General features: G+C 41.7%; 5 protein-coding genes across 13 annotated transcripts; 2 read left to right on the top strand and 3 right to left on the bottom strand.

Annotated features, from left to right (window-relative positions):
• The first annotated feature begins 34,697 nt into the window (after window positions 1-34,697).
• PRDX4 (peroxiredoxin 4) lies at window positions 34,698-42,652 on the top strand. 2 transcript variants are annotated; one of them, XM_054654373.2, is made up of 8 exons: window positions 34,698-35,010; window positions 36,731-36,848; window positions 37,839-37,955; window positions 38,496-38,618; window positions 39,241-39,371; window positions 40,940-40,974; window positions 42,156-42,202; window positions 42,529-42,652. In XM_054654373.2, the coding sequence occupies exons 1-8, from the start codon at window positions 34,713-34,715 to the stop codon at window positions 42,530-42,532; spliced, it is 873 nt and encodes a 290-aa protein (XP_054510348.1). In that variant the 5' UTR covers window positions 34,698-34,712; the 3' UTR covers window positions 42,533-42,652. The 2 variants fall into 2 exon arrangements, with proteins under 2 accessions (XP_054510348.1, XP_054510347.1); XM_054654372.2 differs by lacking the exon at window positions 42,156-42,202.
• Window positions 42,653-46,632: 3,980 nt separating this feature from the next.
• On the bottom strand, window positions 46,633-69,956 carry ACOT9 (acyl-CoA thioesterase 9). Of its 6 annotated transcripts, none has more exons than XM_077172225.1 (16): window positions 69,441-69,956; window positions 67,940-68,031; window positions 66,336-66,362; window positions 63,344-63,389; window positions 59,659-59,829; window positions 59,529-59,566; window positions 57,558-57,641; window positions 56,871-56,974; window positions 56,002-56,075; window positions 53,881-53,948; window positions 52,806-52,917; window positions 51,663-51,753; window positions 50,805-50,890; window positions 49,949-50,036; window positions 49,611-49,761; window positions 46,633-49,335 (listed from the first exon to the last, which is right to left on the bottom strand). In XM_077172225.1, exons 1-16 carry the CDS (start codon window positions 69,452-69,454, stop codon window positions 49,277-49,279), a joined length of 1,305 nt encoding a protein of 434 aa, XP_077028340.1. In that variant the 5' UTR covers window positions 69,455-69,956; the 3' UTR covers window positions 46,633-49,276. The 6 variants fall into 6 exon arrangements, with proteins under 6 accessions (XP_077028340.1, XP_077028344.1, XP_077028348.1 ...); XM_077172229.1 differs by lacking the exon at window positions 69,441-69,956 and adding an exon at window positions 69,031-69,395; XM_077172233.1 differs by lacking the exon at window positions 66,336-66,362.
• A 750-nt stretch (window positions 69,957-70,706) lies between these two features.
• LOC143692283 (uncharacterized) lies at window positions 70,707-75,310 on the bottom strand. The gene is made up of 2 exons (XM_077172267.1): window positions 72,690-75,310; window positions 70,707-71,943 (listed from the first exon to the last, which is right to left on the bottom strand). The coding sequence occupies exon 1, from the start codon at window positions 75,010-75,012 to the stop codon at window positions 74,560-74,562; it is 453 nt and encodes a 150-aa protein (XP_077028382.1). The 5' UTR covers window positions 75,013-75,310; the 3' UTR covers window positions 70,707-71,943; window positions 72,690-74,559.
• Window positions 75,234-77,845, top strand: SAT1 (spermidine/spermine N1-acetyltransferase 1). The gene is made up of 6 exons (XM_054654626.2): window positions 75,234-75,368; window positions 75,494-75,545; window positions 75,634-75,717; window positions 76,889-76,990; window positions 77,076-77,116; window positions 77,333-77,845. The coding sequence occupies exons 1-6, from the start codon at window positions 75,303-75,305 to the stop codon at window positions 77,501-77,503; spliced, it is 516 nt and encodes a 171-aa protein (XP_054510601.1). The 5' UTR covers window positions 75,234-75,302; the 3' UTR covers window positions 77,504-77,845.
• A 17,348-nt stretch (window positions 77,846-95,193) lies between these two features.
• On the bottom strand, window positions 95,194-124,115 carry APOO (apolipoprotein O). 3 transcript variants are annotated; one of them, XM_054628157.2, is made up of 9 exons: window positions 124,040-124,115; window positions 120,075-120,182; window positions 117,694-117,813; window positions 115,027-115,081; window positions 113,848-113,943; window positions 111,806-111,897; window positions 106,697-106,804; window positions 98,820-98,915; window positions 95,194-96,023 (listed from the first exon to the last, which is right to left on the bottom strand). In XM_054628157.2, the coding sequence occupies exons 1-8, from the start codon at window positions 124,046-124,048 to the stop codon at window positions 98,847-98,849; spliced, it is 657 nt and encodes a 218-aa protein (XP_054484132.1). In that variant the 5' UTR covers window positions 124,049-124,115; the 3' UTR covers window positions 95,194-96,023; window positions 98,820-98,846. The 3 variants fall into 3 exon arrangements, with proteins under 3 accessions (XP_054484132.1, XP_054484131.2, XP_077028333.1); XM_054628156.2 differs by lacking the exon at window positions 124,040-124,115 and adding an exon at window positions 123,179-124,010; XM_077172218.1 differs by lacking the exon at window positions 124,040-124,115 and adding an exon at window positions 121,960-121,981.
• Window positions 124,116-133,709: the final 9,594 nt, after the last annotated feature.

The raw sequence follows: 133,709 nt of genomic DNA, 5'->3' as shown, positions 1-133,709 counted from the left end.
GGTACTGACCTCTGCTCCTGAAACAGCCTTCAAAACCCTTATCAAGGCTTCCCTTCACCAGTCACCATCCTGACCCACACACAGCCTTAAAATTACAAGCCCTGGATCCCTGCCAGTTTAAATAATGCACATCCAAATGACTTTAAATCTCTCTTTTTTTTTTCCTCTCTGCATTTTCCATACACAGTGTTAAGACCCACAGAAAGCAGAAAACTCTATTTCCCTGTGTTATTCTGTAATTTGCAATGCCACCCACCAAATGGTACAGTAGAAATAGTTAATCACATAGGCTTGGGATATGCATAAGCTGAGTTGTAAAGGTGCTAATAGGTATATTTGAATTCAAAAGAGATCTGAGAGGTGGAAAATAATATCTTATTAGTATGCTATATGTGTGTGCAAAGCAGCAGCCTGTTCTCTAAAAGATGTGGGGAAAAATAGTAGAATCAAAGCCTTCAGCTTCTCCTATAACAACACATTAAAATCAGCAATCTTTTTTTTTCTTATTAGAATTATTAACATTTATTATTTTAATTTTTTATCTCATTAGAATTATTAACAATTATTATTAAATTCTGTGATTTCTATATCCCAGAATTTTGAACCATTGCAAAAAATATTACACACAGTAAATCTGCATTTCTGTATGTTGACAACCACTCATATCTGTCTCTGGCTCCAGCCTCAGATACCAGCAGCTCAGTGTTTCCATATAACTTGCAGTTTCCCTGGCATTTGGAGAAATGTGTTGAACCTGAATCAGGTAGGAAATGGGTCCTCAAAATGAGCTGTTAGAATGTACTGAATATGGGCTGAAATAACACAGCATGGAACCACCTTCAACTTGCTTACCTTTATTTCCCAGAGCAGACATATTCCTCAAATACATGTAATTTATGGGAATTGCTCTTTCTGTCTTCAGCACACTGCTGGTTTGCAGGTTGTTTTCTCCCATTCTGTTTGCTCACTCTAGAGCAGCAGCCTGCACAGAACAGGTCCAGCTGAATGTGTGACTGAGCACTTATTTCAAGGGGCCAGGGACAGAGGTTCTCCATAGAGGCAAGGGAGAATAAGATCAGTGAAGCACACAGATTATGCGTGGGCAGGATTCATAAGTTTAAAACTTAGAAAAAACAAGTATACCCAAGCAATGAATCCAAGTTTCATTATGACTACTTAATGTGCTCTTGTTAGTCAACTCAGTAATTCTATCACATCCATCACATTTACATCTCAGCTACAGAATTTGGAAATGATTCTGAAAGATACAATTTGGGGAAAAAAAGGTTATCATTCCTTTTTAAACCTTGGAGAATGAGGGGGAGAATAAATACTGGGCTATTTAAACTTACTCAGAGTGTTTTCTCTGGCATAGAGAGGCACAAGATTTCAACCTGTTCTCCTTTTAAACTGAATTTCAACATTGAAAATGGATAAAGGGGTTGTGCCACCCACAGCACACTCTGGGAACCAGGGGCTTGACTGAATTTAAAAAAGCATTAGGCAGTCCCTGTCAGAACCCAGGAAATTCCTCTGGCTGCCCTGGAGGACTCGAGCCCCTGCCCAGGGGGCTCAGAGACCCTGGCACAGAGCCCAGTACCCCTGTGCCTTTGATTTAGCCCTTGGAAAAAACAATTGCCAACCTTTATATGAAGAATTACAAGCCACAAAAGTTTAAGTAGAATGACAGTGAATTTATCACAGGGTGAAAAATAGATTTTTGGGGTTTTTATAATGGGGGTCCAGGAGGCGAGATGGAGGAATCTGGGCATGTCCAGCTTTTCTCCTTCTTCTTCTTCTTCTTCTTGGCCTCCATCTTCTGCTGTGATGTTGGCACTTTTAGATTGGTTTAGAGTAGAAGCTCACTGTCTAACATAGGTGATAGGTATTGGAAAGTAATTGTAAATATTGTACACATAGTTTTTAGTATAAAATATAACACCGCCCCGGGGGAGGCAGAGTGCCTGGACTGTCTGGCTGAGCAGACCTTGGCTGGACAGGAGACAGAATTTTATAGATAAGATACAATAAACCACCTTGAGACTGAGAAATGAAGAGCTCTGACTCCTTCTTCGACCATCGGGCTGGAAAAAGAGACTTTTTAAATATCTCAGGGTCACTCTGACCAGCTAGAGATCCCAAGAAGTCCCTGCCTGTAGACATTCTCCCCTCCATCCAGTTCTCCAATGTACAAACTGGCACAGTGAAACCTGCCTCTAGAGTCTCTGCTTCCATGAGCAAGGGGCTACTCTTGCAGAAACTCTTCTTGGTTCATCTGCTCTCAAACAGCAAACCCAGATGGGATGAAAGTTGCTCCCAAGGGCTTCCACTGGGAAGTATTTTCCTTTGTACTGAGTAAGTACAACAGAAAACAAAGCAAAGCAAATCCCTTGGGCACATTGCCTCTCCTCAGCTGTTCAGCATTGACCTCCCAGCCTGAGTCAGGCTCAGCAGTCCCTGCCAAGCAGGGCAGAGGAGCAGAGGAGGTGCCATCCTGAGTGTGGCACTCACACCATGAGCCACCATGCAGCTCCACACCTGCACAAGGGCACGGCCAAGTGCCACATCAGCCACTTCCAGCAGGGAGGGCAAACACATTGCCAACTCTGGGGTCTGACACTGGCTTTGCAAGCCACATCTTTCAACCTAATGTTGCCTTGAACAGCAAGGAGTGTGTATCCATGTGGCATTCAGCACACTTGCTGCCTTGGGGATACCAAAAAGATTAAAAAAACCCAGAAAGGAAAACAATCTGTAACAACTGCTCTCACCTCTGCAGTCACAAAAGCTATCAAAAGGTCTGGAAAGTGAAGCTTCCTGTTCATTCTGAGCACGGGACAGGCCCAGAGAGGCTGTGGAGTCTCCTTCTCTGGAAATACTCACATTGTTTCAACACATTCCTGAGTGATGTGCTTTAGGGGAGTAGGGAGGTTGGGCCAGATGACCTCTGGTGATCCCTTTCACACATTCTGTGTGATTTGGTGACTCATCATTTCCTGGGAATGAGGTGGTGCTCCAGCAAACCACACAGCACACCATACATGAGAGTCAGGGTGACACAGTCAGTGGATAATGGGAAGCACATACATCTGCTCTGTTCTGCAGGGATCAAAACATCCATGCCCTTATCCATATCCTTTTTGCAAGGATGAATCATACCTATAGCAATTATGTTTTCATTAGTTAACACTGCACTGCCTTTACTGAATTAAAAAACAAAAACAAAATTAAAAAAAAAAACAAATTCATTTCAAAAGTTATGATTATATGAAACAATGCTCTTCTGCAGGACATTTAAACTTGCTTAATCACATGCAAATCTCTAAAATCAACCTTAACATACTGCTCAGTCCATCACTTTTTTAATTGCTCACACAACTTTATTCTTATTATACTGGGTCCTCTACACCACCTTTGGAAAGTATGCCACAAAGTACAAGTGTATGTACATTCAAAGCATAGTTGCAAAAAACCACTAGTGCAAAACATAGAACACTCAAAACTAGTTCACATGCATATGGGTTTTTAAAGCTGCATAAAACCCCAACAGAAATGCAAAACACTAAAGACTTGATTACCATCTTCGCACCACTACAGCTTCCAGGAAGATGCAATATTTTCTTAGTATTTTTCAATTGAATCTTTATCAAGAATATTATTATTTTGGTGTCACTGGGCTTTGATTAGTACCTATTCACAAATGTTTCAGTTTTGGTTTTGTGGTTTTTAATGTTCAGCTGGGAACTGTAGTGTTTCACCTGCCACAGACATCATTTGCACTTTGGGATTTTTTCTTCTATCTCTGGAGTTACAGCAAAGGCAGCTTCACCATAGAGTTTAGGATCTCCTTTAAAAACAATCTCTCAAATTTGTGAAAACTATTGCTGCTGGGAGCTCAGTGGGTAGCAAACACTCCACGTGCTGCTGAACATTCAGTTCATGCACTGGGCATAACTGGAATTGGAAATAATTAGATGAATATTTCAGCCCTGAACTGTGCCTGTTCCTCTAATCCTCTCAGTTGCAACTGTATTTGCTGCTTAGCAATATCAGTTTTAATTCCCAGTTCCTAATAAGAGCTATCAAGCATCACTCTCTGGAGTTCATTATACAGAACTGGATGAAACCTTAGGTCAAGTGTAACTCCCAGGTGAGCTCACATTACCATTTGCCTCCAGGTTTCTGGATGTGCTCTACATGCTCCACCTCAAGCAATGGCAGATCTTTTGTAAGTGCTGGAATGGTTCAGCTGGGTCCTCAGGGAACCCCAAAACACAGCAGACACCACAGAGAGCAACAGGCACAACTTTCCCAGCATTGTCCTGGGGAAGGCTGTGAGAAGATGAGAGAAAAGAATGAGAAACAATTCTTATCTTCACTTGCTGCACCTGTTGTTGTGAACATGTGAAATGTGTTATGGAGATTTGTTACCAAAGGGTGGTTTCTTAACTGGCCAATGGTGATGGTGCTTTAATTAAAGAACCAATTAGGTCAACCTGTATCATAGTTGTCTATAAAGGCAATGTGCTTCTTAAGAGTCTAGAATAATGGAGTGATTGATCAGCCTTCTGGAATCATGGAGTCAGTGCTGATTATTACCCAAATGGGGACGTCATCCTATGACACAACAACTGCCACAGCCCTGGGGTTTAGCTATGGCAGGGCAGCTGGCAAAAGCAAGCAGCCCAACAGCTGATAAATGTCACCAGGGTTAGCACAAATCATCCTTCACTCAGTGTTTTCCCCATTCTTCCCATCCTCTTTTGTGACTTTGAAATGAAGTTGCATAAGCAAAAACTGGCAGTTCAGGTCCACGACAAATTGCCAGCATGAAATACGTGACAACTTTACATATTTACAAGGCTTGGAGGAGGCATTTGGATCATCAGGAGCCTTAACCACATGGTTTTTAATATGCATTTCCAACTCTGAGGGATATGATGAAGAGTGTTTTACTGCTGGCTGAGCACTAATGGATTTGGAGATGTTAACTGTAGTCTAGAGGCATCCTGAAATGGTGAGCTAATGTGCATTTAATTTTGCTTATTTGGTTTCAGCACAACCAGGTTTAGTTATAACACTGTAGTGTCAGCACCAACCATCTGGGGTTGAACACTGAGAGAAAAGGGTGTGAGTGGTTAGTGAAACCCTTTGAGAAGGGAAATTTAAAGAGAAGCAGATGTAAAACAGAGAGGAAACAGGCAGGGATAAGAAAAAGAAAAAAAAAATGTCAGAGAAACAACAGCAATAACAGGCAGTGACAGAATAAAGCACCAAAAGGAAGTGCCTCAAATAAATACCCACATGTCTGGTTGCTCCACACATCTGGGTAAAGACTGCCAGGAAACTCTCTGAAAAACACTAATACCAGCAAACTGATATTTGTTCCAGTGCTCCTATTTTAGATATCAGCCCTCAAATTAGGATTTGAGTACTGGATCCTCTCCTGGAAAAACAGCAATCCTGAAACCATCCAGTAAGTCCTGGAAACATTTAGGGGCTGCATTAAGCAGCTCATGTTAAGTTTCCTCCATTAAAAGCATTCAAAATGCAATATTTCAAAACAAAGCAGGGAGGAAATTATTTTCAGGGAAGAAACTTAACATAAGCTGCTTTGATATTTTACTGTGGCCTTTCACCTGTGAGCTTTGCAAGTTATAATGGCCTGGCAGGATGTTGGCATAGGAACTAAAGGATGACAAACCAAACAATAATACAGAACCACAGAATTTTCTGAGTTGGAAGGGACACACAAGGATAATGTATAGGAAAACAAGATCATCTCAGGCTTTTGGAAGTGTTGCTTCCAGCAGGAAGAGAGTCTAAAGAAGCAAAAGGGTCAAAGACATGAAAACTAGAAGGTCTGAGCAGTGACATCTCTTCTGCAAACCAGGAACACAATCCTCTTCCTCAGCTCTAGACAGGCACATCCCAGCTTGAAAGGACCTGAAACCCAGACACATTCCCAGGGAGAGGAAGGTGTGAACACAAGGTGCCCCCTCATGTTCTTCAGGGTGAAGAAAAAGCAAGAGTGCAGTAGCTGGCATGTCCAGAGCTGTATGCACAGAGCAGCAGCCAGACTGACACCAGCACAGAGCAGCATCCTGGCAAGGAGACCATGAAGCAGCCCCATCCTGAGCAGCACTTGGCACTAACAAATGGACCATCCATAAAAAAATCTCAATAGATCATTTTCATCCTTATAAATTTTGTTACTAATGATTCACATCAGTCCAAAAGAACTTCCCATAGCTCTTACCCTGGCAGGGCCTGAAGCAAGGCCAGCTCTGAGCAGACAGTGGATATATTCCCCTAATTTCTAAGACTAACTGTGTAATATAACTTTGTCATCACCAGCAACAAGGAGTCTCCCAAGAGGAGGCCTTGGAGAGCCTGGGGGGGACTTTAGAATCACATTAAAATATGTCTGGTCTTTAGCACTGGCCAGAATGTCACTGTTTTTCATGTGGTAAAGTAAACTGAAGACAGAGGAAAATCCACCATCCCTGAGTGACTTGAAACTAGCACCAGTTTAATCTGTAATGTCAGATGTACAAATTCTTACTTGGAGTGTAGATTCAGAACTTGATGGCAAATTAATATTTAACAGAAACCTTAGGACTTTAAAAGTATGCTGCCCACTGCAGGCTTTTTTATAGTAAAGAAAAGAAACTAAATACCAGCTAAGGCTTCATTATGCATTCATACACCTGCTTATAATGGGATATTTTTGGAGTGGTCCCTCATACCAAGGTCCTGCAGCAGTTTAGGCCAGGTAGGAGCAGGGATCCCAGCACAGATGTGCTGCCTCCATCACACTAAAGCTGCATCTCAGATATGGGAACACCACCTGAAAGTGGACCCTGCAAGGGCTCAGCGAGCTGAACCAGCTCATTTGACCTGGTACTGGGATGGTGATTTGCAGCAGAAATTGCAGACAAATCCAGAAGGATTAGTGGCTGGAGAGCAGGAGTTGAACTGAGAAAACTGCTCCTCCTGCCAAATAAATGCAGCAAGTGAGTCTTGAGTGATGGAAGTAGAAGGGGTTATGTGAAGGAAATGCATATTGCTGTGTCCTATTGTTATAAGAAAGATTTTTGGGTTCTGTGAGAACATTTATTATTGCCATTTCTTTTCTAAAATTCATTTCTAAAGCATTGGGAGATTTTACTTTATTGTGGCTGGCTTTGTGCTTGAGTGCTGCAAAGCAGTTTCCACTGAAAAGGGCTTTTTTGCTGATAAAAGATACTGAGAATTCTCTTGAGCTTCGACTATTAAATGGCCAATGAAGATCTATCAACTTCCAAGCACTACTTTTTTATTATTAATTTGTTAATTCATATGAGAAATCATTGCAGGGCACTTCAAAAACTTTGGGAGTTTTTTGTTTGTTTGTTTTTATAGAAGAAATAAACTCTTGAATGGCCAAACTGGTGAACAGTGTTGGTAGGTAAGCCTGCCCATCAGAAGCAAGAGCACTCAGGATTTAGTCAGACTGACACAGGTTTACTGTAAAAAGTGAAAGCACACAGACATTTGAGTTAAGCTGCCTTGTGGGAATACCTCTTGGAGTTGTCTTCCCCTGCAGTGAGGTTTTATTGTCACCTCATCTCAGGCAAGGTCTGCTCTTGGAGTATTTGCCAGTATAATCATCTTCTCTGCATATATGGCAAAGAAGGGAGCAAGGAGGGGAGAGAGGGAGGAAACAAGGGAGAGGAGAAATGAGATCATAGGACATTTTTAGATTTGCCAGTATAGATATATTTCTAGTTGGAAAATTACTTTAGCTAACCTCATTTGTTTTATTCCGTGTTTTATGATATACCTGGTATAAATAACAATGCCAAGTGTAGCTTTTTGCTGTTAGAAGTTTATAAAGTCTCCAACATTAGACAAATACGAGAAATGAACATACTGCTCATCTAGAGGTTATCTGAGATGCAGTGAATGGCTTTTCACATCTCCTCAGTTCAGTTTAGTACAAAGGGCAGTGGCTTGGATTGTTTCACCTCAGCTGGTTTGAGGTAGCACAGATAGAGAGGTAGAAATCACCACACCATTCTGCAACAAACAACTTTCTGTCTGAGAGCAAACCAAGCAGTCACAGCTGCTGCACTGAAAACCTTTTGACCACTTCAAGGTCTTGCTGTGCCTGCTGATGCCATGAGAGGGCTGGGCTGTGCAGCCATTCCACTACATGGACAAGTTCTAGAGCAGCCTATGGCCATGACCCAAGAGGATACATCCTGTGGCTCCACTGGCATTGTTCTGCACAATTTCTGGTCATTTCTCCATCCCCCTTATGAATAGGCAGAAATATCAGCCCCCAAAGCACAGATGAGCAAAGGTTTGATCCTGCCCCTCTGACCCTTCCTAGACCTCAGCTCCCTGGCCATACATAAGGCTTCTTTGAAGCTACACTGGTACAACTTGTGTAAGGAGTTCCAGCCTATTAAAGTATTCCCTGGGGAGTTTTTCTCACCTAGAAAAGTCGATAATGTCCTCATTTCAGTTAAGCATTCATTAGCTTTCTGTATGCAAGCCACTGAGTGGGCAGGGAAGAGCAGAAGGATGTGTATTGAGAAGACACAATGTTCTCCTCTGGCAATGTGGGAAGACTGGCACATCATAATGTTCAGGAATAATAATTGCACCTCTAGCACTTCCACTACCTACTTGATCAATGTTTAATAAAGATTTAACGTACTGATGTTTTTGAAAAGTAACCACCAGTCCAGATACACAGCTTGTGAGGGTCAGGATAAGGGCAATGGAGGAGAACTCTTCAAAATGGCTCAATAAGACATTTGATTGAAAACAAAAAGAGTTGAAAAGCAAGTTACTATTTCTGACCTTTGCTATGGAAAAGCAAAACCTCAAATGAAAGCAAAAAGAATATATTTTCACTGAAAACACTGGGAAAGCAGGAATAATAACTGTCATTTGAGTGACTTATGTAGGCCTTCATGTAGGCCAAGCTCTGTAGTCCAGTTGTACATCCTGTCATGCCTGAAGATACCATTCCCCCTCACAATGAAAACCATTTCTTCTGGGGAACCATTGGCTTGCAGAGCAAAATGGGGGCACGAGGAAAACAAATGGCAGATTTACAAAGGATTTGGCATAGCACTTCCAAACCAAAGGCACAGGTCTTGGCTGTTCTACCTCTGTTTTCAATGAAAAGCACCTATTTCTGCCAAAATGCTATTGAAGTTCAAGTGATTATTTTATTATATCTTAATTGATTGAAAATGTTACCTCTCAATTTTTGTGAATTACCTTCCTTGAACCATTGGAGGCAATGATGGGCTAATCTTTTTTCTTAAATTAAAAAGGAGAAAATGTGGTGCTATAGTACTTGACTCATTTTGCTAGACTTTCAAATCTAATAATAGCATTCTTCGTAATTGATTTAGTCTTTCTCAATTCCACTTAAATTAGCTTTCTGCTTTAATTAAATCACAATATATTTTATGCCAGGAGAGAATTGGTCGTTTTTACCTGCTGGTATAATTACAAAATATCACCACAATGCACAAGAGAATCCTGAGGTCTATAGTTATAAATAAGCTTTAGAGTTAATGTTATGCTTCTGGTTTCCCTCCAATATTTACAGCATATTTGCATTTCTGATCTATTTTATGCTGCTATGTTTTACAGTGTTTTGCAGATGGTCTTGCAATTCTCAGCATGCAATAATAGGAATTAAATATTTATGGTTGTGCATAACTTCAGTTCTCTCTGCAGTCTTCAGAGCTCCCTGTAGAAGTCAGCATTTGTCAGCTCGGAGCCTGCACTGGCACCAGCAATGATTGTGCTGGCACTGCCTTGTGCTACAGCAAAGACTCTCCCTAGCCCCAGTTCATCCATCATTTCAGTGCATTTCATCCCATCCTCTTCACAAAAAAAGTTGTCAAAGTCAAAAATGTTGCCCTACTTTTCCAGCCTGAGGAAGGCATCATGTGAGAGCTGAGATACTGCTTTGGTTCCCGTGCACCTCATGCACACCTTGGAGTGGGAGGTGCAATACAACAGTTTGACTGTGCGGGACATTTGTAACTCATGTCTCCAGTCAGGCCAAGACTTCCCTCCACCTGGCAATGGGTCACACAAAACACACAAGGAAGAGATGCACAAACTGTCTCCAGGGCTCTTGAGCCTGGCAGTGAGGGACTGCAGGAGCAGGTTTTCAGGGACAGCTGCTCTTCTTCCATCCAGAGCCACAACAGGACAGGACCAGGGCAGCATCCAAGCTCTCAGCAGAGCCAAACCTGCAGCTGACACACACAACAGCTGAGACAAGTCTTTGCCTCCTGCTGTCCTGGGTCCTACTCCCTCCCGGGTCTGGGTCTCCTCCTTAAACCAGTTCTGGTGCTGTTCACAAACTTTAGGATTCTTTTCTAACTAGTAGACAGAAAAGCCCTGCTAGTGGCAGGCCATCCCATGCATTTATTCTATAAATTTCAAAATTAAGTAAGAATCAAAAATTAAAGGCACTTCTAGTGTCTGTTAAAAATGTCTAGACTTTTTATTTCTTTCTCTGTTCCCTTATCTGACCATCTGTGCTGCTTTGAGAACAGGAACTCAAGTTGTTATCTCCACTGTACACAATGAAATGGACCCTGGTAAATCTGCAGGTCCCTCCCCACAACTTTTGCCCTCTGCTATGTAAATGAAATTATTTTATGAAGTTACTTTAATTATAATATGGTACTCTTACATTAGGCCTAATTTCCTTTCAACAGAGCCTCAAAAGAAGGAGCTCATTTACAGTGTTTTAAAGCACCTGTCCTTCCTTATTGCCTGAACTTTTCTAATATGAATTCTTATAAGACAGAGCACAATGTGAATTTTGTGTATCTTTATTCACTTATAAGCCTATAAAAATTTGCATCCACTCCCTTCCTGCTTTTCTTCCTTGTTGGATTTGTTGTTTTCTTCTCAACACAATCTGTTAGGGAGCTGGTAAATCCTTTATATCAGTACGTGTAACCATGTACTTTTCAACCTTGAATGTAACCACCTAAAGAAAAAAAATAAAGTCCAGAAAGTAAAATATTCCTTTGCTATACATACTTTTTTTTGTTCCTAAATATAATTTCAATTTTTACCTGGCAGAAGCTTGGAAGGTACAGTAATGATTTCTCTTAAAAAATGAGAAAAGCTTAAAAACTTCTGAAACAAGATTTATGCTTCCAAAGAGGTACTCACTCAAAATGCCCTGTGCCTCAGTGTGAGCAGAGGTACATGCCTTCCATTTGAAGCACTTCATCTCTGAAGTGCACTGTCTGAAAGAACAGTCTGTAACTTGGACATTCATTAAATAGAAGTGAGGAAATCCTTTTCATAATGCTGTGCATAGACACAGAAAGTTATCCCTTGTGCATAATTGCATATGAGAATTCAATTTTTTACATGTGTTTTGTACATATGTGTGCATTTATATTGATATAAAAATAAGATAAATATGTTATTAATGACTCCCAATAATAATACTGCTGTGTATTCTGCTGGTAAATGACTTCAGAAATCTCCCAAGGGATGTTGTCATTGCAACAATGTTCCAGCACTGTTGGAATAGGACAAGTGGAGTGGACAATTGCTACAGTCAATTCACTCCTCATGTGGAGACTTACTGACAAGCTACTAGTCAAGCTACTACTACTTTACTACTAGTCTCTGGTAGCTTTCCATGACAGACCTCTACCTACAGCTGCACCAGCTCTCTACACAAAAATGTAACTAAAGTCTTCAAATCATGTGAAGGCTCACAGCACTAAAGCTAAGATCTGAAAATATTTTATGGAAATATTCCATATTTTAACAAAATATGGCTGTGTAGTAACTGGACTGGTTCAGTAAATGCTTGATGTAATCACATACACATGGCAGTGTCTATCTGGAGATCTCTGTCAGCCTAAAATTAACTTGAGTTTTAATAAAAGATTGCAAAATGAAAACAGATAATTAAAGGCAAATGCAAAAAAGTAGTAACTTCTTAACTTCTAGTTTCTATCACTATGACCACAAACTAGTAGCAGAATGCAATCAATGATTCTACATATGAAATCACTTAGATGTTACCCACAGCCTGCTGATGTAGTAGCTGAAAGCAAAAGAAGTAAGGTGAGGAATAATTAAGCAACTCACAATACATTGCTGCTATACATACACAAAACATGGAGCAAAAAGAAATCACATTAGCAAGAAAAGCACATGGAGGAGACCTAGTGCTTTTCCTGAAAAAGTGTCCAAACTTCTTCCTTTAAGTCATACTTGGGAGCACATTGGGTGTTAAGGCCAACTGTTCTCACATATTGAAATTGTGGGAACATTGACTTTCTTCATTAAGTCAGAGCTATAATCCATAAGACTGACAATAAAAATATTCATGGTACTTTGTCCAATTTTCAGCTGATTATCATCCTCTGCAAGCAAAGCTGCAGGAAGCAAAAAATTGAGTAACTCATTGAAAAACAGACCAAACTGCTTCTCTCTCACAAACTAAAATGTCCATCTTTGGGAACACACTGTCAAATTTAACTAAAAGAAAAGTATCTGTCCATGATCTGCTCAGCATATCACCTACTTCATATATTATCATTTACTTGAAGTAAATTAACTTAAGCATTGCTAATTATCTATTTATGCTAATTTTATTGCCAATTATGTATTTATTGAGCATCACTGGGCTTGTAACCAAAAGATCCTAACTTAGTTTGAGAGTCACAACTCTTTTTAAAAACTTTTCCAAGTCTGTCCTGTACTTCTTATAGAAGAACAAGATTGTTCTACAACTTTGCTATAACCATGTAGCATTATTAACTTGACAGAACTATTGGTGACCAGACCAAGCACTCATCTGCAGGGTAGCTCATGACATTTAGCCTCTGGCCTCCTCTGCCCTGCAGCTCCAGTTTCTCCTCCAACTGGGCCAAGACCAGCATTTCTCACAGAACTGGAGCAACCTTCCCTCCTGTGGGCCACAGAGGTCTCCAGGATCACCTGCAACACACTGGAGTGCTCCTCTCAGCTTGGAATCACAGAATCAATTAGACTGGAATTAGGGCTCTTTTTGCAACAAGTCCAGACTTTTGGCCTGAGGATACGAAAGTTGCTCACAGATTTCGGTAGATTTGCAGTGAGGGACGCCCTAAGCCACAAATCCCAAGCATCTGGGAGAATGTTAAGGAAGTATTTGGGAGAATGTTAAGGAAGTATCACTGTGTACTTTCTCTTATCTTCCTCTCTCACTCGAGTACCTGCAGCTCCACAAGAGGAGGATAACTGGTCTGAAATGTATTTTTTTACTTATGTTCATTAGGAATTACTGGCCAAAATCTTATATCCAGAATTTAGAAAAAGAATGAGGTGACATAAGTTTCCCTCATTTCCTTTTCTTTTTGATATTCCAAGGAATGCAAACAACTCACTGGTTTTAAGAAATCAATGAAGACTGTCATGTCCCTGCAAGTAAATGAATGACATTTAAACTTTCCACTATACAAGTTTGAATATCTGATTGATTTTATGCTGGAGAATTTAGTTTAGGCAAGCAGTACTGCTAAAGTCTCATGCATCAAAACAAGACAGACTTTCATTTGACATCTCCTGAAAAAACAGAGTGAAACTGTCCAAACTCCTCAAGTACACTTGGATTGCTTGACCTTGTAGGGAAGCTACTTGTATCACCCAGGGAAGTGCAGCACAGAGTGAGACTGTGGCCTCCACTTTGCTATACCCTTCTATATGAATGATAAAAATTATCTCAGGAATTAAAGCACAGATTAAAAAACAAGTCCAATATGTTCTCAGAACAAGGGTGTTAGTAGCACAGCACTAGTTAAAGCTTACAAATTGTGCCAGCAGAAAAAAAGCAGTGCAGAGACACTTCAGCTAGAAAACTTCCTGGGGAAATAAGGATGGCAGTGGCTGAAAATTTTATTCTGACCTTGTGCACATTAGAGCAAAACCATCCCCAGCCATGTCAGTGACTGCAGGTCACTGAGAACTACAGCTTCCTTCCCAATACCAAACTGAAGGGCTCACTCAGCTGACTAGTCTACAGTTAAATATCACCATCTGATTTAATTCTGAGTTTTAAGATTAATTCTTTTTTCTGTCATTTGCCTGGATTTTCTCACCTTCCTTATTAAGGAGAAAGTTGGACTTGAGTTTTACATTATGACAGCACCTTTCCCTGAGACTGTGTGCTGATAAACAAAGCTCTGCAACTTCCATAACCATTTCTTCATTTAGATACCAACCAAGGCAATAACAATTTTATCTGAAGAACACAAATATATTTGAGGTGACCAACAAAGAGAAAACAGCTTTTTATTACCTGAAATATTCTACAAAGTTGTCAACAAAAGAAGAGTGGGTTGACTGAAATGCACATCAGTCAGTAAAGCAACAATCATCATTTCAAATCACTCAGGGAAAAATACATTTATCTGTGGCTGCTTTTATGAGTGGAAATTAATTCAGCCAAATTTCAGAGAGGAATAAATAGCATTTTGTCAGAACCACCATGGCAAAATCGTTATTACTTTCTGAATTCTAGCACGATGTCAAAACCCAGAATCTCACATGACAAAACGCAGAATCTCACATGACAAAACCCAGAATCTCACATGACATGTGAGTGCAGAGTCCCCTCAAACAGAGACCAAGGAGGGGATACAGCCAGCCCCTTCCAGAGCTGGATGGTTGCTACCCTGATTTGGGTGAAAAAAGAAGATGGTGCAGGGTGCATGTGCCAGCTCAAGCCCAAGGCAAGGTGTGCTGCTGCCTTTCAAATGAATGGCAAGTGGCAGGTCAGTTTTGGACAACAAGAAGGGAGCCACAAGCATTACATCTCAGGAAAGCACAGGTTATGATGGCCAGATCAATACTAGATAAATAACAGTGCACCCCACACAGACTGCTGTCTTAAATCAGTGCTGCCAATCTATGCCCTCTGAAGGAGAGCTAAAAATGACATTGAAGGTTTTCATGGGCTTTTACTTCAGAGTGAATCCATTCAGCCTGGGGAGCCATAAAAATCCTCTTAGAGAATCTGCTCTTATCCAGCAGCAGCATTCCTGCTTCACCAGGACACTTTTAATGCATCTGACCAGCAGTGTCACTCAGGCATCCCTTCCCACAGAACAGAGCCCTAATTTCATGCCTATGCACAGCATAACACAAAAGAAAATCACAACAGCTTTAGACCCTGTGCCCTGCTCATCTCCCCAAACAACTCCACTTCTGCTTTCAGTGACTAGTTCCCAAACTTTTCTGACAAATGAGTCATTACCTATCCACCCATGATTCTTTTGGCAGAAGAAAAAAAAGCCTTGTGCAATATCCATCACTCTGAGGGATAGCAGCAACAACTGAAAAACAGCTCTTACCACCAGGGTGCTGCTCACAGAGAGCAAGGGACCAGGGTACAAATCCTTGTGCCAGGCTCTCCCAGGCCACAGCAGCTGCAGAGCACCACCCAGAAAGCCCCTGCTCCAACAGAGGGACAGGGCTGGCTCCCCAGGACCCCCCATGCCAGGTTTTTCCATGCTGAGAGAAGCTTGGCCAGGCTGGCTGAGTGCCAGCCATTGGCAGATCTGCCCAGAGCTGGTCCCAGCACCGCAGCCCCACTGCTGCACACAAAAGGCTCCTGGGGAATGGCTGAGGTCTCCAGTTACCCTAATGCCATAACTAACAACTACCTCATACAGCAAAAAAGATGACTTTTATGCATTTTTTTCCTCAACATTTGAAGGAACAATCTCCTAAACACCACCTTTCCTTTGAAACTCTGAGTTTACCCAGGTTGCATCTCACTCTGTGCCTACCTCACCCTGCCTGACCCCACTTTTCCCACCTCCCTTCCCTCCCCCTTTTGTTTTCTCTATCATCAATGTGCTTCTGCTTAGAATCATTTTAAAATTGTTTTCATGTTAGTTCTTTATTAAGTATCTTGATCTAAGTTTGTTCTGTTTGTTGTTCTTATTGAAAAATAAGTGAATGGCATTTAGCAGGTCCATTCCAACCCAAGCCATTCTACGATTCTGTGGCTCTTTATTTGCAATTTCTTGTGCAGAGTATAATCTGTGCTGCATCTTCCCGTCACATCATGCTGATAGAAATCTAATTAAAGATTTTTATACTTTTCTCTGTTTCCTCAGACACAAAGCTCTGTTTTTTAGTAGCACCTGATTTTTATGGAAGTCATCTCTTCCAGATAGACATTCTGGAAGCAGCAGCAATAATTTCTGACCTATTATGGGCAAATCAGCAGTATTAAGTGATCTTCAAAGCACTTCTGTAGTTGGTACAAAATGTATATAAGCTGCTCCATTGGCAAAATTATCTACCTTCTGGTGCCATTACACAGAACAGCCTAATATGCATAATTACAGTAATTATGCAGAGTGCAGCACAAACAAAAACAAAATTATATGCTGCTTCACACTGGCACTCTTTCAGACAGAAATTCATTTTCACATTTACAGTATTGCAAATATGGACAACATTATTACAGCAGAATTTGAACGTAATTATGCATACCAATTCCACATTAAATTGGTGTTTTCCATCTTCAGTAAGTTGTAGGTAGCTGTTGTGGTGTCTTTTTGATAGTACACTAAACCACCCAAACTTTAACAACATGTAAGTCCATCTCTGCTTTTCTTTCAACATTATCACTGAAAGTATCACAGCATCTGTAACCACCTGCTGCCTTCAAGCTGATTGACTCTGGTTTACATAGCATACAGAACTAGTAGGAATTGCCAGCCATCGAAAATAGACCTAAAATCACATCTTCAGGTAATTCTAAAAAGAAACATCCTTCCTTTTTTAGAATTTAAAACATTAAAAACAAAAAAAAAAAAAAAGAAAAAAAAAAAAGAAAAGAAAAGAAAAGAAAAGAAAAGAAAAGAAAAGAAAAGAAAAGAAAAGAAAAGAAAAGAAAAGAAAAGAAAAGAAAAGAAAAGAAAAGAAAAGAAAAGAAAAGAAAAGAAAAGAAAAAAAGGAGAGAGGGGGAAAATATTTTAAGCAGAATGGGCTGTTTCGTTTCAGTTCAATTATTTTTAAACAAAATGAAAACTTGGAGCCCAAGGTCTGAGACTTCCTACAACTGCAGTAACAACCTGCATGAGCACAGCTCTTTCCAAAACACACATCCCCTATAGCTTATGATAAAATTTCAAGCTACTGTTATTTTATGCATATGGTTACATAAAAAGAGAATCCCTGTGGGGACACAAGACTGCTCTGACATTGGCTGGGAAGTGTCCCAGAGCTTTTCCTCTTGTCAGCCCCAGCAGCTGGGCAAGGCCCTGGGGTAAGAACAGAGGGAGATGAGTGAGTAAGTGTTGAGGGTGCCTGGAAAGGACTCACCAGGCACCAGAGATAAGACACTGCTGGGACTGAAAGAGCATCCAGAACCCATCTAGACAAGCAGAGAGTGCTTGTAGTGCTGGGGTGTGACTGCAGGCAGTGAGCTGCTGCTGGCACAGAAATCCTGCACTTGGAAACTCAGTAGCTGGAAGAAGAATAACGAGTGGCCCAGTTTAAAGCTTCCAAGAGAAGAAAGTTGATGCCAGTGGCAGTTTTGGAAATCTTTCTCAGCTGTTTGGACACCAGCTCTTTCAAAATGGCTTCATCTATCCAGGCTTTTGATACTTAGGAGAGGGAAGACAGAGGAAGAAGTATCACTGCAAGCAAGCTGCTGAGGAAAGCAAAACTGAATAATTTGTTAAAGGACTGAATTAGTAGAACAGTTTTCTACACTGCCACATTATGATGAGCTCCTTCAGCTCAGAGTGGATACACTGGCAGACATTAAAACCAAGACCAAGGCCAGGAAATGCAAAGATTGCTCATGTGAGAGGAAAGCCACGAAGCCTTGCTGTGGGTCAGCAGGGACAGGGATGCTCAGACTTGTCCAGACTGATCAAGCATGGGAGAGACAATCAGCCAGGCTCCTTCAGGCACTCCCCTGTCCTGAAAGCCCCAGGGCTGAAGAACCATCTGAGCAGAAAAGCACTGTTTCCTTCCAGATGTTCCTCTAGTCAGCTCTGAGTGAAAGTTAAAATGCTAACATTTCTTAAGGAAGCAAAGCTCTTCATGTCTGCAGCCAGGACTGTTTGTCTTTTGTTGTGTCTCTTCCCTAACCTTTTGTGAACCCATTGGACAATTTAGATCTAATAAGACAAGCCAGAAGTCTTACAGTCATTAAGTTCCTACACATTTCCTGAAAATAACATGTGGGTGGAAGAGAAAGAGCTCATTAATGCTGCCTGTGGGGGAAAGGCTGGTGAACAAACTCCCACCTCTTTAGAAACCAGATTGCACACAAGGGACAGAAAGCAAGTGGTTATGAAAATCCCAAGTGTGGGGAAAGCTTGAGGTCTGCAGAGGACCCAAACAAAAAGATCAAAACACACACAAACTCTCCTTCTTCATATGTTTTGACACTCAGTCTTACCACTGGGGGTAATCCAATCTATTTTAGTTTCAGGACCTGAAAAGAGAAGGGGACCAGATGTATTTGTGTTTGGAGTCTAAGTGTGCACACCTGTGAGCCCATGTAAGCTTCATGCAGGAAGGAAACACTCCAGAAATAACATGAAGCTGTCATGTATCTTTAACTGCCCTAAGACTGGGGAATTGCCATTTGTAATTGCTGATTGTAGGTGACCATTGACAAAATTGATGGAGCCCTGGTTGTCAAGTGGACTGCCCTGCACAGCTGACAACAATGGAAAAGAAGGTTTGGTTACCACAAAACAACTCAAAACTAGGGTGAAAGCTTTATAATCAAAGCTGTGGTTCATGTATTAGCTGAATATTCTGCTTCCATGTGAAGATGTATCCAGCTGAACAAATCAGTTTTGACTCTTTGATAAAATTATCAATTTAATCACATTTACAGTCAAATAGCAGCCAACTTCTTCACTGTTAACATGGGGGTGCTTTTTGTATAGGTATTTTAGCATGCAACATTCTGTGTGGTCTCTGGATCTCCACCAAGTGCAAGGACTCAGGCCTTCACTTTTCTTGGCAGAAAATATCCTACAATTTTCCTAAAGTTCAAGGCTTAATTCTCATCCCTACATTCCTATTCTGACTATATAATAATCTTCAAGCTGTCACTAAGGAGCTATGGCAATTACTTGAAGACAATGACCTAAAGCAGCTTCTCAAACATCTACTTTTTTATTTTATATTCTTCTATTCTTAATACTCAGAGAAACAACATATAAAAAGATTGAAATATTTTAAATAAGGCAGAGGATATTTTCATTTAATTTCTTTAATCAAAAGATTTTCCAAATGTGACCATTTAAAAGAAATATTACCACTGCAAATACTTGAAAAATAAAATGCATTACATAGAATGATTTCAGCTTCTGACATTTTATTTCCATATATGATTTATTTTATGGGAGTGTTCTCTTCATTTTGCTTTATCCTATGATGCTTTTAGAATGAATTAACTTTATTCCCAGATCAAACCACCTCCCTAAGTTCATTTATCCTTTTGGATGCAGCACTGAAGTAAGCACACCCAAGCCAGTCACAAATGAAGACTGCCCCGAGTGCAACTCACTTATGTCCATAAGCCCAACTTCTCACAGTTTGCAGGTTGATAAATCTGGAATCACAGACACTGCCCAGGAGGTAAATTGTCTGAAAGTTGCATGGGACTTTGGTTTTGCAAAAGGACAAAAAGCAAAGCAACACAAGGAGCCCAGTTTGATTCATGAGGGAGAAACCCTTTCAGGAGCCTCATTCCCCTGCAGGGCACCTGGGCTCTGCTCTCTGCACCAGTTGCACCAGCTGCCACTCATTAAAAATGTATTCTAGGTTCACAAAGTCATAGATTGGTTGAGTTTGGAAGGCAGATCCTCCAGTCCTGACCTGTACTCAGAGCAGAGTCAAAAAAAGACAGTTTCTCAGGGCTGTGTCCAGTCAGGTTTTGCACATCTCCAAGGGGTTTTGCCTCAGGGCACTTTTTCCTTGAAGTTCAACAATAGAAGAATTGGTGCATTATACAACCTGTATCAACAAATTGGATAAAAGCAACCATCTGTCCCTAAAACATCACAGCTCTTATTAGATCAGAATGGTCTTTTCTACTACTGCTACTATTGCTACCATAAAATTTCAATTTTCTTTTTTGGACTTTAAGAGTAGGTTTTACGGATTTTTCACAAGTAATTAAAATCTCCTGCCTCTTACCTCTGCATATTTGAACAGATTGCCTCATATATTCTCTAAAACTATTATTAATCACATTTATTACCTGAAGATTTAAGCCTTCATTTGAGAGGTCCATATAGAGAGTAAGGAGGTACTTTTGGAGAGGAACATTTCTGAGCTGTGTACATCTTCCATTTATCAAGGCACCAAAGGAAGGATCTCCACCAATACAGCTACACCAGTTCTCAGCAGGCAACAATCTCCCTTTAACATCTGTAAAGCATTTCTTATTTAATAATACCAGCTAATTAAATAATCAGAGAAGCACATGTCTATGGAGAATCAGAGAAGTATATGCCTATGAAAACTGTTCAGTCCCAGGCACAACTGTGAGAATGTGGGTTTTTTCTTCTAATTAGCATTGAAGCTAAATTCTTTCTTAGCTCTTCACCTTACTGCTCATTTGAATTTCTCAGAAGCATTCATTTTGACTCAAAGAAAAGCTGTGATTCAAATCCTTGCAGCTTTGCTGATGCTCAGATTAAATCTCCTCGTGGAGCAAAGTGTTCCCCAGGACAGCTCTGCTTAGCAGGATGCAGGGTTCAGTATTTGTGTGAATCAATCCAGACCATTTCAGGGTCACTTTTAGCAAAGGAAAGCCTGCCTGTTAAGACCAGATAAGAGTGAGGTCATTGATTTATTTTTCCCTCATTATCTGGCAAGGTTTCAGTTGAAGCCTAAACTCATTATCTCTGTGGAAATACAAACACAACTTGGTCCCTTGAAGCAAGTTAATTTAGTTTGAAAACAGTTAGGGAGTTACCTTCTGAATTCAATTAGCTAATAACTCCTGATGGGTAAAGGTCACAGAAGAGCAAGGCAGTGTGCTGGTTCAAGTTAAATGCAATTCTAGGTAATATCAGAGCAGCACTTTTCCCCTTCTTACTGAGTCATGGCTGCAGCTTCTGGCCACCATCTCCAAATTCTCTGTCAATAAGTGAAACAAATTTATGCCAGAAGGGATCACCTTCAGGGATGAGAACAGCAGCAGTACCTTTGAGCCACAGCTCTTTCAGTGTCTTCCCTTTATATTGGACATAAATCAGCAGGGGAAGACATCCCCCCTTTCAACCACACTTTAATGAATAAAGCCCCTCTACTCACCCATGTTAATCAAAATAACCTGTACATTAAAATCCAAATCCCTTTCTGCAGCAAGATGCAGGATTCACTTTCTATTCCCAGCTGTAGAAATGGTTCCTGTAAGGACTGATGCTGTAGGAGAGCCGTGTTCCTGAAAGAGATGTGACACTTCAGGATCCCTCATAGACCACCAGCTGCAAGAGGCTGTTTCAGGCTGGGCTGGGAAAACATTTCCACCTTAACATCCAAGTTAGAAAAGAATACAATGATAGAAACCCTGACAGGCTTGATCACAGTATAATAACTGTTGGTATTACTGCCATAATGGAGGGGAAGTGAATGGTGGAAGGGCGGCACAGTTTAATTGTTCTTGCAAGGAAACACCGGGCTCTGAACCACCGCAGGCAATCACCAGCTACAAGCAGTTCCCTCTTAGAGAAACAATTTTTCATTTTATAATGTGAAAGCAAATTTCTTGCCAGTATTACCTCAGGTCATTAGCTATATTGTAATTCTTGTGTTTTTCCAAACTGATTTCCCCCTTAATTTGATTTTGAGCAGCTGATTAAATTTACCCTCCTTGAAGAAACAGACATTCAATTTAACTCTAGTTCGACATTCTTCTGGTATCAAAATGCAGTTCTCATGGTCACACTTCTAGCTACAAAGTAATTTTGTCACTGCTTTAAAGGGGCATTCTGTAACCAATGACAATATGTTGGCTTCTCCTGCACATCATGTTATGCACAAGCTCAGAAAGCAGAACAATAAACTGTACAATGCAAAAGTACTCTTCAGACAACTAGAAATCATTGAATTATAGGATGAAGGAAAACCCAATGCAGAACTGATATTCATTTTACTTACTTATCCCACAAGGAACTAAATTCCATACCCAGAGGTACAGATGCCTCTGGTTCATTACTGTAGTCCCCAGGGCTCTCACCTTCTCAGGTGGCTGGATCCATGAGACCTTCCAAACATATTCTCTTTTCAAGACTCTGAGTGGACATCCAGGCTGGGTCTAAATTATTTAAGCAGGGATCAAACCTTGGGATCCTGTAGGTGTCTGAGGTATTTTATGTGTAAAACATAAAAAACATGAAACAGAAACATTATGCAGAAGAATTCTACTGGATCAGATCAAAGGTCCACTTAGTCCAGTATTCTACCTATAACAGAAACCAGCAGCAGGTACCAAGGCAAACAATTTTAAAAGGGGTAACCATGCAGTCATTTTCTCCACTCTTTCCTCCCCACATGCAGAGCCTGCCACACAGGCAGCTCCTCAAGCACAAATTTCATCTCCTTTCCTATTGGTCCCTGATTTTCTTTTCCTGTTGATTTGCCTCATTGGTTTTGAGCCCATCTAACCTCCTGACACCCAGCAGATACTGTAAGACTGGGTCCAGTTTAATCACACACCACAAGGACCAGGTTTGCTGTTGTTTGCTTAAGCCACTACCCCAGTAATTCTACCTGATGTCCCTTGTTCTTGTTCTGGGAGAAACGCAAACAATCATTTGCTACTTATTTTCTCCGTGCCACTCATGATTTTAAATGCCGCTATCGCGTGCCTTTCCACCTTCCCTTTCCCCAGCTAAGGAGTCTATCTAATCAATCTCAATTCAGAAGCTGTTCTTTCATTGTGAAAGCACTTGTCAGGTTTCTCTGTCCCCTTTGAACACTGGCATGCCTTTTCTTAGACGTGGAGACCAGAACAGCTCACAGTAATCAAGAGGTGAATAGACAGCAAAATAATTATTTTGTTTGCTGTGTCTTCCCTAGCAATTTCTGACAATCCATTTGCTTTTGAGCCTTGCTCTGCCCTCAGCCAACATTTCTTAGAATTACTGACAGCTAATTTGAGCTCTGCTCCCTGAGTCACAATAGGTAGTTTAAAGCCCATTTCAGCACTGTACAGTCAGGTTTATTTTTTCCCATGTGCGTTATCTTGTGGTTACTGGCACCAAATGCAGGCTGCCATTTTACTGCAATGCCACTCACCACATTTTTAAAAGTAGATTTTTATTTCTCCTACCCTGAATAACTCCATCAAAGAAGCATCCAGCACTATTTAGGACATTTTCCAGACCACTTATGAATATGCCAGACATCACAGAACTCAGTGCAAATCCCTGTGGGATTCCACTTGTTATCTCCCACTGAAATACCTGACTGTTTATTCCTACTCCTCACATCATTTCCAGCAGGGAACTTTCCTTTCATCTTGCTACTGTTTTGCTTCTTTAGGATCTTCTGACTGAGGAGCTTATCAAAAGCTTTAGGAAAATCTGAGCACGCTGTACCAACCAAATCACCCTAATCCACACTCATGTCAGTGCTTCAGACAAAGAGCAGTGGATTTCTCTCAGACACGACTTCTCTTGACAAAAGCCACATTGACATGTTTCCAAAGTCCTTTTTAAACAGAGGTGACAAATTGCTATTTTCCCTTTCTGTGGTGCAGTAGATGTGTGGGGCAGAGGTGCAGGAGTTCACGTTCTGCTGCTGAAAGTTGGCTGAGTCTGAGCATGCAGTGCAATGACCAAAAGTCCCTCCAGCCCTAACCATGCAAACAAGGCCCTGCCTGCCCTTCTGAAGGATGCCAAGCACTGCTTCTTCTCCAGGGATTCCCCTTTAGTGCCTTCAACACAGCCACTGGTGCTGCTTCACAGCAGCAGAAGCCCTCTCACTGTGACTCCGTCTCCACTCAAACTCCTGCTTTTCCCTGCAGCTGCTCAGTTCTGTGAATTAATTCCACACCTTTAGTGCCCAGAACATCCCCACAGAACAACCCTTCCCTCAGCAGCCAGACCTCTCCTGCAGCCAGGCTGCACCCTCCTTGTGAGCTCAGGACTTTCTGGAAGGGGCTGGGATCTGCTCCCACAGGGAGAGGCCCCTGCCTTTCTCCCCACGTTCAGCCAGCCCTGAAGAACATGACATGACAGAGCTATCTTTTAAGAAGGTTTAACCAAACTCTGAATTAAAATTCACGTGGGTTGCCCAGTGAGGAAAATTTTGAAGCCACAGAACTTTACGGGTGCTTCCTTTTACAATCAGAGATTAATCACCTTAGTGTTATGGCTACTCATGTAAAGCCTGAGGCATTAATTAAATTAATGCAAGTGACAGAGTTTCCCTAATAGCATTCAGCTATTTGACAACATATCTGGTAGTTATTTCAAATTGTTGTGGCTATTCCAAATAAAATTTAACTATGCAAACACACTTGGTTTCTAATTTTACCTGGTTTTATGTTAATAGGCTTATTCTTATCCTATTCTTTTTCACATTTATCCTATCCCTTTTCACATTTTTCATTTAATGCCTTGGAAAATATAAGCATGCACATTTCAGTTGCAACTTAGCTTTTCAGAATATATCACAAGTTCTTAGAGATGTATACATAAAATCAGTAAAAAATCCACCAGGATCTTAGGCACTGCTTTGCATGTATGAGGTGCTATCTGTAAAAGAATTCAATCAGAAAATTCATTACAAAATGTGAGAAATGGCCCAGAACCTTCAGTCTAGTGTATGCTGAAATTTATGAAGTGGTGTTAAGGGAAAATTGTTTCCAGAAGGCATCAGATAAGATAGCAAAGATAAAGACTTCCAAATAAGGAATTGGAAAACAGACACACAGAGTGATGCCCAAAATATGCCTTTTTAATTCCAGGTACCAATGCTCTAGTTAACAGGTAGATCTGTATTTGCTCACGTGAAGCAAGGCCAGGGATTAAAAATGTTCCTGTCCCTGAAAACAGATATTATGAAGTATGTTAATAGTAATGGAGTATGCTCAACTGAGGAGGTGAAGCTTTTCAGTGGAAGAAAAATACTTAATTTGAGGTTTTTTTGCTGACACACTTAGGTGTCTGTGTGCATACATGTACATACAGAGGCCATGTGAGCTCATGGAGAATTGTAAAAACACAGGCCCTGAGTTTCTCAGTCTTTTTTATATTGAAAGGTGAAACAGCTAAGGTGGCACTATTTTCCTGCTGTGAAACACCCTCAAATGTTTCCTTTCACATGAAATGTCTGTTGAGCTGGACCACTTAAGTCCCTGGGGCTACAGTAAGCACCACTAGGCAGTAAATGGTATAATTTACTGCAAAATTTGTGTACAAAATATCTCCCTTCACAGCACCCCAGAAGCCAGAAGGACACATGCACAATGAATATTTCAGGACTTAGAACTCATAAAGGAAGGAAAATTCAGAAACTATAGGTCCCAAACCCAACCACATTGGGACATTTGCTGCACAGAAACCGAGCTTGAATGAACAGTTTCCAACTAATAAAAACCTAACAACCATAACAATGCTTCCAGCTCTGCACGCTTCACTAAACATTTAATTTTTTCCACTAACTTTCATTTCATATATTTTAGCAATATTTGTGTCTCTTGATGCATTGCTGATGCTCAGATTCAGTTCAGTTTTCCCAAGTCTTTATTCCACACTAATTTCCTCAGGTGCCTGAGTCAACCTTTCAGAGAATGATGTTCTTCAAAATCCAAGCCTGGTCCAGCAGTTTTGGGATATTTAACCAGAACAGCAGTGTCCTCTGGGCTGAGTGGGAGCAGGGTAATGCCAGACTCCTCCTGGTGATGCCTGTAACTAACCAGGCTCTGGAAACAGCCCTGACCCTGCTGCCTCTCTCCACAGCAATTTTCTGCTGGGGAGGGCAGGCTGGAAGGAGCTGCTGCCTCTCCCTCAGCCAGGAGAAGCCTGCAGGAACAGCAGGGCAGCTGTTCAGACCCCACACACTCTGCCCTTACACAAACCTCATGTAAGAACCACAACCAAACCTGACCCATGGCAAAAGGCTCCTCCTCGTTCTGCTTTCAGCCACCCAAAGGCTGGGCACAGTTGTTCAGGAACATCACAGTATTTGCTTGTTTCCCCAAAATCTGTTCTTCAAATGTCTCACAAGTACAGGGAAGCTCATCTTTCATTTAAAACAAGGCCTCCATGGAAACCCAGACATGTGAATCCTACATGCACACCAGGAACCAGACAGGTCCAAGATCTCCAAGCCTCTTACTGCTACTGCTTTCCATCTTCCAGCCTCTCAGGATCTGGGTTTAGCAACACTGCACAAAAGCTCAAGGCACAGGACTCACCATTTCTTCCTTCCAGCCTTGGGGCTGTTACCTGGCTCACTGTGGGGAGTGAGGAAAGAGGGAACATTTTGGCTGGTGTGCTGGGGAGAATCACTGCTGCCCAGCAGAGCTCATGCTCTTCCATTGTGGAAGCACTGCTGCCACCAACAGCAGGCTTCACACCACAAATGTCCAGGCAAAAAGCAAAACCTTTACAGCTTCTGAAAAACAGACAGCCCCTGTAGCTGCAGAAAGACAGACTTCTGTTTTCTTTTCAAAGAAACCCCTCTGAGAGGCAGGACATTCTGGTGACATAATAACAGCCCTGCAGCAGCTCTCCTGCCTTTGTCAGGAGAGATGAGATGGGAACGGGAATGCACCAAAGCACAAAGTGGCTTCAGTGGGATTATAATGAAGCACTGACCCTTAACAAACAATTGGGTAAATATAAACAGTGGATGCTGTGTGACCTACTCAAGTACCTCCAGGCAGCAGGCACAGCAAGCAGGTGACTCTCAAGGTGTGCTGCTGCTGCCTGGGACGAGCAGAGCACGGAGCTCATGGCCCAGCCAAGCCTTCCTGTATCAATGCCAACTTGCCACAACAGTTTCTAGATGGCTTCTAGTGAGAAAACTGAACAAATGGGTAACAAAAATTAAATTAACAAAGAGATCATGTCAGGCATTTTTAATGAGGCATTTTTAAATGAATTATTTCTCGCTAATAGGAGGCTCCAGTCTGTTGGTAATGTGGCTGCAGACTCACTAGGACAAAAAGCATCATGTCAGGCCTCTGAGAAATGGCAGCAAATGTTGCAAACAACCTTGAAGAGTGCTTTCCTACAGGATGATCAGGAGATACAGAATCTGACTTCTTTGGTTGGTTTTTTCTTTTAATGCTGCTTGTTTCATTTCCATTAAAAATACCATCTGGCAGAAAACTTATCTCAGAAATCAACACCCAGGTCCAAGAGAGGAACTCTGCTCCATGAACTATTCTGTGTTATCAGCTTTCTTAACTGGCAACTTCAGTTCACTCAATAGTTGCTCACAGCAACTATTTCAAAGCGTAGGCTTGAGGAATAATCCCTTGCAACAGCTATTTGTGCAGAAGGTCAACACATCATTTTATATATCTCAGCAACATTTACCACTTCAAAATCTTAGAAAGTTTTAAAGTCTTTTTTAAAATAGGGGGAATTATTCGGCAGCACCTCCCACACAGTGAATGACAGAGATGACACAAATTTTGACAAGACAGCTGCAGTTGTAGAGTGGTTCAGATAAACCCATCCCTGTGTCCAGGGACAGGCTTTGGGTCATGCCTGGAGTAGCACAGGGAGCATTAACTGTGCTCATGCAGAAGTGTTATTTTATTTTCAGATTACACCCATTCCCCTTTTCATCACTTTAGATTCCATTCTGAGGAAAACAGTCAGAGTATACTGGTTCTCATTCTTGTCTTAGGATTTAAGTGTGCAAGTTGCACACTGTGCTTTATTTTAAGCTTCAAGAGCAGCAGAAAAAAGAAAATCAGCTTCACCCAACTGTAGCAAGTATCAGTGTTTTCTAAACATTTTTGTCCCTATTTTGATTCTGTAATGGTGAATATGATTGTAGGGTATAAACATATAAATGCTCTGCACACAGGTAATATACTTCAAGTGTACTACCTGTAGTACCTATAACATCTTGAAATCCCTATGCTTGCACTTAAGAATTTGTAAATTTGCAAACTTCTCCAAACTTCTAAGAATGATGCCTTTCTTGAAAATAAGTAAACATGCAATAACAAATAAAACTCATATCTATGTACCATGGCCTTTTTTTCCTTTAATCATGGGAAAACAACAGCACTACATTTCAAGTTTAGTTGTGATTGATCAAATATTTATTCTTGCACAGAGGCATGGCTTCCCAAGGCTACTTGGAAAGTTGGCAAATCAAAGCAGAGAAAGAGCTTTGACTCTAACAGGAGTTATTTTAGTATTAATGCAAAGTAATTTACAGTTTACTACACAGCTTATATGCTAAATTACACTATTGGATTTATCTGAAGGAGACTTAAGTCATATACCTATGGTCCAAGGAACACAAATATTGGGTCGATTTCACTTCCAATTACTAAGGCATTTTTCTTCATAAGGAAATCTTTAGGTCCTTGCATTAGACCAAGCAGGCAAGCTGAAATAGTTGAACCTCTGAAATATTTGCAAAATTGAACTGGGATAGGTGAGGACGCTACCATAAAAAAGGTAAAGCCTTCATTTATTTACAGCAATTCTAAATGGAGTAGAGAGATTTCTGAAAGAGCAGAGAAGAACCAGGGCCTGTGCACTCCACTTCAATTAAAGAAGAGATGATCATTTCCTGGACTGCTTCCTAATCTCCCAGAAACCGTGCATAGCTAGCAAAAAAGGAAGCAGAAACAAAAATCAAGTATTGATTTCAGTACTCCATAGTGAGCAGGTTAAAACTCATTTTCTCTTACACATCTTCACCTCTTACACCAGAACTTTTATGGGTTGTTTTTTTTTTATTTTTTCTTCCTATTTAAGAGATTTCAGAAGCATCACCAGCATCTTCACTCTCAGAGTTTATTTGATAAACTTTTTACTGAAAAATTATATAAGCTTTTTACTGAAAAAAAATATAACTTTTTACTTAAAAATTATGTAAGTTGTAAAAAGTTCACAAAAACTGGGGTTGTTTGTGAGGACTGAATATAGATTTCAATTTGCATTTCCTACACCTGTGGACCTTGTATCTTAGAGAAGAAAATACCAGATCCCAGATTTTAGGGAATTTCAGACTCTTGGAGAATAGATGACTTCAGTTCCTTCCATCGGCGTAACAAGCATTGTACTGCCATCTAGTGAACAATGTAAAAGCAACTGAAACATCAGGGTGCATAAATATTTCTCATTGCAAGCCATTTTTCTCTTTCATAAGTACAAATAGAAGAGAATAGCAAATTTAGGTATGGAACACTGCAAGAAAATAGATAATAGAAAAAAGCTTTGCAAGATAAAAGTGAAGAGGCATAGGCAGGCCAGCATAACAAGAGGAGTTGGAAGTTCTTTATGACCATGTTATCCCACCATGCTGGGAATGCAGCCCTCTCTCCCACACAGACCAAGGGATCACCCATGCTTCAGACAGCAGGGTCAATTTTTTGACAATAGATAAATATTCACTTTTTCCTCAGTGCCCAAATGCAAGGCATGTAGCACACCCATAAGCTTGAGCCAATAAACATCAGCAACATCTGTCCCCATTCTGTTTAAGAGAATAGGAAAGCAGGTTGCCACAGGGCTTCTCTCCATCCAGGAGGCTGTGGTTCAGACACCTGTGAGGACAAGGCACAGCTTTGCTTTGTCTGAGCAGAGAGGGGACAAATTTTCCACCTTTTCCCAAAGGCTGACTGAGCTCAAGGCTTGGCCAGAGTGCTCTAGGATCAGTTCAGGTGTGAGAAGGCAGAACCAAGGCTGGGAGCCCGAGGGCAGGAATGTCACTGGTGGAGATCGCTGCCCTTGACACGGTGGGGTCGCTGCTCTGAGGTGAAGGTCAGTCTTGCTCAGCACCACCAGACAAAGCCAGCAAGGTGCTCCTGGCTAGCAAGTCTGGCTATCATGGCCTCAGGGCACAGCAGCAGCTCCAGACATCCAGCACTGGCTTTCCAGAGCAATTCCTCAGGTGTCCTTCACAGCTCACTGACTTGCAGAGAACAGCAGATGTCTGACAGGTGCTGTCAGCACTGAATTTCTTTGTCCTCATCAGTACAGCTGGCCAAAAATTGTGCTAGTGCACAGAGATGTTTTGGGCATTTCTTCGAATACAGACTTAATAAAGGAAGAAGAAATGAGAGCATAAACACACTTGTAACCCACCCCCAGGTGACAGCCAAAGGAAAACTGATGAGGTCCTGCAAGGACTACATGATTTGTCAACTCAAGAAGGTGGTTTCACAATGTTTGTTTTTATTCACAAACTTGCAGATTCTGTCAGCACTTACAGAGGCAGAAGGAGCCTTGGAACAGAGGTGCTTTAGGAACCATACTCCCCCTCTCCCAGGGACTAGCAGCACCAACCACCCTCTGTTGCCAGGCTCAGACACATCAGGCACCTACTCTGCCCTGCTCCTATCCCACAGCCCTGCAGGGTTTTGACACCAATGACACAGGAAGCAGAGCTGCTGGAGGAGAAAGAAATGAAGCAGAACTTTTCTATGGCAGGTGTGTTTGCAGAGGAAAAACAAATTCATCTCTAAACACTAATGCATTCCCCAAAGGTAGGCTGCAGGAATAAACACATCGTTGATGCTTCTATAGAATAAAGTGGCAGATTTTACTAAGTCTATGTTTATGTTTACTCAGTCATCCTGCTTCCAGTAGCTGACAACACAAGCAGCAGTCAGAAGTCAGGATGCAGCTCCTGTTAAAGCAAATGGCCAACACTTCTCAGCTTGATACACTTTTTCTTCAAGGCCCCTTTGCAGCCAGCACACACAGCTGACCCCACCAGTCTGGCCTTAGCAAGAGCCAAAGAGAAGAAGTCTTCTCTAATTGTTCATTTTAATTATGGTCACTCTGTTCCAATCCTTCTCACAAAACAGATGTTTTCTACCCTCCTTTCTCCAGCAAAGTTTCCTATGCTATAGATTTTTTTGTCATGCATGATGAGCAATGCAATATATTTGTTAAAATGTCCCTGTAAACCATGAGGAGATAAAACCAACTGCTAGTTTCACTAGCACAATATTGAACATCTGCTCCATCTGTCCCAGGAAATGGTGATGGGTATCTTACTACAATATATTACACTAATTTTTCCAAGATATTTTTATGTTTGGTCATTTAAATTGCAGTGAGGTATTTTATTACCACACAGAACCTCCATAACCACTTCTAAACTGTTTCAGTACCTTAAATCACTCCCTGCTTACATAACTTCAGTGCCACTGTGGCAATGACATCCTGCCACTGTCGAGCCCTTGGCCAAAACTGAACCTTCCTCATGGGCCTGGATAGGGCATGACAGGAGGAACAGTGCCTGAGTGCAGTGGGGGAAAGGAAGGATTGAGGAGATTTCCCTTTACACATGCTGAGCCTTCCCAGCTTCAGCAGAACTGTGTAACAGGGTGAAGGTAGCAGTGTTTCTCTTATCACATTTTAACAGCATCACTTAATATCACCAAATCAAATATAACAATCAGCATTCAGTCAAGAATTTAATCACTGGGAAAAGAAAGAATGCTGCCCATCTTCTCCATTTAGACTCTGAAGAGTGATACATATTTGGATTTCATCATGGATTCCATTTATGAATTTTTTTCATTTTTTAATCACTTGCAGAAGTCTTGAGAGTACAGCATCAGCCAGAAAGTCTTTCTTATTGCTCTTTTGAACTCCATTCCATGCCTATATACACTTAATCACATATGAAACTCAAATTAGTGCTATTAAACTAACATTATATTCTGCAGATAAAACCCATTTTTGTCCTTCAGCATTTTCTCAACTCATCATAGGCCTGGTTTTTTTCTATTTTTACTGCATTGATTTTACTGCTTTTGTCTCTCATTTACAGATAAATGGGAATATCTTTCAACTGAAGGATGCTAACATTATGCAAAGTGCATACCTTGCAACTGCTCTTTTTTTTAACAGCCTTACTGTATGTCTACCTTTCAAATCACTGCTATTTCCTACAGCTCAAAACACCAGCACAAAGAAAAGAGCAGGGCCAACCAAAATAACTTTCTCTGTGAACTCTTGATATTAAATTCAGTGCTACTAGAGTTAGACCATGTAAGACAGTAGTCCATCAACACATTTTAGTGAGCTTAAATGTAAAGCTTGTGTGATTCTGAGATCAGTGGGAATACACAGATTGTTTAAGTGCTTTTTTCCACCACAGCCAGAGTGCTTAACATGAGCAAACAGGTTTTCTTCATCCTCTTTTTAATGACATGACCTTGATAGGGGAGGGTGTCAAACTCAAACAGTAGCACTGAAAATAACAGGTTTTATCCCGCTTTCAACACTTGGGGAGGTATAAACAAAGAATGGCCACCACCAACTCCCTGTGAAAGAAACAGGACAAAGGGATCTCGTGTGCCATCAAGTCCATTTCCCCTTTAGGCAGACATTTAATACAATTTTTTTATAATTCCATACATGCTGATCAAGCCTGGAAAATATGCAGGTGTTTTGCTTCTGTATTCATGAGGGGGCTGTCCCAGAGTGTTACACTTCTGACCCTCAGTAATCTTCAATCCCTTCCTTCAGGTGGGCAAGGAAGATTATTACTGTGGCAATATGGATTAAGTAAGGATATGAGTGGCATGACTAGAATTTGTAGAACCTAGACTGGAACTTAAAGGCAAATACCAGAAGAGATGGGAAAGAAAAGGAGACATTTCTGGAGAGAGGTCCAAGCTTTGGGAGAAAGGAACGCTAACATCATAGGTTAAGAAGTCCAAGCATGCCCACAAGATCTTGTTTCTCCCACTCCTGTAAATTTAATTCTGTGAAGTATCTTTCTGAAGAGTGAAATCTGTTACAGGAAACCAGAAAAATATTAGGATATTTTCAAGACACAACATATAATCACAGGTGCCTTGCTAATTCTATTCTTCTTTTACAGAGCCTTTATTCTTTGAAAATGGCTCTCAGCATTTTCTTTTGCCTCTGTTCTTTACATGTCTGTTCTGTATCATTTGAGGGGAAAAAAAAAAGAGAAATTGTACTGTCCATTCTGGCACAGGTACCACAGCATCCTGAAGCATTTATCACAGATCCTCTGCAGAGACAGGCTGCAATGCAGACATTCCTGACATTGTCAGTCTGGAGAGCTGTTACTGGACCACCAGTTGTCCCAGAGGATGGATGGCATCCACACTGCTCAAAGCACAAAAGGTCAACAATTTCAATAAGGGACAGCTCCAGCTCTTCCACACTCTTATTTTTAAGGACCCTGGGTACAATTTAATTGATACACTTGACAGATGACCTGACCTGTCCAATGGCTATGCCTAGCTCAACCAGAAATGGTGCTGCAAAGCCTTACCAACTGCTTGTCAAAGCTTACTTACTGTCTTCAAAATCTTGTTATTAAATGCACTGTGGAATTACATTCTAGCTATGCTTATCTGTGACATATGTAATTGTTCTGTGAGATGAACCACAATTCACTCAGCACTGGGAAAAATGACCTCTCACTAGGCAAACTTGAACCAAGGCATCTGGGTCACAGAGATGATCACAGTGCTGGAGAATCTCTTCTGCAAACATTGAGGTTGTTCAGCCTGGAGAAGGCTCCAGGGAGACCTTGGAGCAGCCTTCCAGTACCTGAAGGGGGCTTATAAGAAAGATAGGGACAGACTTTTTAGCAAGGCCCACTGTGATAGGACAAGGAGTAATGGTTTTGAGTACAAAACACTGGCACAGGTTGACCAGAGGTGGATGCCCCAACCCTGGAAACATTCAAGATCAGGCTGGACAGGGCTGTGAGCAGCCTGATCTAGCTGAAAATGACCCTGCCATTGGAGGGGCATTAGAATAGATTATCTTTAAAGGTCCCTTCTGTGAATTAAAGCACTTATTATTTCATTTCTGACTAGCCACACTCTTACACAGTCACCACGTGCACTACATGGTGCCCATTCACGAGTTGCTGCCGAGCTGGCAACAATTCAAGGTTTTGGGTCTGAGGCAGTACCCGTTTCTGCATTTCCTGTATTCATGAGGCCAGAATGCACAATCTGCATTTGGCACAGCTGGCTATGACCGCGAGTGGTGCCGTGCCCCCACAGAAGCCACGCTGCCACAGATAAGCGATGATAGCAGATGGGGAGCCTCTCACAATCATTTTCCTTCTGCAGTCGCTCGGATACGTGCGCGCTCTCTCTGCACACACACGCGTTCTTTTCCCGTTTCTCTACACACGAACATCGTTCCCCGTTTCCCCCGAGGCGGGAGGATGAGCCCGCAGCCCCGCCGGCACTGCCCGCGCTCAGCGCCCGCCCCACGGCCGGGGCAGGGCCCGGGGCGGCTGGGCCGGGATGGGGTTCCCGTGCCGGGATGGGGTTCCCGTGGCGAGATGGGGGTCCTGTGCCGGATTAGGGGTGGCCGTGCTGTGCCCCGGGGTGGCCGTGCCGTGCCCCGGGTGGCTGTGCAGAGCTCCAGGCTGCCGCAGCCCGAGCCCCTCGGGGCCCCTCCCTGAGCCCCGGCCCGGCCCGGCCATGCGGCGGGAGTGTGGCCATGTGCGGGCCAAGCTCCTCCCCGCCGCCGCCGCCCCTCGCCGCGCCGCGGGGACGTGCAGTGGCTCGGCGGGCCATGGAGGCGGGCGGCGGGGCCGGGGCCCGGTGCCCCGCGCTGCTGCTGCTCCTGCTGGCGGCGGCGCTGGGAGGCGAGGCGGAGGCGGAGGCGGAGGAGCCGCGGCCGGCGCGGCAGCGCGGGGACGAGCAGTGCCATTACTACGCGGGCGGGCAGGTGTACCCCGGGGAGGCGGCCCGGCTGCCCGTCTCCGACCACTCGCTGCACCTCAGCCAGGCCAAGAGTAGGTGCCGGGCGCGGCCGGAGCTGCGGGGAGCGCCGGGGCCGGGGCCGGAGCGGGGATGTGCCCGCAGTGCGCTCGGGGGCTGCGGAGCGGGGCGGCGGCGGCGGCGGCAGCGCCACGTCAGGCGGAACGCGGGGGCTCCCGGGCCCTTCCCGTCCCCAGCCCGCTGTGCCTGCGGCCTCCGGGCGGCCTCGGCCGGCAGGGGAGAGGGGAGGAGGGGGAGCTGCATCCCCATCGTGGTCAGCGTCGCCGTCTCACGGGCGTCCGGCGAGGTCCGCGGTTCCAGAAATGGCGAACGAGTTCAGGGGGGCGCTTCGAGGGATCCACAGGAATGTTCTGTGCTCACACTGCGATGTGAAACAATGAACGGGCGCCCCTCGTAACGCGCTGCCTTCCGCGCTGCCTTTGTGCCTGTGCTCTGATGCGGTTTCGGTGCTTTACGTGACAGACCTGGGGACAAACACCGTAAATGGCATCGCTGGGAGATGTTCAGGGACACTGCTCAAAGTCCCGTCCTGCGGGACACAGAGTACAGAGACATCACACAGATATTATCTTCAATTTGAAATCCTTTTCCATTACTGAACCAGGGCATATGTTCTTTTTAAACGTTTGCAAGCAGATGCTACCAAAAAAAAAAGGAAAAGCAGCCAAGATATTTGTAACCGATACTGTTTGGGTTGTTCTCCCTTTGCAATGTAAGTTATTACAGACAGATGTTTATAACTGCAAAAACAGCTACCTTAGTTTAGAAAGGGTTCAAGATATACAGTATTTCGTTTAATATCTTTTCCTTCTCCCTCCTAATCTGAAGGTCGTTGTTACACATCCTTGCTAACTATATTCTGCAGCTGTGGGTCAGCCTAAGAAAGGAGAGCCAAGCAATTCAGGCACCGTCCAGACAATATTTAAGATTCCACATATTTTTCTCAGAAGCTTTTGCCTAATTTGCTGGAGATGTATGTCAATGTCCTTGACATGGCAAGTGTGTTCAGACCACCTTGTAATCCAGCATACCCTATCCTTTGTGTCAGAATTCACAGTGGTATGAAAATAGAACCTGGCAGATTAATTTTTAATATTTTAAATTCAAGGTTAATCCCTTCTGATAGGAATAGTAAATATATTTCATGATTTTCAACTGGATATTTTTTTCAAAACACAGCTATCTTCAAGTTAAAATTTGCTTAGGAGTTGTAATTTAAGAAACATATGCTGCATTTTTAGGTATCTGTCTTTAACTATATTGTGGCATGTATTTTTTGTGGACCAGAATTCCAGACAGGTTTCCATTGTTAAAAAGTAGCAAAGTGAGTTTGAACTATTTTGTGCTTGTGGTTCCCAACAGCTATTTTTAACAGAACAATGAGAGTACCTGCAGTATTAAAGAGCTTTCCCCTTCAGTCTAGCAGGTGCCCTGAGCTGGCAGTGCACACAGGGTTTGTTCAGTCAGCCCAGATAAGGTTTGTGTGGCCTTGATTATCAGTGATCAGCAGCGCTCGTGTGTGAGCACAAGTTGGTCAGATTATTTACTTTGTGTGTGTACTAAAGCCTTCATTTCTTCATCATTCTGTACCCCCCTGTTTAGAAAGCAGTTTCATCTTGGAACTGTGCTGCAGGTTGTTTTTCAAGCAAAAGGAAGAACAGCTGTCCTTGGGCAGCTTGGTTTGAACACAGGTGTTATATTCTGACTTCTAATTCAACATTCTTTGTGTTTCAGTCTCCAAGCCAGCACCTTACTGGGAGGGAACAGCAGTCATTAATGGAGAGTTTAAAGAGCTGAAGCTAACAGATTACGAAGGAAAATATCTTGTCTTCTTCTTCTATCCTCTTGACTTGTAAGTAAGAGCACTGTAGGCATACCACTGAGTGCAGCTACACTAGATTCATAATTTATTAATTCTTCTCTTTTTTTGAGGTCTTGTATTTTTTGTTTGGTAAGAATTTAGGAGGGAAGAAAGGAGTGACAGAAGAAGAAATATTCTTTGCTTTTGTTTTCTCATCTTGCATTGGTAAAATTGCCACACAGTCTTTGTCCTAGTAACTGTGTCCACTAATTTGTGTCTCCACACAAAACAAAAAACTTTGTAGTTACCCAGTTAGGCAGACTCTATGTTCTGTTTCATGCTGTAAACCAGTGCTGCAAATAGAAGAGAGCATCCTTTCTAGAGGATATAATATATAATATATTCAAGAGGGCATTTTCCCTTTAAGCTTATCCCATAACATCCTAAGAGCACTTGGCATTAACCTCCTTTATTTAGAATGCAGTAACTTCACTGACTGAGTGAAAACATCTCTGCTTTTTAAAGGACAATCCCATTCTTTTCCACAAAATGAAGATAAGAGGACAGAGATGCATAACTACTTTTAATATTATATCATCATTAGCTTTACTACTTTAGTTCTTCTGTAATAGAAAAAAGTTGAAGACAAATTAGTTAAAAGTTGCAGATTTGCACAGTAACAAATTATAGTATGATCCTCTGAAAAAATTGGCTTACAGTGCTTAAATTCAGCCACATTTGTAAAGTCTAAAAGAAAGTAACAGTAACAGCTCTGTAAAAGTAAAAGTAAAACTAACAGCTCTGAATCTAGATAGTAAAATAACCATAGATTTGTAGTCTTCGGAAATAATCCATTTGTAACAAAGCTGGAGTCGGAGGGTGGAGGATTTGTCAGGCAGCATTTTGGTTAAAGACTTGAAAGAGCAATAGAAATAAGCAAAAGCTGAAATAATTTATGATAAATACACCATTTTAAGTTAGGCAGAGAATTTACTGTCTTTCTCATGAAATTCTGACTTCATCTTGTCTTCAATCTACTAGTACATTTGTCTGTCCAACTGAGATAATTGCCTTCAGTGACCGAATTGAAGAATTCAGAGCAATAAATACTGAAGTGGTAGCATGTTCTGTGGACTCAAAGTTCACTCACTTAGCCTGGTATGTATCTTTCCCTTGTCTTTCACTAAACATTATTCATAGTTCCAACATAGCAAAGAACAGCACTCCCCAGATTCTTAGCCTGTGGAGATAAATCATCATGTGTGAAAGTGCAATGATATTGACACAAATGTTTAAAGTAAGTTTTTACCCTAGTGTGTGAAAGTACCTTTATTTTTTAAGTTTGTTTAATGTGTATTGCAATATGTTATGTCTCAGTCCAAAAAATACTACTAATACCAAAAGAAAGTATTAAGGAAACTGTCAGTAAATGCTTCACTTGTCCCAGGTCATGAGCACATTGGCATAAAGCAAATGCAACTGATAAGAAAAAGGTCATCATTAATAGATATGGCCATAACTGCAAAAGATCTACTGAACATTTTGTTCAAGCCACAAATTCATTTCCTTTGTGTGCAGAACAGAAAAAATGTCACTTGCACTAAATCCTTCTGTCCATACTGATGTAGTTTGTGATTTCTGACTTGTGTAGGGAATATAAATCTGTATGAGAAAAACATCTATATTTCCTTTCCAAAGGATTAATACTCCTCGTAAACAAGGAGGACTTGGACCAATGAAGATTCCCCTTCTTTCTGATCTGACACACCAGATTTCAAAGGATTATGGAGTGTATCTGGAAGATCAAGGACATACACTTAGGTATTTCACTGGGTTGCAATTTGGTTAGGTTTTTGCTGGGGTAATACTTCCTGCTTTATATTTAAAAAAGCATTTGAAATTTTTCTTTTAGAGCAGCTTTTACTTGGGGATTCACGGAGAGTAGCAAATATTGAAGAACACAAAAAATGTAGTCATAATGAGTCAGAAGAGGGTTCAAGGTTAATATCCTGTGTAACAGCAGGCATCAGTAGATACCTAGGGCAGGGCAAATGTGCAAGATTCCCCAGAACTGCAGCTGCTCAGGGACCTCTCAAGTCCAGGTGGAGTCAAGACTAAGGTTACCTGAAGAGATACATTTGCCTAAAACTGAATAGTTTCTCTGGGGATCCCTGTAATGCCATAGCATCTGCAGCATGCCCTGGCAAGGCCTGTCAGAGCTTAGTTCTGTGTTAGTTCTGCAAAGAAGTATTTTTTTTTTGTTTTAACTGGAGCTCAGCTCAAGTCCTCTGATACCCAGGTAAAGAATAGTAGGTTACTGGTGGTGAGTATTACATGGTGTTTGCAAAGATCAAATTCCTCCCATCCAGCAGACATAAAATAATGCATGAAAACACCACTATTATTAATTCTGTTTCCTAACACACAATTTTTTTACCCACAGAGGCCTTTTCATTATTGACAATAAGAGAATCCTTCGACAGATCACAATGAATGACCTTCCTGTTGGGAGATCAGTGGATGAAACACTTCGTTTAGTGCAAGCATTCCAGTACACAGACAAACATGGAGAAGGTGCTCTTTTAACTATTGCCAGATTGAAAATTGGGTTACCTAGCCTCGAAGCTGTATTAGCTTTTTGGAGGAAAGGTGCTCAGTAGCATTAAGGACTGGCCTCAAACAGTGACTGAAGTGCTTTGATTGCCCTGCTTGATTCTGTGGTCCCAGGTCCTTAGGTTGTTTCTAGAATAGTCATTTACATTTTGCTTCACATCCATGAGAATGTGAGCATAAAGCATTCCTCTAGTCTGAATTTTGGCATGATGTACCATATGTCACAAGCCTAAATTTGTACAAAATATGAGGCTGTGAAGAATGAGGCCCAATATTTCAGTACATTTTTGCATACTAAAATAATGGAGATGCAGGCCATCCTTGTCCTGGGCCATTCACTGAGGACCTGTGACAAGTAATGAGTGTTTCATGTCAATATACATAGTGATACTGTGGAAATTATATCACCATTACTTGTGTTTTCTGTATAAGTGCTGTGTGATCATCTTTCCCCAACAAAGAAATTTTACTGTCTTCATATCATTACTTTCTATCAAGAATTCTTATTCCTCCTGTTCAAGCATGGGGTGAACTTTTTGACATTTCATTAAATAAGTTATTTGAAGATTTGTTTAGATATGAATGCACATTTAGCAACTTAACTTCCAGTTCAATTCAATGTCTCCAAGCATTTGAAAGTACCTTTATATGAAGGTACAAATCATTATCCTGCTGTGCTGTACAGACTTGAAAAGAGAGATGTTGATACTTAGGCTATGCACATCTGACTAAGGAAATTTCCCCACATTTAGTGCAAAGCCAGCTTACAGAATGTTGATTTGACTACTTTTTTCCCAGCTTTTACATGAATGTTGAGGAAAGTTTCAGTAGACACCTCTTTGGTTTCTTTGCACAGAACAAAGGCTCTCCACAATTCCTTCTAGCATGTGGGGCATTTTGTCTGCCAGCCTGTCTTAAAGCAGTGTAATATGATATAACTGCTTGGGCTGTAGCCTCAGAGGGAGAGTTCTGAATAGATGAGAGCTTTACTCCAGAATGTGCAGCTGTTCAGGTGGTCCCAGGGCTCCCAGCCACACTGTGGTAAGCACATGCTGCCAATCCCTTTGCTCCTAAGCAAGGTTACAAATAAAATTAGTGTCTTGTGAAATCTTTGAACTGATCTCTTTGCTAAAAAATGCTCCTAGTTTTGGTTTTAAAGAAAGAAAGGTAGGTCTCTATGTAGTCACCTGAATTTTATTGCAAAACTTCTGTTTTACTAGAATAGGTGTTCATTCTCAGATACTGCTTTGCCAGTACTTTGTGTAGAGGGACACAAGAATTAAACTAAAGCATAGGCATCCATGCAGAGATCTGCAGCTTTCAGGTAACTGTAGTGGTAGGTGGTGTCAGGTGTAAACTGCTAGGTCACCATCCTATGTGTAAAGAAAACTGCACATTTAATAGTTTGAGATACTGACATGTGACACTTGATGGTGTTTTACTTTAAGGTCAGAAAGAGAATATTAAGCACACAAAAATCTGTGTATGTAAAAATACTTGAGCTAACGTTGTCCTTTTTTTTTTTTCAGTTTGCCCTGCTGGTTGGAAACCTGGCAGTGAAACAGTAAGTCACTGTTTATATTAACATGCATGTAGTACTAACAAGCATTCAGTTACCATTTCTACTAGAGCCAAATCCAAAATCTCAGCAACTTCCAATGAGAAAGTATGAGTAATGTCACATTATTAAACTTAGACCATTTGGATTACTACTGATTTCATTAGGGGATTGTTTCCCTCACACTAGACATCTCCCAGTTGTTTCAAACTCCTGGTATGGAAACAAAATTCACTTGACCAGCAGTGAGTTTGGGATCAAGAACTTTTTCCTGTTAACACCTGATGAGGGAAAGTTCAAAACTCTTGAGATTGTTGTATCTTCTTGGTTATTTGTCCATATAAATTCTTGGTGGTTCTTACTGCACATCCTGGGCACTACCTAAAAAAAGAGAGAAGTTCCCAGGCTGCTGTGGTATGTGCCAGAGCCAGTGCCACTGTCAGCACTCCAGCAGGGAGCAGAGCTTTGCTGTGCAATTCCCCTCCCTTCTTTGCTACTCCTGGGCTCCATGTGACTGGAGGCAGAGAAGCCAGAGTTCACATAAACACTCACTGAACTTGTTTGTGTTCCCTGGCCCAGAGCAAGCCTCAGCAGAATAATGAAACTTTCATCAGAGGTCTGAGCTGCCTCACTCAGATGAGATCACTGTCACTTACTTCAGCATGTGGCTTCCTTCTGAACCATCTGGTGATGACAGAGCACTGTTGTTAAAGAGCTGGCTCAACAAAAACCAGGTCCCAGAAGCCATTAGCAGAGTTAATGAGCATTGTACTTGATAACTTGATGTTAAACCATGTTTCTTTGCTGGATGGAAAGTTTCCTAGGATGACTTGAGGCTGGGAGTCATTTTTTTCAAGCTAGCAGAGGAGTGTCATAATGGGGGAAGCTGGATATTAAGACTGTAAAATGAAAGGGGGAGGGCTGGCCCAACATTTGTATTTTGGCACTGAAAAGTTCTGCCCTCCATAACTAGGATCACCTAGATAACATGACATGGATATCTTTTCTAACAAACAGTCTGACAATGCTGATGCTAACAGCTCCAACACTGCCAATTTAGTAATGTAAAGCAGTACTGAAGCATTCTCCACCTCCTCTGTGCAAAAGATGCAAACAATAGCAGAGTAGTTGAAAAAGCCTTTCTCAAAGATGTAGTCATGCCTTCTAAATGTGTTTGATTTAATTAGATCAAACCAGAGGAAGCCATGAGAGTGTGGTGGCCAAGGGAAGAACTGTAAGTAAATTCTGAGCCTCTAGATTACAGATATTAATTTACCAAAATATCTTGCTTTTGGGGCAAGCTGTCAAAATTCTTCCTTTGGTAGGCTGCACTCTCTCATGCCTCAATTGGTTGAATCTCTCTGCTACTGCTATTAGGTACTTTTAGAGATTAATAGTAATCTAGTACCAAATCAACTGATAAATTACTCTTCAGTGTTGCAAGTGAGTTGGCAGTAGCATCTTATTGTGAAATACTGTGCTTTTCTGGCTTTATAGTTTGTATTGTTTTTGTATTGGCTTTGGTTTTTGACTAACATTTTCATTTTCTTTCTTGCACAGATAATTCCAGATCCAGCTGGAAAACTGAAGTATTTTGATAAACTAAACTGAGGCTCACTTCTGTTGAATTCAATAGGTTACATTCAACTTGATTTTTGCCAATAAAATTTCATTAATTTTGGTACTTTTGTGAGTTTGATTAATATGTAACAGTAGTAAAAACATCAAAGGGCTCATTGTTTAAATAGAAGTCTAACCTGTGTGAGGCACAGGTACCTCATTAGTTATCAGAGAATATTCTTATGAAATGCATGTTTTCCCTTTAAGTGGTATTTAAATGCTCAGTCTTCCCAAATCCATTTAGCATCTTGGGCGTAGATTCATGACTTTTGCTATTAATAGATTTTTTAATTTCTGCAAAAATCTTGTGTGTTTGGTCACATTCTAGAAACTACAGCTAGAAAAGAGCCACTTGGTTATGGTACATTTGTCTGTAGTCCAGTGGCAATAGCAGCTAACTTAAAAGCCAGGAATAAGTTACAGTTGCTGAATTAAATTTCCAGTCTGTGTAAAGCTTGAAAACATTCTTCAACTACTAAGAACATACCCTACACTATATAAATCAGTACATCTGCACTGAAAAACCACACCTCTACCAGTTCATGTGATTCAAGGGCTGAACCAGTAAATTTTTCTATGCTTAAATTTTGTAGTGTATTTGCTGATAAGATCGATTCTGTTTCACATTTTCTGAGTTTTGGCCCTGTCCCTATACTGTTAACAGATGGATGTGGGGGATAGTGTCCTGTGCCAATCCACTTCCTAATTGTGGCTCCTAGTTTTAAGGACATAGTTGTTGTGACCGTGGTCACAAGGGTTTTCAGGATGAAGAAGAGACAAGAATGTTGACTCCATGATCAGAAGGCTTGATTTATTATTTTATGATATATGTTACATTAAGACTATACTAAAAAGAAATAGAAAGGAAAAGGTTTCTTCAGAAGCTAGCTAAGCTAAGAATAGAAAAGAATGAATAACAAAGATTTGTGTCTCAGACAGAGAGCAAGAGCCAGCTCTGCCATGAGTCAGGAAATCCAAACACCCACAGGAGACCAATCACGAGTCCACCTGTTGCATTCCACAACAGCAGATAACCATTGTTTACTTTTGGTTGCTGAAACTGCAGCTTCTCACAAGGAAAAATCCTAAGAAAGGATTTTTCATGAAAGATGTCTGTGACAAGTTGTAGTCTTTCCTGAGAAAAGTACTGACATGTGATCATCAGCAACTCTTGTGGCTGATGGACAAGAATTTCTTCTTTGAAGTGAAAAGAACATCTCCATGTAAGATATACTTGTGTGCACTGGAGAACCCTTTACTGAGGATGTCATCTTGCTTCTTCCCACCTCTTCCTGTTTTTGACACAGTATTCTAAATTCTGTGAAACTGGAAAAACAGCAACTGAAATGTGTGACCCTTTTGCACCAGGGTCATCCTTGAAAAGTCAACAGGCACCTTCTGTCTCCAATCTGCACCACTACTTTATTACTCTTGATTGGATCCCAACTGCCTGAGAACTCACTTCCCTTCCCTCACCAGACCATACAATTCCCTGCCCTATACACAGACTCTTCACTACAGTTCTGCAGAACCAGGCTAGGACTTGCATTTGCCCTCTGAAGTTACGTGATTTTGTGGACTTGGGTGAGTACTGAGCAGCTCTCCCTGCTGGTCACTGCAGACACAGAGCAGGAACAGCTCCTTCCTTCACTTCAACTCTGATACAAATAACACCCATGCAATGGCACGGGCAGAGGGAACCACAGCCAGGGCAAGCAGAGAGAGCTTCACTGAGCCTCAGCCTCCCTGTTCCTGTGAGGTCTGGGGAAGGAAGTGCCTCATCCCCTCCAGAGGGTAACAGGCAGAATGGGATCAATGCCAAACCCCAAAGGCTCCTGCTGTGCTGCTGCAGCCTGTGATAGCAAAGACCAGAGGGCAGCATGTAGAGAGATGTGCTTTCTCACATGACTAGGATGTAAATCACCTTGAATTTTACTCTGGATTCTGTTTACATCAACCCTGAAGCACCAAGAACATCACACAGAATGTTCAAATGACCCAAGCCACTGCAGCGTGAGAAATGCAGCCCAGCTATCACATGGACATTCAGCAGCAGCCCAAGGCACAAATTAAACACAGTGCTTGTGCCCCCTTTAGAACTGGTGCCCTGGTGCTGAGAGTCTTTGCCCCTCTCCAGCCAGCTGGCTCAGTCACACCTAATGCTCTCCCAGCTGCAGGAACCTCTGGCACTGAGCCAGCCAGTGACACTGATAAAGACAGAGATGAGTTATCTGCCATGTGCTGAACATGCTCCACCCAGCTCATGGCTCCTTGCAGAGCCCAGTGAGCAGTGAGTTACAGCAACACAGCCACAGGGTGTATCTCTGTAGCAGTCAGCACCAGCACACATCAAAAGCTTACACAGCCTGAGTGAAGAACAGAAAATTGTGCTGGGAACACTTAGTGACTGAAGAAAACTGGGGCCATCTGCCTGCTCTGACCATTGCAAGTTTAAGTCACAGCAGCGTAGCTGAGTAAACTTTCAAGGTTTTTATAATTGCACATTTACATTTTAAACATGTGGTAAGGGATGGCATAGGGTTGTTGGGGTTTTTTTAATGCAATTCAGTGGGGATAAAAAGTATTAGGGAAATAGGGAAGTAGTCCTTAAGCAAAGACTTGAGTTGCCATGTGATTGTACATATTTGAAATGAACAAATGACAAAGCACTCTGTTCTTCCAGTACTCCAACTGAGGTTTGAAATAGTGGAAAACTTAAATTTCATACATCTCTGTTTTCCCAAAACCCCAGTATATATTCAGGGGCCTCTCTTGGAAGTGCATAAAATGCAGATGCCATTGTGAGCTCGTCTTCTACAGAAAAAGCAAAAAATGCTCCTGCAAGGCAAGTAATGACTAATAATGAGATGCAGTCTTCAACTTCCTCTGCTATTTTGGGCAAACATCCCACACCCCTCTAGTGCCCCCTCAGCTGTTAAGCTACATATGGATGTAACTTCCTGGATGTAACTTCCAGAAGTATTGAAGAAGCATCAATTCAGATAATAATAAAGGCACAGATTTTTGATGTTTTAGCTGATGTAGCCCTCTGCATCTTTCCTGGGTTATGCTCATTCCTTGCCCACAGAAACCTCTTCCTCTGCAAACTCAAGTATATCCAAAAAATAACCACCACATTTCTGGGAGCCTGTACTGGTATTAGGTTTACAGTGGGACTTAATGTTTATCTTACAGGTATTTTCCAACCTGCCAATGCCCAGCAGTGCCTCCTGCCTCATGGACAGGAGCCCTGCAGGGCTGAGGATCTCTGCTGGCAGAGAAGTGCTCCAGTGTATTTTCTGTGCAGCTCTGGTCATCCAACTATACCTTCCACAAAAGGAGTCCCCAGTTTCTCTTTCATGAAAGCTGAGTATTTGCCCTTTTATTTTCCTGTTGGCTTGTGCCTAGCCCATGAAGAAATTATCTCTCCCATGCCTAGTTAGGAATGTATTCAGAGCAGGATCAGCAATCAAACCACTGTCACCAAAGGCTGGACTGGATATGCAGTAAAACCAATTGAGCATGCAGTGAGTTTAGAGCAGGTTTCTGAACTAAAACTGTTGCTCAATATCCCACATTGCACCTGCAAACTTTTTCCAGAGTGCTGTACAATGTGACATGGCTACAAAATCTGACAGGAATGGTCCCTATTTGAAAAAGGGCTACCAGAAGCTGTTACATGAAGTTTGAGTGATTTTAGTACTTTTTTAACCACAGAAAAATAAAAACATTTGAAACAAGGCATTCCTTTGGGCCCTGAGTTCAGCCAATCCTACAGAAATCTCCTTTTATATCACTATTAAGTGAAAGGGTAAGGGGGAGGCAATCCTGCTCCTCCTCACTTATTCCAAGAAACAATGGGCACAGACATTTTCTTCCTGCTACAGAGCCACAGTCAATTAATTTTGTTTAAAAAATTTGTATGGTTAAGCTTACAATAAATAAAAAGATTTTCTAGCAGTTCCTTTAGGCTTCTGTGGTAATGGTTAGTCACCTACAGCAGTGACAGGCTGGATAGAAGTTGCAACATAAACCCAACATGAATTACTATGTTGAAATATTTTAATTCCAAACTTGAGATCAGAGAATATTTTTCTCCCATACACACAAAGGCACAAAGCAGCATGCATAGCCTTGAACAAAGATACCAGAGAGGGGACAGCTTGGAGTCACCATCTCGAGGTAAAAAATACAGGAGTACATATACATAGCAATAAACAGAAAAGCCTTTATCTTTTACATATGTGCATACACACACACACATTTTCTGTATGGCTTCATATACATTCTGAAACTACTGTCATTGTGGTATATGATTAAGTTATCATGAACTTTGAGAACACATCAATTCTTCTACACATCTTCATTTGTGGCATACTGCATCCAGAGGTTCTGATGTCACACCTTCCTCCATACTCTATTACCTCTTCTTCTCTCCAACCCCTTCCCAAAGGCTGAATTTAAAAATTATGATAAATTTATCTTTAAATGCAGCTGAAAAGTCAGTGGAGGATGAATTTGGCATCCCCTTAACTTATGTGTGTTATAAAAAAGTGATCTGGATAGGATCACTGGGTCAGTGATAAAAACCTGCAGATACTCAGGAGAGAACATAGTTCTGAAATAAATAGGAAGGCAGGAAATGAAAGGATCTATTTTTTAACAGTCAACATTGATCCCTGCAACAAGGGGGAAGAAGCTGAGATACAATTTCAGTTCTTTATTTATGTGGTCAGTCTAATAGAGTCAGTTTTAAAAAGGAAAAACCCAGAAAATACAATTTATCTCCACAGCATCATAACCATGAAAGATTTTAATGTCAAAGAGCTGAGTCAGCACTGGAGTGTGGCTGAAGAGAGAAACTATGGAAGGAACCAAGAGCTTACCATCAGAGCAATGCAATAATCTGTTCTGGATCAGGCCACACCCCTGTACCTACTCTGGAAAACAATCTATTTTACCCAATGCAGCAGCTGAATCTTAAGAAGGAAAGGCTGATATGTAACATGCTGATTATTACAATGCTCTATTACAATTCCTTACAGGAATAGCAAAGAGCTGCTAGGGGTTATGAACTTCATGCCATCCTAGCACCAAAGGAAATGTTCCTAATTGTGACTGTCTCAGGTTTCTTACTCAGAAAGAAAAGCTCAACATGCTACTTAATTTTGTCAACATGGTCCATGCATCTGTGCTGATTGACATAATCACTATTTGCTGCATCCTTTTTTCAAAAGATTTTAAACCTCACAGGGAAGCCAGAATCCATGTATTGTAAGACATCACATTTCTGTTTAACCCCTGAGCCCAACTCCTCTTTGGGTGTCCTGATCAATCTTGATGTGAAGGTACCAGAGAACCAGTTTCATGCTTGTGACATATTCACTGCTAAAAGTTGACACCTCCCATCCACTCAGCTTCCTGATTTCAAGAAATTGGGCTTTATGTGCCAGAAATTGGATATTATTTAACTTTCTTCATTACATCAAAAGCACTTCAGTACCAAGTACTCTCTTCCTGTTATGTATTTGCCATAGTTATGACCACCATAGTGTCCCCTCTGTGTTGGGGAAGTTCTCTGTCCTTCACAGGTAAACTTGACAACTTTTAGAGCTGTGCAATATTCATAGTGCACTTCAGTCCAAGGGAATAGATAAATAATCCAGCTGAGGAGAACACTGTCCCCTAGCTGTACAACCCCTCAGTGGGATAAAGATCCCATCATTCAGCAGCTGACCTGGCAGCTGCTCAACACAGATTCTCAAGACCCCTAACTGCAGCACCAAACATCACCATTACCATTTGGGCAGCATTTTACCTTTTTTGTTCCCAGTCCTAGACAAACAAAAATGTCCTGTTCTACAATGCTATTTCCCAGTCCCATCCAGTCCCACCAGTCAGATCTCTAGTCTCCAAGCCATGAGAAATAATTCACTAAGGAACTCACAGTTATATATTAAAACAAAAAAAAAAATAGAAGAGGCTGGCAAGGACACAAACAGAGTGCCAAAAATAACCATCTAGCCACCTATTTTCATTGCAAAAATCAGTTTCCTCCCAAGGGAACATGAAAACCATCCAAACAGAAGCTGCAATAACCTGGTAAAATCCCCAGTGATGGGAAACACCTACTTTCCATTGTGCACACACTACTGAGGCTCTGCTGCTGCTTAGATGCACGTGTCCTTGTTCAAAAAGGAATTATGACCCTTAACCTAATTTACACAAGAATGGAGGTCAAATTGCTTCACCTGTGTGTATCTACTTATTGCACACCTTTTTCTGACAGAACTTCTATCCCTTATCAGGGAAACACAAAAGAGAGCTACTAAGGGAAAGGCAGCAGATGGTGACAAGACAGCCAAGATTGCAATGAGATCTCTCAAAGTAGACAAAGAGAGTCTCTCCAAAGCCTAAGACTGCATTTTCAGCCTCTTTTCCTAGCATTTGCATGTAAAAGATTTCAACAAATTCTAGTAGTAAAGAATAAAAAAATCCAAATATATGCAAATACATGAAGAGTACTGAAAAGGCAGGTTTTGGTGTGGAGTTTGGGTTTGGTTGGTTTGGTTTTGGGTGGTTGTTGGGTTTTTCTTTGAGTATTACAAGCACCTGTCCATTAGGCACCTCTAGTGCCAGCTCTTGCCAAGAGAGCATGCTGGTGCACTGCTGCAGCACCCCGTGCCTGTCAGATTTCTTTCATGACTGCAGTAAAGTGTCGCTTCCCATCTAAATACAACATGGACTCTGAAATAAAGGGGAGAAAAGAGAGAACCACATTAGTAAATGTGTATCAATACTCAGCAACTACAACTAAACAGACTGGCAAAAAGAAGAAGTAATCCACACTGTCATCAAAGCATAAAATCTATAAAATCTATCTATTGCCATGCAATCCTGATGAATTATTTAAATGCCAATAGCTCATCTATTAAAATGACCAGTGTTCTAAGAGAAACAAATTTTGTAAAAAATCTTTTTTTTACAGAATTATGATGACAACATATTAATGGGATACTTGCCTCCATATGTCTTAGGTACAACTTGTGGGACCTCATTTTCTGATATAAATGTAAAATGGAAAATATTGGTCGTATGGTGCTCCTTGGTATTTGCATTGTAAACTTCACTGTGTACTCGAATTTGGATGTAGTTTTTTTCTGTGTAACAGACCTATACAGTTAAAACAAGAGTTAGAGATTGTAATTTATCAGCAGTGCTGAAAACTGTAACAGATTTCATTATATCATTTAACAAGAAAAGTCACACACTCTCATAACATGTTGTTCATTATCAGTGAGTAACATTGGTGATAACAAAGACAAGGTTTGCTCCTTTTCAAAAGGAAATCAACTCCTACCTGTCCAGAAAGCAGTAATAAGGATCCAACTTCTACTGGCTTCTGAAACATGATATCATCAACAGATACAATAAAGGGTCTGGAACCCCTGAGAAAACAAAAGAGAAATTTCTTCTCATAAAAGAATAAAAGGGATGTTTGCAAAAATTTAAAATATCTACTTGTCAGCATTTTAATGAAGGTCATTAGAGAATAAATCTCTTCTTAAACAGAGGCAACAGAATAGTAAGGAGTTATGTCATCATTGGAGGAAATCTCTCACATCAATGAAGTACACACTTTCTAAAGATACATTATTGCATCTTATAACTTACACTTGCTGGACAATCTTCATGCCATCATTGCTCAGGCATAAGTTTTTCAAGCACTGATACAAACCACTTAACTTAATATCAGGCTTTGCATACCCCATTAAACTTATACATAGGCCTTGCTGGGTGATGACTTCAGTCACACTTCCTAAGCTCAAGCAGTTAACAGAAGAAGTTTAGAACCCACTCCTCTTGTGTACTAAATGCAAAGATGCAATATTTATTTAATAGAATAAATATGTTATATGGTTATAAAGTCTATCTCAATAGCTTGGTAAGATAAATGAAAACAGAAAATTGATGTATTTTTTTTCTTGACAAGTAATGCTTAAAACCCAAGCTCCAAGGAGAAAGATGCCAATCTCTTTGTAAATATGATAGATGCTCCAAGTACAGCAGCACTGTGCACTAATAGTGCACGATTCCACCAGACACCTAAGTATTTTCAGCTCAGATTGTCATTAGGTTGGTTAGCTTGGGTTCCCCATCTCTGTGTATGAGCAAAATGCTCTGGATTATATAAATATTGAAGGTCCACAACTCACCCATAGCTGCAAGCAGTTGCCCATCCCAGTTCAAATGCCTTTCTCATGAGAAAACCCCCAAAGATCCTATTGAAGATGTTCCGTTCCTGCACAAAGAAACAAATACCAAATGCTTTTCAAAGCCTTGTGTTGAAGTCTGCAATTCAGTTCACAGTATTTAACAGAAGTCCCAACACCTGAATATATAAAAATCACTACTGAAATATGTATGCAAAATTCAAAATGCCCAAGGCAACTTTACTTAGTAGGAGCTCATCTGACTAATTTGACAGCATAAGATAACAATTCAAAATTGTATCAGCAACCAAAGGCAAAACTTTTTGCAAACACTTTGCAAAGGAATTTCTTTACACAGAATGAACAGTCTGGTAAGAAAACAAGGTCATTAAAAATCATCCATTTTGCAGGGGTAATCCAACCAAATAACAAAAAACTGGCAAAAGAAACTAGGCTCTAAATTTCAAGGACTGCAGAAGCCAAACAAAATAATGGTTTGATTATTCTTAGGCAAAAACTCATAGTCATAGAATGGTTTGGGTTGGAAGGGATCTTAAAGACATCTAGTTCCAACCTCCTTGCCATAAGCAGTGACACCTTGCACTGGACCAGGTTGCTCAGAGCCCCACCCAGTCTGGCTCTGAATGTTTCCAGGGATGGGGCATCCACAAATTCTCTGGGCAACCTGTTCCAGAGCCTTACCACAATCACAGTAAAAATTTCTTCCTAATACCTATTCTGAACCTCTCCTCTTTCAGTTTAAAGCCATTACTCCTTGTTCTTTCACTGTGTTCCTGTAAAAATTCTCTCTCAAAGTTACTTAAGTAACTTTCTGTAATACATTAATATTTTTCAAAATACCTCAGGATGGCAAATCTCCAGGCCTTTTAGCTTTGCATCTTCAATCCACACTGAATTGGGTGGTAATTTACGGCTCCGGAAACTCACTGTCCTTTGGAAGAGACAATAAACTTTACAGTCCACAGAATTAGCAGAATTCAGCATGCCAAAAAAGCAGAAACAGCAAATGCAGACACATACTAAAAAAAGCCACAAAAATATAGAACACCAAAATAAACCCAAAACAGAAATGGTATCACTAAACAGTGTTCCAGCTGACCTTGAAACCTTATCTAAAGCTGTCCTTCGATTTGTTACTGCAATAAACTTATGCTCCTGATCTTTCAAAAACTTCTGCTAATGTGCAAGTTTATGTGAATGAAGAGGCTTGAGAAAGGTACATGAAAGGAAAGATGAATCACAACCACAAAGTGCGCTCTTTGTCAGAAAAGCCTTGCTCTGTTTTTTAAGTCATAATAGGAAATAAAAGCACACAGTGAGCTAATGGAATAATTCAACATCAAACACGCAGAGAGTTTTTGAAGTTTTCAAACCCAGACAGAAGTACAACCACTAATTTTAAGAGAAAGCAGGTCTGCCCTTGGTAAACAGCTTCAAAAATAACAATTGTATAGGCTAATAAGTCACAGAAATGATAAATTATTGTAAATACAACACTGCACTAATGTAATTAAACATTGTTCTATCGCTGTTGGCATCAGATGACTTCACACCAATCTCAAGTATAAGAAAAGTATGCCAACAACTCCCTCAAATAATGTTGTCAAGTACTGTATTTAAAACACATTGCAAGGTTATTTGGTTAAAAGGTGACCAGTTCCTGCCCTCACCGTTTTTTAAATTAGATATCATGGCAGAAAACTGATTGTGCAAGTCATGAGTGCAAAACCATTCAATTCTCTTATCTGCTTAAACATTATTAACATTTTTCCTCAAAATTATTCCTAACAGCTTGTTTAGAACAACAGAAGACTGCTCTAAGAGCTGCAGATTTCATATCAAAGTTTGTACCTGCATTTCAAATAAATTGCCACCGAATTTAAATGAGCATTTATTGCAGACTAATCTGTTATGAATGCCCACTCAAAAGGCAATTTTCTCTTCCACAAGATGTTAGTTCTCCTTCATCCCTCCCCTTCTTGCCTTGGGTCCAGTGTATTAAGGAATATGTCATGCACAATGTTTCTTTCTTCTGCAGTGGGAGCCATTTTCAGTAAGGAAGCAGTGCTGAATTCAATCCTCTTCAGCTTGTTCACTGAATATTAAAAAAAAAAAAAAACCAAAACCATAGTGTTAAAGTTCAAAGAAAAAACAAATAATGGCTCTGAAGATTTTAACCTGAAATCAACCATCTTTCCATTTATTTTTCCTTTTCCCCCATAAGTTAAAAGCTGTAACTTCATGGTGCTATAGATCCAAAGAGAAATTTGGCTCCAAAGAGAGTTTTGACTGCAGTGAAATAAAAATAAAGCAGAAGTTCACTAGTACCTCACCAATGTGATGAAGAACTTCTACACATATTTTATGACACCCACACACTGTTCCTACAGACAACTTGAGTACTGCCCTCAAAGTACAGAACATATTTAACAAGAAACCGTACAGAACAATCAGCTTCAGGTTTTGCCAATGGCACAAAATGAAAGTTTATGACAGAACTCATTACCATAGGCTGCAGTGATTGAAATTTTAGCTTAAAAGATCTTCTGTCCAGTTTATTCAGTCTTCAGTGTTTTTCTAATTCTCCACTTAAAAACCCCAGCTTGAAACAAATGAGGATGGAGCTACATGCTCCTTCCTCTGCTCTCCCCCTTTTTTTTTCCCTGAGTTTCTTTCCAAAAAGAACATGGGGACCCAGACAGGTGAGGAGCTGTGACATCCTGCAGGCCCACCATGGGGTAATCAGCTGGCCAGAGTGTTAGGAGCCCCTGTGCTGCACTCAGATCCAAAGCAGGGGGAGCATCTTGCCAAGGGAGAAGTCCAGAGGGTGTGCAGAGCACGTCAGGAGTGTCTGTCAGTTTAGCCAAAGAGTTTCCAAGCATGTGGTAGCAGGCTTTTCAACTCTCTTACTCTACTGACACAAATGAGACAGAACAAAACTCTGATTTTAAACAAATTAGGAACATTTCTAAGTAGCAGAATTCCTGAACTTTTCTTCCTCCCAGCTATTAAGTTGAAACTGAGGCAGATGTGCATACTACCAGGAAATATGACATACATTCCCCTTGCTTGAAGATTTCTTCCTCCTCAGGGCTCTCAGGAATGAGTGGATTAACAAATGCTGGCCTATGGACAGGAAGGTATTTTTAAGTTACAAATTTTACAAGAATTTGTCCCATAAATACATTGTAACAGTCTTCCATTTCTGCTCACATACACAGTACAAGATGAAATTACATACTTCAGGTTACATGATAAAAATAAATATGGCTGCCAATACAATATGACATTAGCTTGAGGTCTGAAGAGGCAGTTAAATGATCCAACCACCACCTGGTGCAATCAGGAAAGACAAACTAACACATCTATGGTTCTTAAGAAGCTAAAATTGTACTCATAAATTATAATGAAAATTGTTCAAGAATAAAGCTGTTCAGAAACTCAGCAAATGAAACGTGATGATCAAGGATAGTTTAAACCAAAACTTGACTGGTACCATTCCTCCTGGAATAGAAGAAGCACAGTGCTGGAGCCAGCAAGTGTTTTTATAATCTACATGCTCCCTTGACAGCCTTATCAACAGCCAAAAGCTGTTTACCACGTGTACCACTTATCAAAGGTTATGACATGCCTTGAGCACAACATTTCTATGTTTATTCTACTGCAAAAATCAGTTTACTTTAACCTAATTATATAACATTTAATTATTTGCACAAGTAAAGACAAACACTTATTTTCAAGAACTGTTCTTCCCCATAGTTTCTAATTATTATATTTTAACTTTCAACATTTATATAAATGCTGAGAACAACATACATATACATACATGCACACACACAGAGACCTGCTGAACAATTCACCTCTACCCCTAGCCTTTACTTGGGGTGGCAACAAGAGGCAGAGAGGTGCTTTTTTCTTACAACAAACTGATCTTTCCTGGTTTGCTAAACCTCTGGATTTTGGACATCCACCAGCTCCTTCTCCATCACAGAGCTCACTTCCCCTCGGCTCAGCACACATCAGCTCTCCTGGCCAAGCCCCAAGCTGCTGAAATACCAGTTTCCCAAAGCCACACAATGCTGTTTCTGTGGGGCTACAGCCAAACTAACATATCCTGTACCTCTCTGAAGGGTTTTGACCTCACATAAATACCCTCCTTATATGGACAGAATGCTTCCACAACACAGCTGGCCTGTGGCCAGCTAGCTTGTACAACAGCCAAGGAAGTTTGCATCTATCTGCACAAGTCCATGTAGTCTTGTCCTCAGTCAATCTGCTACTGTGTAATTACATTAGGCTTGATGTCATTATTTTGAAAAATTAGTCTTTAAAATGGGAACCATAATATAATTTGTTTTCTTAATGTATAGTATATTCACTCTTTCTAGGTTTTTTCCTTCAAATCTGAAGGGAAAAAATCTAGAAACTACTTCTAATGTTATCAGGACCACATAATTATATCAAGTAAAACCCCTTCATTAAACATATCTTTTTAAATACAAGCAATTATTTCAGCTAATTAGAAACAGAGAAATGTTTATTACTTGGGCAGGCTATATAGGAAAGAGGTAAGAATTACAGCCAATTTTTCTGATGCTGAAGTCATAAACCTAGAGGGCAACTGAGAAGCCTTTTAATCCAATAGCTAAGGAATTATAGGGAAAGTAAAACCAGAAAAATAACAAAATAAATGTCTGGGGTTTTTTTATGTTCTGTGGGAATACTTAACAGTTTCATTTTAGTTACACAAGCAAGTTTTAACCTGAATTATTCTGATTACACCTATTAAGTGTCTATTAGGGAATTAATGGTATTAATCACTCAAAGACTATTTAACCACTGAAACTCAATCATTAATTCTAACAACTACTAGAATGCAGGTGGGTTTCTAGCAGACTCATTCACTTCTGTGTTCATTCAGAACAGTCACTTAAACACACAGAAAAATCTGGTTTAAAAAAAAAGGGTCAGATCCCAAGACTACCAGCAATTCTTGGTATCATGACTGCTAAAGTCTGAAGCTTGTCACAGGAAAGTTAACACTTGCAAGCAGGAAGTATCAACTATGTGGTTTATTTACCACCTACATTATATGGTTCTACACATACAGAGCAAGCTGCCATGTTTGCCATTTTCAGCACAGCAGAAGTCAGGAAAGTTTTCCCATCCTACAAATTACCGTTTGTTCTCTGGGTCCCGGGCCACCATGACAAAGGTTGCATCTAACACAGGGCTGTAATCACCATCATGTTGCTAAAAGAGACATGGAAAAATACATTACTGAGCTCTAAAATTGGAAATGTGCTTAGCAAGCTATTTAGTTGACATAAACCATTCAATCATACTGTTAATTCTGCTTACTTTCACTTTCTGTCATTCCTTCCAACACCTCTCACAATCGGTCAAAGATAAGGAAATAATAAAAACTTTCATTTCAGGAATTCTGCAATGTAAACATTTACCAGGGAATGCTTATTAAAAACTTTGAGCAGGGAGGAGAGGAAATCAACACTGTCATTGTAAAAGGACCCACTTTACCTTTACTCTGAGAAATGCCATAGTTTTTTTTTTATATATACCACTAATTGCCACTAATGCCAGCACTGTAAGGAGTTCAGAACAAAAAGGTGTAACATTAGCTTCTACATCAGAGACTTTACTTAAGGAGAACAACTGAATTTAAAAAATGTACCTGTTTACCTGAATTATCATAGAATCACAGAATGATTTGGGTTTGAAGGAACCTTAAAGACATCCTGTTCCAATCCCCCTGCCATGGGCAGGGACACCTTCCAAGATCAGATGCTCAAAGCCCCATCCAACCCAGCCTTGAACACTTCCAGGTATGGGGCATCTCTATTTCTCTGGGCAACCTGTTCCAGTACCTCACTGTCCTCACAGTAAATAATTTCTTCCCACTCTCTCATCTAAACCCATTCTCTCAGTCTGAAGCCATCCCCCCCTTGTCATGTCACTATATGCTCCTGCAAATTTCCCCTGAGGCACCTCATGCCTGTTGTAAGATGGAGAGAAGTCCCAGGAACCAACCTGCAGCATGTGCATCCTCACTTCCATGGAGGTCTTCCCAACCCAAGAAACATTGCCTGTGAATTTGATGTCACAGTCTGGATGTATAATCTTCTGGCACAAATCTACAAGACAAACATTAGGGGTTACTGGAGACAGATCACTCACAACTAATACTTGACAGGCCAGATTTCCTAGGACCTTTATGTGATCAGAAAGTGGCAACACACACAAAGACAACCCAGAAAAGACAGTTGGTTCAAGGGACTACACTGCTTGTCTGCAGTTTCTGCCTCTGCAGACTTTTGAAACCAGAACAGGAGTAGGAAGGAGACACAGAGGTGGACAGCAGATCCAAGGGAGTGTTCAGCAGAGCAGGCAACACAAGCAAGGTCCAACTCACCAGAACAAACTCTGTTCAATAATGAAGCTAAGAATCTGCACACCAAAATAAAACTAAACACAAAAGCGCAGGAACCATTAAGTTGCATTTTGAAGGGAAATGACATGAAATGCTGAAAAGCATCTACAGAAGCCTCTTCCAACCTCTTGTCAACAAAAGCCAGAAAACTTCAAAGCTAAAACAAGATGAAGTGAACTAAACAGGAGTGAAAAAGGTATCCTCAATAACAACCATGAGAAGGCAGTAGCTGATGAAAGAGTAAGACAAGCAGATGAAACTATTGTATTTACTAAATTGCCACTTACTGATTTTATCCACCAGAGCTGTAACTATGGACAAAGGAGACCTTTGCTGCATTTCCTGCTTGGTGTGAGTGTAGCAGATAAGAACTGTGAAGAGATCAAAAATGGAGCCAGCTCTTTAGCAAAAACTTAAGTGGAGCAGATCAAAGTCATCTTTGCAAAGCATAAGAAAACACAAACTAAAGTATCCTACTATAGGAGAGCAGAGCTTCCACATCTTCATGTATGTAACACATGGGATTGCTATAAAGAAAACAGCAGCAGCTACCTCAGTTCTCTGCATATTTACTTACTACAAAGATAAATTTAACTAAGCATTTTAAACCAGCTCATCACTTGACTTCCAATCCCACACAATCTCTTCGCTCTACCTCAGCAGCTCCCTGTCTCAGACTCTCCTAGTTTCTGTTTTGATTTCATGAAGGCTGTCCAAGGATACATGCTATCTGAGGACTTTTTAAATACTGATTCCTTTAAAGAGGTGGAGATTAAATAAACTGTGCCTTACAGGCACAAAACCATAGTCAGAGGTATTTATCACACTGCAATTACTACTAGGCAAACCACTACTTAAACTAATTAGCTTTGTTCATAAGAGGACATCCAAGTAAATAGACTCCTTGGAGTAATTCAAGGCTGCAAAGATGTGGTTTTTTCCTAGTGTTCATGTAATTTTCACTCAATACAGATCTTCATTATCAAAAGTACCTGTCTTGTACTTACTGAGATAAGAGAGAAGGAATCCCCATATGGACCATATACACTTCAGAGTTGGACTGAATGATCCTTGTGGGGCCCTTCCAACCAGAATATTCTGTGATCTGTGATCTGGAAGATCTCCATCCTTCCCAGTAATCTAAGATTTTTTCCCCTATGCTTACTGAAGTCACAATTCTAAAACCTGTTAAGCCTATCAACTTATTGTATCAATATGACCACCCTGAATATTGTTTAACTGGGACAGAATCTTGATGAACCCAAAACAATACATCCCCAGTGGGACTGACTGAAGCCCAGTATGACTGTAAACAAAGTAAAGGCATTCTGTGCTGTCACAGGAAAAAAATTAGATCTTCACAGATTTCTGAGGAAATTAAACAAGGCACAGAATGAAAAACAGGCTCATCTCATCTGACAATGTACATGCATTTATTCACTCATTCATTTCTTTCTCTGCCTTCCTCAATTTTGTCCATCTGAACTCTCAGAAGGAACAGAAAAAAGATGTCCTATTCACAACTTCCCCTTATTAAGTACTTAATTCTTTGTCAAAAAACTCCATCAAAAAGTTCCCAACCAGCTATGGAACTAGGATGAAGGAGGAAGTCACGTGGTAATGTTTTAAGAAAAAATATCTCCCAGTTCTATTAACAACCTCACACTTATTACACAAAAGAAAAACATGGTAAACCTTTCAAGACCACAAATAAGTACTCATTAAATAACTGAGTTGGTTTTACCCTTAACAACAATTTGCAGAATCCAAGAACTTACCTCAACTGTTTTTAATTTGTTCTCAATGGATACATGACATGCTTTCCAGATTATACTCTCTTATATATAATATAAAGATATTTGCATCTCATTAACTGTTGGTATTTGTGGCAATTTTGGTTGAGATTTTTTTTACAATTTAAAAAAATCCTAAGTTTTCATTTTTAATATGCACTCTGCAAATTTTCTCTGAGTTCACACTGAAAATGCAAATTCATAATTTGGGATCCCCTTTCAGTAAATTATTTTTGTAGCTGGTCCTTTAAAAATCTGACAGAGGCAGGAAGCCAAACAATTTTGCATCCATCTATTCTTCATCATCCTTCCTTCTCTTTCAGTACCAGTGTCTTCTTTTTTTCCTTCCTTCTGAGATGGCAGAATTATGGGTTTCCTTCCAAGGCCCTACTGTGTCACACCAACCAGTGCTCAGCAGTAATCAAACTCACTTTGTGCAGCCTTTACAAAGGCATAGGTACATACCTCCTAAACTGTCGAGATCTTCAAGTATCCTTCCAAACCTGCAATATAGGAGATTGACAATGAAATATTTACATATATGGCAAACAGAAGTTAACAGTTTCCTGTAGGTATAACATGGTTGCTTTGTTACCTTACACTGTTGTGTACATTCAGGTATTTTTCTCTTATTTCAGGCTGACTTCCTAGAGGCAGAATAACTTCCAAGTAGCTATCCTTCATTCTCCTAGGAGGGAGATCTTCCTGCCGTTTTGCCAGTAAAGTATGGAGAGCTTTTCTTTCTTGCATTGCTTGCACATGATCCCTGGTAAGAAAAAAACCTTTACTCTGAAGTACAGCAAGAGAACTGAAACCCTAACTAAAAGATGTCACATCAATGATGATCAAAGTTAAAACCAAATCGTAGATATAGCAAGGCACAGTGAGCGTGCCTTGAAAAGAAAGTGAAATGCACAAAATGACAGATCTTAAGCAAGACTACTACAGAAATCTTTTAAATAGTTTGTGTACAAGTGGCAAGCACATACTCCACACTAATGAGATGAACAAATTCTGAATGCTACCAAAATCATTCCCCTTGAAAAGAACAGATCACACATAATTTAACCTATGAGATTTTGTGCATGTCTTCCAGAGCTACAGTACCACACATCTTCCACACTGCCAATTTTAAAGGACTGACCACCAATTTACAATCTCTCTCAAGAAGTAAAGTAGATGCACAGTGCTGGCTAGCACTAATGATGAGTGAACTAATCTCCTAAGACTTGTCATCATCCACAGGTGAATTCAGTTCTAAAAACTGATCCTTTGCAGCATCAGTTCTAAGAGTAAGCTAAAAGACAAAGAAAACTAACCTACTTTTGCTTCTCTCTTTCTACACAGACATCTTAAAATTATAGAAAATTACAGAAAGAAACAACACAGAAAAGGGAGAACAATTCCTTCAGAGTTGCTTTTCCACTTCTTTCCAATCCACCACATTGGTTCCTTGCACAGGTATCTATCTACAAGATGTAAGTCTTGCCCAACATGGTCTCTTAACTGTTCCAAAGTTTCCTCCCCTTAGAAGTGCAACCTGACTGAATAAAGCAAGTATTTCATAACATCCCTAGAATCTATACCCATCTATTAAAAGCCTAAGGGTTAAACATGCAACAGTTCTGGTTGCATAAAGCCAAGCAGTAAGCAAAAATATGGATCCATTTCATAGAGCAAGAGAATGCATAAAACACGAAGCAACCAAACTTAATGTAAATTTCTGGATGCGTGCCATTCCTTCAAGTTGTGCTTGCTGCATTGCTGAGATTTCAGTGACATTGTGTTTAACAAATTTAAAAAAAGAAGAAGAAGAAATAAAGAAAACAAAAAAAAACCTTTTCACCAAAAAGAAATTTTGTCTTATGTTTTGACTTTGGATGAATTCTGGGTATTAGCCACTTAATATGAAGGTTTGCTTGGCTGAGTATTACTTCAGAAAGTCAGGCTTCAACATATTTCTATTACCTCTTTTCTGTTTAATAAGCTTCGGGAAAATGCAAATAATCCATGATCAAAGAGAGTGAAAGTGAAGCAGAAAACTTCAGTTAGTTTCATTTGTTTGTTTGTTTTAAACATTAGATGTGGTTTACCTCATCTGGGAAATATGACTACCATGCAGTTTACAGGAAACAGAAAGATAACAGCCTCTGCAGAGGGTTAATGTTAAAAGTTATGCCACTAAACAGAAATGGAATATTACTGGATGACTAAGGAAAGATGCAAGGTTCAAGATGATGCATCCTAATGCTCTTTAAGAAAGTTTTTTCAAGTTCTTTCAGTGAAAGGCTTAAAAGAAATTAATCAAAAAGTAAATCAGAAATTTGTCTACAAACATAAAGAAACCTAACAATCAAAATTTAACTATATTCTGTTTTCACCAGCTCCATCCTGGCTCCTCTGAGATCAGCAGCAGAATTCTTGACTTCCACTTCAGAATGTGTTCTTCAATATGCAGAAGTATTAGGCTCAAAGCAGTAACATTTTTCAACAGACAAATACTGTTACACACTGCAGTACTACTCATACAGTAACAATAATTCATCTAAATATTAACTAGCACCTCCCCTAAACATCTTGATAAATGTTTATATATTTCTGAAACAGCCACAACCCCATCTAGACTATATTTAACAATGAACAGATTAATAGTTTTAACTAGAAGTACAAAAACAGAATAAACATGTAAGCAAGGATAAGAATAAACACGTACTTCTTTTTCATAACAAATACAAAATGCCACTGGCCATTACAAGAGAAATCACAAACCAAAGTCTCCTTTTAGCAAAATCAATGGTTAAAGATGTTCCTCCAACACACATTCCCCCTCTCTCCCAGCATTCCAGACATGTACATCAGTCCTTCCCCAGCTCCCTTTTCAGGACCCCTATCAAGCTGTTCCTCACATTTGTCCTCTTTAGTCATTCTGTGGCCTAACTCAGTTAAATCCCCAGCTGTTCAGTCTCCACATGTATCAACTCTTTGTCACTCTATTTTTAAAGTGGACTCTCTCAGGCTACACAATCCATGTCCACCAAACCTCTCTGTATTTAACCTGTCATTCTCAAGCATTCCCATCTGTGGTCTCCCTGGCTTTACTTCTTCATTAGTGAAAGGATCCATTAATCTGCAAACCATTTCTGCTGTATTTTGTACAGCATGAGAGAAGTACCTGTCTAAGAAAAACACTGCTGTGGTGATCTGGCCTGTCTGCTCTCCCTCCAGGATGGGAAAAGTGGGGGAAACAAAATAGATGGAAGATCAAACTTGACCAGAGCCCTCCAAAATCTCGAGTTTCAAAAGGCATATGGCATCATTCCTCCTCAGCCATTCAGGGATGTGGGAAAGGCTTTTTCATAAACAATTTCTAGGGCCCTTTCTAGCTGACTTGATGAAAAGTTCAAGCCCCCTCATGCTTAGATACTACTCTTACTAATCAAAAATCAGGTTCCCAGATTCAGGCATTTTTGTTAGGATGACTGAAGCTGTGTTTAGATAAACTGAGTCAGAAGGCCTGGACACATCCAGGCACACCTCTCTTCATTTCCCTATCACTGCACAAAGTGGGAAAAAAGAGCTCAGCAAACACAGTCAAAATTAACAAAACACATGGGACCAACCAAACTGCAATGTGTAATTCCTCCAGACTGCTAAATTGACTTTTCCAGACTGTAACAGCAGAGGGTTACAGTCAACTCTGGCTTATTCAATGTAATAGAGGAGGAGGAAAGTAACTTAAATAAAGCCAAACCAGCAATTATTTAAAGTATATGTAAATTAATCAAAAATTAAGTTAGTGCAGACAAAGGAAATGCTCAAGATGCTCCTGATTAAGGACACCCAGACCCCAAGCTGACAATTTTCCAAAGAGACACAGGTGCCATTCAGAACCAGCCTGGTACACAGTGAACAAGCTCAGCTACCTCTGAATCCAGTGCAGGAGAAATCCACCAGGCAGGCAACCCACCTAGAGATAACTCAGGAGGTAACAGCAACACAGCATTGACAGCCAGACTCTATAGCTCCTAACTCCCACCAGACTCAAAGCTAGTAGGACAATCTGGTAAGCACCAAGATCAGATATTTTGTTTCTACCAGAGAAATCTTAGAAATTTGTGATCCACAAAGTATCAATGCAGAAGCTTTGTTTCAATTACCTTTTAGTGGGATCTTTTATTTCCCCTGACAACAAGCTAACTATTGTTAACTTTCACTACCACAACCCTGAACTCCACCTTGGTTTCACAAATGAAGTAAAATAGATGTAATGCACACTGTACCTCCAGTTGGTAGATGCTCCCACTATATCCCTCAATTTGCTCCGCACTGGAAAAAAAAGAAATCAAAGCAAATCAAGCTTAGTTCTGCAAGTGATAAACATGAGGTTGCCTGGTGTTAAAGGCAAAATCCTCATCCCAGAACAGGAAAATTAAGCAAACTCATGCAAATAGCAGCCCAGAAATGAAAGTGTGGCCAAATTGAATGCTGCTGTTAGTAGGCATATCACAGGAATGGGCTGAGTAACATGATGCCATAGCTTATTGCATATAGTCAACAAAGAGTGTTTGTTAGGGCAATCAGTCACCTCCAGTGCTAATTAACAGCTGAAAGACAGCATGCATCAAGATTAGATTGGGGAATTTTGATGTGAAAATATTAAGCCTAAACACAAACTGTGGAGATAACATAAATCAGAAAGTCATAGAAGAACATAAAAGGGAACGGTGCAGCTGGGAAATGGAATGAGGAGAATACCAATTAAATAATCCCACCCACGAAGGCAGGCAGTATCAGCAGACTGGTTCTTGCCAGCGAGGATTCATAGCCCAAATTTTTAGCAGTCTGAAAGAACACAGTGTTAAGACACTGAAGACAGGCCTGTACAATTTATTCTGGCCCTGTTTGCACTCTCAGAGTTAACAGTAATTCTGCACAAGTTTTTCCTAAAGAATAATGTACATAAGCATCTTCTCTACTCTTTCTCAAATGAGATTATTAGGTGTGCTAAGGTCCCATCAAATTTACCAAACTACTTCATGGCTGGTGAATGTTGGCTATTTGGAAACATCTGAAAACAAGCAGCAACAATTCCCAAGCTCAGAAGAAAAGCTGAGAATTGTATAGAAGAGATCCCTTGCTTATATACAAAGATCTTTTATACCAGGAGGTTCAACTGTTGGGGACACATCAAGGAAGAGCAACCAAAAAATATCCAGAATTTCATTGATGAAATTTCATTGGTGAAATTGAAAGAGGCTGCTGGTGAGTCACAAGCTGATTCTTTATCAGGCTTGGCATTTTTCAAACTAAATGCCTGATCAGAGTATTCACAGTGATCAGCAAGCTGGCCTATAAACCCTGGAGGAGCCTAGCTGAATTCCTAGGATTTAAATCACATTCCACTCTCTCAGTCAGATCCACTCAGCTCTGCTGCCCTCCTCCTCAGTCACTTCAGCTTCTGCCCAAGTCCCCCCACACCACCACTAGTGCTGTACCCCAAAGCTCCCCTTCCCTGCTCCTTCCCTGCAGCACCCTCAGCCCCTGTCCCTGCACTCCCAGCCTGTTTCTGCTCTGCCTGCCTGCCCGAGAAGCACCAGCCTGAGCCAGAGGCAGGCAAGGGAATGACTGCAGCCAGCACATGGATCCAGTGACTCACCAACAGCCAGCAAACACCAGTGTCCACGCCTGACCCCAGCACCAGCTCTGGCACCCTAACAAATCTCTCATTTGGAAGCCAATTCTCACAAAATTTGTGGAAATATGTTTCTCTTTGAGACTGGTGGCTCATCTATTTTGGTTGACATCAACAAAAGGTTCTGGAAGATGAGGAAGACAAGAAGATAGGCACACAAAGACAAAAAATAGATTGCTTAGACCTCATTTCTTTAGAAAATTAGGCTAAAAACATGTTTTGAAATTAGAAGACTTCTACTACTAATTCTAAGAACAAAAAAATTTCAAGGAGAGAACCTGATTGAAAATCTTGAGAGTTGACTTCTTTTGGAAACAGGGAAGGTCTGATTCCTTTTTCCTTAAGCAGCAGCAGGCTTACAGAGTAGGTATTACTGTCTTGTTACTCATACTCCACCTGTGAAGCTGCCATAGCATGCCTTTGATCAACACAGTGTTAGCAGAAACACTGTTACAGCTTCTAGAACACAAAACATCAAGTTTTCAACAGTGTGCAGACTGTGCTGGGATGGACAGGGAATAAACAGCACTTTCTCTTTGTTTAAACTAAACTCATCTTCCTTTTCATCTCTAGAGGTAAAAAAGCTCTGAAAAAAAAATCTCGGGTCCAAACCTGCAAAAATATCTACAAGCTGTTAGTCCCATTTAATACATCTGATTTCAGTTTTAGGCATAAAAACAAATATTTTCCAGGCCAATAAAACATTAAAATGTTTATCTTGACAATAAAAGGGACAAAATGTAAAGTGTTTCTAAATGTTGGAAAAGCCATGTAATTATGAACTGTAAAATGGACAAAACTGTCCATTTTACAGTTCATAATTACATGGCTTTTAACTTTTTCCTTTTTTTCCTTCTGGGAAGACCATCCTGCTCTTCTAGATATTAGAAATTTAAGTAAGTAACAACAGAAATTTAAGTAAGAAAATTAAGCACAAAAATCTATAAGCTATTTCTTTTCTTATCTGGCAAATGTCTCAAGTGTGTAAAACAGTTATAGCAAATGGGGCCTCTCCATAGTGCTCACATAGCATATTGCACAGTATCTCCTAAACTGGCATCAGTGGATCACCAATGCCACAGCAGCAGGGTCTGAGTTTATTTGCACTGTGCTGTGGAAAAGGACACGAGGAGGGCAGCTGGACAAGACACTGCATTCACCTCCACCAGTGAGATCCATGCCCCTCGTGCTGATGCCTCCCCAGCTGCATCCAGATTCAGGGAGAACACCAGCTTTGGTACAGAGCTTGCTCTGGACTGACGTGAAGGACACAGATTCAAATGTCTAAAATGAAGCCAAGTACTGCAGGAGCAGCTGCAGTGAGAGATTTTGTAACCCACAAGCCTCTTAGAAACGTTTTATCCAGCACCATAGACATAGTGTGCTGACAGAGATTTAGTGCAACACTGCCACAATTCAGACCAGGACCATTCACCAAAGGCAAAGGGGCTTTAAGCAAGGCAACAGAGAAGAATAACAGCACCTCATTTTTCATCAATGCTAAAGTAAGGAAAAACAGTAGCTGAGTAAGTTTAGTGTTATAGCAAATATTTTAATATGTACAAATTACCACAACACACCATTATTCACATGAATGGGTGACTGTCCTGTGGAGTACAAAACACAAGTTAGATTAACAGTGAAAAGAAACAATGCAATTTACACCTACTAAGGAGTTACCTGATTATTCTACCTGCTTCCGGTTCTGCTTAGGCAGATGTTCCTTAATTTTAGTAACTGCAGGCAATCTATCCTTGCCTGATTTACAGTCAGTGTCCTTTTGTTTTCAACTCAGTTTGTGCTTTCCTTTCAAGCCAGCTTTCCAGTTCTCTGTCTGAGTCTGTGTGGCATCTGCTTGCAGTGTATCCCCAAACAATTCTTCAAACTCAGGGCTACCATGTACTGTTGACAAACAGTGTTAACTTTGGAAAGACTATCTGTAGCATTTTTCAGGAAGTGGGATGAGAGTTTTTTCAGAGGAAAATTCCAAAGTCCTGCTTTGTGTAGCCTTTGGGAAAGCCATGGAAGAAGTGAGGGCATTCACAATGGGAACCCAAAATTGTGAAAAGGAAGCATGTGAAAAACAAGTAAGAAAAGTCTTTGGTTTTTTGTGAAAGCATGGATATCAAATTGAAGGTATAGTTTACACAACACTAGAATAGTTTACATATCAGCAAAACTTTGAATTTGAACAATTTTGAAACAGAATCTCAAATATTTACAGTTATTGTAGTCCACAAAATATTAGTACCCCTTGGAGTACCAGGATGACCTCACTGTTTCACTGTTTTTGCTGGCCTTCTAGATGTCATCATTTCCAAATCTTCAAATAAACACTCAGGGCAAGCTGCAAGTATGCAACATCATGTATCTTTGCTTCACTCCTTTAACCTCCTAAATTGCCATTTATTAACAACAATGAAAATAAGTTCTCTAACAACAAATAACCCTCATTTTCTCTTTTATTGGATAACCAGTAACTGTTGGTGTCTTCTGTTTAGAAAACAAAGGAAAAAAGAAGATCTCAGAAATAAGCAGAACTCCATGAAGGAATTACTTGTAAGTGGCTCCAGCCTTTTTCCTCCTGCCCTTTTCAAAGTACAAGGGATTGGAATGCAAGAAAATCTTTTCTAAAGCTTCTGAAACAGGAGCATTATGGTTTATTACTATTGGAGCACTGAAACAACCTTTCAATACAAAGCTCTATTGACAAGAGCAATTTCATGAGGCAATGCTGCTGATCCGATTTAAGGATTTCTACAAGTTTGTGAAATTGACAGGATTGATGGATTAAAAGTTCTGTACAGCATTATTTCCCCTCAGTTCCCTATTTCTTGGCCATTCTCTCCAGTCTCATTGTACCTATCTGCACACATGGGCTTTCTATCAAGACCCAAGCTGAGCAGCAGTTATGCTATCAGAAAAGAACCAAGCTCTGCCAAGGCTGAAGAACCAGAGGAGCCTCTAAATCTGCAGTTTCAATGATTATGGATATTTGTGCCATCCACCTCCAAACATCCAGTGATTGTCTGCTGCTTCCTGCACACTACTACTATGAGCTAACAGACAAGGGCAGGGCACATTCATTATCCAAACCATACTAATACATGGAGGGACATCACCTGGAAAAATAAACTCCTCAGTAACATCATGAAATCTTCCAGAGCACAGCCATCTACCTTACCTTCAGACATGTCAGGTAGCCCTGGGGAGGCACTGGTCCCAAAAGTCAGTGTCCTAGCCAGAACAGAAGGAAGCTTCCTCATGATGCACAACCTATAGGCAGAGCAGAAGAATTTAGTGTCATTAAAAATAATCCCACAAAAAGAATTTAGGATTTAATTTTGGAATTATTCTGGTGGTTTCAGAAACACCAGTCCTTATTTTCAGCTTGATTTTTAGAACTAGATACTATCAGTGCAACAGTTCCAAGACAGTTGAAATTCCAACTGATACCTTTTGTTATCTATAAACGGGAAAGAAGAATGCTTCACTGGCAGTAATTGTTTTCTTCACTGACTACTCAGATGCCCCAAGACAACCAACTTAGACTCAACAACAGCTTCTACCCTGTAGCATCTTAACACAGATGGGGTCCATGTGCCTCCAGGAAATCATCCATGACCCTAAACATACACTTCTCCTGCACTTGGCTGGTGTGCATAGCAGTGGAAGGAGAAATATACCAAAAAAGATTTCACAAGGTATCACAAGCAGTTCCATTCAGCTAAGCCTGGTTTTCTCCTCCATGGCTTAGTGCTGCAGAAATTCAAAAAAGCCTAAAGTGCAGGATATAAACCTCTTAGCCATTAAGCAAGAAGGAACAACCGTGAAACCCTTCAGAGAATGTAATCCACCCACAATTCACTAAGTGTTCTTTCTACAAGGTAACTAGCCAGCACTACTCTTCTAGGCAAACATAACTGTGCTAACACAAAAACACACAGAGGGTGTGTAAATCCCCTTGTGACAGTTCACAGCATCATCCTGACAAGGAATATGGATTGCTGGTCCTTTCTTCCTTTGGGACTGAGGTTCTACCTCAAAAAAGGAAAGGTGGCAGATCCTCAGGCACCAACAGAAAAGCAAGGCCATTTACACATCTCTCTCTCTCTCCCCTTCATGCAAATTTACACTATCTACACATATATATCATGTACACACAAGCCTTCACTGTCTGCAGATGTTAAGTCCTCATGGAGGACTTAAAAGAGTAAACGGGAGCACAAACACACACACACACACACAAAAAAAAAAAAAAAAAAACAAACCAACCAAAAAAAACTCCGAAGGCAGCGGAGTCCCGTATGCACAGGAATGACGTGGGGGATGGCGATGTGAAACGCCTCTGTGAGTGCTGCAGCCCTTGGGCTCGGCGTGTCACGGCAGGGCCAGCAAACGCCCTCCCGGCACAGCCGCAGCCCGCAGGGCCCCTTCACGCCCGCCCGCGGCCCCAGCCCGGCCCAGGCGCCGCGCCCGAGGCCGCGCTGCCCGCGGCGCTGCTCAAGTTTCGGGGTGCCCCGCCCTGGCCGCGCCCCAGCCCCTCATGGCGGAGCGTGGCCCGGCCGCGGAGCAAGGGTCGGGGCACGGCCTCCTTGCCCAGGCCCAGGCCCAGGCCCGGGTCCGCCGGGAGCACCATCTCCCCCGGCCGCCATTCCCCACCCGCGCCGGAGGACGCGCCTTACCGGGTGGGCAGCATGGTGCTCGCCGGGGCTGTCACCGCGGGGCCGCGCCTGCCGCAGCCACACGGTCCTCCCGCACCGGCCGCTCCCGGCTCGCCGCGCACCGAAAGGGCTCAGGGCCGGCCGCAGCTGGAAGCACTCGCTCCGCCGGGATCCCCGCGTGGCACCGCCGGCCCCGGCCTGCCCCGTGTCCCCGTGGCAGCGCGGCCGCTCCCCGGGGCGGAGGTTGGGGCAGGACACCGTTAGTCGTCGGGCGGGCCCGGCAGAGCGGGCGGGCCCTGCCGGGACTCGCTCTTAATAAACATCGTTATTTTTTCTTTTTAATGCTCCGTTTTTTCACTGTGCCGTGAGGAAGGCGGGCTGGCGGCGCTCAGCTGGGCGCTGTGCCCGGAGCCTGAGGCGCGCCCCAAGCCGTCACACGGCCGTGGGGAACACGGCCTCCTGCCCCGGCCCGTCACTTGGTGGCACTGCTAGGGAAGGTAACTGAGAGGCTCGGAATTTCCTAAGGAGAAGAGGTTTAAAATCTTGAAGAATGACGTTATTAACTCTGTGCAATTCCCTGAAAGGAGGGTGTAGCCAGGGGGGGTCAGCCTCTTCTCCCAGGCAACCAGCGACAGGACGAGAGGACATAGTCTTACCCTGCACCAGGGGAGATTTAGGTTGGACATTAGGCAGAGCAATTTCTTCACGAAAAGGGTGTTTAGACTTTGGAATGAACTGCCCAGGGAGGTTGCTGGAGTCACCGTCCCTAGCAGTGTTTAAGAAAAAGACTGGGTGTGGCACTCAGTGCCGTGATCTGGTTGACACGTTCGTGTGCGGTCACAGGTTGGACTCGATAATCTCAGGTCTTTTCCAACCTAATTGATTTTGTGAAACTAGAGCTGTGTTAAATAAGCTGTGTGCTTTGCACTGGCAAATAATCAACAAGTTCAATTAATCAGATTTTTTTTTTTATTCCTGGGAGCTGGAGAAACTCAGAGCAGCGATGACACGGGGCCTGCACTGGGGTGTGTGAGAGGGGCAGCCCTGGCTCTGGGCCATGACACCCCAGAGCCCATAAGGACCAGAGCAGTTCCATCATCCTGGCTGCACCTCCCCAGGACTGGGATCTATACACGTGTCCGTGCAGCCCGTGGCTTCCACACCAGCCACAATGTTTGTGGTTCTCCCTGGCCATTTCAGCTTGCCAGCAGAACAGTGCATGCAGCAATGAAGGTGCTAAGCACACCTTGCTGAAGACTTAGCAAATAACCAGCGAGACTGAAGGAGGATATGAGAAAACATGTTCTGGCAAACACAAAGTACATTAACCAGAGTATTCATTACATGTGAGGGTAACACCTGAAAACTAAATGGTCTTTAAAGTCCCTTCCGACTGAAACCATTCTGTGATTCCGTGAAAAAGCGGAGGGCGCTGTTGCAAAGCTTCTCACTCATCTGGTCGTGGGAAAAAAAAATGTGGAAGCCTGGTATGCATGCATGCTGAAAGGTCAAAAATCAAGCTGCCATGAAAGAATCACCTCTAGGCAGTGCAGAAAACTGTGCCAAAGACAAAACTGTGACTGTGATACATAATAAAAACACCTCCTCATTGTGCAACCCTCCCTTAGTTATAAGGAAAAAAATACATGTCATAGGTTTCTTTTTAAAGCCTGAGATATTTCCCCCTGATTTAAGTACACTGCAGGATCAGAGCCAAAGGGACTTCTACTGTATCCAGATACAATACTTCTACTCTATCCAAAACTGAGGCCTGGCTGGATTCTTTCCCAACATTTATTTCTATAACTTTTATACCCCAAATCATTTGTACATGGCATAGATGATTTTTGGATTCAGGCAGATAATTAGTTATGTCTAAATCCCAAATTCATTAAATTCCATAATTAAAAATGGCAGATAAGATGTATTAACCTACAGAAATAGGGTTCTAATGATCTAAAATATGTTTTCAAAGATAATGAAGAAAAATTATGGTCCTTTTATTGCCAGCATATGAAAATTCATGTAGCTTTATCACATGAAACTGTTAATTTTGCATTTGCCCTGAATTCTGAGCATTGCTCATGCAGTATTTATTTAGTATTTGTACTATTCTGACAGATTTTTTTCCATGTACAGCTTAGTGCTGATAAACTTTAATTTTAAATGGCTTGAATAAAACATCAGAAGTAATTGTGAACTCATAAATATCAACACAAGGTCTAAGGATTAGGAAAAAAACGACCAGTGGAAAATGATAAGAGAATCCCAAATGTCCAAAATCATGAAAAATTACAGGTCAATACTGACTATTAATTGCACTTTCTGTATGTTGCTCCAGAGATTTGGCAGGACATAGAACTTGGATTGAAATACTTGGAAAAAATTTATTAGCACAATCAAAAATCATTAACTCACTACATTTTAATGTGGAACAAGGAGTTTTTCTCCTTCTCCTCTTATTTATTACAGAGAACCTCTGAGGCATGAGAGAGGCATCCATACAGGAATGCAAGGAATCTTCCTAGCAAAGGAGGAAATCAAAAATTAGAACAGGGGAAGAGAGTTTGATTAGTTGAACAGTAAAGAAAGAAAGCTGGTGCCTACTTCGAGCATTTCTGTCCATCCTCCAAGGAAAGAGAACATTAGAAAATTTAGATGCAAATAAAAACATGCTTTTGATACAAGTGCAGATGGGGTCCCATAACTCTCTGAATAAATTGTTCAGTTGCATTGCTGTGAAAAGATCTGGGGGGACTGGCTTGGCTGTTTCCTGTATCTTCAGACTAGAAAAGCCCTCCATCTCCAGGCAGGATGTGGGGAGAACTTGCCTCAGTCACCACATTACACTCCCTGTACTTTTATTAACAGCTGTTTATAAAAGTTCCTGTTGCATGCTAAAAAAGAAAGTGCTGCTTGCTATTTTGCACACATTTTTCTGTTTCTCTTATGAGTAATATTTAGGGAAAAGACACAGTAAGAATAATAGGAATTATGCACATTTTAGATAGTTCTAACTATTTTATCATCTCAAACACCAAAATCCAACCCTCTTGGAAATGCAGATGGATTCACAGTCAGCAGGTTCTGCATGGAAGCAGCTGCTGGCTGGTACAGAAGAGCTAACCCAGACTTCAATGCACATTTCATTATAACAGATTATTTCAACATTGGTTTACCTTAAACACATTTGCTAGCCACCTGCCAGCACACATATTTGAACAATTTAAAAAAATGTTGATCCTTTTCAGGAGACTTGCCACTACTCACTCCTTGGAGAGAAGGGCAGATAGCAGGCTGTGATCACTGAAGGATAAAATCCAAGCCCTGTGCAGGTCATTAAAGATTTCATCATTGGCCTCAGCGATGTCAAGATGACATGAAACCTGCTCAAAGATAAACAGACCAGAGACAAAAGGAAGAAGCTGTAAAACACATGCCCAATCAGTCTGATTAATTCACAAACTGAGTTCTTTGGGAACCTTTTTGTAAAATATTCTTACCATTCTTATTAAACTTACTTATTCTGGGAAAATTCCCCTAATAATAAATAACTAAGTAATTGTACTATAGTCTCTGAGATCTAGATACCTTATTTAGCTATTTTTAATTTTCTTTTTTTTTTTCACTAAATTCTATGCATTTCCTATTGTTTAATGAAACTTTTTGACACATAATGAATTTTTTTAAATATTTTTTCCTTCTGCCTTGTGAATTTGAAAGCTAAATCAAATTAACTGTATTATCTTGAGCAACACAATATCAGCGTATTTCTGAGCACATTAAAGCAGGACTTTCAAAAACAGTCAAGGGAGAAAATGTTTGGGTCTTTTTTTGCTGAGACTTCAACTTCTAAATCATGTGACTTTTCTGACTTGAGAAGAAAGAAACCAGGCACTTTGTGTTCTTACACAGCAGTAGGTTTCCTGATAGTGTGACTTCCTCATTGTGAAATGCAAAACAAAGAGAGTTGAGACAACACAAAGGCTGTTGTCTCTCACAGAAACAGTATTTCCGATTTCTGATTCCAGTCTAATCATTTCTAGGGAATGAATATATCTGTATTCGTTAAAGGTATGTTGTTAAGCTGAGTCTGTTCTTTGGTAGTTTATTCAGACTGAGTCTCCCTACTAAACACCCTGTCCTGAGGGATTTCCAGACTCACTCATGAAATAAATTTTAACTTTTAACCCATGAAATAAACTTTAACTAGCCACTGGTGATTGCTTAGTGATATGGAAACATTTCTGTTCTTTGGGCATCTCTGTTCTTGCTCCAGTAGAAGGTAAAGCAAGCCAGTTAGGGTGTTTGCATAAATGCTAAATTACTCTCCCAGGCCTTCAGGCACTTTCCACTGTGTGCTAACACCAGCCACCCGAACACACACTTTATACACACTTCTTTATCCTCTTGCAGTATCGTGTTCCATGCTGGTCCCTCTGTCTAAGCGAGGGCCAGCCTTGTAGCTTGCTGGATACATGAAAAAATGGGGGTGTGTTGTGAGTGTCACAGCATGACTTAACTTAGTGTCTTCCCATATCCCAAACCACTCTTAAAACAAGACAAATTAAGCTAAATTAAAGATAAAGAGCTCCTTAACAATATCTAAGAATGTACATGACAGTGGCACAGCTAATAGAAGAGGGTGAAAAGAAAACCACACATATTGCAAAGAGCTGCACTTCTCTGCGTGGCCCAGCTGGAGGTCCACGGACCCCACGGTCATTGATATAATGATCCAGCTCATTCCTCAGCATCCAGAAGTATCTCTAGGTAATATCCAGAGGTAGCACAGGGCTCAGGATAATTCCTCCATCCTCTCATACTCCAAAGTCATGTTGTTGAGTCTACTCAGATGGAATTTTCCTCATCACGCCCACTTCTCTCCTCAGTGACATCCATACCTCCAGTGGGATGGCGTCGGAGCCTCCCTTACGGCAGAGTCCTGGCAGATCCCCCTGCTTTAAACCCACTCCTTTGCGCTTCTCCTAGCCCAGCCCCTTCCCCTCCAGTCAGGCGGGTTACGGTGGGACGGTTTCCAGCCTGGGAAACGTCCCAGTCCCAAGGTTAAACTGCAGTGGTTGGAACCTTTCTCCGTAAGGCCGCTCCTACCCGGGGGCGTACCTGGGTGCTAAACACGCTACCCCGCGCCCCGGCTTGGATGCGGATCGCTGCTCCGCGTCTCCCGCAAACACCGAGGCTCTTTTCCCTCTCTCCCCACAGCGGTGCACGAACTGCCCCAAATCCGCCCCGCGCTCTGCAGCCAGGGCGGCGCCACGGCCCTTACACGGCGCCCACGCAGGGAGAGCCCTGAGCTGAGGGCACTGTCGGGCTCGGTTCTCGGGGTCCCGCGGCAGCCGGTGCCGGGAGAAGCAGGGCCGGCGGTATCGGGAGAAGCAGGGCCGGCGGTGCCGGGGGGCCCGAGGACCGGTCCCGCCGCCCAGGGAGAGCCGCCAGGGTCTCGCCTGCGCCGCCGCCCAGCCTCGCCAGGGGGCGCCGCGCGCGGAGGAGGGATGGGGGGAGGGCGAGTCACGAGACGGCCGCAGCTGTTGCTGGCAGGCCCGGGCAGCATTCCGGAGAGGGGCGCGGCCATTGGCTGAGGGCGAGCACCGCGGGCTCTCCTATTGGCTGGTGGCGGGGAAGGCGGGGCGAGAACGTCTTTAAATGCGGCGGCCGAAAGTCGGGCTCCACTCTCCGAGCCGGGGAAGCAGCGGTAGAGAACCGGGACCGCCAGCAGCCGAACGCCGCCGGGACATGCTCGCAGCCTGACTGACCGCAGGTGGCCGCCGCGCCCGGGACACGAATGAAGAAACAGCTGCTCCTCCTGTTCACACACCGGGGACTCGTCAGCCGAGGGGGCCGCAGGGGGAAGCGTCGCCGAAAATGGCCTCGTTCAGCATCCGCGCCGCGCGTCCCGAGGACTGTCCCGAGCTGCTGCGACTGATCAAGGTGCGGGCGGGATGCGCGGCGGGGCGGGGGGGCAGCGCTGCCCGGTGCCAGAACAAAACAAAACGAGCTGTTGCGGAAGGGACGGGGGGTGGGGAGAGGCCGCTCACATCCTCCTTCTCTTCCAGGAACTGGCGAAATACGAGGACATGGAGGACCAGGTGGTGCTAACTGAGAAAGGTAGGGAGGGTGCAGGAGTGAGGCCACCCGGCTGGCGGCCGAATGATAGCGCCTGTGGCTCAGGTGCCTGTGTATTCTGCTTTTCTAGAGCTGCTTGAGGATGGTTTTGGCGAGCACCCTTTCTACCACTGTCTGGTTGCAGAAGTGCCTAAAGACCAGTGGTCGTCTGAAGGTGAGGCTTCCTGATACTTACTTTTGGACGCTAAATACACAAGCATCATTTGCTTAATATTAATGATTGTAGATGATGTTCCACCAGTGGACTGGGGTAGGAGGACTAGGTTAACTGCTAAAATTCAATAATGTATAGTGATACTCTGCTGAAGTGGTTGCTAATCCTGGAAGCATGGGAGATCAGGTATAACATAATGTGCTTGACTCCGATTATTAAATGGCTTTTCTTGTTTGACCCTGACTTACCTTTATGTAATTCTGTTGAATCACATTTTTTTCTTTAATTTGTCCCCAATCTTCAGGTTACAGTCTCTAGCTTCGCCATGTACATGGCCCTTCTGTGTACATGGATGGGCGGGGAGGTAACTAAAAGATCCGTTACACAATAAAGTAGATGATCATAATATGAGGTAAGGCCTACAGGGACAAGTGCTATTCCCAAACCTTTACCAAAGACACAGTAGATGGCAGAAACCTGTTTGCACGCTTCTCTTAGAGTATGTGCAGAGTGTTATGGCAGATGTAGTTAAAATACTCAGGGTTTATGTCCAAGTGGGCGCTTGTTGGAAGAGTTGGTTTCTCTTCTCTCTTGAGCCACAGAGTTAAAATTGAAGCTGCAACTTTACTTATCTTGACTTCCTGGTGCTGAAGGTAAAGAAAACAGCGTGATGCTCAGTGGAAGCATAAGTGGAAGCGCTTGAAATGCTGCTGTAAAGGTGGCCTGTAAATAGGCCTTCTGGCACAGTAGTTACTGAGGAATATACATGGAAAGATCAGGGTTTGACAGATGATTCCTAAGGGAGAAGAGCTGGGGCAATCATCTAGATTGTGAGCTGCTGTGTAAAGTATTTACTTGTCTTCCAGACTGGAAATGAATCAGTAGGGTGTGCATTATTTTGTAGAAAAAGGCCATGTTTGCACTTACTATGACAGTGCTTTTGAGGATTTCAGGGTATGAACAGAGTAATCTTTTTTTTTGTTAGGCTGATACAAATTTGTCAGAACTTGTGTTTTCAATTGTGTGCTTATTTGCAAACTTTATTTTTAATTGTAACCTAGTATCAAATGTCTGCATGTCTCAGAGAATCTGTATGTTTAAACATGCATGTAAAAGTTAGTATTTTTACCTTGTAAATTCTGTCTGGCTGAAGTTACATGCTTTGTTTCAGAAACATGCGTTGTGGGCTTTGCCATGTATTACTTCACTTATGATCCATGGATTGGAAAACTGCTGTACCTTGAAGATTTTTATGTGATGGCTGAGTACAGAGGTACCTATTGCAGAATTAGATTAATTACTACCCATAGGGCTTCTGTAAATTTAAAACTTAAGCTTCTTGTTTTTGGTTTTTTTAGGACTTGGTATTGGGTCAGAAATTCTGAAGAACTTGAGTCAGGTATGTCTAAGTGCTAAGTCTAAACAAGAACTAAAGGAGGTGGCAGGACTCTAGACAGCTTAACACGTTGCCTAGAGTCTGGTAAACTGTGAGAAATGCTGCAGTGGCTGCTGGCATGAACTCAGTGACTTGTGGTGGTGTGCAGTTGTGAGTAATGTGGCTGGTTGTCACTGGGGCTGTCCCTGGGCGCTGTGACCGTGTGGCATTGGTTTGCAGGTGGCTGTGAAGTGCCGCTGCAGCAGCATGCACTTCCTCGTGGCCGAGTGGAATGAACCCTCCATCAGGTTCTACAAGAGAAGGGGCGCCTCGGATCTGTCCACCGAGGAGGGCTGGAGGCTCTTCAAGATTGACAAGAAGTATCTCTTGAAGATGGCAGCAGAAGAGTGAGAGATTATTCCAGCGAATAAATGTTTTCTGCGAATATATGTGCTCTCTGAATAAACTTCTTGCTTTCTGTCTATGTACAGTTTGTAGTGGAATAAAGTAGTGTGGATGCTAATAATGACAGTGCAGGTGTGATTATAGAGTAATGGTACTGTGTTCTGGAGCTGAGGCATCTGTGAAGTTCAGTATGTGCTTGTGTTGCATCCTTTACCAGTGTGGGCTTGTAATCCCTGTATATGGAGACTTCATTCTTGTAAGTGTCATTCAAATGTGTACAATGTACACACTGGTAGGGTTTGTTTTAATTATTGCCTTTTATAAAAATAAAATAGTGTTTTCACTTCATGGCAGTAGTTTTGACTTCAATTCTCATATAAAGTTTTCCATCAAAAAACATGCAGATTAACAAAAGACTGGCTTGGTGTCAGCCTTCTCACAAGTTAAATGATTTACCATGGTCCCAGTGGGATAATAAAAGGGCACTTGTGTGCCTGTGGCAGCTGGTGGTGCAGGGCATCCTGCCTTGTGACCTATATTTTTAGGTACAATTGATTGGAGTCCCTAAATGAGGTTGCTGCTGTCTGGACAACTGACCCAGAAAGTCCAGAGCTTGGGACTTCCACTTACCTGCAGAGCACCTCAGCTGGAAGGGCACAGCCTTGAAGGGAAAGATCCATCCTGGTGTGGTTTCAAGGCCTGAGTAACAAAAAATTGGTTCTGACAGGTCATGTGAAATGAAAGTATATTTACAGCTCAATTATATGATTCCTAAACCACCAGACTCAAATGCTTCAGGTGCAATGTGTTTCTGATCATGATTTCAGATCTGGTTCAGCATTTCTGCTCAGCCTCAGTGCTGTGCTGAGCTCTAAGTGCTGTGTTAAGCAGTAGAAAACCAGCCCTCTTTTTTTAGCCTTTGTACAGTAGAAAGTGAAAACAATGCTGCTCATCAATTTTTTTAGTTGTCTTTGAAACAAATTAACAACTTTGCAGTACTGTGTTTGCATGTCTCATAAGCTGATGACGAAAGTGGATGCTTGCAAACTTTGTGCTGCCCTCCTTTTGCTCTCTAGTAACCCTGCAATAAAAGGCTTTTTTTGGCCAGCATTGCTTTCACTTCAAAGAAGGGAAGAGACTTAGTTGCCTTGTAACATAAACTGGTTTAAATAAAACAAGGTTTTAAACCTGTTGGTCACTGCATAAATCCTGTGTCACATGGAAGATGTTTCCTCATCCTAGAGAGTAGTGGGCAGTGGCTGCTTCAGCCATGGGAAATGCTGAACTAATTTTAAGAATAAGGTATTGCTCTGCCCAGGGCCAACAGAGAGCTGTGCATGAAACTGTTCTTATTTTCTGTTTTGTTTTTGTTTTTAGCTGATGTGTAGCCAGCAGTGTGCCAGCTCTGCCCAGGTGTGAGGTTTGGCTGTCAGCTGTTACTTCAAGAGTGAGAACACTAATAAAAAATACAGGAGCTCTTGGAGGAGAGCAGAAGGTAGCTCTTCCTTGGGGGCATTGGTGGACAAGAAGCTCAACATTGTCTTGGCAATGTGCACTTGCAGCCCAGAAAACAATCCATGTCCTGGGCTGCATCCAAAGCCCTGTGGGCAGCTGGTCAGGGGAGGGGGCTCTGCTCCTCTGTTCCACTCTGGTGAGATCCACCCAGAGTGCAGCATCCAGACCTGGGGTCCCCAACATCAGAAGGATGTGGACCTGCTGGAGTGAATCCAGAGGAGGCCATGAAGATGATCAGAGGGCTGGAGCACCTCTCCCATGAACACAGACTGAAAGAGCTGGAGCTGCTCAGCCTGGAAAAGAGAAGGCTCCAGGGAGACCCAGCAGCTTTCCAGTACCTAAAGGGGAAAGCTCGAGAGGGACCTTTCACAGGGGCAAGAGGGCTTTAAGCTGTAGGAGGGCAGGTTTAGGCTAGCTAGTAAGAAGAAATGTTTACTGTGAGGGTGGTGAGGCACTGGAATGGGTTGCTCAGAGTTATGGATGTCTCACTCCTGGAAGCATTCAAGGCCAAGCTGGATTTGAGCAATGTGGTCTAGTGGGTGACATCCCTGACTATGGAGAAGCTTGGAAGGACATGCCCTGTGAGGTCCCTTCTAACCCAAACCATTCTATGGTTCTGTGATATGGTTCCAGGGCTTATCTGGACTAACTCCAGCTGGACTGAGAATGGAATCTGTCACAAAAATTACCTTGATTGAGCAGGTCAGGTTCTGCATAAGAAACATCCCTTTCCAGGACTACCCCAGTGTGCAGCACCTCAGCTGCTGTGGCAGCCTTCACACCACACACAGCAGCCCGAGGCTCAATCCCTCTCCTACCCAAAGGGAGTGGAAATCTGTTTCTCGCTTGGCCAAACATTAAATGCCAGGTTACAAACCTCCCTACCCTTGCTGCTACTCTGTTCTCTACTGGAATTCAGTAGGTCAAAAGAAGGGAGAACGAGCATAGCCAAGGAACCAGCCCAAGAGCTGGTGATGGAGGCAGAATGGGAAAGAGGAGATGGTCTCAAGCAGTCCTCACTGAGCATCAGGATGTTGTGTCTTTTCCTTGGTGAAGATGTAGTAACTTCACTGGTTACTCTGTGAGCTACATTAACCTCATCTCATCTCCTGCATCTGTCCTAGTGGAATCTGTTTTGAAGTTATTTTAAGCTTGTGCTTCTGGCTCCATTTATCAGACCAGAAGGTGATTGCTAGTAGAGTAGTTTAAGAGTGGTTTTATTTTGAAATTAACAGTTCATTAGATATCTAGGACAGGCTAGCTTAAATCTCAGGCCCCAGACTTCTGGAGCACAATAAAGCTATCAAAGCTGCATGACTGAATGGAACAAGCTAACTAATTAGGCATCATAATTAGAAAAGTAAGCAGCTTAGTCAAATTTTCAATCAATTTAAAATTGTTTATCATATCTTGCTTGTCTTCTGCCAATGTGGCTTACCATTGCATTTTCTAAATGAATTCTGATGGAATGGAGTCTCAGGCAGTCACAGAAAACAAGTGCTAAACGAGAAGACCTTTTCTAGACAGTGGGGATAATTTTAAACATTCACACCTGAAAGGAAATGCAAGGACCAACCTTTCAGATACGACTTCTGCTGAGATCCTACTCAGAGGCAGGGTTTTTAAAACCAGCAGAAGAATTCTCAGTTGTGGTAAGAGTCTCCAACAGTGATGTGTTAATGCCGTGGGTCAAGAACAGACCAATTTTAAATTCCCTCAGTAACTTTTCCTCAAGCTACGGGAGGACCAAATTGCCTCTGGAACTACAACTGAGACATACAGCAGAGTGTTTTCTGTGGCTTTGGGTGCTGGAGAAACCTCACCTGCTGTGACTTTCCTCGGTTCCAGGACCACAAAGCCACACGGCGAAGCTGAGACCAGCCTGTGGTGGGGGCTGAGCCACACCAGCTGGGGTCCCACCTGTGGGAGCCATGGCAGCAGAGGCACAGGGCTGGAGCGTGCTCTGCCAGCGCTGCGCCGTGCCCGGCTGCAGCGAGCCTGCCTCCGGGCAAGAGTCAGGGAGCGAGTGTTAGAGCGCTGATAACATCTCCAGGCAGCCGAGGCACAAAGCTCCTCCTCGCTCTCCCTCTCAAACCCGTGCCCCGGGAAGATCTCCTCAGGCTGAGCCAGCCGGCGGGACGTTTCGCAATGGCAGAGTTTCCTCATTCCCATGGGGTGGGGACAGAAGGGTGGCCTTGGACAGACTGGCGGCCGGAGGATGCGTCAGGACCGTGCAGAGGAGCGCCGGGCTCGCCTCCCCCTCTCCCCTTGGCCTTTTCCTGTTCACAGGCTCCTGCACAATGATCCGAGCTGTAGCCATAGCGACGACATAGTGGAAGGAGGCTTTTTTTGACTACATAAGTTAAAACAAATTATATGTGAGAAAAACAACCCCTCCCCCTCCCCTCTTCTTGTCAAGAGCCTTCGATGTCGATGTAATTCAAAAAGCCAATGCAAACTTTTCTTGTGAAAAAGCACATGGGCTGCTCGGTGTTTTGCCTTGGGAGAGTCGCCGTCCTGGAGCCCGGCCCGGGGAGCCGAGGTGTCAGCTCAGGGCAGACACCAGCTCCGTACGGAGCGGGACTCGGGAAAGCTCGGCCTAATTCCCCGCCAGGCAGCGCTGCCTCGGGCTGGAGGCCAGCCCAAGGGTGTGTGTCGTGCCTCCTTTCTTTGAGCTGACCAGGAGCTTTATTTCCTTCGGCTTGCTCAAGCTTCCTCCCCACAGCGCTCGCTCCCTGGGCTCTCCCTCCGGGGCCCTCACATGGGGAGCGGAAGCTGAGCTGAGCTCCGGGCCCTCACACGGACGGACGGGCCGAGGGACCAAACCTGCGCGTTTAAATAATACACCTCACGCAACACACTCGGCTGTGCCCGGTTGTTTTGCTTGCCTGGGCAGGATTGCTTAATTTTATTTTATTTTTTTAACCTCAGGTGTCAGAGAAGCGGGTGCAATTTAAAGGAAGGCCTCAGCTGCTGTCTGAAACCAAGCAGCAAAGCAGCACCGAGCCCGCTGCTAATGTTTAATCTTGCTGGAAACTCAAAGCAGGTTCTAACTTCACCATCTTTCTCTCACCAAGACCTGGCTAACTTTTTTTGCTGTCCAGACGTTTTTTGGGAAATACAGCCTTGATGGAGGGCTTCAGTACCCATCAGCAGCTCAGGCTTGTCCCCACAGGGAGCTTGTGAGGAGAGGGTGGATGTGGCTCTGGGGCAGGAGCACAGCCCAACACAGTGCAGCCGTGGGAAATGCACCTCTCTCCACCCTCAGGCCTTGCCCTGCCGAGCTCTGACTTTTTCTGTGATCAGAAACTCTGTGTATGATAACAGAATAAAGCACAGGTACACATCTCAATTGAAAATAGTGACTGAGGGGGAAGAAATTCCATCTTCAAACCAGTTTCGGTTTCATTTCACAGATTTGCTTCAGGCCAAAGCAAGAAACAAAACGCCCCAGGGGATAATTTGCTTGTGAGGATGGAAAACAAACACCCTGTTCAGAAACTGCTCTCAGGTAAATAGTTCTGTTTATTTTGTTCCAAACTTTGCGTATTTCAATTGTTGATATAGCAGGTGTCAGATGGTCACACCTACTCAAAGGAAAAAGGAACCTCCGTTTTCTTGAACTATTTCCTTTCACCACTAAAACGGACTAAAAATAGCATGCTTTGGTAAGACAAAACCAGGCACCATCCTCTCCTGAAAGTTTGCTGTACAGTATGATGAGGTGAGTTTACATCTTCACAATCACCTCCCAGGAACCCACTGTGCAGGGATGAGACATGAATCCCTGGAATTCCTACTAGAAACTTTCCTCCACACAGGGAAAAACGTGAGAGACACGGTAGCTTTCCACATGAAAGCCCATCAGTGTTTCCAAGTAACTGGATATTTGCAGTGTGTTATTTTCAAAACACACTGATAAAACTTCAGGGTGAGACTTTGGCTACTATAATTGGACACCCAGATACCACTGTGGAGGTACCTTTGAACAGAGTTTCTTTATTGCTCTCATGATGAGCAAACTCCAGTCTGGGCTCTCTGTGATCTCCCTGAACTTCCAGATTTGGCCCACTTGAGTCACCAACACAAAAACAGTACCACACACCTTGTGCAGGAGGAAACAAGACTCGTTTTGGTCTGTAGTCTCGTGCCTTTTGCAATCAGTTCACATGACAGCATTTGGGTTTCTCCCCCAGCCAGCTTCCTGCCATGGCCTAGCACAATGTACCAGAACATTTCCAACCCCTGCCTCAGTGTGTTTCAGCTACAGTTGCAGGTACATGGGCCTTTTTGAGAGTTAACAGAGAGAGATGGGTCTAACTCTGCCCTCACCACTCCTAGAGGTCATAACCTCCATACAGAGGTGTAGCTTTGCCACTGGGGCAGAAAATGTAAATTAAAAAGGAGGCAAGAGAAGAGATCTGCAACACTGAAGGAGGCCAGGTGCAGGGGCTGACCACAGCCTGCCACAGGAAGTCACACACCCAGCAGAGGAAGCAGCATCAAGGGAGACAGTTTCAGCTTTTTTCTTTACAGATAATGTAATCAGAACAAACTGTAAGATTTATTTCACAAAATCAGAAGCCTGAGAGGCATATTCTTGGGATACATTGATAATTTCTGGATTATTTTTACCTCCCATTGATGTCATTAGCCATGACTTAATGGATTAGCAAGTACTAATTTTGGATTTGGTGGTGTAGGAACAGGAATTATTTGTTGCTGAAGAGCAACAGCAGAACTGGCAGATGAAGGCAGCAACAAGTGCTGGGATCAAAGAAATAGCACCTTATTAATCCAGTTTTAAACAGAACCAAACCTAGCTGAAATTTTGAGGGACAGTGGCTATGCTTTAGCTAGGCAAGAAAGCACAGCCATTTTATGTAACTACATTTCTCTGAAAGCTGTAAAACTGCCAGACTGTAAAACATGGTGATAAACCAAAGTTCACTGCATTACAAAGTACAGCTGGTCCAAATGACAGTGAAGTCAGGACAAGGCTAAAGAATCCCAAAGGAAAACAAAAATAAATTACGTAAGCAAATACTCAGGATTTATAGGCATGAGTTGATGACCTTCTCAGTACAAAGTAATAAAATTATTCTGTATTTGCAGGCTGGGTTTGCCATCACCACAATTTGAAATTTGATTACAGGAGTCCTGCAGGGACTCAGAACCCCAGAGCTCCTTTACTTGCCATTTGGGCTTGGTGTCAACAAGCTATTTTCTGCTGTTAAAAGCCAAAGCACTTTTCACCTCCACAGCTCAACATACTCAGACATCCCTGCTTCACTCCCAGACAGGGCCAGGTTTGTTTCTAGGCACCCATAGCCATGTGCCTCTCCAGCAGTTTGGGCAGCTGGGGCTCCCCTTACACAGGCTTACATCTGGTTTCTCAGTTGGGGTATTTTCTGCAATAAGCACAGGATTGCAAAAATGAAAGGTCCTTTTACACAGGTCTAAAAGCAAGTAGAGGTGTAGAGAAGGATGTGACATTATCTCCTGTTTGTTCTTAAGGAAACTGTTGAGCCTTTTGGATCCAAGCAGTGACGGTCCTTTCCTTTAAGTTATAAAGCAACAGGTGCCCCTGTTTACAGAAGTAAAGAATATAAATCAAATATAAATGCACCTCAGGCTCTTGCAGCTTGCAATAAAAGGTTTAGAAGCACCAGCATGCTGTGGGCTGTGCTGGGTCAGGCTTCACCCCTTGCCAGAGTGCAGACACAGCCCCTCATCTGCCTGGGCTTCCCTGCATGTGCAAAGCCCCAACACTATGGGGACAGGGGCACTTGCAGCTGGTCCTTCTCTTTCATTATCTTTTCCAGGCTCAACCATGGTGCCTTACACAGCTCTATATAGCACTCATCACAGGTGCTGCAGGATGTTTCAGAGGAGTTTCTGTGGGAGCTGGCACAGAACAGAGGGGCACAGAGGTGTCCCTGAGCTGTTCCCAAACCCTTGGTGCCCAAGCATTTGCTCTGCACTGAAGGTCACACTGAGTGCTCCACAGGAGATGCCTGGGAAAACAACCACAGACAGCTCCAAGTGTCAAATCCTCCTAGTGCTGTTTCTGGTGAGACTGCAGCCAGCAAAACCTGCCTGGCTGCAGCATGGGGGACACCTGCAGGCTCAGCACCTGCCAACACACACATGGGCACACACCACGCCAGCCAATGCAAGACTGCGCCCTTTTCCAGGAAGGCTGAGCCCCAGCAGTCTCATGACACGGCAAACAGTGTTTGAGGAGAGCCTGGCTTTGTCTGAGCCTGCTTCTCTGCGGCAAGGCTGAGCTGGGCAGTCAGGATTCAGTGTCTGCTGGGACACCACAGCCAGAGTCACAGCTGTGGCCTCACTGGCCACATGATGGAGAAGAAACCCGCTGAGGCAAACACTGGCAGCCGTGGGGGCAAGCGTGGGTTCATCCTTCCCCAGGCCTTTGGACATGCCAAGGGCAGAGCAGGGCTGGCAATGGCTCTGCTCTCTGCTGGCCCCCTCAGCAGCTACTCTGCATCACAGGGAAAGGAAGTTCAAACTTCTTCTTCAGACAGGGAAGTGCCTTGTCTGAAGAGACTTTCAGACTGGAGCATGAGGGCCAAGGGTGTGTTACAGTGCCGTGGACAGCAGCACACTTGGCTCCCTGTCTCACATGGGTAAAACATACACTGGGTTTTGTAAGTGAAGAAATACAGCACCCTGCAGTGAAGCAGCAAGTCTTCCCAAAACCAGCTTTCTGCAATGCAGCTGGCATGAAACATCAATATTTTTTCCAGAGAGTCTCTTTTACAAAAACACTGCAAACTCAGCCACCACCCCAGGCCAGACAAGTACAGCCAGGATGTCCAGGGCTGACTTCAAATCAGCCTTCCCTGTGACACCTGAGAACAACTTCCATGGGCATCCAGCAGAGCTGACGCCATTAACTAAATCCCCTTTTTTTCAAAGTTTATTTAATCACATAGTCTCAGAGTTATGTGTGACTCACATCCGTGTGAGTGAGCGCATGTATGTGAGTTCCTCTTGTTCTGCCCCGTTAATGCCATAGTTAAAAGACTTTTCCCACAGACATTGAGTGGAGCTTGACTTCATCCACAGCAATTACAGTTAGTACCTGAGTGAAAATGTGCATAAACAGTACATGAGTTGCACCTGATCATGATAAGTTTTTTGAGTAGTATCCATTAAAGGTGTAGCAGTGAATTTATAATGCTCATGTCCAGCTGTGGGATGAGTGGGATTACAGTGGGCTGGGTGAAATCTGGCTGAAGGGCAGGGCTCAGAGGGTTGTAGTGAATGGGACTACATGTGTTTGGTCACCAGTGGTGCTCCTCAGGGCTCAGTTCTAGGGCCAGTTCTGTTCAATATTTGGATAAAAGGAGGCTGAAGGGCAATCTCGTTGCTCTCTACAGCTTCCTGGAGAGGGGGGGTGATGATCCCTTCTCCCTGGGATCCAGTGATGGGATGTGTGGGAATGGTTCAAAGCTGCATCATCAGGGGAGGTTTAGACTGGACATTAGGAGCCTCTTTGGCAGGAGTGTGATCAAACCCTGGAACTGGCTTCCTAGAGAGGTGGCCAATGGCCCAAGACTGTCAGTGTTTAAGAGGCATTTGGACCATGCCCTTAGCAATCTGCTTTGGCTTTTGATCACCCTGAAGTGGTCAGGCTGTTGGACTAGATCACAAGAATGTGTTGTATCACAAGGAACAGAGCAGAATAGAACAGTTTCACAGTTTCAGCAGAAAGCGTGTTGAAGACACTAAACACTGCATTTTTATATAAAATAATTTATTGTAAGTGTCTTATTCTTGAGACAACTGTATGACTAGAGAATTAAATAGGAGACTATTACAACCACCAATAAGAAGTATGTATTACACCCTCTGTTTTGGAAATTGCTGCCCATTGCAGTCAAGTGCCATGTTTTGTGTCCTTTGGCCAGCCAAAAAGGACATATTCCACCAGGAACCCCAGTGTGTCCCTGGCTGTGTCCCAGCAGGGTGAGGACCTGGTCCCCACAGCAAGGACTGCCTGGTACCTGCCTCCCTGGAGGTGTTACAGGGGGTTTGGCATGGCAGGAGAGCCCACATCCCACAGAGTCCTGTGGTGGGGCTGACTAATGGCTGAGCCACAGCTCCAGTGCAATGAGCCCATCTCCTCTCTTTTCCTGGAGGGCAGTGCCTGGGTGCCATTTGGGCTTTTTCCTGTGCCTTTGATTTTGTGAAAAAGGCAGGAGGTCCTGTGGTGCTCTGGGCTGCCCATGTCACCTGATGTGTGGGTGGGGGGCTCAGCATCATCTTGAGACCCTTCCTTGGGCGATCTCCTTCCAAGACAGCTCAGCCCAGCCTGACCCTGTGAGCTCACACCAGCACTGCTGCCAACACCTCCTGCAAACGAGCCCTGAAAATTCTGGTCAGGCACCCAGCACCTGCCAGTTTCTTTTTAGTCACAGGCTCTGCAACACTAGATTTTGTCTGTCCTTCCCTGCCCTGTGACAACCCCTCATCCCATGTCTCATCTGAAGGTAAATAGTGCCCAGGGAACTTGGCACTTGGCAGGAAACCCTCACCTCTGCTGAGCCTGATCAAAGGGAACCTTCAAGAATGCCCCAGGAGAAACATTTGGTGCACTTCTCCAGTAAAGTGTTTAATAACATTTATCAACTCAAAAGCATCACTGCACTGGGATTATCATATCACATATTTGTTGTGTCTAGTTATGTTTTCAGTAAGATAACAATGGCTCAGGCTTGTTAATCTTAAAGAGAATTAGGACACTGTAATGGCACAGGCATGCTTGAAAAGGCCCAGATAACTTCTTTCTTATAAACACAATTTTGCTTGTCTCTTTCCTTCCTTCTTTTAGGACAAATGAAGTAGATCAAGTGAATAAATCAGTGCCTAACTCTCCATCCCAGAAGCAAGGACCCCTTTTGATTTCCTTGCTACAAGTAAGTTGGTCTCTATGAAATTTATTTAAACTCTCAAATTATTTTCCTTTTCCTGAAGTTTAAATGTTTAAACAATAAAATGTTTAAAGAATATATCACCTATAGCAGTCAAAATACAACTCATTATGAAATACAGTAACAGGACTTTGGTGTTACTGTAGCAGCTTGAGTGAAATCAGGGTTTGGAGGGCTGTGCTACTGGGTGCCTTCCCACCTCCGGCTTTGTGCATCCTGGAGGAACAGGTTTTCCTCTCACACAGCTGCAAATCCCCCACAGAAATGTCCCTTAAGCTTTAACCTGGGGAGAAGTGAGTCGCCCCCTCCAACTGTACTGCTGAGCTGGGAGTAGGAAAGGGGAAAAAGGAGGAAGGGATTGGTAAGAAACCAATCCTTACTAGTGTGGGGAGAAAATCAACAATGGAGAGCAAGCATAAAAAAATCCACTGCAGGTTTTCACTGTGCCCTTTTCAAACCATAGTGCACATGTTTGCTCGCTCTTGTTTTGATGTTTCTTTTCCTTTTATTTCATGTCCCCATCCTGCACTCACTGTGGAGGGAAGGTCAGGTTTGAGGAGCTCACCTGGCCAAGGGTACCACAGTGTTCCCCCTGTCAGCACAGCTGTCTCCTGTAGCTGCCTTCACGTGAGCAGGAAACTGAATGTTAGAAAAACAAACACCATGCCAACCTCTTCATAAATAAACACTCATAACCTTGATTAAGTCCCTGTTATGCAAGGCACAACAACACCCTTTCAGGGTGCAGGGCACCAGAAGTGCTGCAAAGTTGCTGTTTCCAGGATTTTAGGGACAGCCACCCAGATCTGCTGCTGTTCCAGAGTGGGGAGGCAACCTGCAGGCACCTGTGCCAGCAGTGGCTGATGTGGGACATCACCCATGGCCCCACACACCATATGTGCAGGAATAAGGGCTCCAGGAGTGCTCCAGACATGCTGCTGCAGAGCTGTGGTCCCCTGCACTGGGTCAGATGAGGCCATGGGGTCAGCACAGCCATCATCATTAAGAATTGACCTGGCTCACAACCTTGATGTTTAAAATAAATTACATTTTTAAAAAGAGTGAGCCTATTGTTTTCCAGCTCTCAAAATATTAATTGACCAGGTTTTAAGGAAACATTGTTCCAAAATTCCAAAGTGATAAAAGCTGAAAGTGATAATCATATATGAGGAGCTTGAGCATCTGTATATGACAAACCTTGAAAGCAGGGATGATGAGGTGCCAGAATTCCTCAAGAAAATGACTGAAGTGAGAGAAGAAATGTAAAGACCTCAGCAGGACCCCCGGGCCAGGGAGGTGCTTTGGGCAAAGCCAGGAAAGTCTACCGGAGAGAGGGATCACAAACACAGCAAGACAAAAAAGCTGAGACAAAACAAGTTGTTGCAGGGAATTAAGGCAACAATCAAGTACAAAAACATTACAGAATCTTCTGCCCAGGAATCCTGCCACTGAGACCCTGCATGGATCAGAAAGAGTCCCACTTTTCCAGTCAGGAAGGATGTTGCAGAACTCTCCTGTTCTCCAGGAGCATCCCTCTGGAGCTGTCAGGTGAACCAGATGGGTCTTACAATGCTCCTCACCCTTCCTGCAGGCAGAGCAGTCTTTCAGCTGCAGGCAGAGAGTGGAGAATTCTTGTGCAAATAAAACTGCTCCTCTTGTGCATTTCACTCCACAAGGAAAACACAAGCATACAGGAAGTCCCACAGGACTACCAATTAAAATTAGCACTTCACACCTCCTTTGTGGTTGTGATTTTATTTATTGCAGTTTACTTACAAGTGGTGGCTATGGATTTACTCATGGTAGTAGCCTTCCAGGACAAAAATCAGGCTTTGATCACAGCACATCACAATCTTAGTTCAGAGCCTTGTGGCCTGAGGTATGTAGAGTTCTACCTGCACATCTATGTTGCACTTTACCTCACCCACTGGGAGCCTAAAATCATTTGGGTTTTTTGCTCCCATAGTTCTGTTACTTTTGGGTGTGAGTCACCCCGGGCTGACTAGCCCAGGGCAGAGTGCTTTTACACCACTGCTCCTCTAACATTCCTCAAGACTCTCCTTAGCAGGCTAACCTCATCTGGAAATAGGACAGTACTGCAAAAGCAATAATGGTTAAAAGCAACTAGTGAATATCTGGCCTTTTTAAGAGTTCAAGAAGGGTTGTGGTAGTAAAAGAGGATGGACTCGCATTTATGTTACCTCTTTTTTACCACAAGCTAAGCCTCCTTCCCCTTTACTGTTTTCTTCTTGGTCAAAACACAGTTGCTGATTTTAGCATCTGTGTATTTTGCTCTCTCAAACAGGGAGAGATCATACTGATCTTACTTCATCAAGGCAGAAGTACAGCCAAAGTTTGTTTGACCCCAGGGACGTGTCCTTGTACAGTTGGATGCTGTGCAAAAGCTGCTAAATGGCAGAAGACTCCAATGTTATGTATGAATTGGCTGGCGCTCCCTCTTGGCAGGGATAGAGAGAGGCGAGTAGCGCACATTTCTTTCTTCTTTCAGCCAGAAACAGCTCATCCCTTTCATTGTCAGATGAACCCGGAGGCGAGTACAGGAGAGATAAACACAACAGACCGTGCCTCGCTGACCTGCCAGTGAACCTCAGGCAGGAGAGTGAGTCCTTCGCTCGTGGCAGAGCTGAGTTTTCCCCAGCCCCATCGCCGAGCTCGGTGAGAGGCGCCGTGCTGAGCCCAGCCGGGGCCCGGCCTGACTCAGCGGCAGCTCCTGATGCCATTCCTCGTCTCTGGCAGGATATGAAAAATGTGTCAAGCCTGGCACACGACAGTAAACATAATCCTTTGGGCTGGCTTTGGTGCTTTCACCAGCCCGTTTTAGTGCAGCCAGTTTGTAAACGATGCCTTTTAGACAGAAGAGCAAAACCCCCCTGGCGCCGCTCCTCAGTAAATGCAAAGATGACTTCAACGCGCGCTGCGCTGAATTACAAAACTCTTTTTTCTCTCTCTCTCTCTTTTTTTTTTCTTTTGGTCCCACGCCGAAGTATCAGCGCAGTGCTTTGAACTGAGGTTACCTTTATGATTCACGGCATGAATGAGCACTTAGTGTGCGCATACAAGAGCCCTGTACGAATCAGGAAATGGCTCTTTCAGGTCTCCTGACAAAAGGAAGTGAGTCTGAAGCTTGCTAAATTTACAAAGAGGACGTTGGTGAACTTAATCTGGGGCAGGGGGTGGGGGGAAGGGAAGAATCTCTTTTCACTGAGGATTGATACACAAACTCCCCGTGTTTGTGTGTACCGTTTTTAACAATAACAAAAATAAATTAAATGGGCCAAAACTGTGGTGGTGAGAGCCGTCTCCAGCTGGCTGCCTGTGATGCTAGCTGGTACGTGCATACAGCCACGGAGACATTTCTGGCTTCGTGCTTCAGCATTCCCCCCTTCCCTGGGGCAGTGAGAGCTCTCCTCCATCTCTGGGGTGAAGATGTGAGCTGGCAGCGAGGGAGCATCGCCCTGCTCGGGGCTCCTTCCCTCCTCTGCCCGCGGAGCGGGGGCACGGCAGGCTCCGGGGCTCCTCCAGGGCTCCTCAGCGCTCCCAGCCAAGCGTGTGGCTCACTTTCAGTTCAAAGAAACCGACTGAACTTCCCCAAAGGCACGGGTGCTGCGCCCTGGAGTTGAACGAAGGTACTCCAGATAAAGACATGGAAGGTTCAGATGCAGAGGGACACAGAACAGCGGATTTTGGAAGATTTTGGTACGGGACGTGGTGGGTCCTGTGGTTTCACTCTGTAGCGGCCGAAGCAGAGAGAATTAAGTTCTCCTTGTGAGGTTATTCTTTTATCCGGGCATGCTGGGGCTGAACTCACTACTCCCTTACAATGCACGTTGCACAAGCCCCTGGAAAAAGATGAGGTGCTCTCTGACAGCCCTCCAGCACTTGTCTACACAGCCCCCGCGGGTAAAGGACTGCACCAACAGCCTTCTGTCCCCCCAGCCAAAAAGGGTGGAGCAAATGACCCATGCTGCCACTTCTTTGCTGAGAAAGAGCTGGACACTCACTAAAGTGCACCCTTTAGCTTTAGTCTCAATCAAATTTTTGAGTCTTGTGAATGTTTACAATCACACTATAAACAAAAAGAGAAGTTTCCTGATCAGGCTGTCCAATTGTCCCCACTGCTCCTTTCACAGTTGGGCATAAAGGCTCTGGGATCACGAGCACAGCTCAGGCTGTGCCATGACTATCTGCCAGGCACACTGCAAGCAAGTCAGCTGGGATCCTCCTCCCTGCAGAAGATCCAGCAAAGCTCATCCACTACAGGATCATGCCCCAGAAACTGAGGCTGGTGATGGAGCACTGCATCCAGCTCACCTGCCACAGCAGGACACAGCACACGTGACTGACTGGCGCTGTGGGCTGCTTGGTAGATTTAGACCTTTAAATGCACACACACACACACACACACACACACACAAAGGGTAAGGAGGAGTCAAGGAGCTTAGTCTACTGCAGGCATTGTAGGTCCATTTCCAATGGAGCAAAGGGAGGGAGGAATCCTTTAGAGGGAGCAGACTCGTAACCAGCTGTGAGACATCCTCAGCCCACCTTTGATTTTGCCAGCTTTCAACATCAGTGCAATGGCTACCAGAACACCAGCTTGAAAACGTGGCTGTGAGAGGAGCACTGGGGGAATCCATGAACTTCAAGTCCACCTTAGAGTTTCATCTTTAGGCAGAGATAGCCAGTGATGTATTCACTGTCCTGAAATAGGAGAAAATACTCCAATTGCATCAATACACCAACGTTTTCTCCAGAGGGACACTAAGGAAGCTGCCAGCTCCAGTCAACTTAAGAACCATATCTGGTCAAAAAATACCAGAATCAGCGAATGGTATCGACTTAAGAGGACAGAGGGTTGTTGCACAATTAGAAACATACTTTTTTCTACTGAAACAACCTCTGCTTTGTAGTTTAGATATAGTTATCAAATGTCTTCCTTGTAAACAAGAAGCTTTTGTACCTGTCAAAACCTCTCTGGAAGGGGGTTAACCTAGGCAGCTGCCAGGCCACCCAGGTGCAACAGCCAACACTGCTGTGAGAGGCTGCATCCAGGAAGGTCCAGTGGGAAGCCAAAATGCTCTTTGTCAATAGCAGTTTGTTGTGATAAAACTTGGCTTTAGAAGTAGCTCAGAATTCATAGGAAGGTACAGAAATAATAATAACAAAACAAAACAAAAAAGGGAAAAAGAACTAAATGCAGCAGTTTCGATTTGTCCGGAAGCAAATGTGCTCACCCTGAGGTTTTTCTGCCAATAAACAGCAGTAACAAGTCCCTTCAACTCCCAGGGCACTGTTTTCTCACAGGGTAAAATGCAATTCCCTCCACATCAATCTTGGTCTTTACTGCTCTCCTTGAAGGTGACAGATGCAATGACAAAAGCTCCAAAACATTTTCAATATGGCTGCTGTGAAGCCTGTGTCAGGGGCCTCCTGCAATCAGAGGACTGAGTCTAAACCAGAGTTTTGCAATAAACATTTGTGGCAAAATCCTGTGTGTTTACTGAAGGTTGCAAGATTGTGCACATTTACCTGGGCTAACTGGATTATTCCAGGCTGGTGATGCTCCTTCTAGCAGAGAGGCTTCACTGTCACTTTTGACACGAGACATGCTGCCTACAAGAATCCTCATCCCAATGTAGGGCCATCCTGATGACCTCCAGTTCTACAACCTTCACATGCTGCAGTTCAAATACGGTGTTTTTAAGAGAGAGCACTGCCCCACCTCTGCTGCAGCCAGTGTAGCCAAGGATGCTGAGATCAGAACACTGTTTCAGCTGCATGCAGTCCAGTTACCAAGCCAAAATGCTTCAAGTGGAAGGATGACCCAACATGACACTTGGGTGGGGAATATACCATTTTTAGCCTACACTGTAATACCCACAGGCAGAAGATAACACATGCATGCACCATTTAGTTCCATGTGTGCACACACACACATATATAGATATCTATAGACACCAGCAGTGGTCAGCTCCTCTCCTGCTCCTCATTAGGAACGTCTGGGCCAAGAGAGTTGAATGTTTACAAACTCTTGGGCTCTTACCAGCATGACACTTTTTTTATTTCCTGCAGTTATAAAAACCAGAAGACATAAGGAAAGGATTCCAGCTAAGGCTGTCTCTTGCTCACATTTTGGAACCATCTCCTTGTCATGTGTGTATGCAGGTGCTTGAAGGCAGTCATTTCCTGCTAGATAAAAGCATTCCTGTTTGATGTCAATCACTTGGGACATTTTTAAGCAGCAGTGTAAATATGCTGAATTAAGACCTGATCAAGTGAAAAGCATTTAAGTGATATTTATTTAACCCAGGCTATTAAACAAGCACATGTGTATATGTAAACAAAGAACTGAATTACCAAGTAATCACGTCCTTAAATGCCAATGTGGCATATGCCAAATATTGAAATAATATTAAACTGAAAAAAACCAGGCATCTAAAGCTGTATTCCCAATTCTATGGGAGATATTCTCTATGTGATATGAGAACGCATAAGTGAAGAACTATCTTAAGGGCAGAAACAAATCTATGCTTGTACCACAGGAGTGGCGTAACAGAGCATTTACTGCTCTATTTCCCAAGTTTCCTTTCCACTACTGACAAAAACACTACTTTGATCCTCCCAAGCCTGCTTAAACTTGGCAAGTTTCAAGTAAAAACAAAACCACACACACACCTCCCAAACCCCATGCAAGAACTCTGCTCCTTGTATCAACATACATCTTTACCAGCCTAAAACAATCATAAAAACATGCACTGAACATGTTGGGAGATACTGGTTTTCTGCCTAAGGCAACCACATGCCTTACTGCCCGTACTAAAAAAGAGTTGGCCTGTTCTACAATGCCCACACAGACTGGCATTCACACTGACAAGGTCTGTTTGTTTTTCTCCAGAAGTCTGTGGAATATGCTCAGCTGGAATATCTAACCATGCAATAACAGGAATACCTAACCATGGAATAACAAAGATGTTTACAAGCATTTTGAATCTGATTTACTTTGCATTTTCTTCCCTGCTCTTTTTAGAAAGTTAATGTATCACACAAACACGTATTTCATGTTATCCTTCCCCCATTCCTCATATTCACTGATTAATTAAGGAGCATTTAAGGCTCACCCACACAGCTTTAAATGCTCTGAGCCACTTGGATTACAGTAACTTGTAATGCATCAAGCCCCAAAAGAGAGACTCATGGAAATGACAGCAAATGATGAAAGGGTTTTATTGTGCAAAGATTTCAAAATGCTGGAAATCCTTTTGTATTTCCCTCCACATCACTTTTTCCTCCCCTCCCCTGGCTGGGAATAAGGAAACAGCCAAGTTATTCTATAGCTGGTTCCCACCACGGTAACATTCTGGCTCCCATTGTGCTGCTCATTCAAGCAAAAACAAGAACAAGCATTAACAGCTCCATTCCCATCCATCCACCAGACAGGAACTCACAGATGCTTCATTACACACCTCCTGCTGGCACTGATGAGGCAGAGGACGTGTATAGAAAGGAGGGGGGGACTCAGACAAAACACAAGAGTCATTGTAATTGTTCCCATTCCCAATTCTGTGAGCTCATGTTAGCCAAAACATCCTACTACTTTCAGCTTTCCTCGCTGGTAAAAAATACAGGCACTGTCAACAGCACCTAGAGAACATCTCAGATTATGCAAACATCACATCTGTGAGTTTAAAGAAGACAGGAGGAGGGGAAAAAATGGACCATTTTCTGTAACTGGAATTTTATTTTATATATAAATAATAAAGAGACCGAGGGATTTTGAGACTTGCTACTTGCAATGTTGATCCTGCAATGGGACAAGCATGGGCAGCCTTGAGTGCCACTGCAGAACAGAGGACAGAGTCTCAGCACTGACCCAAGCACGTGGTGCCCTTTCACAGCAGCCATCCCAGCAGCCTGAGCAGATCATCAGACTGTCCTGAGGCAGAAGGCAGATTAGTCACATTCAAAATGGATTCAGGTGGTTTTCATCTTTTTCTTGGGAAATTGTTGCTCATATCTATATTTTTATTCACCTATAACCAAAGAAAGGGGACAGAGGTTAAGGGGGAGAGGAATGGAGGGAGAAAGCAGAATTAAATTTATCACAGGCCCTTTCATTTTTACAGTGTAATCAAAACGTTTTTCTTTGCTGTGGCAAGTTGATCAAAATCTGTTTGAGGAACATTCTCAACACCAATTTGCTTCCAGTAGAGATATTTAACTCTTCATATTACTGACATTAGAGCACTAATCATCATGTCTGTTCTAGAGGACTCAATTCCCATAGTTGAACTAAATGGAAAGAGAAAAGAGAACACTTCAAACCAAACACCAACTGGAATCTTGTATAATCAACCAACTTTCTCAAAAATAATTCTTTTAAATTCCCATCAAACGCATGTTTTCTTAATCTTACTTACTCTGGAGTAAGACTAGGGCAATTTAACTCAAAGAAATGGAATTACATAAATATAGATCTGGAACAGAGTGAAAATGAGATATGCCATCTTCATGGAAAATCACAAAACCCTGTCACTTCTGTGCAACTCCCAGATACAACAGCTGGATAAAATTAAACATTTTTTTCTTCCACAGTGAGATGTGGTTTGAACTGAAGTTTGCATATCATTTTTGATGGCAAACTATAATAAGGGAGGTGCAGTGCTTCTGGTTTTTGGAATAGAGAAATATGTTGTTGTTTTCAACCCAATAGGATTTTGTCCTTGGCTGACCATTCACAGTTCAGAGACCCATGCTGTGGCAAATCATGGAGGAAATAAGATTGTCTTTATTTTAGTAACCACATTCTACTAGGAATATTCCCAGCAGTTGAAAATGCAGTGAGACTTTCAGGACTGATCTCATCTAGAATAAAAAAATGTGTCTTTTTAAAGATCACAGCAATGTTCTCCAACCTTTGGGATCACCCAAATCCAACAAAACATCTGGACTTGGGTATGCAGTTAAATGACAGGATTTGATTTCAAGCACAAGTAACAAACTGCCACCCCCGCAGAGCAGCTGAACTTGATACTGAATTGAACTTTCACCATCTGGTTGCCCTAGGTCAAAAATCCAGCAGTTCCCTTCATGTGCCTCCTCCAGAAACAACATGAGGTGAAGCATGTAGGTTTCAAAACCAGGAGCACTCAGGTCCTTCAAGCTCCTGGGCAATTTATCTTCACTCTCTTAAAACCTTCCCCAAAGAAAGAAAATGTGCCTGAAGCAAAAGGCTGACATTTCAAAAAGTGAATAAAAAAATTCTATTCATAGCAAAAAATTCTAAAAGAAAATAAAACCTATTTATGGATTTCTGTTTGAACCTTGATATTTGTGCAGTGTCACAAACAAAAGTTCAATTTTCTTGGGTTTTTATCATTTAGTAGCTCTGTCCTAGTTGACAAGAAGCACAAGAATATTTCAGTGAATTTTAGAGAGGCTTTTCTTCCTCTCAGTTCTCTTGGGATTCTTTACACAATAATATTCAAAAATCCTTCTATTATTTTTTTAGTATTTATTTTAAATTACTATCTTACAAACTATTTGGAGAACATGTATTCTTAAAGACTTTATATTCATAGCTCTAAAGGGAAAGCTAAGGTACTCAGTACATCAGCCAGTCAACAAGCTCACATTGCTGTTGTGAGAATTAGCAATAGCAATTAAAACACTTTAACATTAAAAACCAGGTTTTCTTTTAGAGCTGCCCATGAAGCAGTGGAATGCTGCTGCTTAGCAGATGGGTGATTCCACCACATCTGCAAACATGTGTGACTGATGCTGGGGCATGGAAAAAAATTGATGCAGTTTGCCAGATCTGGACTCTATTGACACAAGTTGGCAGCAAGGAAAAAAAATAAGATTTTTCTGGTAAATGCAATACTGCATACAAAAATGATGAGGAGTACCTATAATGGCAGGATCACTTTCTGATGAAAAGGAAGTTTTTAACATGATGCAAAAATAATACAGGGCAAAGAGAATCAAGTAGAAAACATGTTCAGAAGAGACATTCTTTATCAACTGATAACAGAGCAGACATCTGACATTTTGTGCTAAATTACATCCAATTATGTTATAATTATTTGTAATAAGCCTCAAATACAGAGCAATTTTTATCCTGTGAAACCAAACCATCACAAAAAATCAAGAGGATGTTTCTGTTTTGCTTTTCTAGAAACTGTAACCATAGGACTTGCTTGAGTTAAGAACACAGCCCTGAGGCCAAGTCAGAACTGGTATCTCAACTCGAGTTTCTGCCTTGGAGAGCCTGGAAAATGCTGCCTTCATTTCCTCCATCTTTTGTTCCCAACAGGACTCATTTGGGAGCTGCTTTAACATGAAAGGTCAGGCACATCATGAACTTTTACAGGCTGTAAGGCAGTGCTGTACCCTGGCACTCACAAATCTTTAGAGAAAACTTATCAGCAGGGAAGAGGTTTCTTTCCCAACCCTAATACTTGTGCAAGCATGACAAAAAAGGCAAAGAGATTTTTGGTAAGGAAGGCAGAAATGGGAAGACAAAAAGGAAAATAAAAGGCCAAAACCAACCAACACCACAATCACAAGGCTTTCCTCAATTAATTCAGAACTCTTCAAACAGACATGTATTTACTTGTTATGCTCTAAAGATGAATAATTTCGATTTCTTAATTTGAATAGTGTTAGGGAGTGCATATATTCTTGATAAATTTTAGGACAAATAAAATTATCTGTCTGCACTCTCCTAATCATTATGAAGAAAACTACAAGTCAAACTTGAAAATGTTCAGCTTTTCCCAGTTACTCTGCTGCTTAGCCACAAACTATTAGCAGTCTTTATCCTTTACCTGTCTGATGCCAGGTGATGTAGAATTCTACTTCTGGGTCTGCTCTTTATTTGAAGCAGCATGGACTTCCAGGGGCTTCTCACCCACTGCATCACCCTTGAGGAAGAAAAAAAATATGCACAACATCTCAATTGAGGCAATCCATGATTAATGTTTTTACCAGAACAGAAACCCTCTTCAAAAGCTGAAACAAAAATATCTCACAAAATCAAGTGCTTCATGAGACTAATTCAGTATAATACACTCAAATATGATCTTCTACCAAACACTTTCTAGACTTTAGTCTTCCTGTAGCTAGCCAAGCAATTAAAGGGTTTGAAAGAACAAGTATTTTCAACAGAAGTGCTTTAATTGAATCATTTTGCCTGTATTAATAACAGAGGATGAATACCCATAGAGTAGATGCTATTTTGCATTCTCTGAATTCTGTGTGGACTTATACAATAGATCTCTTTTAGCACATACCCTTTTAGAGGGTGTTCTCACACTTTCCCCAACATTAATGACAGAAATCAAAGAATGAAGAGAAGCTTGTTACAGTGTCTGGTCTATCTATTTGCCAAGATGCTATAACAAACATGCATTTGATTACAGCTTTAAATAGATATCCATTTAAAAATACTTAAAGGGCCACACACATGCCTTGGGGACTGAAGCACATGGAAGGAAAAGCTGAGATGAGGATCTGTTCAGACTGGCGAGGACCAGACAAAGGGGAAACCTAATTCCTATCCACAAATTCTTAATGGGCATTTACATATTTGGAAGAGCCACATCCTTCTCAGAGGTTAACATCTAAAGGACAGGGAGAAAAGGACAGAGGAGCATGGCAGATTTCTCTGAGATCAAAGGGCAAAAAATTGTAAATGTATCACACCACTGATCACTGGAGCAGGTTTTCCTGACAACTTTCTAAATGTCCACCCCAGGAAATATTCAGCACATGATTATATAAGGCCTGAACCACCCAATCTAATTTTGAAACTGTCTCTGCTTTGAACAAGGGTTGGGGTGAAATAATGAGAGGTGGCACCCACCCTCAATTGTTATTAAATTCTACACATGGAAATTAAATGGCATTTCCTCTTCATTCTAGAAGGCTATTTTTACCAACATGACTTAATTAAAGAGATGATTGGTGACAGCCAACATGGCTTCACTAATGGCAAAGTGTGCCTGACAAATTTGGTGGCCTTTTATAACAGGGTTACAGCAGCGAGGAAGAGTGACTGATGTCGTTTGTGACTTGTGCAAAGTGCTTGACACTGTCCTGCAGGATATGCTTGTCTCTGAGCTGCAGAGACATGGACTTGATGGATGGAGCACTTGGCAGATAAGGAATTGGCTGGATGGTCACACTCAGAGCTGCAGACATCACTGGCTCCTTATTGCAAAAGTTTCACACCTTCTTGGTATTTTCTCGTGGGCATCTCCTCACAGCACTGACTCTTTCGTCTTCACAAAGCAGCCACTGACTCCAGTTCCCTTCTCAACCAGCCACCCCACTCTTTTATAGCTCTCTTCTTCTCACTGGTTACAGCTGTGGCCTGTTAAAGTCAGGCCTGTTCCTAATCTTTGATAGATGGCCCAGCTGCAATAATTGACCCCTCCTTAGGGGTAAGATTACTTTCTACACTATCTTTATTTTCTTATATTCTGTCACCCTATAAGTGGTGCTCCTCAGGGGTCAGTGCTGGGACTGGCACTGACACCTCTGCCAGCAGCAAGGACCCTGGGATTGGGGGCACCCTCAGCAAGTCTGCCAACAATCCCCAGCTGTGGTGCTCAAGGTGCTGCAGGGAAGGGATGTCATCCAGAGGCATTTACAGGCTTTAAAGATGGGCCCCTGTGAACCTCAGGAAGTTCAGCAAGGCCAAGTGCAGGGTCCTGCACCTGGGTCAGGACAATCCCAAGCACAAACACAGGCAGGGCAGAGAATGGATTGAGAACAGCCCTGGGGAGGAGGATTTAGGGATGCTGATTGATGAAAAGCTCACCATGACCCAGCAATGTGCCCTTGCAGCCCAGAAACCAACCACATCCTGCTTCCAAAGTAGTGTGGGCAGCAGGTCTGCTTTGCTCCTGGAAGCAAACCAGGAGTGCTGTGTCCAGCTCTGGGGCCTGGGACATAAAAAGGATGAGGACTTGCTGGAGCAAGTCCAGAGGAGGCCAAGGGATCATCAGAGAGTTGGAGCACCTCTTCTACAGAGACAGGCTGAGAGCGTTGGGGTTGTTCAGCCTGGAAAAGAGCAGCTTTGGGAAAACTTCTAGCAGCTCTCCAGGGCCTGAAGGGGGCTACAAGAGAGCTGGAGAGGGACTCTTCAGAAGGGCCTCTAGTGACAGACAAGGGGGAATGGCTTCAAATTGGAAGAGGGCAGGTTTAGATTTGACATCAGGAAGAAATTCTTTGCTGTAGGGGTGGTGAGGCCCTGGAACAGGTTGTCCAGAGAAGCTGTTGATGCCCCATCCCTGGAAGTGTTCAAGACCAGGATGGATGGGGCTCTGAGAAACCTGATCTAGTGGAAGCTGCTCCTGCAGGGCGTTGGAACTAGATTATCTTTAAGATCCCTTCCATCCCAAACTATTCTGTGATTCTATAATACTAAATGTGATGGAAAATGTAGCAAAGGAAGCTAGAAGAGACTGGGAAATATTTCAAAGAATGGGTCAAATTTATATATTACCAGTTAAACATGATAAGGACAACAAGTCTGTGCAATCCTGCATATGCTGTGATGGAGATATGGACTCAATATATCAAGATTCAATTATGAAGATATTTCTTAAATGTCTTACTCAAGAAATGCCTAGCAAGACCTTTAAAAGGTAATTCTTTCTTTGAAAAATCCATTTTGTTTTGATTACTACCCTGGATATTTCATAGCAGGGGAAATCACATCCACAAACCACACCCATTTCAAAATAATAACCTACTCTGTAATTTGCCTGTACAGGAACTTTTAAGTTATGACATTTTATTAAAATTTACAATGAATAATCTGACTAACGATGCCTCATCTCAGAGTTTACTCAATCCTGAACAAATGAACTAAAAATAAGCTCCTCACAGAGAAGGCTGTGTTTTTCCAGTTTCTTGTTTTAACTTGTAAAAAGTAATTATTGTCTAGGTAAGCTTTTTTTTTTTTAATGTCCTGAAAGAGGAAAACAATCTAAAGCAACACACACATGCACAAGGGAAGAGTTGTCTTGCTAAATTCCTTTGTTTCTATGAGCTCAGGAGATCTCATCACAGGGCTTGCCTTCAGTATAACTGTTAAACCTGAGTTATTTAATTCAAGCCAATCCACTGATAGACTGTCATTCCTCACACAAAGCCCTTTGCTGAATTAGCAGTTAAGAAGTTTTTACCTCCAACCACTGCATATGCCCACAGTGTAAACAGTGAGCCTAAGTGAGACAGCTCGAGCAGTAATGTGAGTTAGACAGAAAAGGACTCTGTGGCACAGGCACATCATTTTAGAAAAAGGTGCCAAAGTCTTCTAGCACACTCAAAACCAGGTCAGAAGCAAAAGATGTGTTTAGATCAATGACTCAGAAGACAGACTTCCTCTGTGCCACGGTATCCTCTCATAATCAGAAACAGGCACATATTCAAGACAGTCTTTCTGCTTTCTGGCTCAACACAACCACTCCATAACAAATCTGGGTGGCCAGAGGAGGTCACACATCAGAGCTCTATTCCACAGCAGAAGAGGAAATATTTTACATACTTGTGTTTCTGACTGTTTCAAGTGAAAGGTGACTGGTAAGAAATCTCCAAAATACATTTATTATCAAATGTTCAATAAATAGGGATTCCTTGGGACTAAAAAAGAAAAAAAGAAATAATTTGAAACTAAAAACAACACTGGCACTAAGGAGACTGTACAGTTTCAGTACATGAGTGATTCAAAACCACCTCAACTTAGCTCACACAGCATCTAACAGAGATACACTGAGACCTAAACTTAAACAACAAACTTTGCAAAAAACCCGCCATGATTACTCTGAAAAGTTTCTTCCATACAAAGAAAAAGCCCCCAAAGCAAACCAGCTAAATGTCAAACCCCCAAACATGAGGTGCCTCCTTCCCTTGCATTACAGTTGAACCAGGTGCAGAAATTTCTGTTGCTACCTCAGAAGTCTTGCAGATGGTCAGACCCTGTTCACTAATCTTAGAAATTACAACTTCAAAAGCATGATGTAAGATAGGTGTGTATCTTTTGTGCTTATGGAAACTCTTGAAAGGGAAAGTCTGGCCACTAGAAAAAAAACCAAAAAACAAAAACCAACACAGCTGCAAGCTGCAAAACAAAAACAAAGGCTCACCTGGGCTCACAGATTAATAATTTACCTTCTGTCCTCTTTGGTTTGCAATGTATTGCTTGGAATAAAGAGAACATCACTGCCTTACCTTATTCATTCTCCCCCAGTAAATCAGTAACTTCTTCTTCTTTTACTTAAGTTGACCTTGAACTTAATTATCACAAAAATATGAAGTACTTTCAAAAATGTTGCTCTAAGCTGCCCTTAGAGAGATTAACTTTTTGCAGAGTACATTCTTTCTGTCCATCCACTTCTAGCACATTTAAATTCCCCACTGCCCAGACTAAGGATCCACTCCAAAAGAAGTTTGTTTGTATTTCTTACAAGTTTCATATTGTTTTTATTCCTACTACCAAACAATAAAAGGAGGGCATGTGACAGGAAACAGCATTTTCTGCCAGAAGTATAAGTTTACCTTTTAATTGAGATGACCAAACTTTTGCCTGCCTATTCAGAACCCACCAAAGCCAAGCCTAACAAGCATTTTTTGTAGAAGAAGCTTCCTCAGCTGCTTATGTTATGTTTTAAAAGATGACCAAAATACATGTGACTTCAAAACTCTCTTAAAACACAATTCAAGGTTTGTTATGGTCACACTCTGTGATACTGATGGTGAGGCTCCCCAGTCAAAACACTGACACCACAATTTTCAACAGAGATTTCAAGTGAGGAAGGTTCTGGTCCACAATTTCCTTGACACTTGTTTTAAGCAAGTACAGGAAATCAGCCAAAGCTGAGCCCTCTTTGCACCTGGAGACATTTTGTAACCAGCCAGTGCTTAATAAAATACCCAGAGACTGCCATAGAGATACATTTTAAATATATGTATATATAAATATAAAATACATGTATATAGTTTACATGTGTAATAAGAACATATGGGTTTAAAAACTGTATGTATCATGTATTGCTAAGTCACTGGTGGTGTCCATCAGCACACCAGGCAGGAATGCAAACCAAGTAATATGCCATAAAAGTTTCTCAGGCTCTGAAGCTGAGAGGGAAATTAGTTTTCTGTGAGATTACATTACTAGTTGGGCCAAGTGGGAAAGAGCAAACACAAGAAGAAAGGAACAAGGGGTGTACTTAGAGCTGTAGTGCTGTTCTGCTTTTACACAATTTGGCCTCTTCACTAAAAACAAGGGGTGCCCAATTCAGTGCTGCTGGAAGAGAGAGAATCCAAAATTGTTAAAAATACAGCAAAAGTCTTTGAATGGTATAGAGACAAGATAAAGTGAGAACTAAGAGAAGAAATCTATTTTTCTATGTGCTTCAGTTTCAGCAGAGAGATTTTATCCTGACATCCTGAAGAGCTCCATCATTCAACAGCATATTAAAAACATTTATCTGCCTCACATGCTCTGTGGAGGGGCTGCAGCCACAATGTTTTGAAATGGAGGCACAGAAGGTCCCAGAATTCATCTTTCTTGGCAGAACTCGGAATTCAGTTGATATGACCTCAATTTGGCACAGGATTTTGTTTCATAAAACCTTCAGAAAATTAACATACCACATTTATTTTAATGACATATTGCTGCACAAACATGAAGTTATGCACAGCTGTGGTACCTATGACTATCAAAAAAATTATGAGCAACATAACAAATTAACAGAAGCCAAGAAGAGCCACCCATATACTGCTTGACTATTTGCAAGAATCCTTTGTGTAGCAACAGGAAAATGCTGGAGTAAATGTCACAAAAACAAAAATAAGGTCTTTTGCTCTGGCATAGTTTCATGAAATGGGTTACATCTGCTGCAACAACAACTCAAGAGTCACATTTAGACCTGTCTTCACTAGTTCAGGAATCTAGCTGCCTAGAATGACAGTAAGAAATACATATACAAAAGCAACCAAATTCTTCCACAAGGTTGTCAAATTAAAACTGAAGACACAGAATCTATCCTACAATGCTTTGCCAATTTTTTTGTATATGATAGTTAAAAGCATTTTCTTCCATGATGCTTCTGTATGAGTAAAAGCCTCCAATAAAAAAATGGAATTTAAACAGAAATTCTTCTGCTTGAAAAATTGATACTGATTTGGTGGTGCTAATAATCTGTATGATTATTTCCATCTGGAACAAACCTAAACCAAACCCATCTCTACCCACCCAGATTCTCAACTGTGTGTTTTGTATGGTTTCCCTGGCCAAAGGAAACTTCAGGGCAAACTTCTTCCATTAGAATCACTTCTCAGTCCCCATTCTAGACAAGAGCATGTGACTTCTTACAGCTGCTGCTCAGCCTCTCTGCAGAGCAGGGAGACAGGAGCCTCTCCTGAGGAACTCTGAGGACACAGCCCCAGCAGGGCTGTTTGCCTCAGTGGTAATGGGAAATGCAAGCAGTTTCATCAAGTGACCAAGTACTTCTTCTTCATTTGAGTCACAGGGGTTTTGGACCTTGTCTAATCCATCACAGCAGCAGCAGCAGCTCACACAGACAGGACTTGAACAATTGCAGAATTGAACTTGAACTTTTGCAGAACACCCATCCATGAGCATTTTGCTCCTTTGTGCAAGTAACGTGTTTTGGCAACTAAGGGGTGTGATTTAAAGATTTTGCAAGGAGGAAGAGAAGGAAGTGTGTTTACTTAGTGGTCTCTGAAATGCTGTAGGCTGTTTGTTTTTCTGCTGAGGTAGCAAGTGCTTGAATAAGCCTTATAGCAAAATGAAAGTGCCAAAAGTTTTTGCCTTCCAATAACAACCACGTGTTCCCTTTTGAAAGCCTGGGACACAATAAAAGAAAAACTTCAGCTTTTTTTACTAATGCTGTCAGTTTGTCTTTCTGAAATATTTTAACATTGCCTCTTTTTTGAGGTTTTTTTTTGAGAGCCTAGGTTTTAGGAAAGCTACAGGACAATTAACAAACCTTTGTTTATTCAAGTTCATTTACTGAAGTGCCTTGGGCCAATACAGGGTAAGTATCCATTGATGAAAGTCTTCACTCTCAGAAGACTCAGCAACTGCCAGGACGAAGATTTCATGAACTGTGAAGATTTCCCCAGCCCAGCTTGTTTTTGAACTAGTCCTACACCCAGCCTCAGCAAGGGAACTTGGTCCCATCCCCATGGTCTATCCAAGTGCAATTTTGTCTCCAAAACACCTCTCTCCCAGTCACACTGAGTTTAGAAGTGAATTTAAAACAACAGAAGCTTTACATAACACACATGAACTTTTCTTTCTTTAATCAGCAGCTAAAAAAAAAAAACCACCTTAAAACCTTACAGGCTTTCTTAGGCACACATTTAATAAACGTGTTCAGTTCTCCAGTCTCTCACAATATGCTTCACTAAGCCATGTACATATATTTCCTAGAATTCTGTTTGCTTATCTGTATCAGATTATACTAAAGGAAGCTTCCAAACAGGATTTTTGAAAGTTTAGCTTGAAGTAAGCCTAATGTTTTTCTATAGCTTAGAAAGAGAGAATGAAAAATTTCTCTTCAGAAATAAACGCCAAGTCACAGTGGAACAAAACCACTGTTGTTTGTAATTTTTTTTCTGAAAAGACATTGGTAAGTTCAGAAATCAAGTTCCTCAAACTTCTTACCTTATCACCTCTTTCCCCTGATTTCTTCTTCTTAGGAGTATCCTTCCAAAGAGCTTCTACAGCAATATATCCTTGAAGACTCCAGTCATACAGCTGTGTGCCAGCAACCTTTGAAACAGAAGTTTTTAGAAAGCATGAACTTAATAATCTGGGGAATATTGCCTTGCTTCTTATTTAAGTGGAAAAAGTCTCGTAACACAAGATGTTTAACTCCTCCCACCCAAGCTCACAATGTACAGAATTAATAAACATCTTGGAAAATAATGTCCCATGAGGAATAAGAAAAAATAATGTGCTAAAAACCTGTCTGAGGACTACCTGAATATGCATCTGTACAAACAGGAGTGGAATGATTCGGTGTGGAAACAATCCCTGTTTTCTTAGTATTTGACATTCAACATAATTAACATATGCAAAGTATTTCTTATTTTGACCATACCCATTTCAAAGACCCTACTGAAGGTTGTCAGAAATTGCTTGCAATTTTAGATTTTCTTCTTATTTGTTTTTCAGAACTTGCTGATAGATGAATGTTATGAATAACCAGCTGTCAACTCCCAAAACAGTACACAGCTAGGAAAGACTGTGTTTGCTATATTATTACCTGTATTATACTGTGTTTGCTATATTATTGCCTGTATTTTATGACAGGGAAAGGCCCAAAGTCTAATAAAACAGTATCCCTTGCCCCTTTTGTGACATGGAATTGTAACATTTATAGTACCCTTTAAAAGTAAAGAGTGTTAGCTTTTTATGGCCAGGCTCAGGTCTATACTGACTCTCATATCAGTATCTGTTTCTGTAAGAGGAATAGCAAAAAGGACAATTTGTCCAACTAAACTGCTATTAAACTAAAAAAAGCTTATGAAATCAAGAACTAAGAAGGTATTTCCCTATCTCCTACAGCACGCAAAGCCACAAAAAGCAAACTGAGAACAGGGCAAGTGTAAATATTTCTAAAACAATTTTCTGATATTTCTGAAAAAGTTTCTGAACTACATTTTTCAGTTTCTTCCAGTCTCCATCAATTCACTGTTCAGAGACTTCCTGAGCCAGAGGTGATTTTTATGCGTGTAAAGAGGCCCAAGGAATTTCCCCTCTCTGAACTTTTTGCATGGAGTTCAAGGGGAAGTGCAGATTTTTAGCATCCCTGTGCCAAGTGGTTCCACTGCTGGGTACACGTGGTGTGAGGAGCCACTTCCCCTTGTTTGTCTGATCTGTAATCAGCAAGGCTGGTTACAGCAGTCACTACACAATGGTACAAGGATGTGCTTCTGGGCAGACACCATGTGCTTGCTACCTTACAAAGGAGGCTATTGAATAACTAGAATTAAAAGAAAACAAACCCAAATCAGCAACTACACTTTCAAATCACAACTAAATCCAAAATGTAGGCTGTCTTAAATACAAAGTATCCTTTTTGTCACCATATCTGACCAATGATTTTGGTTTAAACAAGTTCATTGGATGCACTCAGTTTTCTCTACAGCTGAAAGTGATAAGAGTCATCAGAAAAAAGCACATCAAGTGAACCAGTTAAATCTCCAAAACTGCTCAATCTAAGTATTTCAGGTATAGAGAGCTATTTTATTTTTCAGTATCATAACTGTTCATTCTCCAGCATCTAGCACTTCAACAAACTAGCTGGCTCATCTGGAAAGATGGTAGTCCCTAGTGCAAACAGTACAAACCTACCACTGAAAAAATCTGAAAAATAATCACAATAAACAAAGTGCTGGTTTTGTCTGCAATATCACTGAAGACACAGCTACCAACATAAAATGAGAAAAAACAACTGTCCTTAAGCTATATTTTTGTTTCTGCTTAAAAATACTCCATTGAAATATTTAAAACCACACAAAATGCCCAACAGTACAAACTTTAAAATATTCTTATAGTCATATAAGGAGTCATATGACCAAGTGATTTATGAATTGCATTAGATGAGAAACTGGTCATTCATGTTGCTGGATTAAGTAGCTACATCACAAGGTACAGCAACCCAGACAGTTTAGTCTGCCAAAACCAACCAATGTTTCACCATGGCAAAAACCTTCCAAGAGCCAGGACCCACAAACACTTCCACGGCTGAAAAATGCAGTTCCAGGCAGACTGGAAGTGCAAGCTGCAATGTCAACATGCTAAAATACCATTGCTGCTGAATGCAGCACTGTAAGTGGGTTTGTATGCTAAAGTTTGAACAAACAAGTTCAAAAGTCAGAATGAGTGGCACTCAACAGGGATTCTGAAAGTTTGAGGTGGCCATGGGCCACCAACACCCACACTGGGCACTCCTGGGGTGGCACCAGTGCTCTCCAAGGCCTAAGGTGGCACACAGCACCCTGAGCATGCATTACTGGCCACACTGGATGTCACACAGAATCACACATGCAGAGCCTTGATTAGCAGTTCTTTATCTATATACTGAAACTACAAACTGAGAATGCACTGGTTTTCCTACAAAGTGCCAATTCATGGACATTCAGCAGCAACCATGGATGAAGTGACCCCAGGTCCTGCTTTCCAGCTCACAGCTCCTGGAGCCGTGTCCTGCTCTCAGCTGTGCCAGCACAGCTGTTCATGCCTTATAGATGAACCCAGCAAGGGACAAGGTACAGGTTCAAAAGACACAGAAATAATGTGGTTTGCTGTCAAAGAAACAAAGCTCTACTGGGAAGCTTTTCTTTCTTTCAAGAAGAATGAAAGCATAACACACAATACTTTAGTAAATTTGAAAGGTTCTAATAACAAAGGACAAAGTTTAATTCCAATTATAGAGTGATTTAAATAACTGCATAATGGAAAGTTCTTTCCAGCTGGAATATAAGCCACAGTAAATACAAAGTATTTTGAGTATATTATGATTAGCTGGAAAGCAATACCATTTCGAAACACTAAGGAAGGTTCCACCAGAATAAAATAAGCTTTAGTATTAAATTCAGTTCCCTACCACATATACAGTCTGATCTTTTGTTCAAAGTTATTAAAAGTATAGTAATACTGGCAGTGAGGAAATAAATCCCTTACAAATTTGTGATCTATTATTTATTAGATTATTTCCTAAAGCAGGGGAAAAATAATAGTCTATGAATTTCTTCCATCTTCAGTTAGATGATTAGTGTCTGAAAACTCCCTGCTACCAATGATGAACTCTGTTGCTACAACTTCAATTAGGAATTCATACATCTTAATTAAAGAAAAATTTTTACCTAAGATGAATTAAGTGTTGAACCTCAATTACAAATATATTTTGCTGTGCTTATTTCCAACTCTCCACTATAAAGTCTTAAATAAAAGTGGGACAGAAACAAAACCCCCACAAATTAAAAAAAAACAACAAAAACAACACAATACCCAGTGAAGGGAATTATACAAGTGTAAAAGAAAAAGCAGTGATGAAGTACTTAAGTATGGAAGAAAAATAAAAAGAACATAACATAAAAAATAATTTAAATTTATGTTAAAGAATATTTTCTATATTGTTTCATCAACTTGGCAAGTGAGCTTTGTACTGCAGGCATTCCTTTCTAGGTTTACAGACATTTTTGAAAGGCGTATGAAACATTTAAAAATAATTAATAGAGAGGAAAGTGTTTCCAATTTCAGATTAAAGCCTAAAAATTATGGATGATATGCTTAAAACTTTGCTTTTTTAAGAAAAGAAAGCAGAAGATAGATTAGAGGAACCAAAACAGTATCTAGGATATTACTCTCCCCACAGAAGTTTCCAAATTCAGGTCTACTGTCCTGACCAAGTCAACAAAGCTAAACCCATTCCAATCTCCTATCAGATTTTTCATTACAGTCAAACTAAGAACTGTGAATTAATCAAAGAGCAACCATGCACTTCAAAGTTCTCATAAAATAAACTAAGTATTGTGAAGCTGTTAGCACCAAATCCATAGTTAAGCCTGAACTGAGCTTCTTTAAAAACAGTAACATCAGTTTGAACAGCGTTCAATCACTTCCCACTTCACTGTTCAGAAGGCAAGCAGAATTTTAATACACAGTTTCCAACAGAAATGTCTAAGCTTCTTAAATTTTGATGGGTCTTTTTCCTGCCACTTGCATAATTTTCACTCTCTGAGAATAAGCCAAGAGAATTATCTGTATTTAGAGCATCTGAATCCTGGAAGCAGTAAAAAAAGATTCCATCAAAGATCAGAGTACCACCATGCTGGTGGAGCTCAAACTCAGCAGTTTTGATCTCCCTAAGTCAATGACCTTTCAGCTTTTAAAGAACATGCTATGGTCTTGAGAATATCATATACCATTCTGACATCTCAGGGTTATTCACAAGTGGCCAGTAACTAGATAGCAAATTTACCAAAGGCTGAAATATAAAGAATTTCTGAAGGATGCAAGTATGTGCACTGTGAGTGGTTAAAAGCTGGATATGAAACACAATGTGGTGGAGAACTGAGGAATGTGCCAGTACTAAGTGTGGACAGCAAGGCACGTGATCTAACATCAGTAAGGGCTGTGGAATTCTGTGGTCTCCTCAGTTCTTTCTCTCACAGGAAACTCATTTCAGCAACTGCAAGTTAACATGTTTCTTGTGTGCCTGAAACAACAAATCCATAAATAGGGAAGGCATCCAGTAAGTTAGCAGCAGAACTCTTACCCTCTTCCAGAATGTGCATGCTATCTTTCTTAAACCCCCAACAAAAAAAAAAGGCAGAAAATGTCAATAACATTTCTCTCAAAATGTTATGATGACTTGTCTATAGAAAATCTTTTTCTTTCTTTCAAACACTGTTTTCATTTGCTCACAAGATATTTCATGTTTCCTTGGTATTGTAAGTAAACACACAAACTGTACTCAGCATAATTATGTTAATTTAGTATTACATGAGGTTAGAGATTTTGAAAGGAAATAACATTCCTCTAACTGAAGACACTACTGCAGAGGTTAGAAAAAAAAAATTACTAAAAGGAACATGTCTGATTATCTTTCAGCCCAGACTGCATCTGTTTTGACAAAATAACAGTAATTTTGTTAATTGCCACTGACATGGCTTTTTAAACATGGATGACCAGTTAATCTGAAGCTAGGAGGCAACAATCAAAGTAAGAGACACTTCTGCAAAGAAAGGAATTATCACTGACCTTTGCAATAGCCACCGCTTGCTGAGGGTAATACATGGAGGTAGCCATACCCATGAGAGCTGCAGGATACACCAACTTCTTTATTTTTGAGCCTGTTTTGTAACAACAAATCAAAACCCACAAACCATTGTTAGAGTATATGTTAGCCAAGTCAGCTGAATGCCCCTATTTTGTTTATAAACAATTTTCTTAAATACATTTTAGTGTATTTTCTTTTCCATCCTACCAGTTCCTTAAGAAACATAATCACTCTGATCAGTAGGAGACTCCCTAATAGTTTACTAAACTTTGAAAGCTTCACTTAGATCATATCTTAGATTGGTTGTGCACATAAAATCCTTTGGACAGAAACTGCTGACCAGGTCTGGGACTAGGACTGGATATATCCAGTGTCCTCTGAGTAGGAGTCTATAAGGAAAGTCTCTAAATCCTGTGACTCAAGAGGAGGATCCTCCCCAGACAGGTCTGTCTGACCCTGTCCTCTATGCACAAACTGATCAAGTCACCATCAAATCCTTTCAAACCATTGCTTTATTTCAATAAACAGATTGCTGCTGCTCTCTTACAAGTGAAGTGCATCACTCCATCTGCAACACGAGTTAAAACTAATTATCTCTAATGGCATTTTAAACCAAGCTGGATGACTGCACAATATTCACATGATTAAACTTTGAATACCATATTTTCTACTTAGTGAGCAGCTGTGCATATTCAAGTGTTATGATTAGATCTGGAGGATTTTATCTGTACCTTCCAAGAGGGCAATTTCTTCACAAAGACCAAGGGAAGGAAGAATATGAAGAAGAATATGAGGAAGAATATGAAGAATGCTACTTTCAGTAGCATCAAAATTAAGGGGCACTTCCCTCTATGGTTTGAATATGTATTTTTTCTGGAAATAACAGTCATATTTTAAACTATTACCAGAAAAAAAAACATTTTAAAATTATGGCTCTCATCCTAAAAGATTTAACATTTTTAGTATGAGGTATTTTCATTTTCATTAAACTTAGGATCCTCTAATCTTCCAATTCCAGTCCCAAGACTGCACTTCCTCCTCTCCCCTCACTTTGCTACAGTCATAAATGATGGAAGCTGATCTCATTCATGATCACACTTCTTGAGAAGCAGGAATACAAAGAAAAAGAACTTCAAACAGGGAAGTTACCTTGATTTCATTAGAAAAAATACACAAGGAAAAAAAAGTGAAGTACTGCTTTCACCAGCTTCACTGGAAAATTAAATAGTTGGAGGTGCACTTCTAATTTCTACACAGCCAAGCACACACTTCCAGTGCAACACATTCAGGCCCCACAAAGATTTATTTTTGTCCAAACCATGTCCTCACTGGTATTTAAATTCTACAGTTTTAAAGTTCTGTTACCTACATTTCACTGCATTAAGAATATCTTAATGTAAGCACAAAATACTTCTTCATACTTAACATTTCTTAGATTAATGCTTCTATTTATGAAGGCATGAGCATTTTTTCAGTAAGTGTGATGAAATTAACTGTATCATTTTTCTGTAGTGCAGGTATTTACAGCACACTCACAGTTCACCAATCTATTTGCTGAATCACCATCTGCAGCATCTTTGCACGTCAACACACAATACTTTGAAAAAACTTGAATATATCCCTAATTGGACACATACCATAGTTCAGGAACATCTGCATTTTACCATAACTCATTCCACAGTTGTTTTGTACAGTAACAGATGTGATGAAGAACTTCAATAATTAAAAATATTTTTAGGCTAAAGGATACCAAAACAGTCCTCTGCCATTTTTGTTATACTAAAATACTACTGGGAAAAATGGAAGACTAGATTTTAGTAACAAATACAGCAATGATAAAATAATAATTGTTGGTTATTAAACACCTTTTCCATGCAGTTTCTTTATAAGGAATAGTGCAGAAACATGCTTGTAACAGTTAATTCAGATCTCCTTGTCACAACTAAAAACTAGTACCCTAAAACCCACAAAAAATTACTTATCCAAAATTGTAACTTAACCAGTCCAAATGGTTCCCACTTACCTCTAGCAAGAAACAATCCAATAATTCCAGCAAAACTTATCACACCAAGCCTTGGATAGAATCCAGCAGGCGGTTTTTGGAGAAATTCATAGCCCTCTGAAAAGAAGCCAGAACAAAGTGCTTTAATGTAATGTGAAAGTGTTTTTGTGATAAGGAATCATCAATACACGCTGGCAATTGTTACAAAACACAAAGAGTTATCAAAACACATTTAACTATCATGCTCATTTTAGATATGCTGGCAAAAAATTCAAAGCCTTTGAGTTCTTCTCTGGTGACACATGAATGAAACTGAATATTGTATTGTATTCACCAATTTTCATAGGAGCTTTGCCTTTGCTCCTGGGCCATCTGTTTTGTTTTGCTCTTTGCATCTCAATTGTGTCTTTTCCAAATTAGTGATAAAAACTTTGGCAAAATGGAATTTCACAGTTACACTTTAACAATAACTAGTTTCAGTAAAATACTGTACAAAAACCAGACCAGAGAACAATGGAAAGACACAGCAAAAACAAAGTGCACTCTAAGATGGGAGTCCGGAGGGGGAATGGAAAACTATAGAAAATCTTCCATGCTAACAAGTTCAGAAGACTGAAACTGCTAAGTTTAAAGAAAAGAGGTGCAGTATCTGAAATGAGCTCTACAAAGAATCCATGCTCAGTCCTGGTAAGCCCATGTGTGAGAGGATGCTCCCAAAAATAAAAACAAACTAAAATTATTTTGGATTAATTCAAAATTCTTAGGAGATCCATGGAAGCAAACCAAAATGAAAAGGCTAAACATTACAAACAAAAGACCTAATGCTTGCAACAAATAATAAACTCTACAGGAGGTTTCAGCTACTAAGCTGAGTCAAGCAAATACTGCTGGAGGCTGGGTCAAGCAAATACTGCTGGCTGGGAATAAATTGTGAGGGGTTTTCCCCTTCTCTTCCTGCATAATTAATTTTTAGTGACATTGATAAACATAAGTGCTGGTCTCAGATTTTAATTGCTTAGAAATTTAGTGTCATAAGTGACCCACAAAGGAAATTCAAACAGATACACAATGGAAATAAATTAGTCTTAAATGCATTAGAGATTACACATACAATGATGCTTAATGGAATTCTCTGTAAACTGAAGATATAGTACAGTCCTGCATTTTAAATTGCTAGTTAAGAAAACTAAGCTGATTTACCTCTACCATGCTCAACGGCTTTTTCTAACTTGGGCACAGCTTTGGCATAAAGATCCTAAAAAAAAAAGAGAACAAGGGTAAATAGATACCAAGTAAGTAAAATATTAACTATAGACTGTAACTGAGCTGACAAAGAAAGGAGAAATAAAAACAACAAGAAAGAAAAAAGTGATGGGTCTCTAAAATAACTTTTATTCCCACTTCCACCCATCATTTATAGGGCTATGCTTGCTCAATGTTACATTTAGCATAACTTACAGATTTTTCTCAAAGGACTCCTTGGAGAGAGATAAAATACAGTACTTCAAAACACAGACATCAATCTCAGTATTTTATTGAGATCAGGCACCTGAAACTCAGAATTATCTTGGGTTTCTCAGTGTATACAGGTATTGCAAAAATACTTGAGGTGATGCAAAGAAAAGAAGAAAGGGGTATGTGACTCATTCTGCAAGGTGATAAATTCCACTTTCCAGGAGACTGTCTTACACTAACAACACTGCATTTGGAAGTGACTTGGAAAATTAGATGTTCATAGATGTCCAAAGCAAATCAAAGACACTGCATCAACCCCACAGACCAGTTCTACATTTTTTTCAGACTAAGAATATTCAGGAAATAAAAGAAAGCACACTGCCTTTTATCCAAATAGAAAAAAAAATCTCAAAAAGAACCCTGCTAATTATTATTTACACTAATAATGCTTCAGAGGAACTGTGTAAAACAGTATACAAATTAGGGAACAAATAATTAAACATATATGCCCAAAGCTGAAGCAGAGAATAGTCTTACAATTCTACCTGAACTGCACCTGTGCAGAAGTGAAAGCATTTCTTTAGGATATTGTATGGGGATATCTTTAGAACTTTCATCTCCTCACTGGCAAGACTGATGTAAAAAAACCCACCCAGCGTGAAAATGAAAAAGTGTTAGCACGTGACACACAACATAACTTTAAATGGATGTTAGTCTTATTAAAAGACAATTTAAGAAGAACTTGCTCTAAAGATCCCAAAGACAAAGTCTGATCTTCTGTCATAACTGGCTGAAATATAACTGGCTCATTTCTACATCTGAGGTTTGAGCTGCATTTCCACTACAGTTAAGTAATTTTGGAAAAGTAAAATGGATATACAAACATAACCAATTTCATTCTGATTATCCTGGGTTATCTGTTTGATTTTAAAGACAACTGAGACACACCTAAATACTATTTTCTTCAACACAGCAGGGATGGGCAGGGGGTGTAAAATCAAAGCTACCTCTGACCAGAGTTAAGCAATATTACCCCAAACCCATAAAGTTTACATGCCCACTTCATAAAATGAGTCAGTAAACCACTGCCAGGAAATGGCTTCTTGTGTGTGAGCAGAAGAGCACATCTTATGTCAATGATCACCAGACAGACAAAAAAAATAAAACTAACAGGATGACAACAGGTCAGCGAGACATCAGGCACAGTTAAAGGCCAACTTCCTCTCCAATTTCACTCTCAGTTAGGGTTACCACAGGCAACCAAGCCAACCCATGTACTCAGGAGCCAGAGCTCTGACTATCCTGTGAAAACCCCTTCCCCTGCCAAACTGCAGCCAGGGCTCCTGCTGGGGGCACTTGAAACACCAGACTGAGGAACCCTGAAAAAATGTTTCAGTCCTGTTAAAGGCAGCACCACACAGAACTTCCAGGCAGAAAGGACACCCCAGTCTGAATCTGAACAGCTTGAACAGCTTTCAGTGGAGAGTTGGGCACACAGCTGGCAGCTCAAGCAGATTCACAACAGGCAGAGGGCAAAGCACAGAATCACCCACAGCTGCCCAGAGACAGCCACAGGGCAAGGATTCCCTCACTTGAAAATAAGCCTCAACATTTCCTGGGCAGGAAAGAGCAAGAAAGCTCTCCCGGGGCTTTGCAATCTAACACCAAGAATTTAGGCCTTGATCACAAAAATCTTGGTTTTCCTCTCCACTACAGAGCCTATTTTTGTATTTAATGACTATTTACTCTAAACTTACTACCTAATAAATATATATGAGAAAGTTTTGGGGCAAAGTCTGGGAATTAGGTTTACCAGTACTTAGTGGCCTGGGATTTTCTCTCTTCCAGAGAGCTGCATTCCTTCCCTCAACATTCCAGTTCAGCAAACACTGATTTATTTTTTGCTAAGTTGTGTTTTGTCACAGTTGCAGCGAGGGCAACTTGCTTTCGCTGCTCCAAAACATACTGCTTGATAATTTAAGGCCTCCTTGAGCATGAAAACTGCAAATACCACTCTCCTATCTTCCTCAGCCACAGAACCAGTGCCAAATCCAGACATCCCTAGATATATTTAAGCCTAAAGTTCACTTCAGAAAACAATTCTATGCTTTAGTTAATTTTAAGTCTTTTGGAAGGAGAACCCCTAAACCCAGGGTTTAGTTCAGCAAATTAGTATAAATCTCACACAGCTGGTTCTGTGTGAGAAGGGGGAAAGCATTATGACCTGAACTGTGGAAAATTTTATGCAATGCAGAAAACTTTCAGTGATGCCACATTTTTGAAAAATGCTGTTACAGCTATCAGCTTTTACTTTGCTGCTACCTGTTAATTCCAAGTCAGAAAAAACAAACCACAATCCCAGCTGGAACTTTACCCCTGAAGCATCAGCAGCTGCAATACAAACCATTGTACCTGACACCAGGCTGTATATGGCTCCATAACATGCCGCAAACGGGAAACCCCCTCTTCCAATTCTGTTTTGGGATTCTCCACATATTTAGTCTCACGAGCTGGGGAGGAGTACAGTGACAGCTGTGAATATTAGCAAACAAGATGTTAAAAACAAAGGTGTAATTGTGTAAGTAGGTCTTCAGGGCATGAACAGTCTAAGCAGAGAACACCTAACACTGTGCTTACTACATAAACAATGCATAATAAAAATTCACACAGCTCTGAGACAACCATTATGAGCAAAGTTTAATTATACAGCACATAATTATGATGAAGATGACTTCTAACTGCTATACAATTCATTCATAGCTGCTATATGATCCAAGTCACAAGTTATAAATTAATATTAAACTAGTTTAATATGAACACACAACATACTTGTGAAAAATGTTTCCCACCTTAATCAGCACTTCTGGTTCCCAGTTAACATACTGAATGTACTAGAAATGACAATCAATCATTTTCTATATATGCACAAGGCATCATTAAAGAGCCTAAGCAGCTTCTAACAAAGGTAACATCCAATCCACATGTGCCTGTTTGTTACTGAGCAGGAAAAGGGTCCAACATCCCAACCTTTGGTCATTAACCACATCAGCAACCGACAGCATTAATGGCACCCTGGCACTGAGCAAAGAGGAACTGGCATGAGCAATGGGCACCTTCACATAATAAAGGCTAAATCACCTTGTTTAGGGTTTAGAATCACCACAACATGTACTACAATTATCTAAGCATGTTTGAAACTGTATTCCATTAAAAAAACCCTGAGTTTGTACTGCTGAACAGCAAAGCTCAGAACAAAACAAAACCTATTAAAATCTCTAGCAGTTTATACACTACACAGATGTTCAGTATAAAGAGCTTATATTTTACACCATATTTATACTCCATTTAGTAGTTTATTATAATCTGATGATTACAAGCATTAAAATGTAGCTAGCTCTCTTTTCAAGATCAGCTATGTCATAATTAAAAAAGCTGCTAAACCTAACATAATACAAAATTACAACAAATTTATCCAATAATTTGGTAACTTGTGCAGCTGGATTTCCTGTAATACTTCAAAAGATGAGGATTTTCAGTCTCACTTCCCTAGGAAACCAGGTCATCCCTGGCAATCACAGTCACAAGCTGAACTTTGATCCTGTTGGACAACCTAACAGCAATGCCTGGCACGAGGACAGAAGTCTCAGAGATAAGGAAATTCCCATATATTTTATGAAACTAGACAGCTGACACAGTAGAGATCCAAACTAAGAGCCTGTGAATGGCAAGAAAGGCAGCCAGAAGTCCATGGCTTGCACATTCTGCTGAGCTGGAGCTGATGGCAAGCCCATTACTCAGCTGACATGAGCTCCAGGCTGCTGCCTGAGGGCTGACTCAGGCCAGCAGAGGCTGGGCCCAGGCTGAGGCTCTCATGAGCCCACTGCAACTGCAGCTCCTCTCACTGCACAAGGGAACTGCCAGCCACAACACCCGAGTGTGCACAACACCAGTCTGGTTTAGTTCCAGTGCTTATGGTACAACACTCAGGGTTGGGTTGAAGTAGTCAAAACTTTTAAACAGCTAAATGCTCTCATGCCTATAAAGCTGGATTTAGTTATGAACTACTTATTTTGATTTTTTTAGTGTTGGAGACTTTTAAAAGCCTGTGTAACAATGCTGCTGAGTCTAGAGTTTGACAGGGTATTTTAAGGCTCGACTTAAAACCAAGACATTTGTAACATCTTAAAGAAATGAAAACATAACAGGTATTACCACTACTTATTGTATTTGTTATTGCTTAGGTCTGAATAATGTGAAGAAAGGAAAACTGATAAAATTCTGCAGGCTACTATGATGGATTCCAAATACTGCCAGACAAGAATTTTGATAATAAAAAAAGACAACATTTTTAGAAAGAAAACATTCTGATTCACTGTTTTAGTGGAGAACATAAATGAATTTTTATTAGAATTTACCAACACTACTAACAGTAAAAAGTAAGTGGTATTATCTGGATAAAAAAGAAAGAAAATATTCCTGTGGACTTGAAATATAACCATAAGTAAATCTACAAACATGAAAATGTAATTTCTGAATGAAGAATAACAGACTTTAATGTAGGAAAAATATTTTACACATAAACAAGCCTGGCCCTATCAAGTGAAGAACATCAAATGCCATGCCCAGGTAAAAGCACAACTGTACAGACATCTCTGTTGAGGAAAACTGAGAAGCAAATTTGAAGGCACGAATACAAAAGGTGACAAGATGTACCTAAATGCTTTCACACATCAAAACACAATGTTTCCAGAATTCTTTAGATAGGAGAGCACTAAGACTCTAACCACACTTACCTCCTCAATTTTCAGTAACTCCTTTTTGGAAGTCTTCTCTGAGGAAGCAGCATAAACCTGGACAGAGAGCAAGCTGAGGCTGACAGGGGCGGCCCCCAGCCGGATTACCTGGAAACGTTACCGAGGACAAGAACATCATTATGTGCAAACAAAACTGCAACGTGGCTGAACACATCCAGGCAGACAATGTTCATGTCCCTCTACATGGTAAAAAGGGATCTCAACAGATGCTTGGAAATTAGGAGAAAGGAGGGTCAGCAGTACACAATCCAATGCTCTCAGGCACTGATACGGTAACACCTAAATCACTCAGGTGGTAATTGGAAAAGCCTAAGGCTAAAGGAGGCAGTAGAAATAAATGCTAATCTCATCAGTTTTCATCTCACAAAAAAGATCTCATTTTTTCTAGATTAAAGTAATTATTGTATTAATTTTCTTAGTTTAAATAGCAAGATTATATTTATATTTTAAACAACTTTGTGTATGCCCATAATAGCTCCATTTTTCCATAGTTAGTACCAAGAAGTTCAGTTTTTTACTTCTACTTAATATCTGCACATAGATTTAGGAAAACAATGAGACCTACAGCTATAAATACCAGAACAAGATCAATACTTTCTAAGAATTTTAGGAGTGTCTCCTACTTTCTGTAAGAAACGTGATTTACTTGACTGTTTTTTGAATACTTAAAATCAATCCAATCACACAACACAACCACCATGAGTAAGGTGGATGGATATAGTTCTTCCAATATTCAGGACCTATGCTAAACTGAATTTCTTAATGGGAAAGTCTGCTTTAACTTAAAAAAAAACCAGAAGAAATAAAAATCTTAGCTGCAGAGTAAATCAAGATGCCCAGAGAGCATCTTCCAGCAAATGTACATCTTTTTTGACAGCAAAGTACAACTCCAGAAACGTCAGTTGAAATGGGAAAGCTTTCAGTGTCTCGTACTCCTGTTACTGCACAGAGTTACAGTAGCCTGTGTTTTGCTGGATCAGGTTACAGCTCGAGTGGATCTAACAGCAAACTGGAGGCGTCTGGCTCCTCTCCAGCACTGCTTCCCAGAAGCGCTGCTGCTCACCTTGCCCTAGCTTTGGTGGCCGGAGGCTCCCACCGTGAGGCAATTCACCTCGCCAATTTGGCAAAAGATTAATCCTGCAAGAGAAGGGAGAGCTTTGTGCAGGTCAGCAAATGGAGCCCTTCCATGAAACAGCCTGACAAGCACCACAGGAGCTGTGGGGACAGGGGCTGAGAAAGGAGAAGGCAGCAAGGCCTCTTCCCTTCCACAAATAGCAGGGTCTGTGGCTTTGACCTAGCTGCTTGTGACACTGAAGCCATGGTCAAACCACCCCTCCTCCATGCTGTGATGGTGGTAACTGGCCCAGCCACGGCACAATTGCTCTTTCTGGCTGTTGCAGAACTGTTAGAAAATAGCTTTAAAATTATCCACACCACATCAGCTTATTGTAGGCAGTCAAGCATTTGCAGCTTAAATTTCTTCCGCTGCCTTGCAGGTGGAATGTTCATTAAATGTAACCAATAGACTCCTCAAACTAAAAATTGGACTATACAGTTGTCAAACTTCCTGAAAATGCTGGTTTGGGTGTAGAGAAACAGCACACAAGAACTAGGTCACAGGACTTCTCTTCTGGAAGACATAAGGGATCTGATGGGTCTAAAGGTATGGAAAAACTTGCTTAAAATGGAAGTTTTTCCTTGTCTGAATTTATGGACTCGTTACTAAATCACTATAAATGAAACACCACAATGACTGGATCAGCTGTTTCACAGCCAAGGAAAGACAAGGATAATCTTTGATAGTGTTTGCTTAAATACTTTTCACATACTTCCACTAGCCAGGACAAAAACAAATGCTACTAACCATTAATAGCTGTAGAGTTTATTTCCTCAATCTTTCCTTTTTTCACTGCAAAACTGTCACTGAAAAGGCAAAAATCTAAATGCATTTTCTTTCAGAAATATGTTTTCAAACAGTGTAAATGGTGCTAAGTGTCACCAGTAGAAACAGTAAAACCAAATGTTTTGGATATTTGAGATTTTTATATAAAGACACAAACAGCAGAGCACAAGGCTGGAAGCACCTGGGTTTCACAAAACAGTATCAGTGATCACAAAATACTCAGACTGAAATGTTAACTGTTTGTATTATCAAGGTAATGAAGTGCAGACATTTTCCATTGGTTTTAATTTTTAACAAAATGAAACTAACCTCTGAAAGTGCAAGTTGAATCTCTTCTTAAATGTGCTGTTCAAGTCATACTGCAATGGTCTCCTACATCAGCTGCCTTATGGGACAGACAGAACTGCTGCTGAAATACTGCATATTTGCATACACAGAAGGATTTGGGAGTATGAAAGATCAACTGCTGTACTTTTTGTTTCCAAAACTCCCTTTAGGATCTCATTTTTGAATTCCATACTAATCACATATTACTAAATCAATTGCTTTAGTAAAACATTTGGACTGATTGAGCTGTGCCTTCAGCCTGCCAGTCTCACAGCCACTCAGTATCAGAAAAGCAGAGCCAACATTCTTCTCCATTGGCAATGCTCTGCAGTTATTTTAAGCAAAAAAGATACATTTACTCCTCTCTAGCTAAGAATTCAACTTTATCTTTAGACACCAGATAGGAAAAGCTTGAGCATACTTTTGAGAAGGCTGATACTGGTCCTAAAGTATGAAAACACTTCATTTTTCTCATCTTTTCAATTCTCCCTCCTACTTGTCCACACGAACTATAAAAACATAAAACCAAAATCCAAATTCTTGAACACTCCTGTCCCTGAAGCACAAATATCCTGGACAAAAAGCCACCTTCCCTTTGACTCTTGGAGGCATAACATCAGGTTGGCCTGAAGCACCTAAATCCTCACTGGCTGTATAAGAGTATTAATACATTAATACACTAATATACATAGTGCCTAAATGCACAGGCCCACAGATAAACCTTCTAATGACAATTATGGAATTCTCAATGATTCCGAGCACAGCATTCCAACATTAAAGCACAAAAAGAACACGGAATTTGTGACATGAGCAGAGCAAGCAAGGGCTCAGCACATCAGTACCACAGACTCACAGAACTGTCAGGGGTGGAAGGGACCTCTGGAGATCTCCCAGTGCAACCCCCCTGCCAAGGCAGGGTCACCTGGAGCAGGTGACACAGGAACATGTCCAGGTGGGTGGGCTTTGGACGCCTCCAGAGACACTCCACGACCTGGGGAGCTGTTCCAGTGCTCTGCCACCCTCAACGTAAAGAAGTTCTTCCTCATGTTGAACTTCTTGTGTTTCAATTATATATTAGTATTTAGTATACTCAGTATATTGGTATCTAGAGATATTATCAGCATTTCACTCGGAAAATGGTACCAAGGAAAACGAATACCAAGAATCGAGCATCACCAGGTTTTGGTGGTTTGTTTTGGGTTTTTTAAGCACGCAGCCGTAACAGCGATCTGACTGGCACAGAGCTCGCTTTTAGCCTGATCTGGGGCTGCTCTGATCAGAGGCAAAGACCTCTGAGACAGCGAGAGCCGGACCGTGCTTTCCGCAGCTCCCACAGACAACCTTCACGCACTACAAGGGAGACTTTTTAAGATCGAATTGACACTTTGAAGCGACAACTGCCCGAACCCAAACTCTGCAGTACCACAGCTCCACGCCGCTGGAAGCAATTTCAAAATAAAAAGCCACTGCAAAGAAGGTGCAGGCACCGATCCGCACTCTGCGGCAGCGCCGCTGCAGCCCAGAAGCAATTCTAACTCAGGAATGTGCCTCTTTCCATGCAGCACGGAGGGCACGCGGTTCCGAAGCGCTAAAAGGAGCGGTTAAGCAGCTGCAAGGAGCGCGGCCCCAGGAGCGTGCGGAGAGCACAGAGGCAGAAGGGCGCGGGGGGCCCCGAGCGCCGCGGGCCCGGCCCGGCGCGGGGACCCTTCCTCACCTTGAACATGGCGGCGCCGGGCGCGCGGCGACGGGGCGATGGCGTCACCGCGGCGTGACGTCACGCGGCGGCCCCGCCCCGCCCCGCTGCAGGCGTTGCCCGGGAAGCGGAGGGGTCCGAGCACTCCCTCGGGAATGGCGCCTCAGGGCTCGTGTGGGACAAACATGGTGCCGGAGGGCCGAAAGCGCTAACACACTAGCCCTCAGCCCCGCGGCATGGCTCCGTGTGTTACCCTGCAGCCTTTACAGAGAAGGTTCGGCCGCTCAGAGATCACAGGATCAGTCATAGGATCACGGAATGAGTTAGGTTGGAAAAGACCTCTGAGGGCGTCGAATCCAACCTGTTACCGAACACCACCCTGTCAGCTAGACCATGGCACTGAGTGCCACGTCCAGCCTTTCCTTCACCCCCCCCAGGGACGGTGACTCCACAGCAGTCCATTCCCATGCCTACTCACCCTTTGTGTGAAGAAATTCTTCCTGATGTCCCACCCAACCCTTCCCTGGCACAGCTGTGTCCTCTCCTCCTGTCGCAGGCTGTCTGGCAGAAGAGACCGAGCCCCAGCCGGCCGCCCCCTCCTGCCGGGAGCCGGCGAGGGCGATGGAGGCACCCGAGCCCCTCTCACACCCTGGACACCCGCAGCTCCCCCTCACAGCACTCCTGCCCCGGGCCCCCGCCAGCTCCACTGCTCCTCTGTCTCTGCCAGAGAAACGTGGATGGCTGCGCTGGTTCTGCTTGGGGTACAGTTAATTCTCTTCACAGCAGCTTTGTACTGGATTAGTGCTGAACACAGGCTTGATAATACAGAGATGTTTTTGTTACTCGTGTGTTGAAGACAGAATATCCCTTTTGTCAGTTGGAGTTACCTGTCCCAGATGTGTCTCCTCCCATGCACTCCCTGCCCCTCACCAGCCTGGCCTTATGAAAAGCAGAAAAAGCCTTGGCTCCATGCAAACCCTGCTCAGTAATAACAAAAACATCTCTGTATTATCAACCCTGTGTTCGGCACTAATCCAATACACAGCCCCATACCAGCCACTGTAAAGAGAATTAACTCTACCCCAGCCAAGAGCAGCACAATGGGGCTAGTGTATGGATAGTGTTCTGTGCCTATCTCATATTAAAAATTAAATAAATAAAAATCAAGCACTCTTTTCCCAGTATTTTTATACTTTTCATCTCTGCATCCCCTGGGACATGTCCCAGCTCACTTGAGTGAGTTGGACAGGTGCAAGTTTTTAATGCTCACATCTGCAGCAAGGGAGGGTCTTGTGTACATCCCACAGTGACTGACTTGAAACTCAGTGGGAGATGAGTATCAGAAATGAGGAGTGCTAACTTTCTGTCAGAAAATGGACTTGGAACAGGCTGCCCAGGGAGGTGGTGGAGTCACCATCCCTGGAGATAGAAACATAGTTTCTTGAAAAAAAGCTAATATTGATTTTAGAATATGAATAGCACCATGTTAGTCCTAGAAAACGTTGTTAGAATTTTAATGCAAAAGGTGAATCACCTGAAGAATGTGGTAGCAAACACTTCATCAGGAACAGTACTGTGGAAAGACAGACAAGGTAGGCACCCTTGCACGATTTTCTTTGTGATGATAATTTTTGTTGTTCCTTCTTAAAATTTCTTTACTGCAGATTCTTTATAGACCTAACAGAAGCAGCTATAGCAGGAAGAAGTTTAACCACTGCATTGCAGAACTGGGCAATGCTCCTTATCAGGCAAATTAATGGGACAGCAGAAATACCAGGAACAAACAGTACACAGTGAGCTCCAGTACCCACAGACAATACTGGTATTTTATTATGGATTTGGTTATAGAGATTTTAGCATGGAAAAATTAAACCTAAAAGGTACCTTAATGACCAATCAGCGAGGAACACTAATTGCCCTCTTTCTCCATTGCACCATGCTTTGCACAATCAGTTACATTTACAGAATATAAGCAGCCAGAGTGAGGCAAATGTATATGGAAACTGATTTTGCAGCATTTTGAGGAGGTTTTGTCAGGATGTGGAATGATGGTGTAGTTTGCAAAGCACTTGCATTTCTTGATGCATTTTAATAATAATTCTCAAGGAGTTTGAGAAAGAAAATGTTCAAAGTTCAAAATTACAGGTGATCCCACAAGAGGAGCGATAACATCAAGGTGAATAATGGCACCTGCCCTGGTTAGTTCTCAACCAAAGCTAAGTCTCATGCCATGGGTAGGATCAACTGTTCATCAATTTTTGCAGGGAGCAGACATAAGAATATTTCAAATACACTTTTTAAGTTTGGTACATGAACAGTAAAGAACATTTCAATTCTTTCTGGACATAAAATGGTGTAAATGTTACAAATATGTATTTTTGTCATCAATTTATATGTAGTGGCTATACAGCAACTATTAATACAATTATGTAACACATTTAAATATCTGAAGAACAGATGGTTGTTTCAAAAACAATTTAATCCAAATAGTTTTATTAGCTCAGGCATCTTCAGTGCACTTTTTTCATTAATGTGGATATTAATTTTTAAAATTAGATTGATTAAAATAAATGGGATAACCTTTGTAGAGAACAATACAAATATGTTTGCTTTCATGTAGCAGTAGTCTTTTCTGAAACTGGAGGAGGTTGTCCCTGCCAAATTTCCTTGGGACAAGGATAAAATATGCCATAATGGATTATGCACAGTCCAAAACACTGTCAGACAGGCTTAAAAAGGAGCTGAAGTTTCTGCTGCTGAGGCCACAGAATAAAGAGGTTTGGCATGACTGACTCCTGGCTATTTCTAATATAAGGACCTCTAGCAAATTTCAGTTTGATTTTGCATGCCAGTATTTTTAGAAAATTGGCCTTTCTAAATACTTGTGAAAGACACATTTCCCTCAGAAAACTGCAGCTCAGAGAAGCTTGAAAATGTCACCACAGTTCATAAACTATGTAATCACAGGCAGAAATACAATTTAAGAAACTTGATCTTAATCCAATGCCTTAGGCATTATGGTCTGAGCTTTCATAATGTTGTACTAGATTGCTTGTTTACAGTTTATTTTTTGGTCAGGAAAATAAGATCAGTCTTTTACTACTAATACACTTACAGTTCTTTGCCACACATGTATAACTGTAGGGAAAAAATTGATTTGTTGCACATTAATGTTAAAATATGAGTGTGTAACATCTGTCCATAAAATACCAATGAAGTTACCTATTCACACTGATTACTGGAAAACATTGTCATTCTGGAAGGCTGGTTTATTTTGATGTTCTCCTTCATGATAAATCTTCTTGTATATTAAAAACCAAACAACCAACCCCAACATCCCCCATTTTTTCCCATGCACCTTTTCACATTAAAACAATTTCTTTTAAAAAAATACCATGACTCATCACTACAGTTTTGCCAGCCTGTTCAGAATCGGGTTTTGATGTCTTTATAAAATAAACTGCTATTCCCCCTCTTAGAGCTTTCTGTTTGTGTTGTAAGTGGAAAGAATGTTGTTTGGCAGCTCTCTCTTCAAGGTCATTGAAAAGATGTAGTTAATAGGAAATACACAACCACAAGGGCTCCAGTAAATTCAGTTTCAGCTGTTAGGCAGCTTCACCCAATGCTGTGAGCCTGGCGCTGGAAATGCCCACACAAGGCATGGGGGGGGCCATGGCAGGCACACAGCTTTGCTGGGCGGCTCTGCAAAGCCATGATCAATTCCTCAGGTTCTTGTCACTTTTAGCACATATTTGTTAGGCAGCTAACTGAAGTGGCTTTTATTGGGTGCATGATGACACTTTTCACAATGCCTTTGTGAAGGGGGAGTAGTTTGCATATCCTTAAGAATACCCCTTCATCCTTTCTACTTCACTCACTTCCGAAATAAAAACAAAAACAAACCGAAATTGAACAGGCTTTTGTATTTAATGATACCATCTTATTTAGAGTGAAACTTACCCCGTGCTTTTTCTTTTCACAGCTAAGGTGGGTCGGTTTTCGACGTTTGTCAAAGGCACTTTATTGGAAGCTACAGGTCTGAATTCACACGTTCAGAAGGTAAATTGGCTGTTGAGAACAGATGCCATTGCAGAGCTATTTGTGCGTTCCCACTGACCTACCTTTAATTGCAGCAAAGGCTTTACTGCATTCACATCTGAGGTAAACCAGGACGAATTTCAGCACCTGTTTTCTCACCAGCTTTGTCACATTTTGACAGCATCCAAAATACACTCTGTGCTTTCCAAATAAAGATTCTATAAAATAAGACAAGAGGCAGGTAGAAGAGAGACATACATAATGCAAAAAAAACCCAGTATAATCCAACTGCACCTATTTCACTTTTGATATATCATGGTTAAAAACCCAAACGTTCCTTCCCTAATTCAAATCCTTGGCTTCTTGCTGCAGCCACCAGGAGCTCTGGTTCCAAATTTTTCAGCTGCTCCTTCCAGCCACAATGAGTAATTCTTCTGTCATTCTGTTAACAGGTTGTTGATACCACCAACAGAGATCTGTGGATTGCCTAGTCAAGCACAGGTAACAGGCTACCAGTAGCAGTGAAAAGACAAACAGCTTTTTGATGCCCTTAAATACTCATAAGAACAAAATTCAGCTCCTTTCACAATTCAAGTGCACCTCAGATTTCAGTTGAACAGGATACATTCTGGAAATCAACTGAGGCTAGAAGATGAAAGGTCTTGCATCTGTTGCCAGTCTGTATATATTTTCTGCATGAATTTTTTTTACCTTAAAAAATTATTTTCACAGTAATCCCTAATTTCTTAGCAAGGTGATTTGAATAGCTTTACCTCATTTGCCTGTAAATGTACTGATTTACATATATTCATAAATATACATGCATAAATGTAGTACATTATTTACCTAAACAAGTTTCTAGGTCTACCACATAATTTTCAATTAAAGGTACCCATTCCTTCTGGAAGCAAAATGCCCTTTCTGGGACATAATCTGATTTCTGTGCAGAGCACTCCTTAGTCAGGAAGTCCTTCTGCAGTTCCTTGCTCTGTGGTACCAAAGCCTTTGTTCAGGCTGGGTTTGCACCTTTGCATTCCTTTGCCTCATATTTATAAAACCCCATCATATCTGGTGGCTCCCACCATTGCTTCCTTTCTAGGAGCATTTGCCACAGGGGAGCAACACCAACCTTACACAAGCTTAGTGCTGAAGTGCATTTAGGAAACTCTAGGACAGGTGTCTCACAGTCACTAATGAAAGCAGTCATTTCAGTGCTTTCCCCTAATGATCCCTTATCTGTTTAACACACATTGTCCACTATTTCTCCTCTTGTGACACCATTGATGCCTACCTCCCACTCCCTCTGGAGAAGGGCCATGGCTGGCATGACTGCAGCTCATGGTGCAGGAACCGAGGGGGCACAGGGCACTGGGCACAGCCTGACAGAGTCTTTACTTTAACTGCTTCTATCCAGCACAGCATTTGAAACTACTTCCTCAGACTCATAAATTAGTACAATATGATGCTGGCACACCAAAAAACAATGCCTTAGCTTGCTTTGGCTCTTGTATAGATGAGAAAAATGTCACATTTCTCAAGTGTGATCAAATAGGTTCTCCCTCCTCTCTGCATGTAGCAATGCAGGGTACCACACAGGCCCAGAAACTGGGTGTTACAAATAGGAGCAACTTTGCTGAACATCAAGAGTGGCAATTTCATGAACTGAAAAGCCTGAGGGATCAATCCATTGTTACAGAAAATGGGAATATGAAACAGGTAAATTGTATGTCTGGTTCCAGGCATTATCTCTGGAGGATATTGGATTATTTCCATCTGCAGCAGATGCATAAATCATCAAAAGTTAAAGTACTGGAAAATTGCTAACCCATCCAGCCACTTTAATGTGTTCTGCCCTGCTTTGAACAAGGCTGCAGATCTGAGAGCAGATCTCTCTGTGGCTTTCTACTCCGGTTTAACAAGTTTAGCAAAAAATACATTCTTGTAATTGATTTTTACCATGGGAAAAATAAAAATCTCTGCACAGCAAAGCTAGGACAAAACTAAAACTGAGAAACTCTGATCACTTTTTAAGGAGCATAAGTTCTGCAGAGTACAGTTGGTTATTACTTGGGTGTTAACAATTTTGTACTGAGATTTCCTTGGCTAAGGTATTTAGTTTATTTAACTTACATAGAGGTCAATCTCACTCCCCTTGTTTTTAAAGAACAGCACTAAGCCAAAATCCACCTCCTTCAGAAAATAGCTAAAACACTTCCAAGAAGGCTGTTAATTGGATCAGTTCCCAACTTTAAGACCATGAAAAGTAATTCAACTAAAAGCTACAGTTCAGTTAATTATCATCACCTTTTTTTTCCTTCTGACTACATAATGCTTTGCAGTGCTTTGGATAATCTGTCAGGAGAATGATTAGGAAAAGTTATTATTTGACAGTAACTTCCTGATTGCAATTAAATGAACTCCAAATCCACAGGAGAAGAAATATATAGATTTTAAATAAAGCTTTTGCCCTCTGAAACATCTTCTTCTGAAACTTTGGTATTTTGGATTTCAGTATATTAAGTTAAAATTCAGTTCTTGGTATCAAGTTGCCACCTGTGTTAGATGAATAACTCCTTGCAGAACTACCTGTAAGAGCCAGAGGAAGAAGTGAGAGCATGTGTGGCACAAGGCAAATCCTATGGAACATCCTCAGCTGACCAAGGACACCTAAGGATCTTGGACTCTTCCTGGGAATGAATTTGCCAGGAGGGCTTTCTGAGAGGTGGAGAATGATAGCAGAGCAACTCCTTGCTTTGCAGGAGTGAAAATAAAGGTCATCCCTACACCAACATAGGGGAAGCACTAAAGGCATGCCTTCCATCGACACCAGAAGCACAATCCCACGCATTTTGTATGACTTGGGCAATCTGGGAAGGTAAACACAAGAGGAACCCACTGACCACGTTAGAATTCTTACCCTGAAGTTACAGAACTCAAACACAGAGGAAGTACTTGGTTTCTGTTGGCATGATGTGATTCCTTTGACAAAGAAAGATGGTAAAGTCAGAAAGTCTCATCAATAGCACTCAAGTACTATTGATGTAAACAAATAGACCCATAAACAGACCCATGCCATGCACAATTCACCACAGGAAAGAAAAGATTCTCACACAGAAAAAAAAAATGACATGGTGTAACTCCAACTTGTGAGATGAAACACATGACAAAGTCCAAACAATGTTTAGAACATGCCTGAAGACATAGGGGAAAGGCTGTGGGAAAGGAGGCTGCCACTTTAAGCCAAAGACAGACTTAGCTGTATGGTAAAATTAAATACTGCAATAAAAGGGTTAACCATTAAAGCCTTCTATCTCATTAGAAAACAGATATTTTATTCAGCATCACTTATTGAACAACATTTATTTGTAATACAGGAGAAATGCTACCAAGGGTGGCACCACCAGGACACATCTGAAGACATCAGATACACAGCAAAGAGTATTTTTTGAGTTCCTTTACATACCACATACCATCAATCTAGAATGTTTGGGGTCAGCTTATGATGTTAATGCTGGCATTCATTCCAGTGGGTAAATGACTGACCATTCACTGCAGGCTTTACCAGACATCATGATGAGGTTTATTTTTACCTGTAAACATTGCCCACAGCAGCTGTCAGCACAACTGTAGAATTGAATATAGAAGTGGAAAGTGTTCGTGAAAACAAGAAATTGAAGCTGCCTTCACACATATTCCCTACCCTCTTCCTTGAATGAAGGTTTTGCACATGCCAAGAAAGTTGCCTTGGTCCAGGTGGTCCTTCAGTTAAAGGATGTCACTGAACCATCAGGAAGATTTGACAGGCTAGAGGTGGGTAAGGGATCACGTTTCCACAAGAGTATTATGGATTCAAAAGGTACAGAACTGATACAGAATCTGTGCAACACCCAAAACAACACTCTGCCTTTCTGTATTATAAAGGTAATGGATTAAAAAAAAAAAACAAATAAACAAACAAAAAAACCCAAACACAAAAAGCGGAACCCCAAAACCCCAACCCATAACAAAGGGGGAACACAGCTGTTGGAATTAAGATTTTCGTGTCAACAAGAATAATTTATAGCAAAGAATATAGAAAGCATTCACCAAATAAGCCCTTTGCCAAAATAACATTAATTTCATACCATACAAAACAAATGAACACAGATTACTAACTACTGTCAAAATTAAGGCCACATATTAAAAAAAAAAAAACAAAGTGAAAAATTTGGTATGAACCAGTCAAAATCTGACAGTTCTTAGTGAAATAATGGGAAGTTTGTTGGAGATGCCTGATGAACTACAGAGGTGCTAATAAGTCAGGCATTGTGACATCTTGGAAATAAGGTATTGCCAAAAATTCAACCTGGCTCACTGAGAAGGGAAATTAAAAAGGCAAATAAAACCAAATGTAAGTAATATCTACAGTGTGAAGAGATTGTCATCTTCCACTGTGTCAGTCTAATGCATTTAGCCTCCCTTTGAACTCAAAATAGGTACATATTACAATTAAAAGTGGCCCTTCCTCCCTTTAATTCATCCACAGCATTCTCCCATTAAACAGTACACTGTGTAGGATGAAGAAAAGTTACTAAAAAAGGAGAGGAAGGAGGAGGGGGTGGGGAAAGTTACTTTATGCAAATGAAGTTTAAAGTAATTTGAATTATTAAAATAAAATTAAAATGCTATTTTAGAACTCAATATTGAAAAAAATAAAGACACCACAGCTATTTTCAAATATTCTTGACAGCAGACTTTTAAACCAGGGGCTTTGATCTGAGAGAGACTTGACAAAACAGTGACAGAGAAAGTAAAAGTGTGGCAGTGGACTGACAAGGAAGGCTTTCATCAGACTGCTTGAGAAAATAGGATTATAACCTGTTTTACCTGCCCTCCCACCCTGCTCTTCCTCCCTGGCACTGAATGCTGATCTGACACTTTAATCCTGAAATGAAGCTTCCCCCTCCTGTTACAGGAAATGTTAGGAAATATAACCTGGCCTTGTAGCACTCTGAGCTCCAGGGGTGAGATGAACACCTGGTCTGGGAGCCCAGAGCAGGGAACCTCTCTCCTGGCTGCTGACCAGCACCAAAGGCTGCCCTGGCTGTTCAGCCTCAGCAGTTTGAATTCAGAACTCCACACCAGGGGACAAATGTAACAACCAAGTCAACTCCAAACATTCGTTCAAGCCTGAAATGCAGAGTGAACAGATAATTAAGATTGGGGAGAACAGCAATTAGGACTGGGGAGACTGAAATACAGCTAAAGAGAAGAGCCTGAAATTGCTTATATAAGCACATCCAACTTGATGGGACAACTTGAACAAAATCTTACATAGACATTGCAGCAAGACAGTTTTGAAGAGCTGTTTAACTGAGTAATCTCTGAAGCCCTGGAGAAGATAATCCAGGTGTCGCAGACATCTTTTCACTAAAAATCCTTTCTTTAGGATTTTTCCTTCTGAGAAGCTGAGAGGCCTCAGAGACAGAATGTAAACAATGGTTATCTGCTGCTGTGGAATGCAACAGGTCCACCTGTGATTGGCCCATCTTGGATGTTTATAATTAATGGCCAATCAAGGACCGAGCTATCTTGGACAGAGTCTGAGAGAGCTGCCTTTGTTATCATTCTTTTCTTTTCTATTCTTAGCTTAGCTAGCTTCAGAGGAAACCTT

This window comes from Agelaius phoeniceus, chromosome 2, assembly GCF_051311805.1.
Source record: "Agelaius phoeniceus isolate bAgePho1 chromosome 2, bAgePho1.hap1, whole genome shotgun sequence".
NCBI lineage: Eukaryota > Metazoa > Chordata > Aves > Passeriformes > Icteridae > Agelaius > Agelaius phoeniceus.
Note: the sequence above shows the minus strand (reverse complement) of the source record. Positions and strands in the feature narration are given on the sequence as shown.

Excerpts from the sequence above, each read along its gene's own strand:
- PRDX4 (XM_054654372.2), top strand. The coding sequence starts at position 34,713 with ATGTGCGGGCCAAGCTCCTCCCCGCCGCCGCCGCCCCTCGCCGCGCCG. Across the intron at positions 35,011-36,730 it reads GCACCTCAGCCAGGCCAAGA|TCTCCAAGCCAGCACCTTAC; the intron begins GTAGGTGCCGGG and ends TTTGTGTTTCAG. Across the intron at positions 39,372-40,939 it reads CACAGACAAACATGGAGAAG|TTTGCCCTGCTGGTTGGAAA; the intron begins GTGCTCTTTTAA and ends TTTTTTTTTCAG.
- ACOT9 (XM_077172225.1), bottom strand. Across the intron at positions 59,830-63,343 it reads GGAGCATCTACCAACTGGAG|GGATCATGTGCAAGCAATGC; the intron begins GTACAGTGTGCA and ends TTTTCTTACCAG. Across the intron at positions 57,642-59,528 it reads AGATCTCGACAGTTTAGGAG|TTCTTATCTGCTACACTCAC; the intron begins GTATGTACCTAT and ends ATCTCTTCACAG.
- LOC143692283 (XM_077172267.1), bottom strand. The coding sequence starts at position 75,012 with ATGGCCGCGCCCCTCTCCGGAATGCTGCCCGGGCCTGCCAGCAACAGC.
- SAT1 (XM_054654626.2), top strand. The coding sequence starts at position 75,303 with ATGGCCTCGTTCAGCATCCGCGCCGCGCGTCCCGAGGACTGTCCCGAG. Across the intron at positions 75,546-75,633 it reads GGTGGTGCTAACTGAGAAAG|AGCTGCTTGAGGATGGTTTT; the intron begins GTAGGGAGGGTG and ends CTGCTTTTCTAG. Across the intron at positions 76,991-77,075 it reads TGTGATGGCTGAGTACAGAG|GACTTGGTATTGGGTCAGAA; the intron begins GTACCTATTGCA and ends TGGTTTTTTTAG.
- APOO (XM_054628156.2), bottom strand. The coding sequence starts at position 123,271 with ATGTTCCTGTGTCACCTGCTCCAGGTGACCCTGCCTTGGCAGGGGGGT. Across the intron at positions 115,082-117,693 it reads CATATACAGCCTGGTGTCAG|GATCTTTATGCCAAAGCTGT; the intron begins GTACAATGGTTT and ends TTTTTTTTTTAG. Across the intron at positions 113,944-115,026 it reads AGCCGTTGAGCATGGTAGAG|AGGGCTATGAATTTCTCCAA; the intron begins GTAAATCAGCTT and ends GCTTCTTTTCAG.